The following is a 144,179-nucleotide window of genomic DNA, read 5'->3' as shown; positions in this document are numbered from 1 at the left end:
TAAAAATGGAATGAAGTTTTGAGAAGGTATGCTAAATTAGGATCTGTATCCTTATTATGTGGAATCAGTATATGAGATAGTTGCCTAGGTGGTTCAGAACTCCCCTTCACTTACAGAGATGTTGGAAGGTGAGGGAGAAGAAACAGTGGAGATGTGAAGAGAAGGAGGCAGGAAGTCTCTAGATGTTTTGGGAGTGTCAGGAAGGTAGACATTTATGGAACTGTTATATAAAGGAATTTTGGAAGCTGGTACTCTTGGGGTTAGATGGAGAGATTAGGAGAATGTGCAGATACTGTATTTGGGAGGATGTGTAAGTAGTCTTATAGCTAAAGCCTGAGTTATTGAGAAGAGATAGTCAAGTTCAATAATTCGAATATATACAGGTGTGTACTGGCAGCCCAGAGGGATAAGAAAAGTAGGAGAAACATGAGGAAGGAATGGAAAAAAGTACTGGACAGATTATACTGCTTAAATTGTTGAGACTTGTGTGTTTTTGCACACCATTTTTCTGGGCTACATGGAGCTGCACAACATGTCTATTCTCTGCTGCTGTGACTGCTGTGCTTTACTAAGCACAGCAATATTTATAATTGGATTAGCAGTTTCTAGGAAACGGGACAGGTTTCACAATTTATGTCTCATGTTTCATTACAGTTTATGTAGTCTCAGAAGTAGGGCTGAGGATAAACAACAATGTGAATTAATATTATGGCATTGAAAATTAAGGATTTGTAATATGTATACAAAAAATGTAATATTACTTTCTATTATACAAGGTTTATTTTGTGTGTGCTATTGCATAACAAAGGTTGACAACATAAAAAATGTTTTGGTGTTTTTGAGAGTTGATGGTATTCTGTTTGGAAATGTTCAGTCCATCAGTGGGAGATAAAAAAAAAAAAAAAAAAAACTATGTGGCGACACCACTCATACTGTCGCACTATGGAGGGCTGTGCTCTACAAGGTCTTCTCTTAAATGCTGTAGACAAACTGCCTCCCCAAAATGGAAAAATATGCAACCAATTGGTCACTTCCCCTTCAGCTGACAACTATGTACTGCTCAAAGGCACCACACAGATGCCCACTGTACAGCTGTAACCCTTTTTACAAGACACCACAGCAGATAAAGCAGCATGTGAGAGTTTCCCAAAATCTAAACAAACACCTCACAATACCTGGATACCAGGAATGTGAGTGGGCTACACACATACAGCCCTTGGCCCACCCCAGGTCCTGTGTTTCCCATGTACTGCAGCACACACATTCCACTTTAGCATTTAAACTACTATGCAGTAGTGCTTACAAGTGTCATGCCATTGCACAAACCTTTATCCTTAACTCAGATTACTCCAGAAGGAATTCACCTGGTGCCAGCCTCACTCAGTACCTCAACACAGCTTCAGGTAGTTCAGCAAACATCAGACAATTACAGCATGTGTAGAAAGCACTAAAAATAACACCAATTCCCAGTTACTTACCCCACTTGATGGCTGTGTATATGACAAGAGATTCAGCTTCCACACTGTCTCAGTCACTCTGCACATTGCTCAGTAGAAATCTTCCATAGCAAAATGAGCATACTAATGGCTATGGCTGTTTTTGTTGTGATAGTTTGAGATTCCTAGCTTGGTCATTATGGTAATGAGACTACTTGGAGCAAATTTTCCTAAATCACACTTTTTACCTCATTGCACACCTGCCCAATGCTACCCTACAAGGTTCTTTCAACATCGTGCATTCACATGACTGCATGCAAAATGCAATACACGTGTCTTGGTAGGAAAATGACCTGGGCAGGGATGTGAGGAAAACTATGGCAAGATTATGTCTTGCAGAGGTGCTAAAGTACAAAAAGGAAACATATATAAGTACTATGTGGCTGGTACACTCTTTACATGCCAAAGTTCAATCCCTAACATCATCTTGTCATGCATATCTCTACTATACTACAGTGGCACCTGGTCTTGTCTCATTAACAAGGGGAAAAAAGGTGAGTACCACATAACTGCAAAATGCCCATAGAAGAGAGAGGGCTATCATTTTTCTATGGATTGTGAGCTGGTACATGGCTATAGCTTTTGAAGGCACTGATGGTGGCAGGGCTCCCAGATTTTGCTCCAAGGAGGGCAAAGTATGCACCTAATATACAGATACCCCTCAGGCCAACTGCTGAGGACACTTATATGTGTGTCCTTGATATAAAGTAGATGTCTGACACAGCCTTGCCAGGTGGAGATTGCCTCTACTGGCATCTACCAATCTGGTGAGCAGTGCAGGCACCACTATAGTGAACCAAACAGGCATCATCTTGATCTCTTATGCCAAAGGGAAGAAGAGGAAAGAAAAAGTGCTTCTAAGATGTACCCTATTTATGCATGGCAGTTCACTGGCATATTACTTTAGATATTGATAAAAGGGTTTCTACAGCACATTTAATCCATGATGTTTGCATTTCTTTTTAATGTTTTTCAGCTCAGGAATAGATTTTGGAGAACAAGCCACTACACTGGTGGAGAATGAAGCATCTCTCCAGATGCAGGGTTGAGTATGATTGTTATCATGTTAGAGATGGGTTATGCTTATCATAGCAGTACAGTGTTTATGCACGTTATCAGTTTGTGTATGTTAACTATAGCACCCATATTTAAAACTCCTATATACAAGTACTGCCTATCAAAACTTCTGCATATAAACGGGCATGCTTACCCATATGTACACAGGACATGTTCAGGGGATCCACACATTCCATATCTGCAAATGTATGTCAGGCTCAGCATGCTCATATACCATGCCTACTGCCACATGGTGCCTCACATGCAATGCTGTTGGCCTAGTAGCATGCTGTGGACATTACTACAAAGCAGAGATCCGACAGCTGGCAGGGTACGCATGACATCATATTATTTGTGCATCAGCCCACTAAATGCCCATGCATGTGCTACTTCCACTGGCATATTCATGCCATGTCCAAGTTACAACAGCTCTGTCTCACAGTATAGGTGTGCTTACATAATGGTGCTTGCCCAACTTATGCTGACATCTTCCTGTGTTGCCACCACTATCTTGTTTGCTTTTGGTATTCCCCACAAGCAATGTATGCCAGTTGGATTGCATACTTTGTAACAATGTCACTGCTCAACACAGCATACTCACAGGGGCACACTCAAATACACCCTCCATGGCTTCTTATGGCCAACACACCATCCTGACATTGTTGATCTCCCCAGGTGAAGTGGAAAAATGCTACTGCACCCCTGTATGCACATCTTCCAACATTCTTTTACATTTTTATTTGATTTTTGTTTTTATTTCTCTCCATTTATGTTGCTAGTTTATACATTGTCAGCAGCAGCTGCATCTGTAGTGTGGGAGTGGTCTCCACTCTGCCATCAACCCATTCCTCTTTTGCCAGCTCACTGTCTGCCTCCAGGACTGCCTTTCCTTATGGTGATGGAGGCCGTGTGGTGTGGGTGACCTGGAGGTATTGTCAGTAGCCTCTGGCAGTAGATCACTAGCTCAGTCATAGTAGCTCTGTCTTGTGACAGTATCATTAGGTCACAGTTAATTATTACCCAGTAGAAGTTGATGTTGAGTTTGCTGACCAGTGGCTTGATGCTCATACTGGCCACTTGGAGAGGTTCCTTGCATGACTTGCAGAGTTGCACCTCTGCCTGGCTCTGCCTCATGTGCCATCTGTAGCAGGAACCCTTTGGGTCCTCCCAAAGGTAGTGCATCTTGGAGCTAGTAACCCACCCTTTTCCCCATCACCTCCTTCCCTTGTTGGTTGTCCAGTTCTTTTTTTTTCCACTTGTCCTATCTCTGTTAATACATGCATACAAATATGGTCAACTCTCTCTCTGTTTCAGCACCTCTCTTTTTGTTCTTTATCTTCTTTTTATGTTTCTTCATGTGCCCCTGCTTCCATAGCTCTACTCTCTTTCCTGCCCCAAATGTCCACCAAATCTTTCCTCATCTATCCATCTTAAGAAAAAAAAGGGGGGGGGCACCTGTCCCCCAAAAATATATACCTATTCTCCCTCTTCCCACTCCTTTACATTTCTTACCTGGGTTCTGGTATATGTTTCCCTGCTTGCTCATTCCACTTTCTGATTTTCTTATTTTCCCACTTCCTCCTCATTTCAGTGAATAATGGAGATACTGCTGTGAGCCACTTATTGCTCACAGCCATTCTTGTAGCATTGTGAGGCTGTGTTTCTGGGCACACATACAGCTGCTCAAGTGAACTGCGGCTGTGCCAGTAGAACACCTCTTTCTTTACCATCACTGTTATGACAACATTTCTAACTCGGTTAATAGTTGAGGCACTAAATGCCTCCTTCTTAACTGATAATTACCTTTGAGCCACATAGCACAACTCAGTATTTCCAGAGAAGCATTTGTGTGTTTGGGTTAGGCATGTTTTTGAATCCAAAGGTTTGTCTTTGTGGCTTTTCCCAGTTAGGGGTCGCCACAACAGAACTCCGGTCCGCTAATGATTGGCAGTCGATTTTTATGGTGCAGAGTTGCCAGCCCGACGCCCAACCTTCAGCGAAGGCACGCCCATTCACGCATGTCTTTCAGAGGCCACTCAACCGCGGGGAGGACATGCAGACTCCACACAGAAGGCACTACAGCCGAGAATCGAACAGGAGAACCTCTTGCTGTGAGGTAACAATGCTACCGCTGTACCACTGCGTATATCAAATATCCGGAAATGTCAAATTTGCGGTTATGGTGTTCCGGTATTTGACACTGGATGTAGTGTGTGCAGGATGTATTGTATGTGTGGATTTAGCTTTGAATAGTTTTCACTCAACAAGACATTATGGTAGCACAAAATCCATACAACTGCTGATAAGCAGAAAATTTTTATAAGGTAATATATCAAAGCCAATGAGAAACTATTATTGTGGGACCAATACCCAAAGATCAGCAGCCAAATAACATGGCCAGATATGGACCAATATCATCTCTTAATTCACTTGCCAGTGTTTTTTTTATTATTATTATTATTATTTTTATTAAAAAACTACTTTATTATTATAGTTTTACAACATGTTGTGCAGTCTGCATGCATTGTGCTCTGATATCTTCAGGTGGGTGGCCCATTTTTAATTTATCTGCTTGTTGTCTAATTTTTCATCACTTTAAATGTCAGGTTCAGCCTAATACCAGAAGTTACATAGCATTGGTTACATTTTCATACTCTGCATTCTTCAATACTGGATGTTTCTCTAAAACCTTTTCTCTTACAGTTTGTAGCCCCCTCTGACTCTTATTCCTCCTTACACATTTTCCTTTTTTATTGTGCTTCTTTGTGTATAGACAGCTTTTCATCGCAGAAATCCCAGTTACTCTTGTGAAGTTTACGGGGACTGTACTTCAATTGTTTCAACACTAACATTTCCCTTCAGATGTGGCACATCTAACCAGCTCAGACAAACGTTTTTCATGTACCATTCCTTCCCTATTACTTCTTGAATTAAATTAAGTCACCCTTGTATTTGTCTAATATTTCACGATCAAAAATATTACCCAAACCTTTTTTTCCCTATCTCCAATGTCTTGCTAACTTCAGGGAACATTTTTGTTCAGCCTATCAAGTGTGTAGAAGCATTTGTGCAGACACTTCACTGCAAATATTCATAATTTCCTCGCCATGGCTACCATTCTAGGGGCTAACAAAAGTCTCTTCAGTTCGTGTAATTTCATTTGCCAACATATGCTGCGAGTTCTGAGTTTTCCTACTCCTTTGACATAAATCGTTGAGCACTGCCCTATATGACATACATCTCTGATTACTGCCCTATATGACATACATCTTTGAGTACTGCTCTATATATTTTCAGTGGAGCCATATTTAGCTAGCAGCCACAGAGGATCAGTGCTTCTAAGAAAAAATGTAAAAATGTTAGGGTTGATTAAAACTCCACTCAGCTACTAGACAGTGGGTAAAAGAACTGTGAAACCAATCCAAAGCACAGAATATAAGCAGGTTTTTGGTAACCTTAAAAGGGAGGGTGAAAAGAAAAAGAAAGCCAACAACAGCTTACATCAGTAAGGACTCCTGGTTTTCCTTAATTAAATACATGGAATATAGAAATTTGTGTTTTTCATAATTTTATTCAGTATTTTTTTTTCTGTTAACTAATTCTCTCCAGTATAGCTCTTTTGAGTGTGCACCTTTAATGCCCAGTGGGTGTGGCTTGATCCTTTAAAAATTAAGTTATTACCTTACAGTTATAGCAAATACTCATTGGAAGAGGTCAAATATCAATACAATTGCGTTTGCTATCATGTATGCTTCAAGATACAATATTCTAATACCGTGTATGTAGCATGGATTTGGCATTACTAATGCAAATATGAACAAGCAATATTTGACGCCTAGAGGCACAGTAGGAGGTAACTGCAGAAACGCCTGCAGGCACACTCAGCTGTAACGAGTTAATCTTTGATTAGAGTACTGCTCCCCTCTACCCCTTTATTATTCCTTGGTTGAAAACTAAGGCCATTTACCTTCCTGTAGAACAGACCTTACAAGGAAGTTTACACTGACTGATAGGACGTTTATCATTTTTAACAGTTGACAGCTGCCAAGGGTAGACCTGCTCAGCAGCGCTTCACTCCCCTTCCTTTTCAGCCCAACATCATTTCCTTTATAAACAATCATCGCTCCGCCCACAGTCAGCCACCCACAGGTCCTCTTGTTCAAAGTACACTCTCACTCAACCCTCCCCCACTTAGCATACCTCTTGGACAACCACTTTCATATAGCTACCTCCACCATAAGCATTGCACTTCAACCTACATATCTAATTCTAATCAAACTCAACACAATTCTAACTATACTGATATTTTACAAACAAATCTTCAACTGACTAGAATAACCAACCTCCATTACTTTTTTCCAAACCAAAACATCAGCTCTATGTACTACAGATATACTATACTACCTTATATCTTAACCATACTCTCATACTCTCCCCTTTAACCCTGATATCAACCCTAACAGCTTATCAGTGGTCAAAAAACCTTCCACTTCCTTACTGAGCCCACAACTATGTTTGACAACTCCACCCACCAGATCTGCTCTTCCCTGTATTGCTCAGGCTCTGGATTGCATTGCATAAGTGGAAATTCCTTAAGATTCCAAGAACAGGATAAGTTATTTCTTACACTTATTTCACTGAACTGCACTTCTGAAACACTTATAATTGTGCTATACAGTTGATCTACTACATATAGCACTGTTATAAAGCTTTTTTATTGTTTCACTGCATTTATGTACTGTTTTATACTGTTTTAACTGTATTTTTCATTGCTAATTGCATGTTTACTGAATTACTTAACTGCAAATTGCTTTTTCATACTGAGAGTTGTATTTTCTGTTTGTGAGTGCTCTATCCGAGCTTTTCTGTGAATTTTTGATAATTGTCTGTTTACAGTTAAAAGCATTCTCTAGAGTCTGCTCCTTGATCTGTTTAGGACTTTCATTTAGTGGCTACAGCTAGGAACTATAATTTTTCCCACCCACCCAACACCCACCCTCCCTAGTGTTGTGTGTTCTTATACTTGGTGGCTTTGCAGTTGTCCGCCCATACTGTATATTTGATCTGTGACACTCCTCCCAGTCTAGTGTCATTAGTTCACTCAATCTAATAGAGAACATTTGTGAAGGCCAACCCACACAGATTCTTAACGTTGAATTAACTTCTGTTCCAGCTTTCTCCATTTCCACTTTTACTGGAAAAAAAAATTCTAAGCTTGCTTCCCCCCTTTCCTGTGGCAGGTATTGTCCAGATATGGGACTGTTTGTGAGCTCCTAAGCCCCCCCCCCCACTTAACTGGGGTTAAACTATTCTTGGCGCCATAAAGTCTGTTCTTTAAAATTTCCCTTGCAACTAGCCAGCTTTTTAGTTTTAGCACTCAAATCTGTTTCTTTGAGCTCAGCACTTGTTCAGAACTCATTGTAAGCACTAAATAAGTTCCAAATTACTACAGCACTCAACTTGCCTCACTTGTCTAGAGGAAAACAGTTTTTAGTACTTAATAAATAAGCACCTATTCAGGCATGTCTAAAGGTCAGCTCCCGGTGTTTTCTCCTGTCTACCTGATGAACCTGGGCATCTTGGGACAATGCAGCAATTGCTTCATGAACACAGACAACCCTCTCCTCCTACCACCCAACACTACGACCTGTGAGAGATGCACTTATATAGCCAAACTGGAAGCAAAGCTCTCTTCACCAAAGACTGTCCTAGACAGTCAAGAGGAGAAGGTAAACACTTGCACCGCACCACACTCATCACAGTCCCTCAAAACCTACACAACCAAAACACACACCTACATTTGCGGAGGCTCTCAGTACAAATCTGCCCAAACAGAGACCTCCAAAGCAGAAATGCAAGCAACCTCCACCCCACAACACAACCCAAATGACACATGGCCCACATACTCAGTGTGCCACTCAACTACAGCCCATAAGGCATAATGTACCCAACACTCTAGTCATAGGTGACTCTATAGTCAGGCACACTGATGTTCCATTCACCAGGCTAAACAAGGAAAACGTTACTGTCAGCTGCCTGTCAGGTGCCAGGATCTGCCACATAACGCACGCACTTAGGTCACTCCACAACAAGTACAAATATGACTCTGTCATTGTCCATGTTGGTGTGAATGACCTGAGACATACCTCCCTGGACTACATGAAAAGAGACATGGAGGAGCTCTCCAATCTTGTAGCCCTGAGTAGCATCCTACCATCACCCAGAATGATACCACAGTACAAGGACAAAATGATTGACTTTAACAATTGACTAAGCTTCTGGTGTCATTCTAAGGGAATCCAGTATCTGTCTGCCTGGGATGACATGATCGACAGACCACGCTGCTTTGCCAGAGATGGCCTGCACCTGTCGCCCCTGGGATTCCGGATACTGGCAAAGGCTCTTGCCACCCCTATAGTGTCTTTTTTAGGCAAAGTTCAAATAACCAATTCACCACCGTAACAGGTACAAGCAAGCAAAATCTGAGGGTAATGCTACTCAATGCTAGAAGTCTAAACCTCAAAATGCACTCACTCGAGGCACTCCTTAAAATGGAGAACATTGACATCTGTGCAGTGACAGAGACCTGGTTCAAAGCTCCAGAGAGCACCCCTGCATTACCAGGCTATAACTCATACCACACCTTCCGGCCACCAAACCCAGACCGAAACACTAAAGGTGGAGGCGTGTCTATATTCATTAAGGATATCCACACCTCCAAGCTAGTTGCTCAGCATAATGCATCCGAGATTATCCAAGTTCAACTAACTGTGCAAAACCACAATCCAGATTGTAGCTTGCTACAGACCCTCCAGCATGCCCCAGGATTCCCACTCCTCTTTTCTTGATACACTGGAAAATATTAAGGTACAACCCAACACTCTAATAATGGGTGATTTGAACTACCCTACCATTAACTGGGAAAACTACTCATGTACCAACTCTTTTGCTCAACGTTTTCTGGAAATCATCAATTCCAACGCCTTGGATCAACTTATCCACACCGCCACCAGGGGCAGCAATATCCTAGACCTAGTCATCACCAACATGAGTGACCGGTGTTCCACATCAGAGGTCAGCTCCTCGTTGGTCAGATCCGACCACAAGCTAATCACCCTAGATATCCACATCCCGCTCCCACCCCCCATTAGGAAAACAACAGTAAAAAATTTCTCCAAAGCCAACTTCACGCTTCTTAAGACAGAAGTGGCAAACTTCATGACACCCATGCAGATGGACTATAGCGGTACGACTGCTGAATCCTACACAAATGCACTTTATAAGCACTTACACGAGTGCATGGATCATGCTATCCCTAACAGAACCAAGATGCTATCCTCCAAAAAAAGGAAGCCAATCTGGTGGTCTTCTGCCATAAACAAACTCTACAACAGAAGAAAGAAACTGTTGCAAAAAAGAGTAAAATCCCACAATTGGAGGAACTCCCTGGTCAGCCTCAGTAAAAAGCTGAGATCCCTCATAAAATCCTCCAAAGCTATGAAAACAAAATTGCCACTGATTCTAAAGACAACCACAAAGCATTCTATAGCTATGTCAAGAATCTCAATGGCAAAACTCAGATCTGCTCTGAGTTACAGCACAATGACACCAAATATACAGAACCAACTGATATTGCCAACATCCTGGCAGATAAGTTCAGTGCTAACTTTACCCCCCTCTCACCCCCTAAAGGGCCCATCTTTATACTGGAAGAATGCAAAGTTCCTGTAATCAGGGCTGCACAGGTAAAAACCTCACTCTCCAAAGCCAAGAACACAGCATCCATGAGACCTGACAACATCCCAGGCTGCCTTCTACATGAACTACAGAATGTACTGGCACCCCACCTAAATACCATGTTCAATCATAGCCTCCTCACAGGCTTTGTGCCCACTGAATGGCACACCGCGACAGTTATCCCACCCCACAAAGGGGGGGGGGGCCACAACAGACCCCAGGAACTACCGCCCCATTAGCCTGACGAGCCTGGTCTGCAAAGCCATGGAACGCATCATCATGGAACCCATAAACAAAGACATTGTAGATCTCCAAACTCTGGACCCCACACATTTTGGGTTTGTAAAAGGCACAGCATGTCTCCTAAACCTGATAGTCTTCTTTGAAGTAGTCACCAAAGCCATAGATGAGGGTAAGGTGGTTCACACAGTCTATCTAGATCTCGCCAAGGCATTCAACACCATCCCCCACTCTGGAATTATAGATAAACTCACTAAACTAGGTATAAATCTCTATGCCACAAGATGGATTGCCAACTGGCTTACTGACAGAACCCACACTGTGAAAGTAGCAGACTCCAAATCAGACTTCATACCAGTGACAAGTGGAGTACCACAGGGTTCAGTCCTGGGTCATCTCCTGTTTCGTATCTACTTCTCTGAAGTACAGGCTAATACAGAAGGTCTTTGGCTAACTAAATTCGCAGATGACTGCAAACTAGGAGCCATAATCAAAACTCCTAACGATCTGGACATCCTACAAAAGGGCCTCACTGAGGCAGATGCCTGGTGTCAAAGACATGGTCTCAAGCTCAATGCCAAAAAGTGCATTGTCATCCCCTTTGTACCCATAAACTATCACATAGGCGGTAGTCTACTTAACACCAAAAGTGTGATAAGAGACCTTGGGACACAGGTGGACAGTAGTCTCTACTTTGATAATCACATCGCCACAGTGGTCAGGAAATACTTCTACATGGCACACCTCAACACAAAAGGTTTCTCTTCCAAAAAAAAAGAGGTCATTGTTCCCCCTCTACTCATCACTCATTAGACCCATTATAGAGTACAACGTCCCTTTTGGTATGTACCTCACAAGACATCTACAACAACTGGAAAAGCCACAAAAATACCTCACAAAGAGGATTACTGGCCTGAAACAGATGCCTTACACAGACCGTCTCAAAAACCCCCAGCTTTAATCTGTCGCATATCGCCTACTCAGAGGCGATCTCTGCCTAATATACAAAGCTATGTCAAACCCAGAGCTGTTGGACATGCTCCACTTAAAGAAATCCCAATCCCTCCGAGCTACACGCTCTAGGGACCTAAACCTTGTCACCACAATAAACAGAACATGCTGGAGGGATAGATTCCTGTCCCAGAGACTTCCCATACTCTGGAACAGACTACCTATCTATGTCAAACAGAGCTCCTCATTAGCACTCTTCAAGAAAAATCTTGATCATTGGATGGGTAATAGGAAATTCACCCCAGGGATCACTTCTGTGGTTCTGCTTGACAGGGGCACAGGAAAATAATTTTCTTAGGTGGCGAAAGCGAGGGTACCTTTTTGGCTAGGCTTGTATAGGCCCTAGGGCCAACAGCCTAGTACCTACCTACGAACCTATGAACAACTCCTCCAGTTTGCTTTTAAAAAACACATTCTGCTAAAACAACTATACTACTATAATAATCTTCAAGCTACACTAATCAGAAAGCAAGTACTTGTCAGATTCAACCAAACACATAATACGTGGTTACATACACTCAAACACATCAATTCAAAATCAACCCACAACACACACCTAGATAATTATCCTACTACTGTATTCAATGCCTCTTTATAACACAACAGACAGACAAAACCGTACCAAAGCAGCTTGCTCAGGCCATAAGATATACAATAAACACAAGCAGCATCTATAATAGAATTAGTAAACTTCAGGCCTGGATTCAAACCCACAACCCCCCATACTTGTACTCAATGAAACATGGCTAAAATCCTCCATTAAAGATGAGAAAATACTCCCAACACAATAAGAAATGACAGAACAACTAAAGTTGCTGGGGGAGTATCTAGAGTGTAGATATCACCTTAGAAATAACCATACACTCCAACAAACCACCAATATTTGACTCGGAAGAACTAATAATAAACCATCTTAAATTAAACTCATATAAGGCAATATGTATAATAGATGTATACATACCTCCAAATAGAAACAATATTAATACCACAGAAAAATATATTTAACTGGATAACTAGCTGAGTGAGGCAGGAAACTCTTCTTCTCAGTAACCTTGATATAAAGCAATCTGATCAAGACACAAGCATATCCCACTTAAACATTAATCTATTTGGTTTAACTCAATTCAATGCCCAATAAGAAATGATAAAACCTCAGACAAGGCTAGCAGCACTGGACTGTATATTATCCACACCATAAAACAGGCTGGAATACAATATAGTGATGACTTAGCAATCACCATTTAACTTATGTAATTGGAGATTTCATAAAAAAATACCAAGGGCCAGAAGATGAACTCTATAAGAAACCTTACCAGCTTTAACAAAGACGTAAGCCATGGTGGTACAGCGGTAGCGTTGTTGCCTCACAGCAAGAGGTTCTCCTGTTCGATTCTCGGCTGGAGTGCCTTCTGTGTGGATTCTGCATGTTCTCCCCGTGGTCGACTGGCCTCCGAAAGACATGCGTGAATGGGCGTGCCTTTGCTGAAGATTGGGCGTCGGGCTGGCCACCATAAAAAAAAATCTACTGCCAATCATTAGCAGACCGGCGTTCCGCTGTGGTGACCCCTAACTGGGAAAAGCCGAAAAAGACAAACAACAAACCAGCTTTAATAAAGACACTTTCATTGAGACCCTGAAACACTGCAAATGGACCTAACTAAAAACACTTTGACTAGATGGTGCCTCCTCATACTTTAATATCACTTTTCTGAAAATTTTAAACCAACAGACACAACTGTGAAATAAGTGAGTCAAAGTGATGAAAGAAGCCAGGGTTAGCATAAAAACATAAATAAATAATGAACACTAGTGGCAGTACTTGCAGTAAATGGCAGAAAGATAAAGAACAAAATTACTGACTCCTAAGAATTAGCATGAAAAAATAAAACAATTAATGAAAAGTAGTGATAATGGTAGCAGTAAATGGCAGAAAGATAAAAAAAATCAATTATCAAAATGACTGACACCTAAGAAATCATATCATACTCTAAAAATCTCAAACTGTTCTGGTCAAAGTTAAGCAATCTCCTAAAGCCAAGTACCAAGTCGACCCCAGCCCTCTTCCCACTCAAACTAATGCCACCATAGTTTGTGGGGGTCAATGAATACTTCATAGCTACAACTTCTTATATCTACCAAAAGAATATAGATATACATCCACTCACCTCCAACTATAGCACTAATAGTACAAATAATTTATCATCTGAAACAGTCTCAATTACTATGATAAAGAAATATTTAAACAAATAAAAACCTATTAAATTTGCAGCAGACAGTATTCCTACAGAATATCATAAATTAGGAACAGATGGAATAAGCTATCTTCAGGGGGTGTAGCAAGAAATTTAATTTTTTTTACTCAAACAATGTTGTTGCAACCACTAACCCTTATCATTTTAAAAATGTGCTTAACCCTCAAAATACTACCCCCAGACATATAGTAAGGTGACTCGTTATTTTCAGCTGTTCTCATTTATACACATAAAAAGCTATTTTTAGAGGTGTACTTCTTTCACACAAGCATTACTTATATACTTCGATACTGTAAGTATTAGTTTACAAAGTTCTAAACATTCTGTGCTTTTTTGAGTGCTGAAGTTGAGTACACTGGGTATGCCTAGCTATACCCTTGACCTGGTCTCTATAGTAATCAACAGATCCTTGCAAGAATCTTATGTTCCAAAAACATGAAAAAACTCTCACATTATACAAATACATAAAGGAGACAGTTTCACTGAACTTTTCAACTATCAACGTATTGCAATACTGCCTTTGTCCTATAAAGTACTTGAAAGATGCATCTATCAGATTCTAAACTTTTTGTTAGAACACTTACTTTCCCCCTCACAACATGGCTTCAAGCCCCATCGCAATACATAAACTGCCCTACTACACTTTCTAGAGACAGTCAACCAAAACAGAAACATAAGTAACCATGTGTGCACCCTATTTCTGGACCTTTCAAAGGCATTTATCTCACCCTCTTCTCTTCAACAAGCTCTCACAACTAGGTCTAAGCAGTACAGCCACTGAATGTTTTTTTAGTTATTTCAACAGCCATACACAATCTGCCAAAATGCAGGATCTCTACTCACCAGCCATTACAAACAGGAGTAGCACATGGGTCAATACTAGGACCTCTCCTATTTAATATATTCATGAATGACATGCACAAGCCAGTGAAATAAGCAACAATCATGCAATATGCTGATGACTCAATTTTTGTTTGCTCAGCCACAAGACTATACCATCTCTAACCAGTCATTCAAGACTCCTCCTCCTCCTCCACTGAGACATGGATAGAACAATTCCAACTACTCTTGAATCCCTCCTCCCAAAATTAAATTAATCACATTTACGTCCAATAACCTTCCACCAACTAGCACTGCACTAAACAGTCTAATCTAACACCACCAAAAGAGAAAATGTCACCAAAACCAAGTTACTGGGCATCATCATAAATCACAAATTTAAACAAGTCTGCTGTCTAGAAAACCCATCACACACTAGGGCTACTTTACAAAGCCAGGCCATTTCTCACTGACCACAACATGAAAGTAACTGCAACATCCTTCTTACTTCTTTGACTGCTATATCCATCTACATTTTTATTAATCTTTAGACTGCACTAATGAACATGATTAAACATTGCTATAATAAAAAGAAGTAAATTTGCATCCAACCTCCAAAACTATACTCATTGTTTTCCCAAACAGAAATTGAAATGGATAGAACTACCACACCACATATTATGTACACAGCTTATAATGACATACAAAATACTACAGTATTCGTCAAATACCCCAGCTATAAGCAATACAATAAAATGGTACAAACCCAAAAGGAACCTTTGATCAAAGGACTAACACCTAATGGAATCCCAAAAATCCAGCAAATCGCATAGGGGCTCCTTACACTCAGTAAACTTAGCTGAACTATGGAACAGCATTCCCTTCACCATCAGACAACTAAACCATTTCCTTGCTTTTAAGCCCAGTTTCAGACTACATCAAAATCGTACTAGAATTTGCAACTATCCTGAATCTCCAGGTTTAAAAATACCCAAATACTCATGATTTTCTCCTCTCACCTACGAAACCATTTTTTCTCAACTAGTTCTTTATGCCTTACTGAAGTCACTTTACTGCACTACTTCCATGAGAAACATACTCACTTCTGTTCTTTTATTAGCGTACAAATCAATATAATTATAGATGCATCATGCACATCATATTACTTTAGCTATCAAATTTTGATACCTTGTACTGCTTAGTGATGTTACAATTACACTGATAATTTCCTGATTCAGTAATGTTCTGTAAGACGCATCGATATCACTTCTTAGAACTTACTATGCTTTATAGCATTGTGTAATATTTCTTGTTTATTCAGTTGTAAAGAATGTATGTATTTTTGTATATATTCCTTTAGAGTTATGTTAAACTTTGTTTTACTGTACATCCATTGTTACTTGGAGATTTTCTCTTCGGGCCACCATTGAAAATGGGCATTGTACCCAGATGGACTTTCTCAGAAAATAAATAAATATTCTGCTTAACAGACCCTTTTTTATTGCTTCATCTGTTCTTGGTTCTATTAATATCCTTATTAGACTGGGTTTATATTGGTTACTTCTTTTTACTTCACCATCATATTTCACTTGGATATCAAATAACTCCTGTATTCCAAGTTTTCTTTTTTGAAGTTGTATTCTATCTCAGAGTTCTCTCCAACTTAATCTTTTTTCACCCTCTTGCATTTGTTCCCAGTAGTAAATTTTCTTCTCTCTCAGACTCTATCCTTTTGTTACCTTGGTATTACTTGTGATATGTTGTTTAGCTAATCCAATAGGCCACAATTCAAATCTCCATATCCGATAAAACCTTGTCTTTACATACCCCAGACATATTATCATAGACCTTCGCTATCTGACTCTTGTTTTCTTTCCTCTAACATTTCTTGTGACCAAATGTTCAACCCCTCTATTCATGAGGTGTATCTATTTTGTCTTAGTATTATATTTCTCCATTTTGAAGCATATCCTAGGTTTTGCAGGTAATATACGGATATCAAATTAGTAATTTTATCTCAGCAAAGATCTAAAATTGGAAGTGACAGTAAAATAGTATTAAAATCTCTGACGGTGCAGTGTGCTACAAATGAATTAAAGAATTTATACTATGTTCATCTTCTACAATTTAACAAAGATCTTTGATATGGTATACTACATTATTCCCTCAATTTGCCTTTGCAAGAAGGGACAGCTTAATAAGCTTTTTCTTGACGTTTTTTGTGTACTTTTCCAGTATGATATAATTAGTCATTACTCAACAGTCTTAACTTCTTTAATAATTAAACCTGGAATTTTTCAAATACTAATCCTACCCACTTCTTTTATAACATGTATGTCAAAAAATATGACTCCGTACAGGTAAAGTAGGCCTACCCTAGTGCAATGAGTATGCAACACTGTACTGCCATTCAGACTCACTCCTGAACTAAAAAAAAAAAAACAAGTGTTAACCTGTTTTCAACTATTTACATATGTAGTTGAATGAAAACAAAATTTAATTAAACTCTTAGCAAAAGAAAAAAAAAGTATATTTTAAGCAAAACATTTCCTTCTGATGAATTCAGCCTCATAACTATCACAACTACAAAACAAGCCACACAAGTCATAGAAATGGATTTGTTCTGAACTGCCATATCATCTGCAATAAACATATGCATCTTGGTCACAAAGTTAAAAGTCCCAGTGGTATGCTATATCAGATAAAGACAATATTCGTTGTAGAACCTAAACACTAAACTGCAGAATTGGTTGTTACCCAACTCTTAATCTTTAGAAACACAATGTCACTGAACCCTCAACAGGAATACAGCAAAAGGGAATTTCCAAAGATGACTGCACATTGATCAACAGGTCTATTTGAGCTCTTCCCATGTGAAAAAAGAAATCAAGAGAAAGTGCCATTGAAATTGACAGTACTGGTAAAAATTGTCACTGAATAGTTGTTACACTCTCTGGATGTCAGCAAAGAAGACATTTGAATATACTAAGAGAGAATCAATCAGAAAAGGAGAAGAGAAAACACTGGACAGGAAAATCCTGCAGCTGTTCTGAAAAAAGTAGCTCAGTTTTAGCTTTGGTAAAGCACATGGTTTACAGTAATACAGAGGAAACAATAAGTCCAATTACAGATGTTTAAAATAAATGAAGCACTGGACTATGCCAACTCAAATAAGAAAAGACTGGAAAACAGAAGAAGGTCTAACTAGCTAATTATATCAACTATTATAACTGCAAAAAATCAGAGGTTGAAACAAAGGAAAGGCTGGTTCAGTATAAGGCTTCTCAAGAAGGGTTGCTTTAAAAAACAGTGGAGTTAGAAGACAGAACATGCAGAGAAAACCTTATTATTTTCTGCTGTGCCAGAGAAACTGGATGGAACAGACTGCATTCACATTATGAAAGTACAAACAAATAAATGGACTGATGTTGCACAACAGGAAGTGTTATCTGAAAGGGCACACTGTGTGCATGCTCTAAATCTGGCTACAAGAAAGCAACCAAGAACTATATAAGTAATGAAGCAATCATACCAGCAGAAGTCAATTCTCACAAAACATGAGACAGAAAGGAAAAGTGTTAAAAACTGGAAAAAAACAAGAGTTTATGTGGAAAATAATTGTTTGCTATACACCAGGCAGAAGAGAAGCAAGTTTATGCCAGCAACCAGGGGATAGCAAGTCCTCAGAATATTTTTATCCTGAAAGATCAGACATTTTTGATACAGAATGTGCTATGAAGGAAATATAAAACATGTATATCCAGCAACGGATGAACCAGACAAAAGGTGATTCTGTTTCTCATTCTTCTAGCAACAATGCCCATAAAGAGATTTTGTCAATGAAAGTTTTTCCATTGTTTCAAAATATGCTTGATGAAAAAAATTCACAAGCTAACTAAAAGAATCAGCAGTACCTTGGACTTGAATCAGAAACTGGTTTTGGGAGATGGAGATGATCAGAAAGAAGTCCAACATGTAAGTAATACACACTCCTTGGGGACATCACAGCTCAGCATGTCCAACTTTAATAAAACAAAAAAGTGGTAAAGCACTTTTATCCCCTTATAATCTGGACTTAATCAGAACAATACAGAAGACCAAAAACACCAAAATTAGTGAATACATGGGAGTTTATAAAACAACAGTCTCACTGGATACAGGAACAGACATATGAAATAGTCTTGCAAGAAAAAGTCATTGAGAAAGACTAGAATTTTGTTTACCTTGTTAAACTTGTGGTTGAACTGCAAAGCATAGATACCATTTTATGTCATTAATGTTTATAAGCACACTGAAGGGAATGAATAAGTAACTGTAAGTAAAACAGTTTTTGTTCATATTAATTTGTATCAAAAATTTCATGATGTAAATTGTATGTGATATTATACTGTAAAACAGTTTTGTATAGTGTGCAGTCAGGGGTATTTTAAATTTGAGGTGGGGGAGTCCTAATCGTGACTGATGTGTATGTTAAAGATGATAAAGCAAACAATTACATTTTTAGTTGTATGTTAGACATGCTTTATATTGTAACAAGATAGAAAAGGCTACATTGAAGCAAGTGAAAGTTTATATAATGCAGTGATCTTGGGCTTCTGGGATAGGGGTATATAAAAGTATATTGATATATGTAGAATTAAGACAATGATCTTCCATATTTTTGCAGGGGTGTATTTTGGGATTAATGTCTTTGGTTTAAATGATAAACAAGTTTTTAAGCAAATAGGCTTGAAAAAAATCAGACAAAATTCTGAAAGGAGTGGAAAATGGTAAATTTCTTGTATCTTTAAAGTTAACTTTTTTCCATTAGCAAATACTGTCAGTGGAAGACTAAAAGTCTGCAGATGCAGGACATTGAATGGGGGATAGCTGTACATTTTGGTCTGAGTGAAATTTACAAAGATTATTTCATATATCTACAACATTGTTAGCTTTTATTCATGGCTGTCTGTTTTTACTTGGAAATGAATTGTCTGCAGGTGCAAGGAATCTTATGAGTTCTGAGCACTCTTTGCTGAGAGAAATGTAACATACAAATGTACAGTAATAAACAGTTCAGTGAAAACTAAAAAATTGAAATTGTAGAAAGCAAATAATTAGTAAAAGTCTCATCAGTCTAATGCATTTAATATAACAATGCAGAATCTGGTTTATTTAAAGGTAGCCAATATACTTTTTGTAAAAGATAAAAGTTAATGTTTACTAAAGCTTGCTGTTTTTCACATCTGACAGGGGAACAGAGATAACAAAAGAACAGACATAAATCAGTGTAAGCAGAAACACAGGAAGTAACGTGCACTTTAGCATGGCTGCCCTTAATTTTAGGTTACGTAGTGCCTGTGGGTGCATCCACTGATTTAAGCCAACTGCTTCTATCTTGAGGGGATAAACATTACTTGCTAAAAATTTAAAGTTTTTGCATTTCATATAAGTTAGAAGGTGACTGGCTTTCTGAAAATGTATTTAGTGTTTTTGAATTTTCATTCAAGAAAAAAGCCTTGAAAATGTGACATAGAATCAAATGGAGATGAGAAGAAGCAACTATTTAAAATATCAGTCTGCCAAACAACAGTGTGTGTATGTAAGCCAGCAACTGGAAATACTCATTCAAAACTAGTAGGTGGGAGTAATATATTTCTATCATAATGGGTACTTTGTCCATATTTTCATGGAATGTAAATAGCCTTATGGGTATAGACAAAATCTGAGAGTATTGAATTATATTAAGAAATATGGGGTGCAAATAATAATGTCATTGGAAACCCATCTGGATAGAAAAGAATATGTGAATTTGACAAAGAAAGGATTTCAGGATGGACTATCAGTAGCATATCAGGAACAAAGGAAAGGGGGTATGATAATACCGTTTGCTAGAAGGGCTCTGATAGTGACAGAAGAGGAAAAAATACAATATTGGTACATTTCTGGTAGAATGGGCTACTGGCAAAGGAGAAGGATTATGCTGGCATCTACCTATATTCAACCAAAAACTGACACTAAAATGGGAACCAGCAAAGCTTCATTATAGTTGTAAATGACTGTCCTTATACTGATAAATCAAATGCTTGAGCTGTTTCTAGAAAAAAAATATTGGCTTCTTCATAATCTGATAGCATAACTGGTGTTAATACTTTATTCAAAGACAAAGAACCATGAACAGAAATTGCATTAATAAATTTAGAGAAGGTGTCGGGGTGGTCATTACAACATTTGCAGCAGCAAGTCCTGATGGGCTTAATCCTTATTTTGGCTAATACCGCTGACAGTATTACAATGTGCTTGCTGTTTCTATTTCAAAAAAACTTAAAAAATGATGTTCCTGACTTTTTGGAGGAATGCCACAGTGGTTCCATACCTAAAGGTGAAGTGAATACCTCTTTTGATAACTAAAGACCCATACGCCTTACCTGTATTTTTGACAAGTGTTTTAAGAGATGTTAAAGAACTATTAAGTGAGACTTTTTTTTCTCTTGGCACAGATATTTATTAACACAGATTCACTTAGAGTCAGTCTTGTGTTATCGATCTTCTATACTTCTATCACTGTGTTTATAAGGCAATTGCTTCAGGTCTTGCTGTGGCTGTAATTTACCTGGACATGGCAAACATGTTCAGTACAGTTTCTCATTTTGGAATTTTGAGCCTTTTTGCTAAGCACCAGGTAAATGAATATATAGGGAGGTGAATAGTTAACTGCCTAGGTAACAAAAAATGTAAACTTAGAATTGAAGACTGCTACTTGGTATTCCAGATGGAATTCCTCAGCAGTCAGTGCTGGGTCCCATTCTATTCATTGTTCTTATGTCTGGTTCTCCTCTTGTAGGGGAGATAGGCATTAGAAAATTTGCAGATGTCAAAACAATAGGGGCTGTTACTAATCTGTGTGACCAACATACTTTGCAAAAATATGATGAACCAGCTTGTTCTTTGGGCTATATCTTTTAATATGTATTTTAATGCCTACAGGTCAAGGGTTTTTAACTTTGGTAGTCAATACAAGTGCTGTCATTATGTTATTAATGATATCATTCTGGAGGAAGTGGCGTATGTTAGAGACCTGGTTTTAGTGATTGATAAGAACATTTTAGTTTGTCCCCATCTTTGGAAGTTATAAGAAAATGCTATTTTGAATTCAAATTTATATTAAGGACTATTAACAGCAAGGAAAATACTTCCAATTTATAAATCTGTAATAAGACTGTTAATTGAATATGGGGCTTGTATTTGCAATTATCAGTCTATTAATAGACTTGAAAGAAAATTTTGGAGAAATGATCAGCTTCTGTCAAGGAGTATTATTTCTGTGTGGGGAATAGAACTTGATTTGCAAAAAATTGAAGCTGTATCGGGAGGACCTAGAAGAAAAAAATATATAATGAAATAGGTTACATTTCTGAAGAAAAGTGAGAATATTTTGTAGAGAACTTGTGAATTCAATAGTAGGAAATCAGGCAGAATTTATATACTATTCCCCAAAGTACAAGAACTGGGCTAGTCTTTACAGAATTTCTAATTCACAGGAGCATGTGTGTATTTAATCGAAAGTTTGACACAGTTTAACTAATTCAGATCATGCACAGATAAAAACTAATATAAAGATGCAGTGTAATGAAGTAAAAACAAAGACACTGGTGCTTTCTTATTTGTTAAAAAGAGAAGCATTTATAGGACAACAATGGAATTCTATTATTAAATGATCAACTTATCTGTCCTTTGTCTCCCTATTTACAGTCCCTACTATGAATAAACAACAATACAGCATTTAAGATATTTAAATCAACTGTTTTTCTCCACTAGAACAGTACCTTACTGTACTGTGGTGGTTTCATTTTCAAAAAAAACTTTTATCCCACCCTGAAAAAAGCTTGCTGCAGTCTCCAATTCATTGATGTCATCAAGGCCAATGAATACAGGTAGTTTTCTGGTCATTCCCTCCCAAAATGACATCACCATGACTGCCCTAAAAACCTACCCATTCTGTGATGTCACAGCTCCCCGGTCCTTCCCCTACCCATACAGAAAGTAAAGGCTAGAACAAGAAAACAGTACAAATCAAGTTTCCTGCTGTGAGCTGTCAATCACAGCAGATAACAGTTCAATTTTCCCTTAGCACTTTGACAGCTAGGGAAGTTAGGTGTGAAGGGGGATGGGAAAGGAGTCAAAGTAGTACAATTCAGGCTTCACAAAAGTCTGCAATTTAGCTATTCTAAAAAGCAACAGCAGTAAAAAAAACACTTTGAAAGTCTGTTCCACGGCATTTGCACTGTTTGTGTTTTAAGTAGTCATTGAACGACATGAAATGCAACTTAAAACTAACTCACTGAAAGACAGCAGTATATGCATGTTCATAGGTTCATAGGTTAGTACTAGGCTATCAGCCCTAGGGCCTACACAAGCCTAGCCATAACAATTCCCTGGCTATTTCTTCCCACACTATTTACTTCCCTGGACCCCTGTCTAGCAGGGCGACTGACATGATCCCCGAGGTGAATTTCCTTTCTCCCATCCAATCGTCAAGGTTCCTTTTGAAGAGGGCCAAAGAGGCACTCTGCTTGACATGTATGGGCAGTCTATTCCAGAGTCTGGGGAGTCTCTGGGTCAGGAACTTATCCCTCCGGCATGTTTTGTTTATTGTGATGACAAGGTTTAGATCCCTGGAGCATGTGACTCTCAAGAATTGGGATTTCTTTAAGTGTAGCATGTCCAGCAGCTCTGGGTTTGACATGGCCTTGTATGTTAAGCAGAGATCGCCTCTGGGTAGACGATATGTGACAGAGTATAGCTAGAGTTTTTTAAGGTGGTCAGCATAGGGCATCTGCTTGCAGTAACAGGAGCTTTAGGAAGAAAGAGGCCTGTGTGGTGTAATTTTGTACAGACAAGTACTGCATTATGGGATACCTAGAGGCAGACTAAACAATTAGGATCACTTCAAGATGCTAGACCTCGTGTGGTCAGGCTCAGAAATTATATATAAAAATATTTTAAAAACTCTAAATAGTCCCAGAGTGGTGTTAAAATGAAGGACACAGTAAACCATGATGAAATAAATGTTTTTTGCGCCTGTGGGTGTGTTTCTCCTTTAAGGAACAGGTACTGGAAATTATTCAGGAGTTAACAGGGAAGACATAAACTTCTCCAGAAGGGATAGCTAGTGACTGAGATTAAATGAAAATAGAGTTTAAAAATGGAGATGAAATAAGAGAGAAAGAGATATGGGAAAGAACTAACAGGATTTTTTTACAGAGGCTAACAAAAGTGACAGCACTGCAGAATAACAGGTACCTGAGAGAAGAAGAAGAGAAGCAACTGCAGAGTGCTAAATGGAAAATATGGGAGTATTTGGTTAATATGCATGAGTTTACAAATGTTTCTGTTAAGCAGCTATTTGTTAATAACTCCAGAGCACAAACATTTTTCCACAACAATTTAGGCAGAAAGTGCAAAGGATTGTCGCTAAACTTAGGAAGCATATGACAAGAAAAAGAACCACAGCTCCCATGCAAGTATTAGAGATATTTCAGAAATTTGATGAAAATTTGTGTAAAGCATTGGAATGTCGAAACCAAGGAAAGGCACAAATCGAAATATGTATGAAAGACTTAATTACCACAAGGTTAGAGGAAGATGAAGTTCAACAATTAATTGGTAATATATGAAGAGATGAGATAAAGATAGTGATGCATAATCAATCAACAGGTTCAGCTCTAGGAATAGATGGTATTCCTGTGGAAATTTAGAAGTTAGAAGTGAAGAAAGTGATAACGATCTGGAAGGGATTGACAGTATTTTAAAAAGGGTGGGCACCAGCATCTTGGAAAAAACTCTGTGGTAACTGTAGTACCCAAAGAAAGTAAAAGATACTTCAGCCCCAGCTTCATATATACCCGTTTCAATTTCAAACTATGATTATAAAATTTGTATGTCTATACTAGCTAATGGAATGGCAAATGTGCAGCCAAATTGATAGGTATGGATCAATGTAGCTTTGTGGAGAGGAGACAACATTGACAGAATGATGACCCACAGGGAAGGAGAATGTAAGAAAATACTTCTACTGTTGGTGGTTCTTGATGCATAGATAGCATTAAATGGTGTCAGCTGAGATTTAATGAGTAGGGTACTGGAAGCATTTGCATTCACCGATAGAGTAATATGATTAATTAGGAGGATACATGAAGAGTAGAATTAAGGTGGAAGGCTCTTCTTTGACAAGCTCTGTTTGAGCATAGGAACCAGCCAGGAATATCTTTAGTCCCCTTTGCCACTTGGTTTTAATTTAGAGCCACTGACAAAGAAAAACAGATTTAACTATACTAGTATTGTAATTAAAAAAAGTTTACATTACTTGAGAATGATATTATTTTATACTTGATAATTCCAGAAAAGGACATGTTGATCTTATGGAATATTTTGAGACAGCTTAATGACTTTTTAGGATATACAATTATTAAATATACAACAAAGGTGTAGTGGTACCACACATGAATTGGTCAGCAATACCCATATTTATGAGGACGTGACAAGTATTTAGATGTATGGATTTAAAAAAAACATTTATGACAGCTAAGGATATGTTGGAAAAGACTAAAATGATAATACAAAAACTGAGAAACTGGAAGTTCTTAACTATAGATATGAGTAATAAGATACAAGCAGTGAAAATATTTTAGTCCCTTTAGTTTTATATACAGGTCATGCATATTTTTATCAATCAAAGAAGAAGTTGTGGGCAATAATTAACAAAGAATTGAAGGGATTTATTTGGGAGAGGAAGAGGGCAAGAGTTAAGTGGGATAAGCTGATCCTCCCCATAGAAAGTACAGTTGGGTACACTTACCATAAATGCAGATGTTCGAGTGTATTCACTGTTGCAGTCATTACATTTGGGTTATCTGCTTGCAGGCAGCCCTCAGTCAGCCTGATTAACAAAGTCTTGAGTCCTTCATCAGTTGCTGTCCCTTCTTCTATGACGTCAGGGGTATAAAACATGAAGCCGATGCCATTACATCAGTTTTTCTTGCCCAGCTGTCAGGTGCCCCCATAATGGCAAGCAATAAAATAAAAGAGTACAATGATATATTTCCAACAAAAAAGCAAATACACCAAAAAGCTTTTAAGTATAGTAAAGGAAAGTAGAGGTATAACCAAAAGAAGTTAAGGGACTGGAGGGAGGGTAACCAGGACTGCAACAGTGAATACACTCGAATATCTACATTTATGGTAAGTGTCCACAACTGTACTATGTTCTTCGTGTTTCAATGTTACAGTCATTACATTTGGGTAGATTCCCAAAGCTAAGGTTGGGGAGAGGAATTTAAATAGCATTAGGACCAGTTATAAGGCCCTGCAAGACTGCAGTGGTAAAGCCAGCTCTGGATTTAGAAAAAATTGGCAAATGATAAAGCTTGGTGAAAGTATGTACAGAACTCCAGGTAGCAGCTTCTAGGATGTTCCAGGTAGGGACGCCTCTGAGAAAGGCTGTAGAGGTAGATGCAGCCCTGGTGGAGTGAGGTCTGATCCCCTGGGGGATAGGTTTTCCATGGTGCTTATAGCAGAAATGAATGCAATGGCCTATCCATTTAGAAATGGTTTGCTTTGAAATAGCCTTCCCCTCTGCCCCTGCAGCAAATGCCACCAGCAGTTCAGATTTACTTTGAGATTTAGTCCTGTCCAAGTAGAATCTAACTTGTCTGTGCACATCTAAGGAATGCAGTATCCATTCCCCTTTGTTCTGTGGATTGGAAAAGAAGGTTGGCAAATGAATGGACTGATTAAGAGTCACACAGGATACCACCTTGGGCATGAAGGATGGATTGGTTCTGAGGAACACCCTGTTCGCATGAAAGATTATGAAAGACTCCACTGCCATAAGAGCCTGTAATTCAGACACCCTTCTAGCTGAAGTGATTGCTAAAAGGAAAGCTGTTTCCCAAGAAATAAATTTTAAGTCCACAGTAGCAGCTGGCTCGAAAGGAGGTAGAGTGAGTTTCTCCAAAACAAAGTTAAGGTCCCAGCCTGGGGTTGGAGCTCCCCTGGATGGTCTCAAATTTTTGGCCCCTCTGAGGAACTGCTTGAGCAGTGGATGAGAGAAGATGGGAGGTTCTGTGTTATAATGAGCTGAAATAGCTGAGGCGTGGATTTTAACAGAGGAAAAAGACAGGGCCTTGTGAAGCATCTCAGTTAAGTATTGTAAAATCTGAGGTAAATTGGGTGCTGCTGTGCTCATTAGTTATTTATTTATTTATTGACATTTGTTAACCGGGTTTGTCCAACTGGGCTTGTGGCCCATTTTCAGTGGAGACCCGAGGAAAAAAGCTCCAGTAATACATTTCAAAACAAGTACAATTTTAAACAATATTGATATAATAGCAGTTATAGCAAAACGATTCACATATGTTGGGATACATGCATAAAGTTAAAGTTGCATTAAAAAGAAGCTAAGTAACAATTTTATATTGATATAGTTCAATAGGTCAACAATGAACGTTTTTTGTTTGTATAAAATTGTGCAAATGCATAGTAGACACATTGGAGAGAGAGGTGTAATGAGGTACTAAGTATGGTCCTTTTGAGGGTACATAAAGGGAAGGAAGACTAGGTAGGGTCATGGCAAGGGCAGGTTCTGGAATTGAGAAAATAAGCTTTTAGTTCATTTTTAAAGTGTGAGGTGTGGGAGATTGAACGTAAGTCAAGGGGAAGTTTGTTCCAAGCATGGGCAAGGGAATGTAGAGTAGTTTGCCTACTGACCTTTTTGGGTGGTAGATATTAAGTAATTGTTGGTTAGAAGTACAGAGGGTCCGGGATGGGATGTAGATGGAGACTAAGGAAGATAGAGATGGACAGAAGGAGGGTTTATAAAGAATAGAGTGTAGCATATGAAATTGATAAAATAGCAGAAACTGGGGAAGTTCAAGCCATTGAAGAGAGTTTAAAGAAATGCAGTGGTGAGAGTTGTATGGGGAGTTAGTAATGAATCTGGCTATTTTATGGTAACTCTGTTGCAGTTTGTTTTGAGTGGAGGCCTGGATATTGGTAAGAACTGGGGCGGCGTACAAGAGGAAGGGGAGGAGGAGTGCCTGGCCCAAGGTAAGTCTAGATTCAGGGGTTAGGAATTTTTTGTTCCGATATAGCAGACCTAGTTTCTGGTTTGTTTTTTTATACATTGGAGTATGTGTAGGTTGAACTTGAGTTCGTCATCGATAATGACCCCTAGGAGTTTTGTGTGGGTGTCAGGTTGGATATTTGTATTGTTAGAAGATGTAATAAAAAAGGAGGTTTTGTGATGAGAAAGAGAATGGGGAAGGAAAAGTAGGAGTTTGGTCTTTTTGGGATTTAGGATCAATAGGTTGTGAGAGAGCCATTGTTCAGTGGATAATAGGGTTTGTTGGGTCAGGAAGTGTAGTTCAGGAATGTTATTTGAGATGGATATAAGTGTGGAGTCATCGGCATACTGAATAAGGGAGGATTCTTTGCATGAGGTATAAAGATCATTGGTGAAGATGTTAAACAAAATGGGTCCCAAGATGGAGCCTTGGGGAACACCAGTGGAGATGGGAAGGAAAGGTGAGGAGGATGACAACCATTTGACAGATTGTTCCCTGCCAGATAGGTAACTATTAAACCAGGCAAGTGTGGAGGGGGGATAGGTGGAGATTTGCGAGTTTGGATAGTAGTAGAGGATGAGAGACAGTAGCGAAGGCTTTGGAGAGATCTAGAAAGAGACAGGAAATGAGTTTATTGTTGTCTAGGGCCTCTGCAATGATATGAGTGAAGGAGAGGATGGCAGTGGTGGTGCTGTGGTGAGGACAAAATCCATGTTGGGTAGGGGTAAGTAAGTGGTGTGTGAGGAGGTGATTGAGAAGCTGTGAGTGAATACATTTTTCTAATATCTTGGAGAGGGGGGACAGAATGGCAATGGGTCGGTAGTTTGAGGGGTCAGTGGAGTTTCCACCTTTATGAAGAGGAATAGTGAAGAAAGATTTCCAAAGGGTGGGGACAGTTGACTCCAGAATAGATCGATTAATTAGTATAGATACAGGATAGGCAATTGAGTCAGCAGCAAGTTTGAGGAATGTAGGAGATAGAATGTCAGTGGAAGGAGAGCAAGGTTTTAGCTTGAGTAGTAGAGATTTGATGTAAGTAATGGGAACTGGCTCAAAAGAAAACAAAGTTGTGTTAGCAGGACTTGGAGAGGTGGGTGTCGAAGTAGAGTTTGGCTTAGAGGTTACCAGATTTTGGATGGAAGAGATAAAGTGTTTATTCAGGAGGGTAGCTGTCTCCTGAGAGGAAGAGTTAGGGTATGGGGAGGGATTAGAGGGCTTTCCAGGATAGAGGATGTTGTTGAGAGTTGACCAAAATTTTTGAGGATTGGATTTGTTGTTAAGCTGAGCAGAGCTATAGTATAACTTTTTGTCATTAGTTGTATGTTTTTTTGCAAGGTTCCTCAGTTAGTTTTAGTCCAGGTTTTCCAAGCATGATCTCTTTGTTTCATAAGGGACCTAGTCTCTTTGGAGAGCCAGGGAGCATGGTTTGATTTTACTCTGATCTTCCTACAGGGAGCTAAGGAGTTTAGAGTATTCATGAAGATGCTATTGAAAGTGCTTACAGCATCGTTTAGGGGGAGGTGTTTTAGAATGGACCAATCTATGTTGTGGAGAATGGAGTTAAATTGGGATGAATTGAAAGTCGATAGTTTTCGAGATTGGTTCCAGGCACAGAATCCTTTCCATTTTTCAGCATAAGATTTTCTAGTACTAGGCCTCCTTGCCTCTAAAATGATATCCATCACAGATTTACTGAAGGATAGTAAAGGAGAGATTAGGTAATTAGCCCGGCTGCAAGGTTCAGTGTTAGAAGCTGAGGGTGCAGAATCTGGTTCTCCTGCTGGGACAACAGGTAAGGAGTCTGAGGCAGGTGCCATGGGGATAACTGTGACACACTGCGCAGGAGGGGGTACTAGTGTTGGCATGGCCAGTCTGGAGCAATCAAAATCATCCTTGGTTTGTCCTGTTTGATTTTTAGTAGTACTTTGGAGAGCAGAGGCAGAGGGGGGAAGGCATAGACTGATAGGTTTTTCCAGCTGAAGGACAGAGCATCCACTTTCCAGGCTTGTTTGTAGGGAGTCCTTGTGCAAAATTTGCCCAATCGGTAGTTCTGGGGAGAGGTAAATAGGTCTATATCTGGGCTCCCCCATTTGCTTGCCAACATGTTGAAAATCCTTGGTTCCAGTTTCCACTCGTGTGGGTGCATGAGGTTTCTGCTTAGTCTGTCTGCCAGTGTATTTAATTTTCCTGGCAGGAATTGAGCTTGTAGGTGCACTTGGTAGATCAAGGCTGTGTTCCACAATGCCATGGCTAGTCTGCAGAGGGGGTAAGAATGTGTACCCCCCCCTGCTTGTTTATGTAACACATAACAGTGGTGTTGTCCGTCTTTACCATTAGTTGTCCTGGAAGAATGTGGTCCTTGAAGGCTGTCAGAGCATTCTGTACAGCTAACATTTCTTTTTGATTGATATGCAGGTGCATTTGACTTGGGTTCCATTTGCCCTGAATGCACTTCCCTGCCAGGTGAGCCCCCCATGCATAGTCTGATGCATCTGTTGTTAGGGTTTGGGTGGCAGGGGGTGGTGTGAAAGGTAGTCTTTTGTTTTGGTGGCAGGCCTCTGCCCACCAAAGGAACTCTAGGCGTAGGCAAGGTATGATAGGAATCATTGCTTCTAGATCCTAGGAATGTTGACACCATAGGCTTTTTAGATACCACTGTAGTTTCCTCATATGCAGTTTTGCACATGGAATTAGAAGAATGCAGGAGGCCATGAACCCCAAGGCTTGCAGTATGTGTCTTGCAGATAGCAGGGTTTTTGTGGCCACTTGTTTGAAGTAGGTTGTCAAATGAATTTGTTTCTCTGGTGTGAGGTAAGCTATCTGGGAAGTTGTATTCAAGCTTGCTCCCAGGAATATAATTTGTTGACAGGGAACCAGGTGAGATTTCTTTTCATTTATGGTGTACCCCAGACAAGTTAGAACCCTTTTTACAAAGGCCAGATGCTTCAAAAGTATGTCCTGACTTTCTGTCTGAATTAGACAATTGTCCAGGTATGGGTATATTTGAATATTTCTTTGCCTGCAAAATGCAATAACTGGAGCTAGGCACTTTGTGAAGACCCTGGGCACAGTAGATAAGCCAAAGGGCAGTGCAGATAACTGATAGTATGTGTAGCCTGCTTTGAAGCGAAGGTATCGTCTGCAAGATTCCCTGATTGGGATGTGCAGGTATGCTTCTTTTAAATCTAGTGTTGCCAACCAGGCATCTTTGCCTAGCATAGGAAGCAATTGGTGAAGAGTCAGCATCCTGAATTTTGGAATCTTCAAAAAGGTGTTTAGAGTAGACAAGTCCAGGATAGGACGCCATGAATTGTCTTTTTTGGGTACCTTGGAAAAGTCTCAAGTAGAAACCTTGTCCCTTTTCCTCTTCTGGTACTAATTGAATAGCCCCCATGCTTAAGAGAGAAAGTACTTGTTTTTGGGACTCTGCCCACTGATCTGGTAGGTCCGGCCACCCGTTTGGTGTTGGCAACATGTGGCAGTGAAATCTGTATCCCTGGGACACTATATTTAAAACCCATTTGTCCTGGGTAATGAGTTCCCAATTCTTTGCATGAAGAGCAATCTTTCCCCCCAAAGGGGCAGTCAGTTGATAAGTGCTTGGAAATTTTAAAAAGAAGTCATTGAGGCAGTTTACCATAGGGGGGAGTCTTATTACTCCCAGATTTGGAAGTGGAGGCCCCCCACTGCTTAGTCCTGTGTGTCCCCTGGGACTGAAACTTGGGGTTTTTGCTGTGTCTGGGTTTGGTTTTAGAAGACCTGGAAGGGGCAGGAAAGGACCAGTTTTTAGAGGGCCAGTGCCTACTAAATCTAGGAGGCTGAACTTGTAAGAAATATTTAACAGTTTGCATAGATTTAGCTTTATCTTCCATCTTTTTAAAAACTTCCTCAGCCTTGTTGCCAAACAGGCAGTCCTGATTTAAGGGAGCATCCAACAATTTAGCTTTAACATGATCAGGTAAAGATTGCTCCTTAAGCCAAGCATGAGTTCTGATCACAAACCCAGTAACAGCAGCCCTGCAAGAAGCCTCTAATGAATCAAAACCACATTGCAAAGTATGTTTTCCAACCTGTTCAGCAGAATGCATTAAATCCTGTAGTTCTTTATTTTCCACACAATCAGGAATCAACATCATTTTCTGTTTAAGCAATCCAGTAACATGTTGCTGATACGTTAACATATGAAACTGGCAGTTTAAAGCCCTAATGGCCAAGGTTGCAGAAGTGTAAACCTTCTTACCCCATCTATCCAGCGCCCTGGAGTCTCTATCAGAAGGGGTAGGATTTTTAGCAGTAGAAGCCTTAATACCCTTGGGCCCCTGTGAAATAGTCTCTGGATCTGCAATAGGAATTTTAAAAAGGAACGTGTGTGACTCAGGGACCCTGTAGTATCTGTCAGGTTTTCTGGGAGCAGAAGGCAAGGAATCAGGAGCCAAACTAGATTCCGAAAAGGCATCATCAACAATGTCTAGTACAGGAGGAATAGCTAAATGCCTATGCTGAGGCAGGAGTAAGAAATCCCTGAGGCTCTTTTTTGAATCAGAAAAATCCTGGCTTTCCCAGTGGAAATGCTCCCTTAGAGTATGCAAGTTCTCAACAAAAGAAAATTCCTCTGGAGGGGAAGCAGAGGGAATAGAATCCTCTGCATCAGAATCTTCATAAGTAGATAAGGGCAAATCCAGATCATCAGAAGAATCAGAAAAAACAGAATCCTGGTCAGAAGATTCATAAACAACTTCAGTCCTAGGTCTCTTAGAAGTGGGGGTGGGGGGTGGGCTATCCCTGATTAGAGTTATTAGATCTTCAGCCATTCTTATAATTTGTTTTTTAGGCACAGAGGCCTGAGCATGTGGCCTGGGCGTTAATTTTTTAGGCATGGTTTGAGATTTAGGCCTAAGTGAAGAAGGAATCGTTGGTTTAATATGCAAGTCCGTAGGCCTGAATACACCCTCAGAAGCCAGTGCCTGAACAGGGGCTCCAGACCCATCCAAGGTAGAGACATCCGTGGGTTCCATAGTTGAAGCATCTCGCGGCATACCGGAATCCGAATGGGTCTCAGTAGAAGCCTGAGAATCAGAAGCAGCGGGTATCAGGGGCTGCGAAAGCGCTTCACTGAGTACCGGCGAACTGGCGACTGGCTTAGGAGAAGTGTCGTCAGCAGTTTTGGACCTCGGCGGACTGTCTCTATCTTTATCTTTGCATTTTTTTGGAATCCCTGGGAGTCGGATAGCTAACCGACGACATTTCTGGATAATTAAACCGAGAACTGAAATATTTAGAGGCGAAAATATACCGACGACTGCGTTGATTAAATAAAGCACAAAACTGACAGCAAGGTACATCGTGGTCAGGGCCTAGGCAAGGAATACAGTACGAATTAAAGTCTTTATGAGGTATTTGCTTTCCACAAGTAATGCAATTATTAACTTTTACTGACTGGTAAGGAGCAAGAAAAAGTTTCCCCAATGGGGTACTTAGCTTTAGTTGAAGATTTCGGTTCTGAAACTCGTAAATGAAAATTTCAGGAGTCGGCCAACCGGTTACTTGTGAACTGCTTCTGGCATGGCACGGCAAGGAAGACTGATGTAATGGTGTTAGCTGCATGTTTTATACCCCTGATGTCATGGAAGAAGGGACAGCAACTGACGCAGGACCCAAGACTTTGTTAATCAGGCCGACTGAGGGCTACCTGCAAGCAGATAACCCAAATGTAATGACTGCAACAGTAAAACACGAAGAACATCAAGGTGGTTTAGGATTATCCAATTTGAATGGATACTTTAGACCTATGTAGTTAAGGCATGTATACATAACGTAAGCAGACAGTTATAAATGAAAGTGGAAAGGGACACTAATGAAACGGGGAAGTTCAACAGGGTTGCTAGACGTCCCTATTTGAACAGGACTGTCCTGGGATCAGCAGTCCAATCCCAAGACATGCACTACCGGTTAAAATTCCGATGAAACAGACTCCATTTTGTGATTTATGATTGGCCCCTATGCCAGCGAGTTGTTCCACACTGAACAGAAGAGGCTTGTATACCGGCATATGAGACTATCAAAAATCACAAAGCAGAGCCACTTCTGCTTAATGCGGAAAAAAAATGTGAGGACATCTGTATACTCCCAACTATGCAACAAAGTCTGGAAGGTTTAGGATTTTTGTTTGGAAGTGTTTGCATATGTATTTTCATACCTCAAGCAGACTTCAAGGAATTTTTCCTGTGGCAGTTATTAAATGTTGGAAGTATAATGAAAAAGAGAGGGCTAATATTTTTGGGATTGTAATGAGTTGGCAGAATTTAAAAATTTCCTACACAGTACACTGTCAGACATATACAGGTGCAAATGGCTGTAATTAAGGAACAACTAATCAAATTCCTCAGTTCCTCAACAACCATAGCTCACTTTCTCCTACAGATTCCGGCCAAATCACAGCACTACAACTGTCCTCATCAGCTTTACCAACACTGTCAATCAACACAAAACAAACCACTGGGACTTAGTATCATCTAGTTTTATTGAGCTGTCAAAAGCCTTTGACACAGTGTCACATCAGAAACTATTAAATGAACTAGCATCTCTTGGTCTAAACAAATCAGCTCTAACCTGGTTCCATAGTTATCTGCCAAATAGACAGCAAGCAGTTACATGGAAATAAGACCTCTCCACATTCCTGCCAGTTATAGTCTGGGTTCCCCAAGGTTCAGTACTTGGGTCTCTCCTTTTTAACATATTTATTAACAAACTCCATGTTATTTCTCAACAGACCCTTATTCAATATGCAGATGATGTAGCACTCATCTATTCTGAATAATCACTAGACACCCTACAAGATATCACTTAACAGACTTTCCTATCCACCAATTCCTGGCTCAACAATGCAAACCAACTCCTTAACTTCAAAAAGACAAAAGTAGTGCTCTTTACCCAAAAAGTCTCACTTAAGAAAAACACAAATTCCACATCCTGTTATCCAAAAACACAAAAATTGAATGCACACCACAAACAAAGCTACTAGAAGTTTTACTTGATGACAAACTTAAATATGACCAACAGCTACTCTAGGCTATCAAAGAGACACACTGGAAACTAGGATCACTATACAGCGCAAAATGTTTTCTCTGAGTGTCTAGAAGAAAATCCATAGTCATTGCCTACCTACTGCCATCTCTTCCATATGCATCGCCCATCTTTACAAATTTCAATACCGCCCTTAAAACTAAACTTGACACATTACAATAAAACAGCCAAATTTGAAGAAATAACCCCATTAAAAGTACATCACTGCATAGCCTTTAGAAACTTACACTGGCTAGAACTTCCCCACTATTGTACATACTCACAACTTAATTCATTTCCCTGAAAAATATCTATCATTGAAAAATATGCTCCAACCATACTCCAGTTTTAGACCACTATGGTAAAGTAATAAATCACTCCTCTCTTTGATCAACATAAGCAACTCATCTGGAGTTTCTCTATACTCCCACCAAGACACCAAAATGTGAAGCGCTCTCACACTGCAAATAAAGCAGACCAGTAAGACAAATACTTTCAAGTTGCAAATAAACAATATCTAAGCAAAAAGTGCTACTGTTCTGCTCCTGGCTAGAATAAATTTTTGGCTACACCTGCTACCTTTTCTTCAAATATTTACCTTTTTCCACTTCCCCTTTTTCTTCATTGGGCCAGAAAGATACTCACATAATGACAAGGACTAATTTGTTTACATAAATTATATCAATCATAGGCTCTAAGTTGCTAGGACTCTATCTTTTCTTCTCTCTAATTAGATCAAGCACTATCTCAATGTCCCCTTTCTGTCACAGTTTCATCACTCTCTCTCTCTCTCCTCATCTAGTCAAAACTAATACTTATTATATGCCAAGTAGCCCCAACCATTCTCAGCTTCCCCAATTACTTCACTTCTCAGTCTTATATGTAATGATATTTTTATAGTTTCTCTACTACTAACATATACTGTATTTCATTATAAAACATCTTCCCCCTTTCTGATATTTCCATAGTTAAACTACCTCTTAGTTTCATTGATAGAAACTGCAGGTAATATTACAGTATCTTTTTAAAGAATCTATCCCTCTTTGGTATACACAACCCTGTATATATTTCTAATGAAAGTTCAACACTGTATGTATGTGTCCAAGCTATATACATGCTCTTTTTCTAAATGATGTTTATGCAAGCTACTGTAATTTTTTTTCTCTTACGTATATGCATGTGTCTGTATTTTGTATTCCTTCTGATATCATATAACTTAATTTTATGTATATATCAAAACTGGTGTTAAATGTGGAGCTTTTCTCCCTGGGCCTGTTCTGAAAAAGGGTTTTAATTCCAGTTGGACTTTCCCAGTAAACAAATATCAATAAATAAAATAATTAAGTAAATAAATGATTCTTTTGAGCTGGCACAAAGGATCTGAATTGCCTAGATATAGTAAGGGCTTACTAAATTTAATGATATTGGCTGCCAAAAAAAAGCAATTGCTAGAAAATAGAAATCAAAATCTAAACCACTGTAACTGAAATACTAAATGTAAAAAGGGACTGCGCAAACTATACAGAAATAAATGGAATTTGTGGGAATAATACATGTAGAATAATGTTCTAAAGGATAAGTAACATTGAAGGAAAGGCAGGAATTGAGCAATTTATGTAATGTTGGAATGAATAATAACTGATAAAAAGAAAAACGTAGTGAATAATGCATGAATATAAAAATATTAATATGGTTGTTTTTCCTTTTTATTAATGTGTATATACTCAAGTTTTAAGTGATAATTTAATAAAAGGTGTTTAAAAACAAATAAGAATAGACCAACTTGAGTTAGGTCATACCAACCAGATGGGACATATCATTGACTAATCCCCTTCCACAATACACAGGCTGATAATTAAAACTAAAGCACAACTATGCCTCACAAACCAATTTATAGAATTTCGTAGTCTTGTAGAAGGCTTAATTAGCTGGAACTCTCCCCATTGGAATAAAGGTTATCAGCTAGCTTCTTCTTCTTTACCACTTGCATTACAGTAAAGCCACTCCATGCTTATGGCATTGGATTCTGAATAGATAAGTATATTACATTTAAGAAACATCAGCAGACCACTTTCCTAAACCTGTACTCTTTCTCTCCTGTGGGGTCATGTAAAACATTGTATTCAAACTTCTAAGCAGGAAAAATGTGTATAGTCCTTTAAATTTACAAATACGTTTAGCTGTCCTACTCGTTTCATAACCTGTTCTTGAACAATTGCAAATCTGTTAACCTAAACTAATGACCACTATACTGTAATGTTATACAATGTATGATGTCCTAACCAAAGTTTGCATATTTCACCCAGATGAATCTTAAATTCTACCACAAGTACATGGAACTGTTTCATTTCCATTTTCTTTACACTTAACATTAGAATTTCTGTAATTACTTTACTTGGAGCTTTGATCTTTGGGGCTTCAATGTATGGGAAAATCTACTCATCTGGACTAACACTGTCATCAGATTTAATAATACATTTCATGAACTCTGTTAAAGGAGGCTTGTGGGCTCTGTCTCCACACCAAATGCATGGATTCACTATTCAATAGTGCCAGTAAAGAGCAGCTGTGGAGGAGGGGGTTGGCTGCATTCACCAGGGGCCATCCTTCAGAACAGATATTAAACCAAGCTCCTGGCTGACTGCACTGGTAGCAGTTTACGAGATTGTTACAGATCCCAATAAAGATTTGGCAGATCCCAAATTTCATATCAAACACTTCTTAACACCTTCTCTGAACAAAGACAAATGAATTCCAAGATGTCAGGGGCTGTGTTGCACATGATTTTCATACACCCCCCCCCCCCCAAAAAAAAAAACAGTTGCCTTGAGGCTTGACTTTGTAAAATGTTGTGAGTAGCCAGGCTACGCATTGGTAGCTACAGTATACTTACACAGCATGAAACAGAAACTTCCACTGCAACTGTATATAGTCCCAAACAGCTAAATTTACACTGTGCTACATATTGTGATTTCATACTATATAGTGCAGACTGATCTCATTAAATATGCACAGTGTGATAAAAACAACTTTGGTGATCACAAAGTGGAATGTTTTAAGTTAGCATACCTATATAGATGTTGTATTGAGCCATGAGGCCAATGATCAAATTCTGAAAATATTAATATGGTAATATAAATGGATATGGAAGTGGACATTGTGCATTGTACTGAAACAACCATAACAGCAACAAACTGGAACATTCACAGAGGTTCCTCACTAAAAGAATACAAGGCATAAGTAAAACGTCCTATGCATACCACCTCAAGGCCTTATCCCTGTATTCTGTCTCTTAGAGGCTTTTGAGGGAATGTCTATGCCTGGCATACAGGGCATTGTCAGACCCCACTCTGATGGACCTCCTGCATATCCACAAAACAAACAGCACCAGAATTGCCAATTCTAAAGGCTTAAACCTTGCCTGTGATATAAATAGGACCTGCTGGAGAGATAGGTATGTATCCCAGAGACTACCCCGTCTATGGAACAGGCGCCCTATCCATGTGAAGCAGCTTTCCTCCCTCACCTAATTCAAGTGCAAATTGGATGGGAAACTGGAAATTCATCCCTGGTTTGGCACCTGTGTCTCTAATCGACACAGGTAACCTGTAAATGGTTCATCTTCCAGGTACATGCTTACACTTATCAAGGGTATCAAAACTTGTCAGAGATTTGGAATGCATGGCTAGGCTTAAAAAAGCCCTTGTGGTCATTAGCTCAGTAAACACCTATAAACCAGGTGCCAGAACAGACTCAGGAAAACATTCTGGCAAACTAAAAGACATACTTAAAAATCACAGATAGTTGGCAGGTATGCACCAATGTATTCGCAGAATGGAATTACAGCTGTGTACTGTTTGAATATACATGGGATGGACAGACAGGCAGTTAAGAACAGCTGATTTAAAACAATACTATATAGAAGGGTAATAGTTCTGCTCCCAAGACAGGATGTTCTGCACATGGTTATTGTATTGCCACTGTTTGCTTAGATGACCTATGTATTGCACTATATTAGTGGCACAAATTATAAACGAAGCATGCACTCCTAATTTATACTTCCATTGGAAGGGGGAACAATGAACCGATATCCTGGAATCAAGTGCAGCGACAATAGCATACTGTACAGGCATGCATAATTCTCAATTTGCACACACTGCACATAAACCTTCTCTTAGCCTCATTTATATCTACCAAATTATCAGAAAATCAGGGTGGTGCCTCATCCTGACTGTAAATTGTCTTGAACAAAAAAAAAAAAGAAGAAGAAGAAGGGGGCTGGAAGGAGGGAAGACAAGTGCAACACTGATCTATTAGAACATCTACTGTTTTGGCAAGTTTACTTACATAACTGTACTATGTTCAGTGTATACATCACTGTTGTGGTAGCCTAAGCTATATCGGTAGATTACCATAGTTTAGAAAACTAACAAGGGGAGGAGGCCAATAAACTAAGAATCCAGGAGCCCCAGGAGAATGGCCCTAGCAAACCTCATTCTGGATCGGCCACAGAGAGAGAGAGGGGTAAAATTACAACACAACTTTTCTTCAGATTTTGATTAAAGTTCCCTTCATCTATATGTTTATTCAGTACACTAATCTCATTTCCTGTGCTCTACTACATAATAATAGCAAATACAGCATTCATTGCCTTCTTTAACTCTTAAAGTACAGTTGTGTACACTTACCATAAATGTAGATCTTCGAGTGTATTCACTGTTGCAGTCATCACATTTGGGTTATCCCTGCCAGGATAGCCCTCAGCTGGCTGGAATACCAAAAGCTTAATATTTCTGCATCGGTTGCTTTCACTTCAGAACTGACTTCAGGTCGTCAGTAGTATAAAGTAAGGCAGCCAACGCCATTACATCAGTTTTTCTTGCTCAAACCTATCTGGAGCCCCCAAGTAGGAGCCAGGTTCTGGTGGAAGAACCCCACCAGTAGAAAGTAAATACCAATATATCCTTTGTAAAGAAAGTGAAGAATGGGGGATGGAGGGAGGGAAACCAGGACTGCAACAGTGAATACACTTGAACATCTACATTTATGGTAAGTGTACACAACTGTACTATGTTCTTCGCATTTCACTGCTGCATTCATCACATTTGGGTTGATTCCCAAAGCTTAGGAAATGGGTGGAGGCAGTCAAGGAAACTAGGGGCTGGCTAGGATGCCCTGCAAGACTGCAGAGGCAAACCCTGCCCTGGATTTGGAGAAGAGAGGCAGGTTGTAATGTTTGGTAAAAGTGTAAACAGATGTCCAGGTGGCAGCCTCTAGGATGCCCCTTGTGGGGACTCCTCTGAGGAAAGCTGCAGAGGTGGAGGCTGTTCTGGTGGTGTGAGTCCTGACCCCCTTGGGGGGAAGCTTTCCATGTTGTTTGTAGCAGAAATCGATGCAGTGTGCTATCAATTTGGAAATGGTTTGTTTGGAGATGGCTTTGCCTTCTGCCTCTGTAGCAAAGCTAACCAGCAATTGATCAGACTTTCTGAAGGATTTAGTCCTGTCTAGATAGAATCTGAGCTGTCTGTGCACATCTAGAGAGCACAGGATCCTTTCCCCCTTGTTCTGGGGATTAGCAAAAAAGGTGGGAAAATGAATAGATTTTTGAGAGCCACACTGGATATCACCTTGGGCATGAAGGATGGGTTAGTTCTGAGGGATACCCTGTCAGCATGGAAGATGATGAAGGGTTCCACATCCATGAGTGCTTGCAGCTCAGAGACTCTTCTGGCTGAAGTGATGGCCAGAAGGAAACCTGTCTTCCAGGAGAGAAATTTTATCTCTGCAGAAGAAGCTGGTTCGAAAGGGGGCAGGGTGAGCTTTTCCAACACAAAGTTAAGGTACCAACCTGGGATTGGTGCTCTTCTGGGTGGCATCAAGTTGCTAGCCCCTCTTAGGAACTGTTTGATCAAAGGGTGTGAGAAAAGGGGCTGATCAGTGGGGAAATGAGCAGAGACATGAATTTTTATAGAGGAGAAAGAGAGGCCACTATGTAGTACGTCAGCTAAGTAATCCAGGATGGGAGGGAGAGAGGGCTGTGCCATATTGGCTCCCTTAGCCTGGATCCAGGTACAGAACCTTTTCCATTTGTCAGCATAAGACTTTCTAGTGCTAGGGTGTCTGCCCTCAAGTATAATATCTAGAACCTGTTTACTGAGGTTGGCAGATTGATCCGGGGTTAGGGAATAAGCCAAGTTGCCAAACTGAGTGTCTGCAATTGGGGATGCATGAGTTCCCCTTCCCTCTGGGTCAGGAGGTTTGGAATCTGAGGAAGATGCCATGGTGGCAATAGGGACAGGCTGCGCAGCAAGGGGTACCATTGCTGGTGGGGCCAGTCTGGAGCTATAGGAATTGCCCTTGGCTTTTCCTCCTTTATTCTGAGCAGTACCCTGGGAATGAGAGGTAGTGGAGGAAAGGCATAGACCGATAGATTGACCCAGGGGTAGAACAGGACATCCACTTTACAAGCCATGCAGTGATGCTCCCTGGTGCAGAATTTGCTGAGCTGATGGTTGGTGTGGGAGGCAAACAGGTCAACCTTCGGGGTGCCCCATTTCTGAGTTATTAGGGTGAAGGTCCTTCTGTTGAGCTGCCACTTGTGTGGGTCCAGAAGATTTCTGCATAATTGGTCTGCCAAAGAGTTGAGAGAACCTGGTAGGAATTGTGCTAACAGGTGCAGCTGCATGGCAGAGGCTGTGTGCCAAAGGGTCTTGGGCAGCCTGCATAGAGGGTAGGAGTGAGTCCCTCCCTCCTTGTTGATATACCACATCACAGTGGTGTAATTTGTTTTGATCAGGAGAGCCTCTGGGGAGAGAAGAGGCTTGAAAGCTATCAAGGTGTGCTGGACAGCCATCATCTCTTTTTGGTTGATGTGTAGAGGGATTTTCTGCGGGCTCCACTGGCCCTATATGCACTTGCTGTCCAGGTGTGCACCCCAAGCATAGTCTGATGCATTTGTGGGGAGGGTCTGGGTGGTGAGAAAGGTAGTCCCTTGTGGGAACATGCTGTTGCCCACCAAACAAAATCTTTTCTGAGGCAAGGAATTATAGGTATAAGAGTCTCCAGGTCTTGAGAGTGTTGACACCAAAGGCTTTTTAGGTACCATTGAAGTTTCCTCATATGCAGTCTGGCATATGGAATGAGTAGTATGCAAGATGCCATGAACCCCAGAGCTTGCAGGATCTTCCTTGCAGATAACTGGGGTCTGGTGGCTAGTTGAGAGAAGTAGGCTGTCAGGAAAATTTGTTTTTCTGGTGTAAAGAATGCCATCTGGGATGCTGTGTCCAGGCTTGCTCCCAGGAAGATAATCCTATGGGTGGTTGTGTACCCTAGGGAGGTTAGTAGGATCTTTACAAAGGCCAGGTGCTTGAGCAGCTTTTCCTGGCTGTCTGCCTGAATAAGGCAGTCATCTAAGTATGGGTAAATCAGGATATTCCTTTGTCTGCAAAAGGCAATGGCCGGAGCCAGACATTTTGTGAAAACTCTGGGAGCAGTAGATAAGCCAAGAGAACTGAAAGTGTTGAGATCCTGCCCTGAAATGGAGATATTTCCTGCATGATTCCCTGATAGGAATGTGGATGTAGGCCTCTTTTAGATCTAGGGTGGCTAGCCAAGCATCCTTGGACAGCATGTGTAGCAGCTGCTGGAGGGTGAGCATTTTGAATTTTGGGATCACCAGGAAGGTATTTAGAATGAATAGATTAAGGATGGGGCACCAGGTGCCCTCTTTTCTGGGCGCCAGAAAAAGTCTGGAGTAGAAACTTTGGCCTGTCTGTTCTGCAGGAATGTACTCTACTGCCCCCATACAAAGCATGGAAAGGATTTGCTTTTGAGCCTCTGCCTACTGGTTTGGAGGTAGATCTGGGAATCCTTTTGGGGTTGGAAGGGTGTGGAAGGAAAATTTGTATCCCTGAGACACTATGTTGATAACCCAGTGGTCATTGGTAATGTTGGCTCAGGTGCTTGCATGAAAGTTTTCCTCCTAGGGGTAAGTGAAGGTGGGTAGAGGGAGGGGGTGGGGGAGGTGAGTCATTGTGAGTTCTTACCATAAGGGGGGGGGGCTTAGAACTCCCTGGTTTTGAAGTGGAGGTAGTCCACTGCCTTAGATCTCTGCATTCCTTGTGGCTGCTGTCTGGGGGGGGGGGGGGTCTGTTTCCCTGGTGCCTGGGTTGGACTGGCTTAGTGGGAGCAGGAAAGGACCAGTGCTTGGTGGGACAATGCCTGCTGGACCTGTAAGACATCCTTAACTGTCTGCATAGATTTTGCTTTTTCTTCCATTTTTTTAAGACCTCTTCTGCCTTAGTGCCAAATAACTTGTCTTTGTGCAACGGGGCATCCAACAATTTAGATTTGACATGGTCTGGCAGGGGCTGTTCCTTAAGCCATGCATGCCTTCTAATGACAGATCCAGTGAATGCTGCCCTGTAAGAAGCTTCTAGGGCATCAAAACCACAGTGCAAGGTGTGTTTAGTTACTTGACTTGCAGAATGCATTAACTCTTGTAACTCTTTAGATTCTGCACAAGCAGGAAAGGAAGACATTTTTTTTGAGGAGTTCCAGGGTATGTTGCTGAAATTTTAGGATATGGAACTGACAATTTAGTGCCCTGATAGCACGAGTAGCTGAGGTGTATACTTTTTTACCCCATCCATCTAGTGCTCGGGAATCCCTATCTGAGGGGGTGGGATTCTTAGCAGAGGTTGCTTTAATCCCTTTAGGCCCTTGAGAAATGACCTCAGGGCCAGCAGAAGGATTTTTAAAAAGAAATTTTTGGGAGTCAGGTACTCTATAGTACCTGTCTGGTTTTCTGGGTGCAGGAGGGAGGGTGTCAGGAGTCAAGCTGTATTCCAGGAAAACATCCTCCACAACATCCAAGACTGGGGGGATAGTCAAGGGTCTGTGCTGTGAAAGATCTAAGAATTCCCTGAGGCTCTTTTTAGACTGAGGGTAGTCTTGACTTTCCCACTGGAAATGCTCCCTTAAGGTATGATGGGTTTCCCCAAAGGAAAAATCCTCTGGCGGAGAGGCTGAAGGGATGGAATCCTCTGCATCAAAATCCTCATAAGTAGAGAGGGGTTGCATGTCTTCTTATTCAGATGCATCTGTCATCTGACTTGTTCAGACAAAAACTACATGGGACAGATCTCTTTTCCTTTTGGAGGGGTGTAGCTTGGCTTCCCCTGATCAGCATGATATTCCACCAATATAAGCATTTGAGACTGAGGCAAGGAAGCAGGTGCCTGAGATTGGGTCGTCAGTTTCTTGGGTGTGGTTCGCACCCTGGGTCTAAGAAACATGGTCATTTTCGAAAAAACGGTAGTCGCGAAAGAAGACTTCAGTTTGTGCTGAGAATCGGTAGTGCAAAGGACTTCCTCGGAAGCCGGTGCCTGCTCAGCGGCTCCAGAAGCATCCAAGATAGAGACGACTGCAGGATCCTTAGTTGAAGAAGAGTTTTGTGGCATACCAGACTCCGAATGGGTCTCGGTAGTGGCCTGCGAATCCACAGAAGGCGGCATTAGGGGCTGCAAAAGCGCCTCACTGAGGACCGAACTGACGACTAGCTTAACGGAAGTATCGTCGGTAGGTTTGGACCTGTGTGGTCTGTCTCTGCATCTTTATGTTTTTTTGGAAGATCTGCTGTCGGATGGCTTACCGAAGTCATATCGGAATTCGAGGACTAAGTGAAACTATCTAGCTACAAAAAGGGCCAGATGATGGATAGTTCTGGCGTTGAACAACGCACAGAAGCAACAACGGGGATGTTGTGGTCTGGACCTAAACAAGTGATGCAGTAAGAATGAAAGTCTCGGTGTGGTATTTGCTTTCCACAGGCCAGACAATTATTAACTTTTTTTTACATCAGTTAGAGCAAGAAAAAAGAATCCCCAATGGGGTACTTCGCTTTAGAAGACTTCAACTTCAATTCGGTAGACTAAACTCAGGTAGTGGCCGACGGGCACTCATGCAAACTGCTTCTGCTTCGAGCTCCATGGCAAGAAAGACTAATGTAATGGCGTCAGCTGCCTTACTTTATACTACTGACGACCTGATGTCAGTCCTGAACCAACAGCAATCAACACAGAAATACTAAGCCCGGTATTCGGGCTGGCCGAGGGCTACGGATAACCCAAATGTGATGACTGCTGCTTCTGCTTCGGGCTCCATGGCAAGAAAGACTAATGTAATGGCGTCAGCTGCCTTACTTTATACTACTGACGACCTGACGTCAGTCCTGAACCGACAGCAATCGACGCAGAAATACTAAGCCCGGTATTCGGGCTGGCCGAGGGCTACGGATAACCCAAATGTGATGACTGCAACAGTGAAACACGAAGAACATCTAAAGATACTGTTTTTAATATTCATATTATCTTTATTTTCACATCCTTTGTTCCCACTGTCAACCATCAGCCCCTCCTAGACAATCAGCCCATTCATTCTGCATCACCAGGACAAATCTCAACCAACAGGGGCTGTCATTCAGAGACAACAGGATAGTTCAAAGTTTTTTTGCTTGAGTCCTACATTCCCTATAGATGTTCAGCTTGCAGGGTCAAAGGGGAACATGCAACAGACTATCCACACTAGTCGTACCTCGCTTCCCATGGGAGATATTACCAGCAAGCATTTCTGCTCCTTCCCTCAAACATAAGTGGCTTCCTCTGTCTCCATTGGAGAAATCATATTTCCTTATGTGCTCCTTGAATAAGAGCTGTCAACCCCACACCCCAGGAGTGGACCATGCTGATTCACTCCTCTCAAAAATACCCATAATGTCTTCCTATCAACACATTTTAATTCTTCATACTTCAGTTCATTAGCAGTACTTTCAAATAACCCATTCAAACATTTAAATTTCAGAAAAAAATGTGTTGCTCTTTTTATTCCCTCATATCGTTCAGGTTTGTATGGCAAGTACCACAAGAATTATCTGTCAGATTTAATATTCCTACCAAAGCAGTGGTGTGTTTCACTCTTGCTCTCACTGGAGGGATCAGTCCCTGTGTAAAATCTAACACCCTACATCGACTGTATTTCCTTGCATCTTTTCATTTTTTTCCCCAATACCTATCTTGATACAAACTTGAAAATATTTTTCACATACAATTGTTTTTATCCATAATTTTACTACACCATTCTTTACTATATTCAACTATACAGCATTTTTCTGAAGCACTCATACATATTCCTTCATAATGCCTCCCAATACATCTTGTATTGTCCAGCTCACTGTTTGCTCATACAATAAAGTACTGTTTCGTACTTCAAAAACTTATTTATGAAAAACAGGCACTCTGGAAATATATACACGTTCAAATATAAAACAAAAAGTTAAATATATTGTTTAAAAAAGTAACAAAGAAGAAGGTGTCTGCTGCATACAATACAAAGGCTAGATGCAAAATGTAGATGCATCAACTCTAATTACATTGCAGCAGGAAGAGATACAAGATATGGCTCTATTGCAGACCTCAGGTCATTGATTCAAGCTGCATGTTTTAACAAAACCTAAACAGTGCAGCTCTGTTTAAAATGTAAATGACACATATGTATGGTACATTAAAATGCAACTGCTTTGCCAGACTGTAAAACTTACCTACAAAGAAGAAAGTATTGTAGCCTAGTCTTTCAAGTTTCATATCAACATTTAAAATGAGGTTGTTAATAAGCCCATGCAACTGGTTATTTAAAATGGCACCACACAACTCCTCAATCAAATGTGACAATTTGTAAAGCTTTCCTCTAAACTATTTATAGAGAAAAAGATTATTGGATAAGTGTAGCTCTTCTATGAAATATTTTGACAGGATGGTCACCTTTCAGTGTTGAAGATGGAAGATCTGGAAAATATTCCTCTTGTTACTGTTTCCTGCACTAACCTTTATCCTTCAAACATTTTTCACAGATTTAAGGCAAGAGAATCAAACAAAAAATGTATTTATAATTTCATAGATACTCCAAGACCACTAAATCTTATTGACTATCCAATCCTTATTGGTACCATTCCTCATGCTATCTCTCTCCCCTCCAGGAGGGTCATACCACTCAACCATGAAGCAAATTAGTGGCTACCCATCCAGTCATCTAGATTATGGTTAAAGGAAGATACTGAAGTCTATACATTTGTCCCTAGATCATGTTTTACTTATTTGTTGGTGAAGATTTAGGTCTCTAGTTCTAGCACTGGTGGAGATATTGGACTAGTGGACATACAGGATAACCAGGTCTGTAACTGTACAATAAGTGAGACAGAGATCTCCCCTCTAAAGTCCATAAGACACTGAATAAGGAGACAGAGCATCATGTCTTTCTTGACAGCTTGGGGACTTTAGGACTGTGATACTTCCTAAACATGTGTGGTCTAATTGTTAGACAATGTTTATTGAGATACATCCCGAAGGAGGCATTGTACTCAATAATTGCTCTGATCAATTCAGAGTATAAAGGAGAAATGACCTCTTTAGACTTTTGGTTTATAAATTGAGAATGGCCTATTGATCTGGTGGATCATCTGTATCCTACCCAAGAGATCCAGAATTGTGATGTGATAGTCCTTTGACAATTACCTGTGGTAAATAAAAGGATTTCTTGACAACTATTGTCACAAGATGGTCAAAGGAAGAGGGAGAATCAACCCAAGTTCCTGGGTCCCTTGACTACATTTTTGTTTTGTAGTGGTGTGCTTTATGTATGGTAAAATGAAAGGAGGGGTTTATCTACCTAAGGTGATGATACTACACTTTTTAGCATTTAATTTGTGCCCATTTTTAGTATACCAATATTTTACTAAGTAGAATTCATTCTAGAGGGTTTGGATGTCATGAGGTGAGTTAGTCAGAGGTTTATGCTCTCTGCTTGGACAACTGAGAAGTAAATGGGGAAAAAGGTACAGTTGCATAAGTAAACTTTACTATGACGGTAGATGTTCTAATAGATCACTGTTGCAGTAGCCTATGCTATACTGGTCCTCCCCTTGTAACTAGTCAGTTTACAAAACTAAATGGCACCTTACACATGCTCCAACTGCAATTATATGGAGAGCTGGAAAGTTGGAGAGTAAAGAACTTTAAGAGCATTTTTCTGCCTAGGAGGGAGGTAGGAGCCCTAAGAGAATAATGCTGGGAAGCAAACCCAACAACAGACTATACAAAAAGGGTGAAACATCCACATCTTGGTAACACAAAAGAAAAAAAAACATGCAAAGGAAGAGACTGGAGGGAGCGGAGACAACTGCAACTCTGATTTATTAGAACATCTACTGTTACGGTAAGTTTACTGACTAAGCTTGCAGATGACTGCAAGCTAGGAACAGTCATTGAATCCCCAAATGACTTAGCCATCCTGCAGGAAAGTTTGTCTCAAATAAATATATAGTGTCAAAATCATAGTGTGAAACTAAATGCCAAAAAATGCATTACTGTATCTTTCAGGAAGTCATCTACCCCAGGAATCTGCTACACTGACAATGCTCCAGAGTTGACCTAGCTATTTGGGATTTGGGAATTTATGTGGGCAGTGACCTAACATTTGCCCAACATGTGTCTCTTGTTTAAGAAAGTCCTATATTGCATAGTTTATAAAAAAAGGGACTATGTCTAGATCTAGGGATGTTGTTGTCTACCTTTACTCAGCCCTCATTAGGCATAGAGTATAATGCCCCCTTTGGCATATATCTATCCAGACACATGCAACAACTGGAATGCCCGCAGAGACAACTTAATAACAGGATACAAGACCTAAACAATGGACCGACTCAAAGCCATCACTATACTCAGTATCTTACAGACTGCTAAGAGGTGACCTGTGTTTGGCATATAAGGCATCCTCTGACCCATTACTGATGTATTTACTGCACATCACCAAGTCAAATAGTATCAGAAATGCTCTGTCTAGGGATCTAAACCTCAACAACATCGACAGAAAGTTTTGGCGGGACAGGTACATTTTGCAGAAGATACCACCACTATGGAACAAACTCCCCATCTGCATAAAATAAAGTTTATCCCCTTCCATTTTCAAGTGCAACTTAGATCCATAGATGGGAAACAGAAAATGTACCCGAGGACTGCCACCTGCACTCTTAATGGACAGATGTATCTCCTAAATGCTTTATCCCATGCATGGAGCCCCTCAAATTATTTATGATACTGTAAAAATAAAAAACGCCACCAAACCTGTACAGAATGGTAACACTTGACAAACTTTATTAACAGTAAAAGACTAAGCGCTTTCACCCTGTGGCTTCATCAGAGTAACTGTTAAAATTCAAATGCAAGCTTAAGTAAACTTCTTAACACAGTCACATGGTCAATGCAATAGAGAATTGAATGAATACTTATTTAAAAAGACAGTACATCAGTATAAGCAAAGTGCTGTGTTCAACAGAAATCACCTTTAAGTATACATATAGATGTATATTAATTCACTTATAGCAAATTGTTTTAAAATGCTTATGCTAATAAAATAAATGTATTGTATAACTTAGTTTTTAATAGTTACTCTGATGAAGCCCTGGGAGCCACAGGGTGAAAGCGCTTAGTCTTTTTCTGTTAATAAAGTTTGTCAAGTGTTACCATTCTGTACAAGTTTGGTGGCGTTTTTTATTTTTATTTTACTAGGTTTGAGTTTCTGCTCTTTTGGGTGTTTTTTCTGTTATTTTTTCATTATCTATGGTACTGTCCCAGATATTCTCATTAGGGAGTAATATATAATTCTCAACCATGGGATGAGTAATGGCACTCTATAACCAAATGGGAATGGGTTATTTCTTTCATGAAAATCCGCAATAAGAAAAGCTTCAACCCTCAGGAATTAATAAAGACTCTAAAAAGCATCAACTGGTCTCCCCTTAAAAACCTCCCACTAGCTAGTTCAATATTTAATGAAACCTTTTTTCAGCATTCTAAATAGAATGAGAACAATTCAGGTCAAAACTATATATACACCATGGTTAACTAAAGAAAGAACCACCCTCCTAAAGCTAAGGGACAAAACTTGGCATATATGGATTACCAACAGAACCCAAGCAAATAGTCTAGCTTACCAGCAAATTAGGAATCAAACCAAATAACAAATCAACCTAGACAAAAAAATGACTGCACAAATATACAATGGAAACATAAAAAAATCCACAAAAAGTTTGGAGTACAATCAAAAATATATTTCATCCTAGACAAGCCTCTACCCCTCCATCAAACATACAAACCAGCACTAAATCCATTGCTGAACAATTTAATAAATTCTTCACAGAAGGCATTATTTCCCTAACCAAAAACTACCAACCCTATCAACCAGTAGCATCCAAAGCAACACTAGATAATGAAGCAGTTTTCTCATTTCAACCAGTCTCCAAATGGTCCACAGAAAAACTACTAACAAAATGAAACCCATTTCAATAGCAGCTAACAATCTCCCAGCAGAATATCTGAAAATAGTAGCAGAAGCCATATCCTACCCTTTGTCAATACTTATTAATCGGTCAATCCTTGAACAATATGTCCCATTCATCTGGAAAATATCATACATAATTCCCATGCACTAAGGTGGAAATTCAACCAACTCACAAACTATAGACCGATAGCGTTCCTCTCTCCACTGTCTAAACTACTAGAGACATGTATTCTTAGCCAGCTCTTCCACTACCTCACAAATCATAACCTTCTGGGCAAATCCCTCCATGGATTTAGACCCCATCATAGCACCACAACTGCTCTCCTTAGTTTTATCAACACAATCCATTTATAAACGATAGCAAAATAGTCTCATCAGTCTTTCTCAACATGTCCAAGGCCTTTCATACAGTTTCCCATCCTAAATTACTGACTGCTCTCTCCAACCTTAAAATCAGTCCTTCTTCTCTCGTATGGTTTCAGAGTTATCGAACAGATCGACAGCAAACAGTAAAGTGGCCTCAAGAACTCTTCCCATTACTTTGTCACACTAGGCATTCCACAAGGATCTATACTTGGCCCCCTCCTATTTAACATTTTTACTAATGAATTGTATGCAGCCACTCCCCCAGCTAACATCATCCAATACGCAGAAGACTCCACACTTATATGTGCTGCACCCAACATACAACAGCTTAAAGACACCACCTAAAAAGCCTTCAAAGAAATAGAATCATGGCTAATCAACTCCCAACTCATACTCAACCCCAGCAAAACCAAACTTATGATCTTTCAATCCTCCAAAACAATAGACCCCCCCCCTTCTCCATCACCGCTGGTAACAACACAAAAATCTATCCTGAAACACAAAAAAACTACTGGGAGTCATTGACAATAAGCACAGGTTTGACTAGCACTTATCACAAACAATCAAGAAAGTACACAAAAAATAGGCACTCTATACGGAAACAAAAAATTCCTTATAGACAGTTTCAGGGTCACTATTGCCAGAACCCACCTTCTGTCAACACTTCTCTATGCCTCTCCTATATTCACCAATCTTAAAAAGTCAGACAAACTAGAGATGTGCTACAATAAAATCACAAAATTTGCAACAGACTCCACACCCATGACACACCACTATCTCACCCTAAATAAACGTTTCTGACTAGAAATCCCACAGCTCTTAGTTTACAACTGATTAACCATGCCTCTCTAATATTGCAGGCAGAGAAAACTCCAGCACTTAAATATACTACAACCCTACTCCAACAAAAGTACACTCCGCTCAACAAATAAATAACTTGCAAAGGTCACCAAATAATCAAATTTAGCAGGTAATTCCCTATACTCAAACCATGTTGCAAAAAGTTGGAATTCCCTCCCGCTTGACATCAGAAACACTAACAACCTGCCACAATTTAAAAAATTCCTTCAAAACATATCATGGAGACTTACGGCTGTGCTCATGCAATACCCCAGGCAAAAAAAAAAACAAATATCTGATCATATAAAAGTCTCAATATATATTACACCACACTTTCGTACCATGCTTTTCCCCACCCCAACAACTAACACTCCACAAGATCCTATTCTGTCTAACTATGAACTGTAACCTACCCTTCAGCACACTTCTCTGCATTCAAACTATATTCCTTATTTACTAGTTTACACTACTTATGAAACCCCAAAGGTATTACTTGCTTTTGTAACTAAAGAACTATGTCAGCTTGTATGTGTATAGAAAAGTGTATATATGGATAACTTTAAAGTGATATAATTACGTACCTATTACCTGATCTCGCTACACTTCCCATGTATGCTATGTCTTTTACAAAAATACTGTTATTATGTCCAGCTACTGTATATTGTTGTGTGTGGATCTTTTCTCCTCCGGCCTCTGCTGAAAATGGGTTTTATCCCAGTCGGACTCTCCCAGTAAACAAATGCAAATAAATAAATTGGCTAATCTTAAAATGGCCCACAAGGGCAGCTAGTTTAGTACTTACCCGATGAACCTATGTTCAATGCACTGAACACTGTTGCAGTAGGCTAAGGTATTTGGGTAGGTTACCATAACCTAGAAAACTAACAAGGGGAGGACAATAAACTAAGGCTCCAGGAGAATGGCCATAGCAAAGCTTGTTCTGGACCTGGAAAAGGAATCCAAATTTGTAGGGCTTAGTAAAAGTGTGTGCAGAGGACTAGGCTGTTGTCTATAGAATACTTTCAAGTCTATCCATTTTCTGAAAGCCACTGAAAAAGCCAAAGCCCTTGTAGAACAGGGCCCTAACCCTGTTTGGAACTGGCTTATTATGGAGACAGTAACAAAAAGCAAGAGAATCAGACAGCCACCTGAAGATATTCAGCTTTGACACTAGTTGTCCTTTCCTCTTACACTCATAGGAGACAAACAGCTGATCAGCTTTCCTGAAGACTCGCATTTTGTCTAGGTAGTATTTGAGCTGTCTGTGGACATCCTGAGTGTGAAGAATCATTTCTCTCTTATTCTTCAGCTCAGAAAAGATCATTAATATTCTGTGAAAAATGTGATTGGGTTGACTAACTTAAGAGCTTGTAACTCAATATACTGTCCTAGCAGATGTCAGAGCAATGAGTAAAGCAATCTTCCATGTTAAGAAGCTCAATTTAACCTGGTGAGCTGGTTCAAATGGAGCAGAGCAAGTGTTTCAGGTACAAAGTTGAGACCCCATGGCGGAACCAGTGGACAGATAAGCAGCAGCTTTTTCAAAAACTGACTTTAACATGGTTAGACAGGGTGGGGAATCAAAGGACAAACAAGCAGAAATGGCCACAAAATGCACCCTGATAGAGAAATATGAAAGGCCAACGAACAGTAACTCATACAAATAATCTAGGACCACAGGCAACCAGGACTGAAAAGGGTCCTGGTTCTTGAACCAGCACCAACTAGAAAATCTTTTCCACTTGTAGATATAGGATTTCCTTGTAACAGGATTTTTTATCTCCTTTAGGACCTGGCTGCACATTTTCAAAAAAAGTGCTTATAGGGTATTAAAATTCTATAATTCATGCAGTTAACTGAAGATTTTTCAGGTCGGGGTATATCAAATAACCATTGTCTTGTCTGAACAAAACCCGTTTGTAGGGAAGTTTGTGCTGTCCTTGGCCAGTTTAAAAGAAGGGAGTACTACTATTGTATGGGCCAAAAGGGAGTGACCCCACAAATTTATCCTTTTGGATTTTAAGAAGAACCCTAGATATCAGTGGAAAGGCGTACAGGAACATTACCATCCATGGGAATGAGAAGACGTCTGTATTCCAGTCTAATTTGCATGCAGTCCTGGAGAAGAATTTCTCTAGCTGTCTATTCTCAAAGAAGCAAAAGATCTACTTGAGTTGCTCCCTGCATGCTGGACAAATATTACAAGTGTTTGAGAGTCTAGGGAACCTTGTATAATCTATCAGACTTCCTATGGGCAAGAGGTTGACTTGTCAGATACACTACAAGCCATCAGAAACATTTTCTATGGCAGATAAAACAGGAGGGACAGCTGCAGGCCGTGGAATATCCAAATGTAACAAATCAGAATAAATTTCCAAGGCAAAAGGAATTTCATTCTGATCCCACTGAAAAAACATTTTTCTTTTAAAGTTTCAGAAAAAAAGGTCTTCTGGACAGAAATCTGAAGCAACACTTTCTGCAGAATCAGAATTTTCAGATTGAGGAAAAAATTCCTAAAGCACAACGTTCTCTCTCCAATCCTTGCCCTTCTGACTGAAAATCTAAGTCAGAAAAAGAAGGGACACTTTTTTCTGAAGAGGAAGTAGGGAAAGAAAAAGCAGAAACTAGTTCTTTAACAAATTCCTGCAAATCTTCCCTGTCCATTGAAACAGAAACAAGATCATTTTTCTTTATTTTCCTGGGAAACTCATTGGAAAAGGATCGACCCAAAGCAGGCATACTATTCCAAAACTCAAGCTCCCTTGCTCAGATGTTCTTCATGTTTCACTGTTGCAGTCATCACACTTGGGTTGCAACAGTGAATACACTCGAACATCTACATTTATGGTAAGTGTACACAACTGTAGTTTCTGCAGTAGACCTACACCCACCCCTTCACTGACACCAACAAAACTGGTTCTCTTTTGTCAATGGAGTACAGCCCTACAGCTGCAGAGGACATGTCTATTCCCTGGCCCTTAGTGGCTGTAGGTGTTACACCAACAGGAATGGGAAAAATGAGCGCTCTGAAGAAGCAAATCTGGCAACTCCAGAGTCGTCCATCAGCAGCAGAGGCAAAACCAGAGTGTTCTGACACCCAAAGACTCTATAATAACTTTCTTTTTCTTGCAGATGTGGATGAAAGTACAGTTGTGTACACTTACCATAAATGTAGATGTTTGAGTTTATTCACTGTTGTAGTCATTACATTTGGGTTATCTGCTTGCAGGTAGCCCTCAGCCGGCCTGATTATCAAAGTCTTGTTCATGCATCGGTTGCTGTCTCTTCTTCCATGACATCAGGTAGTCAGGGGTATAAAACATGCAGCCGATGCCATTACATCAGTTTTTTTTTGCCACAGATGTCAGGTGCTCCCATAATGGGAAGTAATTATATACAAGGTTACACCTCCAACTATAAGCAAATACACCAGAAAGCTTAAATACAGTAAACAAGAAGAGAGGTATAGCAAATAGAAGTCAGTGGGCTGGAGGGAGGGTAACCAGGACTGCAACAGTGAATACACGCAAATATCTACATTTATGGTAAGTCTATATTCTTCATGTTTCATTGTTGCAGTCATTACATTTGGGTAGATTCCCAAAGCTAAGGAAGGGAGAAGGCAATTAGAGAGCATTAGGACCAGCTATTAGGCCCTGCAAGACTGCAGTGGCAAAACCAGCTCTGGATTTAGAGAAAATAGGCAAGTGATAATGCTTGGTGAAGGTATTAACAGAACTCCAGGTAGCAGCTTCAAGGATGTCCCTGGTAGGAACACCTCTGAAAAAGGCTGTTGAAGTAGATGCAGCCCTGGTGGAATGTGATCTTATCCCCTGTGGAGTAGGTTTTCCGTGGTGCTTATAGCAGAAATGAATGCAATGGCCTATCCATTTAGAAATGGTTTGCTTTGAAATGTCCTTCCCCTCTGCCCTTGCAGCAAAGGCAACTAGCAGCTGTTCAGTTTTACTGAGAGGCTTAGTCCTATCCAACTAAAATGTTAGTTGTCTATACACATCCAAAGAGTGCAGTATTTGTTCTCCTTTGTTCTGTGGATTAGAAAAGAAGGTTGGCAAATGAATGGACTGATTTAGGGCCACACTGGATACCACCTTGGGCATGAAGGAAGGATTGGTCCTGAGGGACACCCTGTCTGCATGGAAGCTGATGAATGGCTCCACTGCCATGAGGGCCTGTAATTCAGTCACTCTTCTTGCTGAAGTAATGGCTAGAAGGAAGGCTGTTTTCCAAGAAAGGAATTTCAACTCTGCAGCTGCAGCTGGCTCAAAGGGAGGTAGAGTGAGCTTTTCCAATATAAAGTTAAGGTCCCAGGCTGGAGTAGGGGCTCTCCTGGGTGGTCTTAAATTTTTGGCCACTCTGAAGAATTGCTTCAGCAGTGGGTGAGAGAAGAGGGGTGGCTCCATATTATAATGTGCTGAAATGGCAGAGGCATAAATTTTAATATAAGAGAAGGAAAGGCCCTTGTGAAGCATCTATGTTAAGTATTGAAGAATATGCGGTAAACTGGGCACTGTTATGCCCATCCCCTGAGTTTGGTTCCAGGAACAGAATCTTTTCCACTTTCCAGCATAGGATTTTCTAGTACTAGACCTCCTTGCCTCCAGAATGACATCCAGCACTTGCTTACTGAGGTATGGTAATGGAGAGCTCAGGTAATTAGCCAGGCTGCAAGGTTCAGGGTTTAAAGATGGGGGTGCAGAATCTGGCCCTCCTGCTGAAACACCAGGGAAGGGGTCTGAGGCAGGTGCCATGGTTCCAGCAGTGACACACTGTGCAAGAGGGGGTACCAGTGTTGGCGTCGCCAGTCTGGTGCAATAAGTATTGCCCTTGGTTTGTCCTGTTTGATCTTTAGTAGAACTTTGGAAAGAAGAGGCAGATGGGGAAAGGCATAAACGGAGAGGTTTTCCCAGGTGAAGGACAGGGCATCCACTTTCCAAGCTTGTCTGTGGGGAGTCCTTGTGCAGAATTTGTCCAATTGGTAGTTCCGAGGGGAGGCAAACAGGTATATCTCTGGGATCCTCCATTTGTATCTCAACATGTTGAATACCTTTGGTTACAGTTTCCACTCGTGTGGGTCCATGAGATTTCTGCTTAGGTCATCTGCCAGTGCATTTAGCTTGCCTGGCAGGAACTGAGCCTGTAGATGCACTTGGTAGCTCAAGGCTGTGTTCCACAGAGCCATGGCTAGTCTGCAGAGGGGGTATGAGTGCGGTCCCCCCTGCTTGTTTATGTACCACATAACAGTGGTGTTGTCTGTTTTTACCAATAATTGTCCTAGAAGGATGCGGTCCTTGAAGACTGTCAGAGCATTCTGTACAGCTAACATTTCTTTTTGATTGATATGCAGGTGCATTTGACTCGGGTTCCATTTGCCCTGAATGCACTGCCCTGCCAAGTGAGCCCCCCCATGCATAGTCTGATACGTCTGTTGTTAGGATTTGGGCAGCAGAGGGTAGAGTGAATGGCAGTCCCTTGTTGAGGTAGCAGGCCTCTGTCCACCAAAGGAACTCTGTCTTTATACAAGGGATGATAGGGATCACTGATTCCAGGTCCTGAGAATGTTGACACCATAGGCTTTTTAGATACCATTGTAGTTTCCTCATATGCAGTCTTGCATATGGAATTAATAGGATGCAAGAGGCCATGAACCCCAGAGCGTGCAGTATTTTCCTTGCAGTTAACTGGGTCTTTGTGGCCAGTAATTTGAAGTAGGCTGTCAGATAAACTTGTTTCTCTGGCATGAGGTATGCCATCTGGGAGGCTGTGTTCAAGCTCTCCCAGGAATACAATTTGTTGGCAGGGTAGATGAGATTTCTTTATGTTTATGGTGTACCCCAGTCAGGTTAGCAGTTTCTTTACAAATGCCAGATGATTTAATTGCATGTCCTGGCTTTCTGCCTCAATTAGACAATCATCCAGGTATGGGTATATTTGAATATTTCTTTGCCTGCAAAATGCAATGACTGGAGCTAGGCATTTTGTGAATACCCTGGGCAGAGTAGATAAGCCAAAGGGCAGTGCAGAGAACTGACAGTGCATGTAGCCTGCTCTGAAGTGTAGGTATTTTCTGCAGGAATCCCTTATTGGGATGTGCAGGTAAGCTTCCTTTAAATCCAATGTTGCCAACCAAGCATTTTTGCCCACCATGAGAAGCAGCTGATGAAGAGTTAGCAATCTGAATTTTGGAGTTACCAAAAAGGTGTTTAGGATAGATAGGTCCAGGATAGGACACCAGGAGTTGTCTTTTCTGGGTACCAGGAAAATTCTGGAGTAAAAACCTTGTCACCATTCTTCTGCTGGGACAGGTTGAATTGCCCTGATACTTAGAAGAGAGAGAACCTGCTGTTGAGCCTCTGCCCACTGATTTGGAGTAGGTCTGGCCAACCTTTTGGGGTTGGTAAGGTGTGGAAGTGGAATCTGTATCTTTGGGAAACTATATTTAAAACCCATTTGTCTTGGGTAATGAGTTCCCAGTTTTTTGCATGCAGGGCGATCTTTCCCCCCTAAAGGCGCGGTCAGTTGAGCAGGTCTTGGAAGGTTTAAGGTTAAGTCATTGTGACAGTTTACCATAGGGGGGTGTCTTACTACTTCCAGCTTAGGAAGTGGGAGCCCCCCACGGCATAGGCCTATGAGTACCTTGAGACTGTGGCCTAGGTGGTCTGCTGTTCCTGGATTTGGACTGAAAAGGCCTGGAAGAGACAAGAAAGGACCAATTCTTAGAAGGCCAATGCCTACTCAATCTGGGAGGCTGTACTTGCAGGAAATCTTTAACAGTTTTCTTAGATTTAGCATTTTCCTCCATCGTTTTAAGAACTTCTGCTTTGTTGCCAAACAGGCGGTCTTGGTTTAAGGGAGCATCCAGTAATTTGGCTTTAACATGATCTGGCAGAGTTTGCTCCTTAAGCCAAGCATGCCTTCTAAGAACAGACCCAGTAACAGCAGCCCTACAAGATGCCTCTAAGGAGTCAAAACCACATTGCAAAGTATGTTTACCAACTTGTTCAGCAGAATGCATTAAATCCTGTAATTCTTTATTTTCAGCACAGTCAGGAATCAACATCAATTTCTGTTTAAGTAATCCAGTAATATGCTGCTGGTACTTTAACATATGAAACTGGCAGTTTAAGGCCCTAATGGCCAAAGTAGCAGAAGTGTATACCTTCTTACCCCATCTGTCCAGGGCCCTGGAATCTCTATCAGAGGGGGTATGATTTTTGACAGTAGTAGCCTTAATGCCTTTGGGTCTCTGGGTCCGCAGTAGGATTCTTAAAGAGGAACTTGAGAGAGTCAGGTAGTCTGTAATACCTGCAATTCAAAAAATGGGTTCAGCACCAAAAGAGTGAAATACACGGTTTATTCAAAGAAAAATCAAACCGGTTTTGGCAGTTCAGCCTTCATCAGTGATTTACCATTCCACAATACAAAACACTAATTTATACTGCCAGCATTCATTAGATAATTAGTCAATTAAAAAGTTAAGCACACAATAGTCATTTAAAGGCACAGATATTTGACCATATAAGGATATATGGAAGCAGAAAAGAGACCCTGTATAACATTAAAAAATGTATAGTTATTCACACTAAAAAATGAGTAAAAATATAGAAAATATATATACCAGCTTGTCCTTAATGTCTTCACAAATGATCATTAAGACCTGGTGTAAACAGAGCCCCTAAATTAATTATCCATCTTTTTTCCATGTCATTCAATATGCTGTGCCAACCCTGTTTTTGTGATCTATCACCCCGTATTTTATCAATGATGCAAAAATGAAATACGGCTGATGTATGTATACAAACATGTCTGCAAAGTGCATTAGTCAAACGTTTATTCCAAATGTCCTCCATATGTTCTGACATTCTAATTCTGAAGGTCCTAGATGTTTGGCCAACATAAAAAGCGGAACAGGAACAGGTGGCCAAGTAGACCACCCAATCCATTCCGCAACTGGAAAAATGTCTGATTTTATACACAGATTTTGTATTTTTGCTCGAAAATTCCTTGGATTTATACATATATTTACAAAAGGAGCAATGTCCGCAAGAAAATGAACCCAACAGTTTGTCCCCTGTGATAGTTAATTGTTCTGACTTAGGATGCTGTTGCATTTTGGATTTGTAATGGTTAAAATAAGATCCTAATGTTCTACCTCTGCGATATGAGAATTTGCATTGCTCAGTGAGGATATTAGATAATTCCTCATTGGCCAAAAGGATATTCCAATTTTTGTTAATAGCATTTCTAATGGCATGTATATTTCTGCCATATGTTGTGACAAACCTAATGGTGTTATCTGATTTCAAAGTTTTGTCGCAACATGTCGATAATTGTGACCTATCCTGCCCAGTAGCCCAACTACAAGCTGATGGAATGTATCCAGGTTTATAGCCTCTGGCCTTGAATCTGTGTATCAAGTCTTGTTTGTGATGTACATAATCATCCTCGGAGGAGCAGATCCTTCTAAAACGAAGGAATTGTGACTTGAGGATATTCCTTACAATGTGATTTGGATGTAAGGTGGTAGCTTCCAAGAGACTGTTGTACTGAGGATATTTGCGGAATACCTGGGTAGACAAAGTGTTGTCCACATTCCTGCTGATCCTGACATCTAAAAAGTGAATTTCTTGATGGTCCATATTAAGAGTAAATTCAATACCCCACTTATTATTGTTGAGGTATTGAACAAACTCAAGAAGATAAGCAGTATCTGCTCGCCAGATCAGCCAACAGTCGTCCAGGTATCGCCACCAAATATCCATATCACTCATATATATATTATGAGAATCATCATATATAAGGATATCCTCCAAGTATCCCATAAAAAGGTCAGCATAAATGGGGGCGAAAGTACCTTTAACCTGCCAATAACATTCCTTCTGAAAATAAAAGATGTTTTTGGTAAGGACATGTTCCGCCATACAGACTAACAGAGTATTAAACAACAAAGGATATAGGTTTGCCTTATTCAGCCAATATTGAAGAGCCTCAAGCCCTGCCCAGTGTGGAATATTTGTGTACAGGGCAGTAACATCCAAGGTACACAAAATCCACTCAGGTTTCAATTGGATATCATTGATAATTCTAAGAAATTCTGTTGTATCCTTGATCCTAGATCTAATTAAGGGTAGGAGTGGCTGCAGATATCTGGTGAAGAATTCTGATAAAGGCTCCGTAAGTGAGCCGATACCAGAAACTATTGGTCTGCCAGGTGGTTTCTCTAAATTTTTGTGAAGTTTAGGCAGCAAATAAAGTATCTGTTTCTGAGGATCATTAACTTTCAAATGTTGTAAAACAGATGTACTGATTATTCCTTCCTCAGCAGCCAACTCCAAAAAGGAATCAATTTCTTTTTCAAAACGACTGGTCAGATCTAAGGGCATGGGCATATAATATAAGGAATTCCTAAGTTGTCTGTAGGCTTCTGTTAACTAATATTCCATGTCCATAACTATGACTGCTCCCCCTGTGTCAGCTGGAACAATAACTATATTATGATTGTCTTGAAGCTCATGAAGCATTTGTTGTTCAGCCTCAGATAAATTGTGGCCCAACATACAAGACTCTTACCAATGAAAATGAAGATTTAAGAACAGATTTTTGAAACATTGCCACATATTTATCCATGGGAGGTTGAAAATCCGATTTTTTTTAAACCTAAAATCAGTAGATAATTGAGAGGTATCCTGTGAGCCAAAAATAGTTTCAAGTTCAACAGCCGACAGAATGACAAAACATCTTTAACCACAGAATCTTCATGAACATAAAAACCTGGAACATATTTTAATCCCTTATTCAAAAGTTTAATGGCAGTTTCAGACAATGTAAAGCTATACTCTGTAATACCTGTCAGGCTTCCTGGGAGCCGGATGTAAGGTGTCTGGGGCCAGGCTAGATTCCAAGAAGGCATCATCTACAATGTCCAGTACAGGGGGGATAGCTAAAGGCCTGTGTTGAGGCAGGAGTAAGAATTCCCTAAGCCTCTTTTTGGAGTCAAAGTATTCCTGGCTTTCCCAGTGGAAATGCTCCCTAAGAGTGTGCAAAGTTTCACCAAAAGAGAAATCTTTTGGAGGGGAAGCAGAGGGAATGGAGTCCTCTGCATCAGAATCCTCATAGGTAGATAAGGGCAAATCCTGGTCATCAGAAGAAACAGAAATTTCAGAATCCTGATCAGAAGAATCAGAAGGAAAATCAGTTCTAGGTCTCTTAGAGGGAGAAGGGTGGCTTCCCCTAATTAGAGTAATAAGATCTTCAGCCATTCTTATCATTTGTTTTTTTGGCATATGGGCCTAACCATGTGGTTTGGAAGTCGGTTTTCTAGGCGTGGATCGAGTCTTAGGCCTTGAAGAAGAAGATGCCGTCAGTTTGATATGCAAGTCAGTAGGCCTGAATACACCCTCAGAAGCCGGTGCCTGCACAGCGGCTCTGGACCCATCCAAGGTAGAGACATCCGCATGTTCCATGGTCAAAGAAGCATCTCGAGGCATACCGGACTCCGAATGGGTCTCAGTACAGGCCTGCGAATCTGAAGTAGTGGGTATCAGGGGCTGCGAAAGCACCTCACTGAGTACCGGTGAACTGGCGACTAGCTTAACGAAAGTGTAGTCAGCAACATTGGACCTATGCGGTCTGTCTCTGTCTTTATCTTTACGTTTTTTTGGAATGTTGGCAGTTGGATGGCTTACCAAAGCCATTTCTGGATAATTGAACCGAGTACCGAAATAGTTAGATGCGAAAATGAACCGATGATGAATAGTACGAGGATTCAATAAGGCACAAAACTGACAGTGAGGGACATCGTGGTCTGGGCCTAAGCAAGGAATGCAGTACGAATGAAAATCTTTATGAGGTATTTGCTTTCCACAAGAAATACAACTGTTAACTTTTACTGACATCGGTTTAGAGCAAGAAAAAGGATCCCAAACGGGGTACTTGGTTTTTTAGAAGACTTATCAGGAGTCAGCTGACCAGCACTTGTGAACTGCTTCTACTTCGGGCACCGCACGGCAAGAAAGACTGATGTAATGGCGTCGGCTGCATGTCTTATACCCCTGACTACCTGACGTCATGGAAGAAGAGACAGCAACTGATGCAGGACCCAAGACTTTGATAATCAGGCCGGCTGAGGGCTACCTGCAAGCAGATAACCCAAATGTAATGACTGCAACAGTGAAACAGGAAGAACATCTAAGGAGACCAGTATTTTCTCCACAGGCCCACCTGCGAGTGAAGCCTCAACGACTAGTTGCAGCAGACCCAGAAAGAGGTAGTAACTCAGTCCCATTCAGAAAGATAGTTTTGAGGTAAAGAAAAAAATACATACTGACAGTCTCCTGCCCCTAACAAACATATACTATAACAGTATACAAATAAAATTTAAAAAAAAAACATATTTTACATTTAAAAAAGTTACCACAAGCATTTACTGTAGTAAAAAAATCTTCAGACAAGGATGATGGTCTGTAGAAAATAGCTAGTAGCTCAAATAATAAATTTGCAGAAAAAGATAGGAGTGGATTTTTTTTTTGAGCAAAAAGGAGCATATTTCAGTAGCAAAAAAGCACAGAAGTTTTTTTTACACTATAACTGACTTTTTATGTAAGGTACCCTCAAGCTTTACTGGCTAGGATGGTCATCTCTGGCAGGACATAACCCTGATAGCTTAGGCTATTGCAACAGTGATCTAATGTAGAAAATCTTACGGTGATAATGGATGAGAGGGAGAAGAGTGACAAGGCAGTGCTTGCTAGTCTATTCCAGGAAGGCGGGGAGAGGATTGTGATGGGGGCAGCTGTGTAGGACATGAGCCTCAGTGGAGATACCAGGACCATGAGGACACCTGAATGCTACATGGAATGTAAGTGGGGCACTCTTTTCTACATTTTATCTAAAGCCTTCATAAGTACTGACAAAAGTGCAGCATGCTTGACTGAATTCTGACCTCTGTCACCTGATGAAGGGGACTAGTGTCACTTATGAAACCTTTTCTGATGAAGGTAGAACCATCTCCTCTGCCAATTTTTGTTGCAGTCATTGTAGGCAGGTCACAGGCAAGACGTAGCTTTATTTACTGAAGGAATGTATGTCTCTTCCTGAATGGAAATACATAGCAAAGATTCTTTAACCTCTAGAACTATCTTAGAAAAATATCAATACGTCTACTGACATTGATAATGACAACAGAACCTGCTTCGATTGTCTGTGCTTATCTACAGAGTGCAAAATCCTCTTTCCTTTTTTCTGAGATGTAGGAATAAAATACATGTAGTCGGACTGATCGATTCAGTGCTATTTCTCTGACTTTTGGTGTGAAAGAGTGGTTAGTACATAGGTTACCATATTTTTATGGAGCATTCAATTTGACTCCTTTTGCACCAGGGCCTGGTGTTTCAAAACACTCCTATCTGAGGTAACAGCAATAAAGAATGCAGCTTTTCAAGTCAGAAAATTCAAAGGTATTGTAGCAGCTTGTTCAAATGAAGGCAGGGCTTTATATTTTTCCAGCTTGGATTCCTAGGCTGAGCCAAATTTCTCCTACAAGGATAGGGGGGAAGGGTGCATTTCAGGAAATGTTTGATTGTTGGTTTGGTTACCACAGGGGGACAAATGGGCAAACAGGCAAAATAGCTGAAAGATGTCTATCTACAGAAGCATACACTAGGCCAAGTGGAACACTGTTTATATTGATATTGGAGAGCCATTCGTGCATTCATCTGTTTTGGGTGCTGTTTCCACCTCTGGCATCAGAAGAATCTTTTTCATTTGGAGAAAAATGTTTTTTCTGGAATTTGGTCTTTTAGTTTCCTTCATACTTTTCAGCACATCCTGAGAATAAAGATATCCAAAAGGTAAAGTCATATATTCCAAGATACTAGTTTTAGAGTCAATAAATTGGAATGTAATAGGGACTCACTACTGCACTGCATCAAAGGATTTTCATGTTGTCACAGCAACAGAGGTTTCTCTCTTACCATATGGAGCAGCTGGGAGAAAGTATGAGAACTTACCATAACAGTAGATGCCTTACTTTTCACTCTTGCAGTATTCCTTACAAAAGGGATATCCTTCCAAGACTAGCCACATATCCAGCCAGCATACCAAAGTCTTAGACCCTTCAAAGTGATATATGTCACATCTGTTTTATGTCCAAGGCTTAAGGTACATGAGTGACATATGAGAGCCAAATCCTCAGAACTGAACTGCCCCAGGAGAACTACAGCAACCCCAGAGGAAAAAAGTAAATAGGACGTGTACATCCAGAAATTGGAGAAAGAAAGGCCCCTTGGCCAGAGGGCAAAGAAAAAATTGCAGGTGGAAGGAGGAAGGGGCAGAATATTGCATCATTCAAAAGTATGACATCTACAGTTTGTAGAAGTTCTTGCACAACTGCACTATGTCCTTCATTGTCACTGTTGCAGTATTCCTTACAAAAAGAAGAGTACTAAATGTACTAAAGAGTGGATGGAGGAGGGAGCACCAGAAGCCCCCTCCAAAAACATATGGAGGATGAACATGGCAACACCTAGAAACAACATCCAAAATGTAGTGCTTAACAAACATATGCATAGAAGACCAAGTAACAGCTTCCAAACCAGATTTAGCAACAAGACCATTGAAAAAAGGCACTAGAAGAGGCCAATCCCCTAGTAGAATGAGTATGAACAGAAAGAGGAAGCTGTTTGCCATGAAAAGAATAACAAAAAATTGCCTTTAGAAATCCAAGAGGAGATGATTTACCTAGTTACAGCTAAACCCAAAGTATTGGCATGAAAAAACAAATGTTGCTCAGATTTCCTAATAACATTAGTCTTATCTAAACAATAGCAGAGCCATCTATTCAAATCCAAAGAATGCAGAACTCTCTCTCTGCTATTTTGAGGGAAGGAAACAATGCAAAGATGATAAATGGTGTGATTCAAAGACAAGCCACTGACCACTTTTGGCATAATAGGAGGATGAGTCCTAAGACACAATATCTCTGTGAATAACTAGAAAAAGAGGAACCACCATAAGAACCTGAAGCTCGAAGACTCCCTTGGCAGAAGTCAGAGCCACTAGCAAAACAGCCTTCCAAGTACATTGCTTCAAAGTAGAAACTGCTGGTCAAAAGGTGGCTGTGTAACTTTTCAGGAACAAAATTAAGGTCTCAAGAAATATGAATTGGCTTTCTTGGAGGCCTAATATGAATGATGCCTTTCAAAACCTGTTTAACCTCAAATCTAGAGCAAAGTGGTGGATCAAAAGGCAGACAAGCAGAAATGGCTGACAAATGAGTATGCCACACCTTAATTGAGCAACTCACACAAATAAGAAATAATAGTAGGAATGTTCAGTAAATAAAGGGTCCCCTTCATGTTTGTGCCACCATACACAAAATTTCTTGCATTTAGTTACAAGATCATCCTAGTAGTGGGTTATCCAGCCTCATGCAAAACCTGAAGGATGTCCTCAGAAAACTGGTGTCAAAAAGGTATCAAAACCATATTACCCAGAGACATCTGTAACTTGCGAAGATGAAGGTGAATGAGAGAGCCTTTGTCCTGTGTGACTCTTCTTTAGTAACTTGATGGCTTAAATTAATTTATTTGTGCACAACGTTTTCTGGAATTTATATTGCCTTGGATCAACTTATCCACACCCCCACCAGGGGCAGCAATATCCTAGACCTGGTTATTACCAACATGAGCAACCGGTGCTCCACACCAGAGGTCAATTCCTCGTTGGTCAGATCCGACCACAAGCTAATCACCCTAGGCATCCACATCCCTCGCCCACCCCCAATTAGGGAAACCACAGTAAAAACTTTCTCCAAAGCCAACTTCACACTTCTTAAGACAGAAGTGGCAAACTTCACGACACCCATGCTGACGGACAATAGAGGTATGACTGCTGAATCCTACACATATGCATTTTATAAGTATTTACATGAATGCATGGATCGTGAAATCCCTAACAGAACCAAGATGCTATCCTCCAAAAAAAGGAAGCCAATCTGGTGGTCCCCTGCCATAAACAAACTCTACAACAGAAGAAAGAAACTGTTGCAAAAAAGAGTAAAATCCCATGATTGGAGAAACTCTCTGGTCAGCCTCAGTAAGAAGCTGAGATCCCTCATAAAATCCTCCAAAGCTAGTTACGAAAACAAAGTCGCCACTGACTCTAAAGACAACCACAAAGCATTCTATAGCTATGTCAAGAATCTCAATGACAACACTCAGATCTGCTCTGAGGTACAGTACAATGGCACTAAATATACAGAACAACTGATATTGCCAACATCCTGGCAGATAGGTTCAGTGCTAACTTTACCCCCTTGTCATCCCCTAAAAGGCCCATCTCTATACCAGAGGAATGCAAAGTTCCTGTAATCATGGCTGCACAGGTAAAAAATACACTATCCAAAGCCAAGAACACAGCAAAGCTTGAAATGGTCTGCAGACTGCCTAGTACTTACCTATGAATCTAGAAGAACCACTCTGTGAGGTAACTTGTGATGATTGGCCCTGGCCAGGTGAAACATAAGAGGAAAGCAATGCTGTCTGGGCCAACAGTCATTAACAAACTTTTGGGCCTGTTCCACTAACTCTAAAACCTTCACACATCATTGTAGGGCATTACATATCCTTCAAAGGCTAGAGCTCCCTAACAACCTACATTATGCCCAGCTCCTAACCTTACAAATCATCTATAAACCCTTAGCTTGCCCAGCCCTGAGCAACAAAGTGAAACCTTAACACCTCCAACAGAACCCTAAGGTCTGAAGACAAAAAAACTCCTTAGTATTGCCAAGCCCTCTAAAATACCAGGACAAAGGCTTAACTCTTACTTGGTTGCTAAGGTATGGTACTCACTCCTCCTATTCACCAGAACAATTCCAGACTTGAACTGGAAGCCAAATGTTTGGAAATAGAATCATATACTACAAGAGTTTGGAGGCTGAAGAAAATGAGAAAAAGATGGAATTAGAATCAGCAGAGAGTGCAGTCTTTGGAGGCTGAAGAAATGAGAAGCAGTGTCAACATGAGAGGGAGATGCTGACTCTGCTAGGGTCATGGAGTTAATGGGGAAAGGAATAACCAAACCCCAGAAGCAATAAAGGCCAGTAAATTTCTTTCACAATTTACAGAGGGTGATAATTCTGATAGTTTTATTCATATATTTGAAACAGTATGTAAACGGTATAATATTGACCAAGGGCTCTGGGTACGGTTCCTGACCCCCTCACTCCATGGTAAAGATGTAAATGCTCTTTCTAAATTGTCTGATATTGATTGCTTAAACTATGATAAACTAAAACAATGTTTACTTGAATGGTTTAACACCTGAAGCTTACAGAAAAAAAGTTTTGTGAGCATAAATGCAAGGCAGATGAAAGTGTGTGTGATTATATTGCTGAGTTAAGCATTTATTTTCATAGGTGGGTGAGTGGATGTCAGATCACCACTTTTGAAGGGCTGGCAGACTTTTTCGTGAGGGAACAAGCTCTTAGCACTTTGCTTGAAGACATGAGAATCTGGTCGGCAGACCACGAGTGTCACTCTGGAGATAAGCTGGGGAAAAAAGGGGGATTCTACTTGGCAAACAAGGCATCACTGCACAAAGATGGGATATCCAGAGCTGCACATGGATATAAGGGAACCCATGGTGGGCAGCCTAAACCACCTCAGCAGAGTCCACCAGTAACAGAGGAAGCCACTAGTTCAGGTATATGGCCAGGATCAATGGTTAAATATTTTAAATGTAACCAGTGGGGCCAATTATCATATAGATGTTTACGGAGGCAAGGTGGAGAGCCAGCAAGTGGGAGTAACAGTATGCCAGTGGTAAGTTGTCTGGAGACAAAAGGGGTAACAAACTATCACCAGAGGTTATATCCTAGCTTAGTGGATGGAAAACAGGCCACTGCTAAGAGAGAGACAGCCTCTGACATAACCTGCATTGGTTAAAGAGGAGTAATATTTGCTTGGGCAGTCCACTCCAGTCAGAGCTTTGGGAAGGACCCCATTCCAAATGCCTTTGGCCAGAGTTCATCTTGACTGGGAGGGTGGAAAAGGAAGCAAGCAAGTAGGTGTATGAGGATATCCCCCTGCAGATGTCCTGATGAGGAATGATTCTGATAATGCAGTTACATGCAGTCAGGCTTGGAGACTGGCATGTATGTGGGTGATAGCCTCAGGGAGACCCAGACAGACTACACATTTGAAGCCAGGGTTGGTGAGATGGCTATTTCAGGGAGGAAACTACCCTGTAGTGGTGAGCCATGACTGCTGGTAGGTGCTGATGTTCTCTTGGACAGAGTGACTGCAAGGGCAAAGGTAAGTGGTAGTACCCAGGCTGACAGTGAGGCACCACTGTCAGAGGATACTAGACTTCCTGTCGAAAGGGAGCTGTCAAGATTTACAGAGAGAGAGAGAGTTGAGACAGGCTCAGCATTCGGACCCTACACTAAGAGGCTTGAGGGAGGCGCCCGATTCTCAAGAAAAAGGGGAGTCTGTATACTGGAACAAAGGGTTACTGTACAGAGTATGGAACCCTGAGGGAGGGGTAGAGGGTGAGGTAATACAGCAGTCCATAGTGCCTACAGCCTACCATCTGACACTTCTAGCCATAGCCCATGACATTCCTTTTGCAGGTCATATGGACATAAAGCATACTAAGAGACATATGCAGAACTTTTATTGGCCTGGGATTACAAGGGATGTAACCAGGTACTGCAGGACCTGTGAGGAGTGCCAACAAGTAGGCAAGGCAGGAGAAAAGGTCAGGGCTCCTGTGATGGCTTTGCCTGTGATTCAGGAGCCATTTCAGAGGGTAGCTATGGATACTGTAGGGCCGCTGAGTACCCCAAGCTCCACAGCGAAGAAGTATATCCTGGTGGTGGTAGATTACACTACTAAATACCCTGACACAGTGGCTCTGTCCTCCATTGAGGCAGAGAAGGTGGCAAATGGTTTGTTAAAGATTTTCAGCAAGCCAGGTTTCCCGAGAGAAATACTGACTGACAGAGGTGCCAATTTTATGTCAGATCTGCTGGCTTGTCTGTGGAAGAGCTGTAGGGAGAAGCACCTAAAGACCACTGTCTACCATCCCCAAACTAATGGTCTTGTGGAGAGGTTAAACTCTACTAAAGACCATACTATGGGCATTTTCAGACCAGTTTAAGACAGAATGGGACAAATATTTGCCCCACCTGCTGTTTGCATACATAGAGGTACTCCAGGAACCCACAGGTTTTTCACCCTTTGAGTTGTTGCATTGACATAAGGTGAGGGGGCCTTTAGATTTGATTTGTGCTGATTGGGAGGGTGAGTGTGAATTCCACAAGGAGTCTGTTGTGGCATATGTACTAAACCTCAGGACAAGGCTTAGGGAACTCATAGGCTTGGCCCAGGAGAGCCTGGCAGGGGCCCACCATCAGAAAAAGTTCTAGTATGACAGGAGTGTGCGAGCCCAAGTATATGCTGTGGGACAGCAGGTTATGGTTCTCCTTCCTGTCAGACACAATAAGCTGCAGGCAGCTTGGGAGGGACCTTTCAAAGTGGTAAGGAAGGTCAGTGATGTTAACTACATGGTAGAACTGCTAGGCAGGAGGCAGGGGCACAAATTGCACCATGTTAACATGATGAAGCCTTACCATGACAGGAAGGCCCTTCTGCTAAGTATTTGCAGTAAGTGGCAGGAGGGATCTACTTCACTAGACTGAGTTACCTAGGACCGAAGACCAGAATGCCAAGATGGAAATACCAGGACTGCAGAATACTGAATACTGACATGTTCAGATTTCAGTAGCGCAAAAACATAGTGCATTAATTCCTCTGAGGTAGAAAAGTACCATGAACATGGAGATCGCTATACAGTGATGATCGGGAAAATCGCCCTTGTTCCCACTGTAGTGCGATCTCAGAGTTGGTATATGTAAGTGGCAGGGGATGTGGGCAGTGCAGGGGGGTTGCCCCCTGCAAGCTGTTTTTGTAGCAGACAGGAATCAATGCACTGTTTTCGCTCTAGTGACATTCGAAAATGTCAGCATTCGGTATTCTGCAGTTCCAGTACTTCCATCTCTGCATTCTGGTCTTTGATCTTTCTGTAAGTCAATCTACTGAAGTAGATCCAGCAGGAGGAACCTGATGAGGATCTATGGCTACATCTAGCCAGCCAGCAAAATACCAAGTTATTAAAGTGAAGCCTAGGGTTACAGGTATATATGACATGACAGTGCAGCACTGTAGTGGGGCCAGCAATGCCAATTCAGATGAGTTCTCAAGAGAGAGCATGAGTTAATGTTACTGGGAGTAGCATGAGAAAGAATAGTTGTGTAAAATCTTACTATAACCAAAGATGTCCTTCTCTTCCATGTTGCAGTATGTTGCCCTCAGTTGACGTGTACGTTGGCTCCTATACAAAAGCTTCAGCTTGGCTGTTGTAGCTGCGTGGGATCTCACACGCAGGGCCATAAACCAGGGGCCTTAAATTTGACATCTGCACGCACAATCCTCAGAACTTGAAGGCCAGCAGGTAGAGAGGAAGGCCCAGTTGGAGGGATGCCAGTGGGGACAGGTGTGTGGCCTTGGTGTCATTTAGTAGATTAATTAGATCCAGGACTTAGTTGGGCCTAAAAGAGCAAGAATAGAGGGTAATGGTGGGTGGGAAGGAATACTGCAACATGGAAGAGAAGGACATCTATGGGTATGGTAAGATTTTACACTCCTATTCTATGTCCTTCTATTCCTATGTTGCAGTATTTCAGTTGTGGGAGAGTACCACTGCTTAGTTGCATGAAAGTGAGGTGGATGCTGAAGAGGTTTCTACAAAGCCTTGTAGGATGGCCCTGGCGAATCCTGTCCTAGCTCTGGAAACTTGGTCCAGTTTGCAATGTTTGGTATAAGTGTGGATAGTGGACCAAGTTGCTGCTTCCATTATGGATGCCATGTCCAGACCCCTCATGAATGCCTAAGAAGCAGCCACCACCCTAGTGGAATGGGCCTTTACCCCACTGGAGGGTCTTTTCCATGGTGAGTATAATAAAGACAAATAACTTTTCTAATCCAGCAAGCGATGGTTTGTTTGGAGACTGCCTTGCCCAGGGCACTGGGGTGAAAGGAGACAAAGAGCTGCTTAGATTTCCTAATGGTTCTGGTTTTGTCCAGCTAAATCTAAGTTGCCTGTGCACATCCAAGGAGTGCAGTATCCTCCCCCCTTCATTAGTGGGGGTGGGAAAGAAAGTGGCTAAGTGGATAGATTGGTTTAGAGACAAGTCATTGACCACCTTGGGCATAAAGGAGGGATTGGTCCACAGGATGACTCTGGCTTTGTGGAAGGTGGTGTAAGGGGGGCAGGCCATTAAGGCCAGCAACTCTGAGATCCTTCTGGCTGAAGTGATACCCACCAGCAGGATGGTTTTCCAAGTACACATCTGTAAGGAAGAAAAAGAGCTGGTTCGAAAGGGTGCTAGGTTCATTTTTTCAAGATGTAATTGAGGTCCCAGGGTGGACGGATAGGTTTCTTTGATGGCCTCATGTGTAAGACCCCTTTAAGGAAGAGCCTTACGTCAAGCCTGGCTAGCAAGGGAGGATCCAGGGGCAAGCAGGCTGATATAGCGGGAAAGGTGTACTTTCACTGAAGAGTAAGAAAGTCTGCTTTTAATCAGTTGACACACATAAGTGAGCACAAGGGGGGCATCTGCCGAACAGGGCTCCCTTCCCTTGCCCAGACACAACTTAGTAAATCTTTCCCACTTAGCTAGGTAAGATTTTCTGGTGGTAGGTTTCCTTGCCTCCTTCAGGACTGAAAGCATGTCCTCTGAGTAGTGGTGTCTGAAGGGGATCAAAAGTTTATAACCCACAGAGTCAGGGATAACATCTGCAAGTGTGGATGAAGGAGAGTTCATTTGTTTTGTGTCAGTAGGACCACCTTGTAGTGATTGCTCTTGGCTAGATTGAGAAGAAGGGGGAACCAGTGCTGCCTTGGCCAGTAGGGTGGCACTAACAAGATGTTTGGCTTGTCCTTCTGTATTTTCAGGAGGACTTTCTGAATCATTTGAAAGGGGGGGAAGGCATAAAGAAACTTCCCCTCCCAAGAGATGCTGAAAGTGCCCACTCTCCAAGCTAGAGGGGAGTGTATTTTTGAGCAGAAGGTCTGCGGCTGCCTGCTCTAGAGGGAGACAAACATGTCTATTTGTGGAGTACTCCACTGGTGGACTATGTCTAGTAAGACCCCCCCTGTCCAGCATCCATTCGTGCTATGGTGAGGAGGTCCTGCTTAGGAGGTCTGTTTGTCTGTTGTCCTGCAAGGGGATGTAGGTCACCTGCAGGACCAGGTTGTGGTGAGAAGCTAGATCCCATATCAGCAGGGTCAGTCTGCACATCTGGTAGGCCTTTGTTCCTCCCTGTTTGTTGAGATACCACATAACCATGGTGTTGTTGGTCATTATCTGAAGCACCCCTGGGACCAGAAGGGGAGTAAAGGTCTTTAAGGCTAGGAAGACAGCTGTCATTTCCCTGGTATTGATGTGCTTGCTCTGCAGAGAAGTGTGCCAGTTTTCCTGGACCCTGTAGGATGGACGAGTTGCACCCCAACCTGAATCTGAGGCATCTGTATGCACTGTTTGGGTTGGGGTGGTTGGTTGCAGTGGGAGCCCCAGGTTTAGATGAACTTGCTGGATCCATCAACTGATTTCTTTTTTCAGAAAGGTAAGGAGAGGAATCTCCTGTTCTAATGGATGTAAGTGTTGGGATGAAATGTTTTTGAGGTACCACTGCAGCTTGCACATATGCATCCTGGCCAGTGGTAGCATGGGGATGGTAGCTGCCATTAAGCCTGGGAGATGCAGGAATTCCCTTGCCATCACTTTCTGGGAATGGAGGGTTTCCTGGAAGTGGGCAGTCAGGGATAGAATCTTGGCCCATGGGAGAAAGGCCTTCATTTTGTCCGTCCTGATTCTGCAACCTAGGAAAATCTTGTCCTGGCCTAGATTCAAGGAGGACTTTAGGAGGTTGAGGGTAAACCCTAGATTTTGCAGAAGGGACATGGTGAAGAGCAGTGCCTTGAGAGGGCATCTTTGGACTCTACTAGTATTAAGATGTCATCCAGATAAGGGTATATCTGGGTTCCCTGTGTTCTGCAGAAGGCAATTGATGGGGCTAGGCACTTTGTAAAGACTCGAGGGGCAGTGGATAAACCAAAGGGCAAGGCAGTAAATTGGAAATGAGAGGATGGTCCAGAGAAATGCAGAAATTGTCTGTGGGAAGTCCTGATGGGTATGTGAAGGTAGGCTTCTTTTAGGTCTAGGGTGACCATGAAGACTCTGGGTGGAATAAAAGGCAGAAGAGTAGGAAGTGACAGCATTTTGAAGGAGGGTACCTGAAGATATAGGTTTAGAAAGGAGAGATCTAAAATGGGTCTCCATGGGCAATCTTTTCTGGGGACCAGGAAGAGAAGAGAGTAGAATCCCTTTCCTTCCTGTCCTGAGGGGACAGGTTCTATGGTGCCTAGCTTTAGAAGTTCTGACAAGACTTGTGGTAGGAGATGAATTTGTTTTTTGGAGGAAAAGGAATACTTCTTCTGGGAGGTTGTTCTTTCCAGGATAGGAAGTACCCTTTTTGGATAATGGATAAGACCCATTGATCTGTGGTGATTACTTGCCAGAAGGGAAGACAGTGCGGAAGGTGCGCAGAGTGTGGAAGGTGGGCCAGGCAGTCATGCATTATTGGGACCTCCTCTATCCTGAAAGGATTGTCTGGGTTGAGGAGGTGGTACATTAGGTCTGGATGAAGGTCTTCTTGCCCCTCCTCTAGACCTGGAAGAGGAGGCACCTGGCTGAGGAGGGTTTTGCATTACAAAAGTGGTTTTAGCAGGGTAGTTTCTGTAATATTTGGGAATGGGGACACCAGCAGGTGCTTGATGTCCTGCAATTCTTTACTTTTTTCCTGCAGATATTTGAAGAGTTCTGCAGATTGTATTCCAAAGAGGAAGTTGTGATCCAGGGGGGCATCCAGGATTTTGGACTTGAAGTTCTCAGGTAGATTCTGCAGTCTTAGCCTGGAGTATCTCCCAAGGACAGAAGCATATGCTGCTGAGTGGGCAAATGTTTCTGCAGCATTGTAGCTGCATCTGATATAGTGCCTGGCTACTTGCTGAGCCAAGGACAGCTTGGTGGCCTTGTCAGCCTTAAAGGGACTGTCAGGCATAGATGCCAGCATGGAGGAGGCCTGAGACACTAAGTCTACAGCATACTTAGTCATGTGGGTCTGATAATTTATTGCTATGAATGCTGAAGTGGAGGATGTGTAAACTTTCTTTCCCATCCTATCCATGTATTTGGTATCTTTGTCACTGGGTAGGAGGGAGGCAGAAGGCAGTAGCCTGTACTTTATCAGGAGCAGTGGCAATAACAGCTGGGTCAGCCAAGGGAGGTTTAACTAAGAGTTTTTGCTCCTATGGCACTTTATAGAAGCGGACAGGGTGCTTGGGGGCTGGAGGATGGGACTCTGGGGCCTTAGAAGCTGAATTAAAGGCATCCAAGTAAGCAGGAAGCACTGGAGGGACCGCTGAGGGGGAGGGTGATTCCACTTGAAGCAGCTCAAAGTACCTTTTTTGGGTGTCAGTCATTTGGAAAGTATCCCATTTGAAGTAATCTTTCATCTTGATGATAGCCTCACCAAAGGTAATATCCTTGGGGGGGGTCCGCTTCTATAGATTCTTCATCGGGGAGTAATACTCCTGGGGAGAGGCAATCTGAGATGTGTAAGAAATGAAGTCCTCTGCGGAAGAAAAGGAGGAATCATGCTGTTCCTCCCTAACCTAAGAGGTCATGGGTGGGAGGGAAGAGGCAGAAGCATGCCTAGGGCTCAATAAAGGCAGAGTAGAGGGGGCTGAGGCTGAATTCTAAAGGGCCATGAAGGCCTGCATAAGTGAGGAAGTGAAAGCCTGCAAATCTGGAAAGGTTTCTTGCAAAGAGGAGGAATGCTTCATTTTTTTGTTTCGTTTTGGCTGGAGTGGAAGTAGGGGCCAGCCTGGCGTCCGACTTAGACAACAACATTTCTGAAGGCTGGATCCCGATTGGAGGTACCACAGAATCTTGTTCCCCCTTGACATAGACAGTAGTCAGTGTCTGAGCAATCTCAGAGGACGTACTGGTCATCAGCTGTGCAACGGCTTTCTCAAGGGTTGTCATTGAAGTCAACGGAACTGCCGAGTGCTCCTCAACTCTTAGACCAGTAGTTGGTGGGGCATCGGGCAGTGGAGCAGTTGGTAAGGAAGGTCTAGGAATCTTGGCCTTCTTTCGTGGTGGTTCGTGTTCAGCCTTTTATGCGGGATCCATTCTAAGAGCTAACCATTTTAGGTGCTGATTTTCTAGGTATAGGTTTAAGGTGGCCAGACGGCTGTGCAGGGTTTTTGGCACAAAAGAATGACAAATAGAACAGGCAGAATGGTCGTGCTCCTGGCCTAAGCAAAAAACACACCTATCATGGGCGTCTTTATGGGGTATCTGGCACTCGCACTGGCATGTTCCCTTTTTACCTGACATCAGCTAAAGGCTACAACAACCAAGCCTAGGCAATAAGTTAGCAAAACAAGAAAAAATCGAAACCCAATGGGTTACTTAGCGTTACTGGTGCATCAGTAAAGGAGCGATCGTACAATGCGTAGGTCTGCGGCTGAAAAGTTCTGAGGATTGTGCGCACAGACATCACATTTATGGCCCCTGGTTTATGGCCCTACGTGTGATGTCCCATGCAGCTGCAACAGCCAAGCTGAAGCTTTTGTGTACTAGCTGCCTGAGGGCAGGAAATTCCACAACTGGAATACTGCAACATAGGAATAGAAGGACATCCAGAAGTCAGATGATCATATGTATGTGATGTTACAGTGTAATCTAGGACAAAAATAATGTTTTAATACTAGGCAAGACTGAAGTCTCAAAGCACTCTATTTTTGTAACCTGGCAAAAGATCTCTCACCTATTTCAACTTATTTGCCTTGCTCTACTAAGTAAATAGGGAATAGTAAGTCTTTAGATCATATACCATTTAGGAAAATATAGTAAGATTAGTTAAGTACTGTTTTTCTGCACCTGTGTGAATCTATTCATCTTTGTTATTTTAATATTTCCAGTGTTGAAACTGGTGTTTACTGTAAATAGATATTTAGTATGTTCATGTTCCTTTCTTGTTCATTATTAAATATATTTAAAGTTTTCATCGCAGCTGGACTTTTAGAGACTATTTTAATCTCAGAGTACTTATATACATTTGGTGATAGCTCTGGCTGCTCATGAAAGCCTTGCTGTTGGTCAAACTACCATTTGTATTAATATTAATTTCACTTTGTATAATTGGGTACCCTTGCAACAGACTTAGAGTAGCTGGCTTTGAAGTGTCTGGTGGCAGTGTAACTACCTTACAGTCTGGGCAGACGGGGGGATAAAGGAAAGCTGTGTAAAATCTTACCATAACCATAGATGTCCTTCTCTTCCATGTTGCAGTATTCACTAGTGGGTTTACCCTTCTTCCCATCAGCTTGTTCGGCCACGTTTCCAAAGCTTTTCCCGTCCCTGTTGGTGTGTCGGATGTTTGATGTGTTGGCTGGCATGTGGGCCATAAAAGCGATATCTTCGGGCACCAGTCCTCGGAACCATGAAGCCCCAGCCAGAGCCAGTCCTGATAGCATAGCCTGTGTAGGAGCGGAGGAGAGCAAGTGCAAGAACAGGGGGATGGAGGGAGGGAAGGAATACTGCAACATGGAAGACAAGGACATCTATGGTTATGGTAAGATTTTACACAACTTTCCTATGTCCTTCTATTCCAATATTGCAGTATTCACTAGTGGGTGAGTACAAAAGCTCACTGCTGGCTGGGTAGTGGTCTGGATGAGGATTCCAGGAACCCATGCAGGATAGCCCTGGCAAATCCCACTCTGGTCCTGGAGATGTGGTCCAGCTTGTAGTGTCTGGTGAAGGTGTGCACAGATGACCAGGTAGCAGCTTCCAGAATGGAGTTCGTATCTAGACCTTTAAAGAAGGCTCCAGAGGAAGCCATGGCACTTGTGGAATGGGCTCTGACATTGCCCATTAGAGTCTTTCCATGGTGTGAGTAACAAAAGGAGATGACCCTATCAATCCAAGAGGAAATGGCTTGTTTTCCCACAGCTTTCCCCAGAGGCCTGGGGTGGATGGAAACAAAAAATGGTCTGATTTGCATACAGGCTTGGTCTTATGTAAGTAGAAATGAAGTGCCTGTGTATATCCAGGGAATGAAGGACTCTCTCACTGTCTCCCTGAGTATTTGGAAAGGAGGGCAGGTGAATAGCCTGATTTAGGGAGAGGTCATTAACAACCTTGGGGGGTGAAGGAGGGATTAATCCTGAGGGTGACCCTGTCCATATGGAAAACTAGGAAGGGTGGAGTAGCCATGAGGGCTTGGAGTTCTAAGACCCTCCTGGCTGAAGTCAAAGCTACTAGCAGTACTGTTTTCCATGTGCAAAATTTCAAGTCAGCCTTGCCAGCTGGTTCAAAGGGCGGCAGAGTGAGTTTTTTCAGCACATAATTAAGATCCCGGGGAGGAGGAGTCAGTTTTCTAGGGGGTCTTAAGTGTAAAATACCCTTTAGGAATAGCTTGGCTGGAAGTCTGGAAGCTAGTGGAGGCTCCATAGGCAGACAGGCAGAAATGGCAGACAGGTGTGCTTTTAAGGAGGAGTAAAACAAGTCTGTCTTCAGCAGTTAACACAGGTAAAACAGAATTAGAGGCAGGTCACTGTCCAGCAGCTCTGTCTGTCTTTTCTGACACCAGATAGAAAACCTTCTCCATTTAGAGAGATAGGATTTCATTGTGTTTCATTTCCTGGCCTCCTGAAGGACTGAAAGCATGCCCTCGTTGTACAGAAGTCTGAAGAGAATCAGAATCCTATCAGCCACAGGGAGAGGTACAGGGATCTCCACTGTGGGTGAATCTGTCCCCCCTGGTGCTGTGTGAGTAGATCCACTGAGGGAGGTAACTTGTGGTGATTGCCCTTGGATAGATGAAGAAGTAGGGGGAACCAATGCTGCCTTAGCCAAAAGGGGGTCACTGACAAGATTTCTGGTGAGTGCTGCTGAATTTTCAGTAGTACTCTCTGGATCAGAGGGGAGGGGGGAAAGGTGTACAGGAATTTCCCCTTCAAAGACATCAAGAAGGCATCTGTTTGAAGAGCCTTGAGGTCGTGAGTTCTGAAGAAATAGCTCTGGAGTTGCCTGTTTGTGGAGGAGGCAAACAGGTTTATCTGTGGAATACCCCACCTGTGGATCAGATCTAGGAATACCTCCTTTGACAGCATCCACTCGTGACTGTCTGAGGAGGTTCTGTTTAAGGAGTCTGCCTGGCAATTGTGTTGGGACGGGATGTAGGCTGCCTGGAGGGAGATCCCCTGGGAGACAGCTAGATCCCATACCTGTAGGGCTAGCCTGCAAAGGAGGTATGACTTCATCCCTCCTTGCTTGTTCAAGTACCACATCACTGTGTTGTCTGTAAAGATCTTTAGAATGCCCTGTCTGAGGAAAGGTAGAAAGGCCTGCAGGGGCAGAAGTATGGCAGACATTTCTTTGATGGTAATATGCCATTGTTTGTGTTTGTTTTACCACAGACCTTGCACTGTTCTTGTGTCTAACGCTGCCCCCAGCCCAGATCTGAGGTGTCTGACTGCATGATCTAAGAAGGGGAAGGCAATTGTAGGGGGAGACCCAGGTTTAGGGTCACCTGGGCCATCCACCACTTCAGCTCTTGGTGGAGGAAGGGGAGAAGTGGGATTCTGAACTCTAGGAGGTGTGAGTGCTGGACCCATACTGAGCAAAGATACCACTGCATCTTTCTCATGTGCAATCTTGCCAGTGGCAGCATAGGAATAGCGGCAAGCCATGTGGCTGAGAAGTTTGAGGAATTCCCTCGCAGGTGAAAGGGGGGCAGATTGAAGGTGTTGGGTCAGGGAAAGCACTTTTTCTTGAGGTAGGAAGGCCATCCTGAGGTCTGCTCCGATTCTGCATCCTAGGAAGACAATGTCTTGTGTAGGATTTAGTTTGGATTTGGGGTAGTTTATGAGGAACCCTAGAGACTGCAGCAGCAGCAGGAGGTCCTTTGTGTGGGTGAGCAGGGTTTGTCATCTGCTGCTTGAATGAGCAGGTCATCTAGGTATGAGAAAATTTGCATACCTCTTGTTCTGCAGTAGGCAATGACTGGGGGGACAGAGGGCCTAGACAATTTCATAATAAATTGTCTTGGCTGGGTAGTTTCTCTGAAATTTTGGGATTGGAGAGACAAGAAGATACTTTAGATCTTGCAGTTCTTTCCCTTTTTGCTGAAGTGACTTAGAGAGATCAGCTACCTTGGAGCCAAAAAGGGCAGTGTGATCCAAAGGATCATCCGAGAGTTTGGCCTTACAATCATCCGTATCTCCTCAATACAAAGGCAGATGCAGCTGACCTGGCAGAGGCCTCCGCTGCATCCTATGCACATGTTAGGGAATGTTTATTGACTTGGGAGATGAGCCCAAGCAAGAAAGACAGGGATGCCTTTGCAGAGCATTCAGAGATCTCATTAAGATCCTTAGAAGCTTTGTTCAGTAAGGCCAAGGAGTATTTGGCCATGTGTGACTGGTAATTTGCAGTCCTAAAGGCTCGAGTAGTTGAAGTATATATCTTCTTCCCCCACCTCTCCATGGCCTTGCTGTCTTTATCTGCAGGCAGGATAGTGGTAGTAGGGAGTAGTCTTTTCTGTTGCTCAGACACGTCTCAGCAATCCTATTTAAAATGTTCCTTCATAAGATTTACAGTCTCCCCGAAGGTAAGGTCTTCCACAGGGGAGTCAGGTTCAGCAGAGGCTTCTTCTGGGGATCCATACGCCAGAGGGGAAGAAATTTGTGAAGAGCAGGACGAGTCCTCTGAGGTGTCAGACATTTACTCTTCTGCAGGTTGGCTAAGAGTAGTCTCTGGCTGAATAGGCCTGGGACTAAGAAGAGGTTGAGCAACATCAGGCAGGTCTGTTGTAGGCCTAAGGGCCAGGAAGGCATTGTAGAGACTCTGACTGAAGGCATTGTAGAGACTCTGACTGAAGGCCTGCCAGTCTGGCAAGGCCTCTGGAGTTGAAGCGATGTGCCTCATTTTCTGTTTTTTCTTTGTAAGCCTAACTGGCATCTGGCTGGCGATAGGCCTTGAAGAAAGAGAAGGAAAGCACAGTTGTGTACACTTACCGTAAATGTAGATGTTCGAGTGTATTCACTGTTGCAGTCATCACATTTGGGTTATCCCTGCCAGGGTAGCCCTCAGTCGGCCCGAATACCAGAGGCTTAATATTTCTGCATCGGTTGCTGTTGCTCCAAGACATCAGGTCATCAGTGGTATAAAAACAGGCAGCCGACGCCATTACATCGGTTTTTCTTGTTCTGTCAGGAGCCCCCAATAAAGAGTTAGGTTATGGTGGAAAAACACCACCAGTAGAAGGTAAATACCAAAAATTCCCTGTAAAGAGAGAGAGAGAGAGACACACACACAAGGGGGATGGAGGGAGGGAAACCAGGTCTGCAACAGTGAATACTCAAACATCTACATTTATGGTAAGTGTACACAACTGTACTATATTCTTCGTGTTTCACTATTGCAGTCATCACATTTGGGTTGAATCCCAAAGCTGAAGAAAAAGGGTGGAGGCAGTCAAGAAGACTGGGGGCTGGCTAGTATGCCCTGCAAGACTGCAGTGGCAAAGCCTGCCCTGGATTTAGAGAACATAGGCAGATGGGTAATGCTTGGTGAGGGTATGAACAGATGTCCATGTTGCAGCCTCTAGGATGTCCCTGGTGGGGACCCCTCTGAGGAAAGCTGCAGAGGTGGAGGTTGCTCTGGTGGAATGTGTCCTGACCCCCTTGGGGGGAGGTTTTCTGTGCTGTTTTTAGCAGAAATGGGTGCAATGTGCTATCCATTTGGAAACTGTTTGTTTGGATATGGCCTTGTCCTCTGCTCCTGCAGTGAAGCTGACTAGCAATTGATCAGTTTTTCTAAAATATTTAGTCCTGTCTAGGTAGAATCTGAGCTGTCTGTGCACATCTACAGAGTGCAGAATCCTTTCCCCCTTGTTTTTTGGGTTAGGGAAAAAGGTGGGCAAATAAATGGATTGGTTGACAGCCACACTGGACACCACTTTTGGCATGAAGGATGGGTTAGTCCTGAGGAAACCCTGTTAGCATGGAAAATGATGAATGGTTCTACAGCAATAAGTGCTTCTAGCTCTGATACTCTTCTAGCTGAAGTGATAGCCAGAAGCAAGGCTGTCTTCCAAGAGAGGAAATTTTAACTCTGCTGTAGCTGGTGGTTCAAAGGGGGGCAGGGTGAGCTTTTCCAACACAACGTTTAGGTCCCAAGCTGGGGTAGGAGCTCTTCTGGGTGGCTTCAAGTTGTTAGCTCTGCTTAGGAACTGTTTGATGAGAGGGTGCCAGAAAAGAGGTGGCTCTGTGCTGACATGAGCAGAGATGGCAGAGGCATGAGTTTTAATAGAAGAGAAGGATAGACCCTTGTGTAGTAGGTCTGCCAGGTAAACCAGGATGAGAGGTAGGGAGGGCTGTGCCATTCTGGCTCCCTTAGCCTGGATTCAGGAACAACACCTTTTCCACTTGTCAGCATAGGACTTTCTGGTGCTGGGGCATCTGGCCTCACGTATAACATCTAGAACTTGTTTGCTCAGACTGGCAGCTTGAGGAGAGGTCAAGGAATAAGCCAGGCTGCCAGATTGAGGGTCTGCAATTGGGGATGCATGAATTCTCCATTCCTCTGGGTCAGGAGTGTTGGGATCTGAAGTAGATGCCATGGTGGCAGGGGTGACAGGCTGCGCAGCAGTGGGTATCAGTGCTGTTGTGGCCAGTCGGGGGCAATGAGGACTGTCCTCGGTTTTTCCTCCTTTATTTTGAGCAGTACCCTTGAAACAAGTGGTAGAGGGGGAAATGCATAGACCGAGAGGTTTACCCACTGGAAAGATACAGCATCCACTTTCCAGGCTTTGTTGTGAGGTTCCCTGGTGCAGAATTTGCTGAGCTAATGATTGGAGTGGGAGGCAAAGAGGTCTACCTTCGGGGTTCCCCATTTCTGGGTTAAAAGGGTGAAGGTTCTGTGGTCTAGCTGCCACTTGTATGGGTCTAGCAGGTTTCTGCTTAGGTTGTCTGCCAGAGAGCCTGGCAGGAAGTGTGCTAACAGGTGCCGTTGCATGGCTGAGGCCATGTGCCAAAGGGTCATGGCAAGCCTGCACAGAGGATAAGAGTCCCTCCCTGCTTTTTGCTGTACCACATTACCATGGTGTCTGTTTTGATCAGTAGAGGCCCCAGGGAGAGTAGGGGGTCTGAAAGCTGTCAGGGCATGCTGAACAGCTAGCATCTCTTTTTGGTTGATGTGCAGATGTATTTCATTTGGGCTCCATTTGCCCTGAATGCACCTGCCGTCTAGATGTGCACCCCAGGCATAGTCTGATGCATCTGTGGTGAGGGTCTGGGTGGCATGGAGTAGTGAGAAAGGAAGTCCCTTGTTGTGGTAGCATGCTGCTGCCCACCAAAGAAAATCTTTCCTTAGACAAGGTATCATTGGTATAAGAGTTCCAGGTCTTGAGAGTGCTGACACCAAAGGCTTTTTAGGTACCACTGCAGTTTCCTCTTATGCAGTCTGGAATATGGAATGAGTAGAATGCAAGAAGCCATGAACCCTAGAGCTTGCAGGATTTTCCTTTTGGATAACTGTTTCCTGGTGGCTAGTTGAGAGAAGTAGGTTGTCAGGTGGGATGTTTTTCTGGTGTAAGGAATGCCATCTGGGATGCTGTTTCCAGGCTTGTTCCCAGGAATACAATTTTTTGTGTGGGTACTAGTTTTGATTTCTTTTCGTTGGTAGTATACTCCAGGGAGGTCAGTAGGTCCTGTACAAAGGTCAGGTGCTTTAGCAGCTTTTCCTGTCTGCCTGAATCAGGCAGTCGTCTAAGTATGGGTAAATTTGAATATTTCTTTGTCTGCAAAAAGCAATGGCGGGAACCAGACATTTTGTGAAAACTCTGGGAGCAGTGGATAAGCCAAAGGGAAGTGCAGAGAACTGAAAGTGCAGTGATCCTGCTCTGAAATGTAGGTATTCCCTGATTGGAATGTGTAGGTAGGCCTCTTTTAGGTCTAGGGTGGCTAACCAAGCATCCTTGGAAAGCATAGGAAAAAGCTGCTGGAGGGTGAGCATTTTGAATTTTGGTATCACTAGAAAGGTGTTTAGAATGGATAGGTCGAGAATTGGGTGCCATGTGCCCTCTTTTCTGGATACCAGGAAGAGTCTGGAGTAGAAACCTTGGCTTATCTGTTCTGCAGGAACATTCTCTATTGCCCTCGCAGAGAGGCGGGAAAAGGACTAGTTTTTTGGCCTCTGCCCGCTGGTTTGGGGGGAAGATCTGGGAACCCTTCTGGGGTTGGCAGTGTGAGAAAATAAAATTTGTATCCCTGGGACACTATGCTGAGGACCCAGTGGTCATTGGTAATGGTGGCCCAGTTGCTTGTGTGGAAGGAGAATTTTCCTCCTAGGGGCAAGTGCAGGTGGGCAGATGGAGGGAGTGGAAGTGTAAAGTCATTGTGAGCTCTTGCCATAAGGGGGTGGCTTTCCACTCACTGGTTTTGAAGAGGAGGAACTCCATTGCTTGGATCTCTGCATTCCCTGGGGCTGTTGTCTGGGGGGCCTGCTTCCCCTGGGTCTGGGCTGAGCTGACCTGGAGGGGGCAGGGAAGGACCAGTGCTTGGAGCGGAAATGCCTACTGAACCTTGGTGGCTGGACCTGTAAGAAGTCTTTAACTGTCTGCATAGATTTATCTTTTTCTTCCATCTTTTTTAGGACCTCTTCTGCCTTGGTACCAAATAAGTTGTCTTTGTGCAACGGTGCATCCAATAATTTGGATTTGACATGGTCTGGCAAGGTCTGTTCCTTAAGCCAAGCATGTCTTCTAAGTACAGAACCAGTGACTGCTGCCCTGCAAGATGCTTCTAGGGCATCAAAACCACATTGTAAGGTGTGCTTAGTTAGTTGACTTGCAGAATGAATTAACTCTTTTAACTCTATTTTCTGCACAAGCAGGGAAAGAAGATATTTTTTGTTTGAGGAGTTCCATGGTATGTTGCTAATATTTCATCATATGGAACTGACAATTTAATGCTCTAATAGCAAGAGTAGCAGAGGTGTATACCTTTTTACCCAATCTGTCTAATGCTCGGGAATCTCTATCTGAGGGGGTGGAATTCTTAGCTGAAGTTGCTTTGATTCCTTTAGGTCCTTGAGAGATGACCTTGGGGTCAGCAGTAGGATTTTTGAAAAGAAATTTGAGAGGGTCAGGGACCTGTCAGGTTTCCTGGGAGCAGGAGGGAGGGTGTCAGGGGTCAGACTGGATTCCATAAAAACATCATCCACAACATCCAGGACAGGAGGAATGGCCAAAGGTCTGTGCTGTTGAAGATCTAAGAATTCTCCAAGTTTCTTTTTTGACTGAGGATAGTCCTGACATTCCCATTGGAAATGCTCCCTTAAGGTATGAAGGGTTTCTCCAAAGGAAATGTCCTCGGGTGGAGAGGCTGAAGGGATGGATTCCTCTGCATCAGAATCCCCATAAGCAGAAAGGGGTTGCATATCTTCATATTCAGATGTATCAGAGTCATCGGACACCTGTTTAGATAAAACGACTGGGGAACAAGTCTCTTACTCTTTTTCTTTTGGAAGGGGTAGCCTGGCTTCCCATAATAAGCATTACAAGGTCTTCTGCCATTTTAAGCATTTGAAACTGAGGCAAGGAAGCAGGGGCCTGAGCTTGGGTTGTCAGTTTTTTGGGTGTGGTTCGTACCCTGGATCTTAGAAACTCAGTTGTTTTTGAAAGAACTGAAGACGTGAAAGAAGTCATCGGTCTGTATTGAGTACCGGTAATGCAAAGTACTTCCTCGGAAGCCAGTGCCTGCTCAGCGGCTCCAGACCCATCCAAGGTAGAGACATCTGCAGGATCCTTAGCCAAAGAAGAGTCTCATGACATACCAGACTCCGAAAGGGTCCTGCGAATCCACAGAAGTGGGCATCAGGGTCTGCGAAAGTGCCTCACTGAGGACTAGAGAACTGGTGACTAGCTTAATGGAAGCATAGTTGGCAGTTTTGGACCTGTGCAGTCTGTGTCTGTCTTTATCCTTATGTTTTTTTCGGAAGATCAGATGTCGGATGGCTTACCAAAGCCATATCTGAAGTCGAGGACTGAGAGCGAAAATATCTAGCTACAGTAAGGGCCTGACGATGTATAGTTCTGGCATTGAACAAAGCACAAAAGCGACAGCGGGGGGCATCGTGGTCTGGGCCTAAACAAGTGATGCAGTAGGAATGAAAATCTCAGTGTGGTATTTGCTTTCCACAGACGAGCAATTGTTACCTTTCTCTGACATTGATTAGAGCAAGAAAAAAGGATCCCCAATGGGGTATTTAGCTTTAGAAGACTTCAAATTCAATTCGGAAATGAAAAACTCAGGTAGCGGCCGACCGGCACTCGTGCGAACAGCTTCTGCTTCGGGCTCCTCAGCAAGAAATACTGATGTAATAGTGTCAGCTGCCTGTTTTTATACCACTGACAACCTGACGTCAGTCCTGGAGTGACAACAACTGATGTGGAAATTCTAAGCCTCTGGTATTCCTGCCGACTGAGGGCTACCCTGGCAGGGATAACCCAAATGTGATGATTGCAACAGTGAAACATGAAGAACATCAGCAGAGGCCTACTCCGATGCACCCATTCCAGAAGCTGGTTCCCCCAGGTACCCGCTTTATCTGATGTGGTGGACGCTGGTTCCTCGGCTAAGCTAATGTTGGCTACAGGCTGGGAATCGGCACAGGGAGGCGTGGTGGATGTGGACGGCCTCGTGGGCTTGGCCCTCTTCCTGGGTGGTTCAGATGGGGTGTCGGAAGTGGCTTCCATTCCGAGAGCGATCTGCCTAAGATGCTGGTTTTCAAGGTATAAGTCAAGGGCCTGAAGTTGGGGACGAAAGACTTACAACTGGTGCAGTTTTTATAATCGTGACCCCTACCCAAACAAAAGAGACACTGGTCGTGGGTGTCTTATTGGGGAATCTGGCAACCACAGTTGCACTTGCTCTTACCGGACATTAACAGACTATAGGAAATACAAAAGGAGTGAAGAAAAACTCCAACGGGGTACTTATCTTAATGCAAAACTGATCCGATGTCCGCAAGTAGCAGGAACACCTGGCGTATGTCTGGTGGCTGAAACGTTCTGAGGACTGGTGCGTGCAGACATCACTTTTATGTCCCACATACCAGCCAACATGTCAGATGTCCAACACACCAACAGGGACTGGAAAAGCTTTGGGAACCTGTCCAAACAAGCTGATGAGAAGAAGGGTAAGCCCACTAGTGAGTACTGCAACATTGGAATAGAAGGACATCTAGTAAATCTGGGTCAGCCTTTCTCAGGGGTGTGTGTGTGTGTGTGTGTGCACAAATCAAATCTCAAACTGTGTGTGTGTGTGTGTGTGAGCTGCTTGGAACAGGAACAGGAAGCACTGGTTTCACAGAGAGCATAGTGGAGGCCTTTGCTTGGACACTCAGTTGAGCACAACTCTATAGCTGTGCCAGTGGGGAGTCTAACTGGGGATCCGGAGAGAGAGGGAAAACCAGCCTCTGGACTGTGTTCTCTGTGTGCTCTTAAGGGAAAGTGTGCTTAATGCACACAGCTGCACCTGGAAACACTGGATGTATCCATTTCTGTTCCAAGTGAATGTTCCTCTCCAGTGTCAGTGATGAGGATTCAGGTTCTTTGATTACTGGCTCAGAGCGGAGGCATCACACTTGTATCCTATGACTGAGGGAAAGTACGTATTATACTGTATACACATTTGATGCTTAATGTGCAGTTAAAATGTTCTGTTTCTCTTCTCTGTTCTAAGCTAAGATGCTGCAATACATTTTGCATATTATGGTCTGTACTTGCAGCTTTTCTCCCCAGGCCTCTGCTGAAAATGGGTTCTTTTTGACCCAGACTGATTATCCTAGTACACAAATGTCAAATAAATAAATAAATCTTGTGTACGACCCTTGGCAACAGAGGAAGAAGGGGATAAGCATATATAGGGATATCCCTTTCCAAGATAAAAACATAGCATCCACCTTACAAGCCAGAAGGTTTGGCACTCTGGAAAAGAACTTTGTAAGTTGTTCAGGTGGGAGGCAAAAAGATCTACTAGACGTGCACCTTGCCAGTGTACAACATTCAGGAAAACCTCCCTGTGAAGCATCCACTTGAGTAGATCTGTCCTGGACCTGCTCACACTGTCTGCCACCAGATTGTGCTCTGAGGGAATACAGACATTGCCTGAAGAGTCAAGTGATGGTGGATAGCAAAATCCCAAGCTACGAGGGGCAGTCTGAAAACATGTTAAGATTTTGTGCCACAATGGTGTAGTCTGTGAAAATCTGGAGGATACCTGGAATTAAGAGGGAATGCAAAACCTAGAGAGCTTTCACTTCCTTGATATTGTCTTTTACATACGAGGATACCAGACCCCCGAACCTTGGTGTTGATGGAGGAAGCCCATCAATACAGGTCTGAAGCATCTGTAAACAGCTCCTAAGTGGGGAATTCGGAGAAATCTGGTGAATCTAACATAGGAACTCCTGTCTGAGGCAAGGCAATAGAGGTACAGAAAAGACCACATGATAACAATGAGTAGCAAAACTGTCTTGAGATAACACTAAAACTTGTGAAGTCTGGCCAAAGGAACCATTGGAATGGTGGAGGCCATAAATCCTGGGCTCACAGAAACACTCTAGCAGCTACCACCCATAAAGCAAGAGGAGATTGGAATAATTATGTCAAGGAGGAGACCTTGGAGGGAAGAAAACATCATTGACAGGGTCTGATCCCTGCAATCCAAGAATTTTTGGTCCTGGAACAGACTTCTTGAGATTGAGAGTGAAAATGACACTGCAAAGGAGGAGCATGATAAATTTGAGATCCTGCAAAAGAAGCTGCTGAGAGATGGCTTGAATATGAAGGTCATCCAGACAGGAAAAATCTGAACACCATGGAGCCTGCAAAAGGCTATGACTGGGCCAGGATATTTTGTAAAATATCCTGGTGCTGTAGAAAGACCAAATGACAAAACAGAAAACTGATGATGTGAGGAAGAAACAGTGAATGGTAAATACTTCCTGGACAGTGTGTGAACAGGAATGTGGATATAGGACGACTCCTGGTCTAGAGACACCAAGTAGACTTGGGGAAGCAGCAGAGGAAACAGATTGGAGACATTTTGAAAGAAGGAACTTTTTTAAAGTGTTGAGAAAGGAGATCTACAACAGCTCTTCTCCTTAGGGACAAAACATTTCTGAAGTAGTATCCGTTTGGCCTCTGGGACAGAGGGACTTAGGTGTATAGTCTCTTGAGCTAGAAGATCCTGAAGAAGAGAAGGAAAACAAGACAGATGGCAAGGAGGAGACTGTAGTATCTCTGAAAAAAGGAGGAATGGATTTCCAAACCATAAAATAACAGCTTTGCATCACCTGTGGTGATTTGGTGTCAAATTAGAAGAGAGAGAGCGTTAACTTGAAAGAAAGAGGAATCTGGCCATGGGGCAGAAAAGAATGATTGTCAAAGAGAAGCAGACTTGTCTGGAGAAGACATCTGTCTTCTAGAATCCTGGGCTGGCTTCTCAGGAAGCGCTCTTTGGAAGGTCTCTTGCCTTTAAAGAGTACTTATGTCTATTCAGAAAAGGAGTCTTAAAAGAGTAGTTCCTTTGAAACTTAGGGATAGGTGAAAGGAATTTTTTTCAAGGTCCTGCATAATCTTTCCTTTATCTTGTAACATTTTAAAAAGCTCTGCAGTGGCAGAGTCAAACAGATCCTGGGTGTCCATGGGAGAGTCCAACAAATTAGCCTTAATATCCTCAAGGAGAGATGGCAACCTAAGTCAGAGTTCAACTGATCACTGTTATAGTATTCATCACAGATGGGTTTTCACTGTTGGCATCCAGTCAAGGTACCAAAGCTTTACCTTCCCCCTAGGGCATACATCCAATGTATAACCTCAGCTCCTGTGCATCAGGTTATAGAGGACGGATGGACATGTGACATTCTCAGACTATCTCCAAGTCAGCTAGGAGGGCTGTAGCTAGAACAAGTAGGAAAGTCCCCCAAGTAAGCATGTATGTGATCCAAAAGCAAGACAACAGAGGAGGAGGAGGGGGGGGAAGGAATACTGCAACAGTGATCAGAAGGACATCTGCTGTTCTTACACAAATGTATTATGTCCTAAATGAAATCACTGTTCTAGTATTCATCACAGATGGGTGATACCCAGAACTGAAGAGCCAGAGAGAGAGAGAGAGATACTGGGCACAAGTTTGGAAACTAGCAAACATTGGACTGTATAAATGTTTTTTTTTTTTTTTCGTCGTGCTTGGTGAACTCTAAAAACGTTCTTATTCAACTAAATAACTGGCGCTTATTAGAGACTATCTGATTATAATGTGGTGACACATGAGTTTTTGAGGGATATATCGAGTCTGTCATGTTTTATTTTTATACTATCTAAATATTGTTTTTGCTGTCACTTTTTTTAAACGGGACTAGACCCGCCATTTTGTTTAGAATTTACGAATATGTTCTATGACAAATAAGCATATACATAGATATAACTGTGTTTTATGAATGTTGCACTGACAACAACTTGTTAGGTTATATTGAGGATATGTAGGGGACTGTGAAGTGTCTGAACAAACTGTTTTTGCACTCCGCAAATAGTTTATTTGATTTATGCGCTCATTTTGTCACTCGTTGGGAACATTTGGTGTTCTGTAATAATACATTTATCCTTATAGTGGAAATAATTAAGTTATTTGGTATATAGTGTATTTAAGACACTACCTGTGTCTTGGTGGATCAACATATATTTTTAGTGAGCTTTTTATTGCTTGGCCTCGATCGGACCCTGCACAGTAGCAAAACAATAGGTTGAAAGAACTCTGAAAATAGACTAAAATATAATGCAAGTTGTGATTCATGATATAACACTGATTACAACTTAACCTACAGTAGCAACTACGGCTTTTTGAATTGCTATATAGGACACTGCAACTCTGTTTTTGCTTTTTATCAAAGCTGTATGTATGCATCTTGGATTTTATATGATAGGATATAAGTGTTGTTGTTGGGAACACGCATCTTTGGTAAATCAATAATTCTCTGACATTGCTTTTCCCTCATTTAATAATTGTCATTTGGGAACTATGTGTTAGTTGGTTTCGGCTTCTCTGCATCATCCATTTTTCTATAGACAGAGGGTTATATTACTTGGATAGTTGCATACACACAAGGGACCTATCTAACTCTCTCTGACCTAAATATCTTTTCATTTCTAATCTGACTTCATCTACCATGCTCACTTTTTCTACTATAATCCTTACCCCTACATCTATCCTAATCCTCATTCTACTTCCTTTGTATCACGCCTCCTCTTATACCAACTTCCACCTACACCCTATACCTCCTCCTCCACACACCCACCTCACAAATCACTTCCACAATATGTCTGCCTCTATCTCCCTCTGATCCCATCCTTCTCTTAAAAGTAAAACTCTTCCGAATCCTTACTAAATTCTACAAATCCAAACCCATCCCCTACCATCCATTCTTAACCAAACACAATTCTCACAAACTTATTCCTCTTCTTTCTTACCTCTGCTTAGCAGGCGACATTCATCCCAACCCAGGACCAAACATTTCTCTAACAACCAACCCTAGCTCCAACAACAAATCCACCAGTAAATACCTTAAATTCCTCACCATCAATGCCCAAAGCTTAGCAAATAAGCTTACTCTCTTTCATGCCTGGCTCAATCATAATATACCTGACATTGTAGCCATCTCTGAAACCTGGCTAAAACTATACATAACCGACTCCAAATTCCTTAACCCCAGCTATCAATCTCTCCGATCCGACCGCCTAAGTAAAAGAGGTGGTGGTGTAGCTATAATCTACTCCAATCATTTGTCCATCACTCCCTACCCTAACCCTATCCCTTCCTTTAATAATGCTGAACTTGTAACTGGCCTTCTAAAATTAAACGACCATAAAAATATCTGCATCATCTCTCTCACTATATTCCTCCTGGTAACAAAACCAATACCCTGGAAGTCTTCCTCTCCTGGACCTCCTCTAATATTAAACTTGAAACCTATATTATGGGTGATGTAAATATTGACTGGCAAAAAATCATTGACCCTAATCCTACCATTTCAATCAATCTCTTCAATTTCACTCAACTCACTAACTCCATTACTAGGCCCAACAAAACCAACCCCCCAGGCTCCATCCTAGACTGGATCCTGGTATCTCACCCTAACAAAATAACAAAATCTGGTGTCACTCCTGACACATTAGGAGACCACCTCCCTGCCTTCACCCATAGAGCTACACCCTCTTTCTCACATTCCCACCAACTATTACATACTCGCAACCTCGCTAACTATAACCCTTCTACCTTTTCTGACTCCCTTAAGTTCACTAACTGTAACCCACTAAAAACCATACCTTTAGACGATGCCATTGACTATTTCAACTCTACATTCTTAACTGTCCTAAACTCTCTAGCTCCAATAAGAACAGAGAGAGTTAAAGCTAAAACCGCCCTATGGCTTACCAAAGAAACCAAAAAAATTATGCTACAAAGAGACAAAAACAGGAAAAGCTATCTCCAACATAAACAGCCTGTATTGTTACTTAAATACAAACAGCTACGAAACCAAGCTAAAAAAACATCATTAAAGATAAAAAAAATCCTACTACATCAAACTCCAACTAAATCATGCAAAAACCACAAACAATTCTGGAGCTCTATTAATTCCCTCCTCAAGCCTGGTACAAAAAACAACCCATGTCCTGATACTAGTAAATCTGAACAAGAAATTGCCGAACTATTCAACACCTTCTTCACCTCTATTGCTGATCTAATAAAGACCTTCCCCAACAATAACCCTCCACCCCCTCTGCTCAAACTTCCTCCTCCTCCACTCCTACACCCCCTACTTTTGAACTTAAACCTGTATCCACCTACCTTATAAAAAAGCTTCTCTCCAAACTTAAACCTTGCACCAATGCCCCCGACAACATTCCTTCCTCCTTCTTAAAAATTGCCTCCGATGGTATTGCTCTATCAGCATCCTGATAAATAGATCACTACTTGAGTCCTATGTACCCATACTATGGCGTTCTACATTTATTCTATCACTCCACAAGAGTGGTAAAAACTGTAATGTGTAATGCAGGTGTGTAGAGTACTATCCACCCTACAAAGAGTACTGCAATCTTGGTTCTGGCTTAACTGCCAGTTTCAGTATGACCGTTTATTGCCATCCTATAGCCATCCTTTCACCAATCTCAAAACTTCTTGAAAAATGCATACACCTGCAGCTCATGCCATTCCTTACTGAACACCAGCTACTCTCCTACCCAACACGGCTTCTGCCCTGGACACAGTACCAACACAGCCCTTCTATCCTTCTCACACTGTCAATCTAGCTCGAGACTCTGGTAACAGTTTCAGCTATTCTACTAGACTTATCTAAAGCTTTCGATACCATCTCCCACACCCATCTATTAAATCATCTATTGAATCTCTACATCTCCAAAAAACTCTTTCCTGGTTCTCCAGCTATCTTTCTGACAGGTCTCAAGCTGTCAAATGGGGCCAGGCCTCCTCCATTTTCCTCCCCATCCCTACAGGAGTACCCAAAGGTTCCATACTAGGACCTTTGCTATTTAACATCTTTAACGATTTCTACAAAGCCATACCCAATACCACAATTGTCCAATACGCAGACGATTCCACTTTGATCTGCTGCGCCTCTAACCTCTCTGATCTTCAGTCTCTAACTCAAACTGCCTTCTCAACTACTGAAAACTGGATGCACCAAAACCACCTCTCACTAAACGCTAACAAAACTAAGATTCTTCTAGTCACTCCGTCAAAATCAACTCCCATTGATAAAAACTCACTTGAAATTACCAGCCTTAACAATTCCATTATCAAAGTCGTTTCCTCTGCCAAACTCCTGGGGGTCACCATTGACGAACACTTAAGTTGGATGTGAGTATTGAATTTTAACATCAAGAAAACCCACATAAAACTCTGCCTACTCTACAGAAACAACCACTTCCTCACTCCCTCCACCAGACAAACTTTGGCCACTACCTATCTCCTCCCCTCTCTTTTGTATGGTGCTCCTCTGCTTACCAATTTATCTTCTACACTCACCTTCAAACTGGAAGTGTGCTACAACAAAATCTCCAGATATGTTACCAAGGCAAAATCCTCCTCCCATCACTGCACCTCACTACACTCTTTAAATTGGCTTGAACTCCCTAATCAACTTGACTTCCTCCAAATCATCACAGCCCACAAATTATTATTCCAACCTACTAGCTGCCCTACATTATCTAATTTCCTACAACCATATACCCCCCTTAGATCTACTCACCAAAACCTTATAACCGTCCAAAAACCCATGCGCCCAGCTGGTCAGCTTCTACTCTCCTTTTCCCTAGCCAAAAAATGCAATGCCCTGCCCTCTACTCTGAGGACCTGTGACAATCCACACACCTTCAAAACACGACTTAATTCTTACCTGTTTCTTCACAGGAAATGTAACTGCACTCTTCAACTCATACCTCCCAAGCTCTGCTACTCCTTCTCTCCTGGCTAACCTTCATACCTTCCTAATTTCTCTCACATACTTAGATTATAAATGTAACTAAACAGTAACATCCAGCCATTATGCTGTATGCCTGTCTTTCTCTTGAAACATTTTTAATAGTTTTGCTGCCTTTACTGAATGATACCTGTTTTGACTGTAATGCTACCTGTTGATTGTTATACTACCTGTTGACTGCAATGCAAATATTTGTCTTGTAATTCTCTATGTAATGTAACTTTGTATTGTGGAGCTTTTCTCCCCGTGCCTCCACTGAAAATGGGCTCTCGAGCCTAGTGGACCTCCCTGGTCACCAAACTGGAATAAATAAATAAATAAGAAGAGGTACTATCCAGGAGACCAGAGAGCAATGACCTGGCAAAAGCCATCCTGGACCTAGAGAAAGCATTAATCTTGTGTTGCTTGGCAAAAGTGTGCACAGAGGACAAAGTGGCCACTACCATGATGGATCTGGCATCAATCCCTTTGTGTAGGGCACCAGAAGAAGCAACTGCCTGAATAGAATGTGCTCTAGGACAGGTGGACAGTGACTCACCATGCAATAAGTAGCAGCAGGAGATAGCCCTGGATATCCAGGATGAAATGGCTTGCTTTGAGACTGGTTGGCCCAGCTCGGCCTCCATGAAAGAAAAACAGTTGGTTGTTTTTTTTCTGACTGTTTGAGAGTGTCTAAGGAATGTAAGATCCCTCCCCTCCATTTTGAAGGTTGGGGAAGAAAGCAGGTAGGTGAATGGTTTGACTGATGGCTCATTCAGAACCTAAAGTATGAAAGAAGGTTTGATCCCAAATGTTACCCTGTCCTTGTGGAAAATAAGGAAGGGTGGAGTAGCAATGAATGCCTGGAGTTCTGACACCCTGTGAACATAGGTTAGAACCAAGAGTAGGACAGTTTTCCATGAACAGAATTTTAAGACCGCCAAAGTGCCAGGTTCAAAAGGGGGTAAAGTGAGGTTTTCCAGGACAAAATTAAGATCTCTTAGTATGGTAATTGGTTTAATTGGAGGCTTAAGGTGTAGGACTCCTTTCAGGCAGACTTTACCTCTGTCCTGGACATAAGAAGAGCAGCTAGCGGTAAACAGACATTGATGGTTGACAAATGTGCTTTTAATCAATGAGTAAGCTAACCCAGAATGTACAGAGATACTGAACACAGTGGGAATCTCAGATAAGAATTGTCCCACTTTGTGCTTGTGGCACCAAATAGAGAATCTTTTCCACTTGGCTGTGAATGGTTTCCTGGCCTCCTGAAAAACCTGCACCATCTCCCTTGAAAATAAGTGTATTTTAGGCATCATAACCAAATCATCCATACAGTGGGACTGAGAGAAGCTACATTAGAGTCTAGAAGCCAACCCTGATGTTGGGTGATTAGGTCTGATTGTACTGGAATTTTCCAGTTGTTTCCCTTTGATACGTGGAAGAGGATGGGAAAAGTACAGTTGTGTACACTTACCATAAATGTAGATGCTCAAGTGTATTCACTGTTGCAGTCATTACATTCTGCGTCAGCTGCTGTCCCTTCTTCCATGACGTCAGGTCATCAGGGGTATAAAACATGCAGCCGACGCCATTACATCAGTTTTTCTTGCCCCAGATGTCAGGTGACCCCCCCAAATGGGGAGCAAAAAAAATAAAATAAAATATAATATATATATATATGTATGCATATAATTTAAAACACAAAAAAATATACCTCCAAAAAGTACAGTTTTGTACCTACCATAAATGTAGATGTTCGAAGATCCACATTGCTGCAGTCCTTACACTTGGGTAGTCCGCTGTCCTCGGTCGGCCCGAATATCAAAGTATAAGGCTGACGTCGGTCAAGGCGCATTTGACTGACATCAGGACGTCAGGGTACAAATGCGCATGACCGACGTCATATCCTCAGTCTTTTCTTGCCCCAGATGTCAGAAGACCCTAAAAATAAAGGTCAAAACCAAAAGACAGCAAACAAACAACCAACCATCCTAGCACTAAAAATATGTACAATATATACAATATATACAATATACCTCATATTGACAACCCAACCCACACAACCGCCTCTAACTACAGAGGGAAGGAGGGAGGATTGGACTGCAGCAATGTGGATCTTGAACATCTACATTTATGGTAGGTACAAAACTGTACTATGTTCTTCATCTCACATTGCTGCAGTCCTTACACTTGGGTAGAATCCCAAAGCAGAGGTAAGGGAGGATGGCCAAACTATAAGGAAGCAGGAGCTGCCAAAATGCCCTGCAAAACAGCAGTGGCAAAACCAGCCCTGGATTTAGAGTAAAGTGGTAGGTGATAATGCCTAGAGAAAGTATGCACTGAACTCCAAGTAGCTGCCTCCAAAATATCCTTAGTTGCCACCCCTCAAAAAGCTGTCAAGTGGCAGTAGCCCTAGTGGAATGAGGCCTAATCCCAGCTGGAATCTCCTTGCCATGATGGGAATAACAGAAAGCAATGCAAAACCCAATCCACCTAGAAATAGTTTGTTTTGACACAGGCTTGCCCTGAGAACTCAAAGCAAAAGAAACAAATAACTGCTGAGACTGCCTGAACCCTTTAGTTCTGTCCAAATAATATCGCAACTGCCTGTGTACATCTAAAGTGTGCAAAATCTTTTCCCCTTTATTTTGGGGATTTGCATAAAAAGTAGGCAAATGAATAGTTTGGTTTAAAGCCACACTAGAAACCACTTTAGGCATAAAGGAAGGATTAGTACGTAAAGATACCCTATCCTTATGGAAAATTAAGAAAGGCTCAACCGCCATAAGGGCCTGCAACTCAGAAACCCTTCTTGCAGAGGTAATAGCCAACAAAAAAGCAGTCTTCCATGATAAAAACTTTAATTCAGTAGTAGCTGCAGGCTCAAAAGGTTGTAGAGTGAGTTTCTCCAACACAAAATTGAGATCCCAAGCAGGAGTAGGAGCTCTTCGTGGGGGTCTTATATTCTTTGCCCCTCTTAGAAATTGCTTGAACAAAGGATGAGAAAACAATGGTGGGTCACAATCATAGTGAGCCGAAATTGCTGCAGCATGAACCTTAATAGAAGAGAAGGACAAACCTTTGTCCAGTAACTCAGTAAGATATTGAAGAGCCACACTTAAATTAGGCTCAGAAACATCAAAATCCTTTGCTGCACTCCAAAATAAAAATCTCTTCCATTTATCTGCGTACACTTTCCTTGTACTAGGCCTTCTAGCTTCCAAAATAACATTCAAAACTTGCTGTGGAAGTGGAGGCCCACTATGGTTCAAAACAGAATATGCCAGGCTGTTAGGTGCAGAGAGTGAAGCTTGACATTGAGCAAATGACTGTCCTCCTGAGACAACAGGTGTGGAATCGAAGGCAAAGGCCATGGAGGCTTCCATACCAGGCTTCTCAGTAATGGGTACCAATGCTGTCGAGGCCAATCTGGAGCTATCAAAATCATCCTTGGCTTGTCTTGTCTGGCCTTTAGTAGTACCTTTGGGAGGAGAGGCAGAGGTGGAAAGGCATACACATGAAGATTGCTCCAATTGAAGGAAAGAGCATCCACTTTCCAAGCTGTGGGATGAAACCTTTATGTGCAAAACTTTGGCAGCTGGTGGTTTAGTGGAGAAGCGAACAGATCTATGTCTGGAGTTCCCCATGACACTGTCAATTTCTGAAATACATGAGGATCCAATTTCCACTCGTGTGGATCCATAATTTGTCTGCTCAACACATCTGCTAAGGAGTTCTGTGCTCCCGGCAGAAACCTTGCCTGAAGATTTAGCTGTAAACTGAGAGCAGTCTCCCACAAAATCATTGCTTGCCTGCATAGAGGATAAGAATGTGTCCCGCCTTGCTTGTTGATGTACCACATGACAGTTGTGTTGTCTGTTAGAATCAACACCTGCCCTGGAAGAAGTAAATCTTTGAAAGCTATTAATGCAAACTGGACTGCTAACATCTCTTTCAAGTTGATATGCAGATGTTGTAGTCTGGCAGGCCACTTGTCTTGTATCCACTTTCCATTCAGATGAGCTCCCCAAGCTTTGTCTGAGGCATCTGTCGTTAGAATCTGACTCGCCTCTGGCCGGGTCACAGAGAGTCCCTTGTTTAGGTGACATTCCTGAGCCCACCACAACAATTCCTTTTGAATGCAAGGTATTATTTGAATGACAGTGTCCAAATCCTGGCAGTGCTGTGTCCATACATTTTTGAGATACCATTGTAGCTTCCTCATATGCAGTTTGGCATTGGGAAGCACCAGAATACAAGATGCCATGAACCCCAAGGCTTGAAGGACTGTCCTTGCAGTCAGCCTGGACTGATGAGACAACTGATGAAAGTAAAGGAAAGATTCTTTTGTTTGTCCGGGGTCAAAAAGGCCATCTGGGATGCTGTATTCAGTCTCACACCCAGAAAGCACATGTCCTGAGAGGGTACTAGACTGGACTTTATTTCGTTCACAGAATACCCCAGGCATCTTAGCACTGCTATTACATAATCCAAATGATGAAGAAGCTCGTCCCTTCCTTGAGCCAGAATCAGGCAATCGTCCAAATAAGGATAGATCTGTATTCCTTTTAACCTGAGGAAAGCTATCACTGGAGCCAGAACCTTCGTGAACACTCTGGGCGCAGTAGATAAGCCAAAGGGCAATGCAGAGAACTGATAATGAGAAGTCCCAGCTCGAAAACGCAGATACTTCCTGCAACTCAGTCTGATAGGAACATGAAGATAAGCCTCCTTGAGATCCAAAGTTACCATCCAATGATCTTTGCCCAGCAGAGGTAAAAGCTGCTGTAACGTCAACATTTTGAACTTGGGAATGTCCAGATAAGTGTTGAGGATAGATAAGTCCAAAATTGGTCTCCACGTGTTCCCTTTCTTTGGTACTAGGAACAGGCGAGAATAAAATCCTAGGCCCACTTCTGGCATAGGGACCGGCTGTATGGCCCCTATTTGGAGTAACAGAGAAATTTGCTTGTGAGCCTCTATTCTTTGTTGAGGAGGAACGTCTGGCATGCCTTTGAAAGGAGGCAAGGTATGGAAATAAAACCTGTAACCTTGGTAAATGATATCCAATACCCATCTGTCTTGGGTAATTAAACTCCAATTTTCTTTGAAAAGTGCCAACCTTCCTCCCAAAGGTGCTGCCAGACGAGAAGGTTCTGGCAGCTGAAAAGGTAGGTCATTGGGTCTGTTTACGAAAGGACTGACCCCTGCCCTCACCGAAGACTGTGCAGGAGAACTCCCTGTTCTAGGCCTGAAAGAGCCCTGAGCTCTGCCCCTGCCACGTCTAGATCTACCCCTAGACTGGGAATCATAAGAAGGATACGTCCACCCTTAGTAGGCCAATTTCTACTAAACTTTGGAGGCTGAACCTGCAAAAAATCTTTAACAGTCTGCATAGACTTAGCCTTGTCTTCCATTTTCTTTAAAACTGCCTCAACAGGAGAACCAAACAACACATCAGATTGTAAAGGAGCATCTAAAATCCTTGTTTTAACATGGTCAGATAAATTCTGATCCCTCAGCCAGGCGTGCCTGCGAAGAACTGACCCAGTGGCAGCCACCCTAGACGAGGCTTGTACAGCATCAAAACCACATTGCAAAGAATGCTTACCCACCTGTTCAGAAACATGTACTAAATCTTGTAACTCTTTACAATCAATACCTTCCGCCAGAGCATCAACCTTAGACTTCAATTGAGAAAGGAGATAATTTTGGTATTTCAACATGTGAAACTGGCAATTCAAAGCCCTCATAGCTAGAGTGGAAGAAGTATAAACTTTCTTTCCCCATCTATCCAAGGCCCTGGCCTCTTTATCTGTAGGAACCGGATTCTTGACAACAGAAGCCTTAACACCTTTAGGCCCCTGACTAACAGTTTCTGGGTCTGCCCTAGGACTCTTAAAAAGATATTTATGAGCTTCAGGCACCCTGTAATACCTATCTGGTTTAACAGGAGCAGGAGGCAAAGAATCAGGATTAAGAGAAGCCTCTGTAAAAACATCTTCCACCACATCCAAAACAGGAGGTATAGCCAAAGGCCTATGCTGGGGTAAAACAAAATTCCCTAAGCCTTTTCCTGGAATCAGAGAAGTCCTGACCTTCCCACTTAAAATGCTCCCTCATGGAATGAAGAGTTTCTGAAAAAGAAAAATCCTCAGGAGGAGAAGCAGAAGGAGTAGAGTCATCCACATCAGAATCAGAATAAGGGGAATACTCCTGCAAGTCTTCAGCCGAAGACTCTGAAACATCCGAAGCCTGCTCAAAACTCCTAGCTCAGGCTCCACCCTAGGTCTCTTATCAGGAGGGGGCAAAGAACCCCTAATCAAAGTAATCAAATCTTCTGCCATTTTAAGCATATGCTTCTTGGGCACAGTTCCTGAAGAACTAGGGGTGACACCAACTGAAGCTAAACCTGGCCTGCCTCTGGGAGAAGCCTTGGAAACAGAAGGAGAGGGCCTAACCACCCTAGGAAGGGAGGGAGTACAGTAACCTGAGAAGCCCCATCAGCCTGACCTGCCTCCTGAGAGGCCACATCCTGCAATAACAAAGTCTCTCCCTGGGATCCCAAAGAAACCTCCGGTGGAACCACCGGCTCCACCGACACCTCTAAAGAACCAGCGTCCGGTACAGACGGTTCTTCTAGCCTAGGCTTAACTGCTTTGTCCTTGCGCTTCTTCGAAGAAGCGGCCGGAGCATCCGGCGGCATTTTATAATTGCACCGCTTCAAGACTAACCTGGCACAATCTAACCTTCTCTTTATAGTGCGCTTATTGAATCTAGCACAAGAGCGACACCCAACAACGTCGTGCTCAGGCCCTAAACAAGGAATACACAAAGTATGATAGTCTCTATGCGGTATCTGTTTCCCACAAGAAATACAATTATTCACTTTTTCTGACATCCGGTAAACCACTGAGGCAAGAAAAAACTAAAATATTCCCCAACGGGGTACTTAGTCAACTTTGACTCGGTCTGAAACTCCGAAATCGAACAATTTCAGAACGCCAACCGGCACTTGCAACGCTGCTTCTGCATCGGACCATGCGGCAAAAAAGACTGAGGATATGACGTCGGTCATGCGCATTTGTACCCTGACGTCCTGATGTCAGTCAAATGCGCTTTGACCAACGTCAGCCTTATACTTTGATATTCGGGCCGACCGAGGACAGCGGACTACCCAAGTGTAAGGACTGCAGCAATGTGAGATGAAGAACATGTACAGTTTTGTACCTACCATAAATGTAGATGTTCGAGTGCTAATACAGCTGCAGTAATCACAGATGGGGGTTCTCTGCCATCAGGCGGTCCCTCGGTCGGCCGAATTCCAAAGTCTTGGTCCGGCGTCGGTTGTCGTCGCTTTCTCTTCTGATGTCAGTGAGGCCAGAGTATATAAGACACAGCCGATGCCATGTTCTTCAGTCTTTCTTGCCCCAGATGTCAGGTGCCCCCAGAAGGAAGGCAATACATAAATTATGCTAATATGTGTATACATGCAATGCAATGCAATATAATTCAAAAACAGTGGTTGCAAGCAAATAAACCATAGAAGGATAACCCAGTCAGGTTGTATGAAGAGGTTGTTAGGCCCCATGCCTTTACCAAGTGGGGAAGGAGGGAGAAAAACCTGTACTACAGCTGTATTAGCACTCGAACATCTACATTTATGGTAGGTACAAAACTGTACTATGTTCATCGTGCATACAGCTGCAGTAATCACAGATGGGTAGAGTCCCAAAGCTACGCACAGGGTGGTAGGTACTAGGAGGAACTGGGTTGAGCCAGAATGCCCTGCAAAACAGCAGTGGCAAAGCCTGCTCTGGTTCTGGAATATAAAGGCAGGTGGTAGTGTTTTGTGAAGGTATGTACAGAACTCCAAGTGGCTGCCTCCAGAATATCTTTGGTAGGTACTCCTCTGAGGAAGGCTGTAGAGGTAGCTGTGGCCCTGGTGGAGTGTGATCTGATACCTGTAGGAACAGATTTCCCATGATAGGAAAAACAAAACCGTATGCAGTGGCCTATCCACTTTGAAATAGTCTGCTTGGAAACTGGCTTGCCTTGAGCCCCTACAGCATAGGACACAAAGAGTTGTTCTGATTTCCTGAAGGACTTTGTTCTGTCCAAGTAGTAACGTAGCTGCCTATGGATGTCTAAAGAATGTAGCAGCCTTTCCCCTTTGTTTTGAGGATTGGGATAAAAGGTAGGAAGGTGTATGGCTTGATTTAAAGCTACCCTGGATACCACTTTAGGCATAAATGATGGGTTGGTACGAAGGGAAACCCTGTCCTGATGGAAAATGAGAAAGGGCTGCACTGCCATGAGGGCCTGCAGTTCCGAAACTCTACGAGCTGAAGTGATAGCCAGAAGGAAGGGAGTTTTCCAGGACAAATATTGCAAATCTGTTGAGGCAGCTGGTTCAAAAGGAGGCAATGTTAATTTTTCTAGCATGTAATTAAGATCCCAGGCTGGTATTGGTTGTTTCCTTGGTGGTCTAATATTCTTAGCCCCTCTGAGGAACTGTCGTAAGAGTGGGTGAGAAAATAAAGGAGGATCCGTGTTGTATTCTGCAGAAATGGCTGAGGCATGGATTTTTATGGAAGAAAATGAAAGTCCACTGTTCAGCAGCTCAGCTAGATACTGTAATACCTGAGGCAAGTTCAGTTTTCTAGGGTCCTGGCCTTTTTTCTTATTCCAAGAACAAAACCGCTTCCATTTTGCGGAGTAAGCTTTTCTAGTAGATGGCCTTCTGGCCTCCAAAATGACATCCTGCACCTCCTTGGAGAGTAGGGTCTGTTGTGGTGTTAAGGAATTTTCCATGCAGCGAGATTGAGTGTTTTCAGCTGACTGTAGAGAGTTTTGTAGCTGTGCTGAGTCAGCAGAAGAGGCATTAGAGGCAGGGACCAGGGTGGAGTATGTGTTAGGCTCCTCAGCAGTGGATACCAGTGTTGCCGTGGCCAATCTGGAGCAATCAGTATCATCTTCAGTCTGTCTGCTCTTGCTTTCAAAAGTACCTTGGGCAGAAGAGGCAGAGGTGGGAATGCGTAAACTGTCCATGCTGTCCAACTGAATGAAAGTGCGTCCACTCTCCAGGCCTTTGGATGAAAGGTCCTTGAACAAAACGTTTCCAATTGATGATTCCTGTGGGAGGCAAAAAGATCTATGTCTGGCCTCCCCCACACTTGGGTTATTTCTGTAAACACCTGAGGATGTAACTTCCATTCGTGTGGATCTGTCATATTTTTGCTTAAATTGTCTGCCAGCGTGTTTTCCAATTCTGGCAGGTACTGGGCTTGAAGTTCGATTTGCCATTCCACAGCCAAGTTCCAAAGAGTCATGGCTAGTCTGCACAAGGGGTATGAATGTGTTCCTCCTTGTTTGTTTATGTACCACATTACTGTGGTGTTGTCTGTTCTTATCAGTAATTGCCCTAGATGCAGGAAGTCCTTGAAAGCTGCAATTGCATTTATTACTGCTAGCATTTCTTTTTGATTGATGTGAAGGTGTTTTTCTTTTTGAGACCATATGCCCTGGATGCACCTGTCCGTCATGTGTGCCCCCCAGGCGTAATCTGAGGCGTCTGTTGTGATAACTTGCTTTGCTTGAGGCTTGCAGAATGGGAGGCCTGTGTTTGCTTGGCATGCTTGGGCCCACCATAGAAATTCCTTTTGCAAACATGGGTTTATTGGTATTATTGTTTCCAAACTGTGACTGTGTTGAGACCATAGGTTTTTTAGGTACCATTGAAGTTTCCTCATATGCAGCTTTGCACATGGGATTAAAAGAATGCAAGATGCCATAAATCCCAGAGCCTGCAGGATTTTCCTTGCAGTAAGCCTGGTACTTTTTGCTAGTATTTTGAAGTAATGAGATAGTTGCCCCTGTTTTTCTGGCGTAAGATAGGCCATCTGGGTGTTTGTGTCCAAGTTGGCACCCAGGAAAGTTATTTTCTGAGATGGTGTTAGCCTTGATTTCTCTTTGTTGATTGTGTATCCCAGAGAATGCAATAACCGTGTCACATATGCCAGATGTTCCAGAAGTATGTGTTTGCTGTCCGCTTGGATCAGGCAGTCGTCCAAATAAGGGTAAATTTGTATCCCTTGAAGTCTGCAGTAGGCAATCACTGATGCCAGGCACTTTGTGAATACTCTGGGCGCAGTAGATAAGCCAAAGGGCAATGCAGAGAATTGATAGTGGATTGAACCTGCAAGAAATCTGAGGTATCTTCTGCAGCTTTGTCTGATTGGGACATGCAGGTATGCCTCCTTGAGGTCCAATGTTACCAACCAAAACTCCTTGCCCAGCATGGGAAGAAGTTGCTGTAATGTGAGCATCTTGAATTTTGGTAGCAGTAGAAATGTGTTTAGGATGGATAAGTCCAAAATGGGTCTCCAGTCGGTTCCTTTCCTTGGTACCAGAAAAAGTCTTGAATAAAAACCTTGGCCTTGTTCGTGAGTAGGTACCTCTTGAATAGCTCTCATGCTTATGAGCTTTGACATTTGTAGTTGTGCCTCTGCCCTTTGATTCTGTGGCAGGTTTGGCATGCCTCTCATTTTTGGAAGAGTGTGAAAATGAAATTTGTAGCCTCTGTTTATAATGTCCAGGATCCATTTGTCTGTTGTGACAATATGCCAATTGGCTGCAAATAATGCTAGCTTTCCTCACAAAGGTGCTGCCAGCTGAGACGTGCTTGGCATGAAAATGAGGGAGTCATTGGGTTTGCTTCCTGTATTGTTGTGCACTGTCCTCGCCACCTCTTGGTGCTGGAGTTTGCCATTGTCGTCCTCTATATGATCCTTGTGATTGCCCTCTGCCCCTTGTGCGTCTGTATCTACCTCTTTGGGTCTTGTCAGTGGCTGGAAAGGACCAGTTTTTTGAAGGCCAATTTCTGCTAAAACGTGGAGGTTGGACCTGTAAAAAGGCTTTGACAGTTTGCATAGATTTGACTTTTTCTTCCATTTTCCGTAGTATCTCCTCAGCATTAGTACCAAACAGCACATCCCTTTGTAAAGGAGCATCTAGAAGTTTAGCTTTGACATGATCAGGCAAGCTTTGTTCTCTAAGCCAGGCATGTCTGCGAATGACTGATCCTGTAGCAGCCGCTCTACTTAAAGCCTCTAGTGCATCATAACCACATTGTAAAGTGTGTTTACCCACTTGTTCTGCACTATGCATCATATCCTGTAACTCCTTTAAATCTGGTTGTTCAGGTTGAGACATTTTATTCCTTAATTGTGATAACAGGAACTGTTGATATTTAAGCATATGAAACTGACAATTTAAGGCCCTCATGGCTAGGGTGGCTGAGGTATATACCTTTTTACCCCACCTTTCTAAAGACCTTGACTCCCTTTCTACTGGAAGTGGATTCTTGGCAGTGGAGGCCTTCAATCCCTTGGGGCCTTGTGAAATGGTTTCAGGGTCAGCATTATGACTTTTGAATAGAAATTGGTGAGAGTTGGGTACTCTGTAATACCTATCAGGTTTGACTGGTGCAGGAGGCAGAGAATCCGGGTTAAGGCAAGCCTCCAAATAAACATCATCAAGTATGTCCAAAACAGGGGGTATCGCCAGAGGTCTGTGTTGAGTTAACAAAAGAAATTCCCTAAGCCTTTTCTTAGAATCTGAAAAGTCTTGGCCTTTCCAATGGAAGGGTTCCCTCAAGGTATGCAAGGTTTCCCCAAAGGAAAAATCCTCAGGAGGAGATACAGAAGGGATGGACTGTTCTGCATCCGAATCCTCAAAAGGGGAGTAAGAGTGTTCCTCTGCATCAGAATGTTCTGATAAAATGGATCCCTGATCAGAAGAGGGAGAATCTTCCTCCACTCTGGGTCTCTTGTCTGGAGGGGGTTGAGAACCTCTGATAAGAGTAATTAAATCCTCAGCCATTTTAAGCATCTGTTTTTTAGGCATGGGACCTGGAGATGGGCCCTGTGTAACAGGCCTTTTGGGGTGCCTGGCTGCTTTGGATTTAGTAAAGGCCTTAATGGAAAAGGAAGATGAGGGTCTGAAGACACCATGGGTGGAAGTGGACCTGTCCACATTAGTAGGCTCAACTTTAGCAAAGGCGTCGGTGGTTGTAGTCTGGGAAAGGGCCGAGGTCCCAGCGGTCTCGGGTACAGAGGACACCGCCAAAGGAGTGTCGTCGGTAGTCAGGGACTGCAAAGGCGTCTCGCTGAGAACCGGACCACGTGTAGCCTGTTTTGGCGTGGTGTCGGCGGGGACCGTGGGCCTCGCGTCGGTCCTTTTCCTTGCATTTTTTGGACAAAGCGGTAGTCGGAGTGTCCGATGACATTTTATAATCAAAAGCTTTACCAAAATAGTGTTGGGCGAACTCCGCCCGACGCTTAATAGTGCGTTTATTGAAGGTAGCGCAAAAGCGACAGCCGAGACGTCGTGGTCTGGGCCTAAACAAGGTATGCAGAGGGAATGGAAATCCTTATGCGGTATTTGCTTCCCACAAGAAATACAATTATTAACTTTTCTGACATCGGTCTGAGGCAAGAAAAGGTTCCCAACGGGTACTTAGCTTTAATGAAGACTTCGGTTTCCAAAATTTTCGTAATTCAGGAGCTGGCCGACCGGCACTTGCGAACTGCTTCTGCTTCGGGCACCGCGCGGCAAAAAAGACTGAAGAACATGGCGTCGGCTGTGTCTTATATACTCTGGCCTCACTGACGTCAGAAGAGAAAGCGACGACAACCGACGCCGGACCAAGACTTTGGAATTCGGCCGACCGAGGGACCGCCTGACGGCAGAGAACCCCCATCTGTGATTACTGCAGCTGTATGCACGATGAACATCAAAAGCAAATACACCAAAAAGGCTTTTAAGCATAGTAAAAGAAAGGAGAGATATAGTAATAGAAAAACAGGGGGCTGGAGGTTGGGTAACCAGGACTGCAACAGTGAGTACACTTGAACATCCACATTTATGGTAAGTGTAGACAACTGTACTATGTTCTTCGTGTTTCACTGTTGCAGTCATTACATTTGGGTAGAATCCCAAACTATGGTTGGGAGGATGGAATTATACAGCATTAGGAGCAGCTATAAGGCCCTGCAATACAGCTGTGGCAAAGCCAGCTCTGGATTTAGAGAAGAGAGATAAATAGTAATGTTTGGTGAACGTATGAAATGAGCTCCAGGTAGCAGCTTCTAGAATGTCTCTGGTAGGAACCCCTCTGAGAAAGGCTGCAGAAGTAGATGCAGCCCTGGTGGAATGAGATCTGATCCCCATGGGGATAGGTTTACCATGGTGCATATAGCAGAAACAAATACAATGGCTTATCCATTTGGAAATAGTCTGCTTTGAAATAGCCTTTCTCTCTGCCCCTGCAGCAAATGCCACCAATAGTTGCTCAGATTTTCTTAGAGATTTCATCCTGTTTAAGTAGAATCTAAGTTGTCTGTGTAAATCCAATGAATGCAGAATCCGCTCACCCTTGTTTTGTGGACTGGGGAAGAAAGTTGGCAGATGAATGGTCTGATTAAGAGGCACACTGGATACCACCTTAGGCACGAAAGATAGATTGGTCCTGAGAGCCACCCTGTCCGGATGAAAAATAATGAAAGGCTCCATTGCCATAAAAGCCTGTAATGCTGAAATCCTTCTAGCTGAAGTGACTGCTAAAAGGAAAGCTGTTTTCCAGGAGAGAAATTTTAGGTCTGCAGTAGCAGCTGGCTCAAAAGGAGGGAGAGCGAGTTTTTCCAAAACAAAATTGAGGTCCCATGCAGGAGTAGGTGCTCTCCTGGGAGGTCTTAAATTTTTGGCCCCTCTGAGATACTGCTTTAGAAGAGGATGAGAGAAGAGGGGAGGCTTTGTGTTGTTATGAGCTGAAATGGCAGAGGCATGGATTGTCATGGAATTAAAAGATAGGCCCTTATGAAGCATCTCAGTTAAGTATTGCAGAAAATGAGGAATATTGGGCATTGCTGTGCTTATTCCTTGTGATTGGTTCCAGGCACAGAATCTTTTCCATTTGTCAGCATAAGATTTTCTAGTACTAGGCCTTCTAGCCTCCAAAATGACATCCATCACAGGTTTTCTGAGGGATGCCAAGGGTGAAATTAGTTGATTAGCCATGCTGCAAGATTCAAAGTTTGGAGTTGAGTGTGCAGAATTTGGTAGTTCTGCTGAGACCGTAGGTAAGGTGTCTGAGGCAGGTGCCACGGAGGAAGGTGCGACACATTGCGCAGGAGTGGGTATCAGTGTTGGCAAGGCCAGTCTGGAGCAATCAGAATCCTTTTTGGGTTGTCCAGTTTGACATTTAGTAGAACTTTGGAGAGCAGAGACAGAGGGGGGAAAGCGTAGACTGAAAGTTTTTTCCAGCTGAATGATAGAGCATCCACCTTCCAAGCTTTTTTGTGATGAATTCTTGTGCCAAATTTGTCCAACTGATAATTCTGGGGTGAGGCAAAAAGATCTATATCTGGGCTCCCCCATTTGCGTGTCAACATGTTGAAAACTTGTGGTTCCAGTTTTCATTCGTGTGGGCCCATAAGATTTCTGCTTAGTTCGTCTGCCATAGTATTTAGCTTTCCTGGTAGAAATTGAGCTTGTAGTTGTATTTGATAGGTTAAGGCCGTGTTCCACAATGCCATGGCTAGTCTGCAAAGGGGGTAGGAATGTGTACCCCCCCTGCTTGTTTATGTACTGCATAACTGTGGTGCTGTCTGTCTTTATCATTAGTTGTCCTGGATAAAGGTAGTCCTTGAAGGCTGTCAGTGCATTCTGTACAGCTAGCATCTCTTTCTGATTGATATGTAGGTGCATTTGATTTGGGCTCCATTTGCCCTGAATGCACTTCCCTGCCAGATGAGCCCCCCAAGCATAGTCTGATGCGTCTGTAGTCAGGGTTTGGGTGGCAGGGGGTGGAGTGAATGGCAGTCCCTTGTTTTGGTGGCAGGCCTCTACCCACCATGGTATAACAGGAATCATTGTTTCCAGGCTGTGGCAATGTTGACTCCATAAACTTTTTAAGTACCACTGAAGTTTCCTCATATGCAGTCTTGCATATGGAATTAGAAGAATGCAGGAGGCCATGAACCCCAAGGCTTGCAGAATTTGTCTTGCAGATAGGGTTTTTGTGGCCACCTGTTTGAAGTAAGTCACCAATTGAATTTGCCTTTCTGGCGTAAGGTGCAGTTGTATTCAAGCTTGCACCCAGGAATGTAATTTTTTGAGAGGGTACCAGTTGTGATTTATTTTCGTTTATGGTGTACCCTAGATAAGTTAGAACTCTTTTTACAAACGCCAGATGCTTTAGAAGAATGTCCTTGTTTTCTGCCTGAATTAGACAATCATCCAGGTATGGATATATTTGAATATTTCTTTGCCTGCAAAATGCAATTACTGGTGCCAGGCATTTTGTGAAGACCCTGGGCACAGTAGATAAGCCAAAGGGCCATGCAGAGAACTTGTAATGCAAGTAGCCTGCTTTGAAGCGGAGGTATGTTCTGCAAGATTCCCTGATTGGGATATGCAAGTAAGCCTCTTTTAAGTCTACAGTTACCAACCAGGCATCTTTGCCTAGCATAGGTAGTAACTGTTGAAGAGTCAGCATTTTGAATTTTGGAATGTCCAGAAATGTGTTTAGAGTGGATAAGTCCAGAATTGGATGCCATGATTTGTCTTTTCTGGGTACCAGGAAAGGTCTGGAATAGAAACCTTGTCCCTTTTCCTCTTTTGGTACTGGTTGAATAACCCCCCATGTTCATGAGGGACAGAACTTGTTTCTGGGCCTCTGCCCACTGATTTGGGGGCAGATATGGCCATCCATTTGAGATTGGCAATGTGTGGAAATGAAATCTGTATCCCTGGGATACTATATTTAAAACCCATTTGTCCTGGGTAATAAGTTACAGTTTCGTGCATGAAGTGACAGTTTTACCCCCAAAGGGGCAGCTAAAAGTAAGTGCTTGGTGATTGTAGAGGGAAGTCATTGAGGCTGTTTACCATAGGGAGGTGCCTTGTTGCTTCCAGATTTGGAGGTGGAGGCACCCCATTGTTTTGTTCCAAAAGTTACTTGTGACTGAAACCTGGGGCCTTTGGAATGTCTTGATTTGACTTGAGCGGCTCTCGAGGGGACTGGAAAGGACCAGTTCTTAGTAGGCCAGTGCCTACTAAATCTTGGAGGTTGCACTTGTATGAAATCTTTCACAGTTTGCATATATTTAGCTTTATCTTCCATCTTTTTTTACACTTCTTCAGCCTTATTACCAAAGAGTTGGTCCTGTTGTAAAGGAGCATCCAACAATTTTGCTTTAACATGGTCAGGCAGAGTTTGAGCTTTGAGCCAAGCATGCCTTCTTAGCACAGATCCAGTTACAGCAGCCCTGCAAGAGGCCTCCAAGGAATCAAAACCACATTGCAAAGTATGTTTTCCAACTTGTTCAGCTGAATGTAATAAGTCCTGCAAATCTTTATTTTCCACACAGTCAGAGATTAACATCATTTTCTGTTTTAGTCCCATGATATGCTGTTGATATTTAAGCATATGAAATTGACAGTTTAAAGCCCTGATTGCCAAAGTTGCAGACGTGTAAACCTTCTTACCCCATCTATCCAGCACCCTGGAATCTCTATCAGAAGGGGTAGGATTTTTAGCAGAAGAGGCCTTAAAGCCCTTGTGACCCTGAGAAATGGTTTCAGGATCAGCAATAGGATTTTTGAAAAGGAATTTGTGGGAGTCAGGAACCCTGTAGTATCTTCTCTGGTGTACAAGGAGCCGGAGGCAGAAAATCAGGAGTCATACTAGATTCTGAAAAAACATCATCAACAATGTCTAGAACAGGAGGTATAGCCAAAGGCCTATGCTGAGAAAGAAGAAGAAAATCCCTAAGTCTCTTTTTAGATTCAGAGAAATCCTGACTTTCCCAGTGGAAATGTTCCCTTAAAGCATGTAAAGTTTCCCCAAAAGAAAAGTCCTCAGGGAGAGAAGCAGAAGGAATGGAATCCTCTGTATCAGAGTCCTCATAAGTAGGAATAGACAAATCCTGTTCATTAGACGAGTCAGAAGAAATAGAATCCTGTTCAGAAGATTCATAATCAATGTCTTGCCTACACCTCTTAGGAGGAGGGGGTTGGCTAACCCTGATCAGAGTAATTAAATCAGCCATTTTGATCATTTGTTTTTTAGGCATAGGGGCCTGCACATGTGGCCCAGGCATCGGTTTTTTAGACATAGATTTAGATTTTTGCCTTAATTTAGAAGATGGCATCGGTCTAATATACAAATCTGTAGGCCTGAAAACACCCTCAGAAGCCGGTGCCTGCACGGCGGCTCCGGACCCATCTAAGGTAAAGACATCCGCGGGTTCTATAATTGAAGCATCTTGCAGCATACCGGACTCCGAGTGGGTCTCAGTAGAGGCCTGCGAATCAGAAGTAGCGGGTATCAGGGGCTATGAAAGCGCCTCACTGAGTACTGGTGAACTGGTGACTGGCTTAGGAGAAGAGTCGTCGGTTTTGGACCTCGATGGTCTCTCTCTCTTTTTCTTTGCATTTTTTAGGTATTCAGGTAGTCTGATTACTAACCAACGACATTTCTGGATAATTAAATCTTGAGCCAAAATATTTAGAAGCAAAAATATACAGATGTTTAATCTTGCGTTGATTAAATTTAGCACAAAACCGACAGCAAGGCACGTTGTGGTCAGGGCTTAGGCAAGGAATACAGTACAAATGAAAATCCTTATGAGGTATTTGCTTCCCACAAGTAATGCAATTATTAACTTTTACTGACATCGGTAAGGAGCAAGAAAAAGTTTCCCCAATGGGGTACTTAACTTTTTGTTGAAGACTTCGGTTCTGAAACTCGAAAACAAAAATTTCAGGAGTCAAACTGCTTCTGCTTCGGGCACCGCGCGGCAAGAAAGACTGATGTAATGGCATCGGCTGCATGTTTTATACCCCTGACCTGACGTCATGGAAGAAGGGACACAAGACTTTGTTAATCAGGTCGAATGAGGGCAACCTACCAGCAGATTACCCAAATGTAATGACAGTGAAACACGAAGAACATCCAATGTTAGCCAGAAGGGGAAAAAGGAGTAGAAGCTTTGGAGTGTCCTTTTACACTTTTAGGAAGAGCCTTGGAATAAGTGGTAGAGGTGGGGAGGTGCATAGGAACCTACCTATTTACTGGAAGGAGAAGTTGCCTGTCTTCCAGGCCCATGGAGATGGGGTCCTGGTGCAAAACAGAGGAGGCTGGTGATGATCTGGAGAAGCAAACAGGTCTATCTACAGAGTGCCCTAATGGCATATGATTGCTTGGAAGACTTGTCTGTTCAGGGTCCATTTGTGGGAATCCTTGAGATCTGCAGAAAGCTTCCTCATTTTGAGAGGGTGGCCATTTCCCCTGTACCTTCTGGGAGTCTGTCAAGGCTCCCCAAGCCATGTCTAAGGCATCAGTGTGAAGAATGTTGTTGTGAAGTGTGAATGGAAGGTCCAGGGTGAGAGATACCTGCATTTTCCACCAGAGAAACTCTTTTTGATGCAGGGCAACACAGGGACCAGGGTGTCCAAGGTATCAGAGTATTGGGCCCACACTAATTTCAGGTAGCACTGAATTTTTCTCATATGTAGCCTGTCCAGTGGGATTGGTGGAATGAACACAGCCATGAACCCACTGACCCTGAGGATGTCCCCTGCAGTGCAGTGTCACCGAGCAGAGGGTTTGGAAGAGTCTTGTCAAGCTTTGTACTTTTTCCCCAAGTAAGGGAGGCCTGCATTATGCTTGTTTTTAGCCTGCAACTAAGTCCTAAAAGGGAGTGAGATGAGATTTCTTGAAGCTGATGGCGAATCCTAGGTTGTTTAAGAGATGAACTTTGAAATATAGGTGTTCAAAGGTGTCTGTGGACAAGACCTGAATCAACAGGTGATCCAAGTAGGGGAAACTTGAACTCCATGAGTATGACAGAAGGCTACCATAGGTGCTAGACACTTATGAAACCTCAAGGCAATAGAAAGACCAAAGGGCAATCTCTTGTAGGATGGACAACAGAGATCTGAAGATAGGTGTTTTTGAGAACTAGGGACACTAGAAATGTCTGAGGTAGAAGGAAAGGCAGAAAAACATGTAGAGAAAGCATTTAAAAGTGAGGTACTTTCAAGAAGGCACTCATCAGGCAGAGGTCCAGAATGGGCTTCCACTGCCCTTCCTTGCTTGGGACAAGATAAATCCTTGAATAAAAAACTTTTTCTGATGAAGGATGAAGTACTTTGATGGTGCTATGTGCCAGTAAGTCCTGAATGATGGGACCAATCAAGGGAAGCTGGCCAGGTGGAGGATTGGAAATTTTGTTCATTGAGGGAACACTTTCCTAAGACCTGCCATTGCCTTCTTTGATGATGGTCAGAACCCACTTTTCTGTTGTTACACCTCTCAAAACTGAAGTGAAATAGTAGAATCTTTTTGATGGAAGGGTGGAGGGAGGAGAACAGATTAGTCACAAGGTTTTGTTCTAAAGGAAGGAAGAGAAGTCCCTCAATGAAATAAGTGAGTTTGGACAGGTATTTCCTATGCAATCTAGGAACTCTAGAGAGGAGAATCTGCCTGCAGTCTTTCATGGTCTTGCCTTGCTCTTGCAGAGTTTTGAAAAGATCTGCAGCTTGTGATCCAAATAAAAGGTCACTGCCCAAGGGTGAATCCAAGAGTTTGGTTTTGAAGTGTTCAGGTATGGGCTGATCTTGTTGCCATGCATACCATCTGATCACTGAGCCATTGGCAGCAGCCATCAAACATAGCATCCATTGTATCATAACTACCTATTTATGTGGACTGGGACAGAAGGGTCTGCATTTGCTATTTAGAATCTGTTGTCTGAAGTTCTGACATATGCAGAGACTGTTACACAGAATGCATACATTTGGTCATGTCTGTTTGGGAATAGATAGCCCTGAATATTAAAGTGGTTGATTTATAAGCTTTCCTACCCCACCTATGGCCCTGTTGTCCTTGTCTGAGGGGAGAGCCTTTGCAGTGGGAAGCAATTTGGATAGCTTACCTGAGGAGAGGGAGACTGCTGCAGGGTCACCCAAGGGGTTTTCATACAGGTATTTAAGTTCATCAGGAACCTTATAAAACCTGTTCAGTCTTTTAGGAGCAAGTGGTTGGGTGAAATGTTGATAGAAAGTATCAAGATAAGCTTTGAGGACTGAGAGAACTGGTGAAAGAGCCAGGGTACCCATCTCCAGAAGACAATAGTATATCTTTTGTACCTATGAGATTTGCCTCAACTGTCACTCAGTGACTCATCAAGTTCTGAATTTTTTTTTCCAAAGGAGGCCTCTTCCAGAGGATGGTCAGGTGAAAAGGGAGTCCCCTTCATCCGAGGAGACCTGCTCAGGAAAGTGGAGCTGTGAAGACTAATCCAGGGAATGAGAAATGTCTGGTACAGGATCCTCTTCAGAGGAGGAAGAATTCAAGGCTTGTTTTGTGTTGTAGCTTGAAATATACGGGTCATAAAAAGAGGAGGCTTTAGGGCCATGATTGCTTAAAATAAGCCCTGGAAGAAGTCCATCAACTCTTTTTCCCTAGAAGGAGTACGGGATGTCAGATGCTTGTTTTTTTCGTTCTTTTTTGGTTTGACCTGCCTGTACAAGACATGGAGCACTGGAGCTGTGTCTCATTTCAATAAGTGTACCAGGAACCTTCTCCCACGCAAGTATATGAAAGATTCTGTGCAGGTCCTCTGAGATAAGACCTGGTTCATCTGAGGTATCAGTTGTCTGCCAGGTCCTTAGGCACTATATTGGCCTCCAACAGGGTCTCGGCAGTGGGCACCTGAGAGGTAATCGGACATACCGTGAGTGTAACCACTTCAGCAGGTACATCTGATTCAAATACGCTGGACTAGGAATCATCTCAGATTCTCTTCAGAAGGGTTATGTCAGGATTCTAAGAGTCCACCATCCTTGACTGGGCTTGCATTTCAATTAATGGGGTTTCAAGAATGGTACTGAGAGAGGAAAGTCTTGATTTGAGGGTCTTGGGTACAAACAACTGACAAATGGAACAGGGTTTGTAGTCACGATCAGGGCCCACACACAAAAAAAGCAATTAGTGTGCAAGTTCTTGCACAGAATCTATATGTTGCACTCGCACTTACCTCTCTCCTAAATGACATCTAACAATTTAAACCACAACTCTAAGAAGTAAGAAAAGGAAGGTTACCCAACAGGGCACTTATCTGATAACGATTAGCGACACCAACAACCAAATGTTAATCAGTCTGACAGGTGAACAACCTGTGTTTGGGCTAGCACAGACATAGTCTGGGGACCTTGTGCATGTGTTTGTCCTTTATAAAGCCAATGCACATGAGCTGAGTTTATATGTACACCCTCAGAAAAGTAAAGCTTTGGTACCCCAGCTGGACATCAGTGACGAAAACCCATCTGAGATAAATACTGCAACAGTGACTTCAGTTAAGACATCTGACCATGATGTAGCCACCTTAGAAGAGGTAGTAGTAGCATCATAGCTGCATTTGATGGAATGATGAGCTACCTGTGAAGCAGAACCTAATAAGGAAATGAAAGAATTGGCTTCAGAGTCAGACATGCCAGCCAGGACACACCCCCAAGAGGAGAAAAGTAGAGCCAGAATGTACCTGGTCATGTGGGCCTTTTAATTTATGGCCCCAAGGCTAAAGTGGCAGAAGTATACACCTCATTGTACCTATCAATAGCCCTAATATCTTTATTACAAGGTAAAAGCTTAGAGGAAGGAATCAGCTTAGGTTTGTTAGCATAGAGAGAAAGTGCTGCAAGACTGGAAGAGGGATTCTAGCACAAGAATTTAATTTTTGTGCCTCAGAGACTTTGTAAAATCTGTCAGTTTATTAGGAGCAGGGGGTTGAGACTGTGGAGCCTGTGAAGCAGAAGTAACAGTATCAAGGAGAGCTTGTAACACAGGGGGTACTGCAGAAAGTCTGGGAGAATCCACCTGCAAGAGATCATCATAAATCTTCTGGATATCAGACATTTGGGAAGTTTTCCCACTGAAAATGCACCACAATTTTAAAAATAGTGTCCCAAAAGGACAACTTCTCAATAGAACAAAAGGAGAATGCATCTTCATCTGATCCCAAAGCATGAGGGGGAATGGATCTGGGAAGACTAAGCTAGGAACTCTTCCCCAGAATCTAGATGATCTTTCTCATCAGAGTAATCAGAAACCCTAAGTCTCTTAGAGAGAGTGGAAGAAAAAGCAACAGGTGACAATGCTGACAATCTACGAGGGAGATTTAAGGGCCTTAAAAAAACACAAGTGAAATCCTGACGCTCTTTATGGGGCTTTTAACTATAGAACCACATGCTTAGTCTTTTTCTTAAGATGAACTTCTGCCCTAGTAAGCTTAGGAGGTTCTGTATCCTGTCTAACTTCAATAAAGGAAATGGGTATTTCTTCCCTAACCAATATCTGAGCTTCCCCCTAGGCCCTTCAGAGATAATCAGTCACGGCTTCTCATTCTCGTCTGCAACAGATGTAGGTTCCGCCTTAGCAGATGTGCAGACATCAAGCTCCAAATCAGCCCCCAATGGGGTCATGACAGAAGAAGCAGGTGTTAGAAGCAGACAGTCCTCAGGTTCTACATCCGATCCTACAGGGGCATTCAGTAGAGGCTGAACAGCAGAAGTCTCTAAACACATCTTTTTAGACTTCTTTTTAGTAAGTGAAAGAACAACCAGGTGGGTGGATTCAGAAGCCATAACCCCCAAGTCAAGAACTTCAAACTATGCTTTTTTCCACATAAACAAAAATGACAGATGGCTGTGCAGGGTCTTGGATAAAAAGGCCTGGAAAATATAGCACTGAGTGTGATCACAGTCTGCACCTAAGCAGAATAGGCACTTTTGTGTCTGTCCTTATCAGGAATCTGCCTCCCACTCTCAAGTCTCCCTTTCTCAATGACATTTAAAAAAAGTAATCAAGTAAAGAAGAAAAAAAAAAGGATTAGTCCCAATGGGGTACTTATCTGCCCCAGGCTTGGTACCACAGTCAATACTATAAGCAACCTACAGACCAAATTAAAAACTAGTATTTGGACTGGCAGCGAAGTTCTGAGGATTTGGTGCTTGTATGTCACTCAAGTACCTTACACCTTGGACAGAGGACATATCTGACATAAGATGCTTGGAAGGGCTTAATATGTTGGCTGGACATACAACAATCCTTGGCAGGATTATCCCACTTGTAAGTAATACTGCAACAGTGATAAGGAAGGACATCCAGTGCTGATTTGAGGAAAATCATTTCTGGTCTCCCATTCAACTTTGGAATTACCTTGGAAAGAAAGGGTATAGGAGGAAAAGTATACAGAAATAGATTTGCTTAGTTCAGGGAGAAGGTTATCCACAGCTGAAGCAACTTTGTTTTGTACTCCAAAGCACAATTCCTTACCTGTCTGGGTAAGGTATACATCATGTTTTTTTTTTAATAACATTTTTATTAAAATATCACTTAAGACAAAGGCACACAAATCAACAGAAAAAAACATATTAACATTCTTTTCATTTACACAGATGATACATTACATATTTTCTTTCTTTATAACAATTGCCTTTCAGTTCAGCATTACATAAAAATCAAAAAATAAGGAGCAAGTGAGATTTTGGATGCAGATCCTTAAGGAGAGTAATAAACACCACAACAGTGGGATTTGGTGAACACTGGATAATACATAGGTGGAGGGCTTTGCCCCCCCCCACTAATTACACATACCAACTGTGAGGTCACACTAAATTGGGAAAGGGGTAGGTTCTGTTATAGCTACATTACCTGTTACTAAGTAGTAGGTCAAGGTTCGTTTATGTTGGCCAACTATGGTCATTCAATGTATTTCTTTTTGAAGATTTGCCTGTTCAGTAAAAGCTAACTTTGATGTCTAAAGTTCAATGTTCAGCTGTTTGATGCAATATTAATTCGATGGTTGAACATAACATTGCGCCAACAGTAGGACCCATGTTTGTTACAGCCAGAAGATGGCCTATTAGGATTATCTTGGCCCAGCATATTTTTGCTTTCTGAATTATCTTAGCTATTGATGGAGTGAGCAGGGAAATTACATGATAAAATACATGATACCCAGTGTTCACTTCACCACCACTGCATCCAAACTTCCTAGTTCTCTGGTGGTGATGGTACAAGAAAGGAGAAATGATTGCACAATGTGTTAATTGGGAGACAAAAAGGACCATCACTTGCTGGACATATAGTGCTCACCATGCTTTGAAATAAATCATTCATGTTGATGAAGGCGGCACCTGTGGTGACTATCTTGCTACTGTGTTGGTCTCTCCTAGAATGTGGGCAACCATAAAGAAGAATGACTTCCAGATCCCTGGCCTTGGAAACAAATCTCACCTTAGAAGGGATTTAGCCAAAGCAATTCTAAAATGAATACTGAAAGTTGGAAAGGACTTCTGGCAGCAAGACTTGGCTAATGCAGCTACCAATGCAGGTGGGTCTATGACAGACTGTGTTAAAAGAATGTGGGAAAAGAAATATTCATGAATGTTCCACTGGTAGTGCAGTAACCACTGAAATGGCATTGTGTGCTCTGGTATAGGGCACTCTGTTGACAGTGCCCTGAATCCTAGACCTAATAGACAGGACTCCAGTGAGAAGTGCAATGACTACTCAAGGCTGTCTGAATTTCTTCCACTATCAGGAAGGCTTTGCTGACACTGGTGTTCAATGTGCCTTCTATGAAAGTGATACGTTGGTCAGCAGAAGCTATGATTTGGGGAAATTCACTGCAATGCCAGAGACTAAAACAACTTTAAATCAGAAGTGGTTCCACACAGCAGGAAATTATTGCAAAAGAAATTTATTGCAAAAAGTACATGCTTTTGCGAATAACATTCGCTTCTTCAGACTGAAAACAGTCTGAAGAAGCGAATATTATTTGCGAAAGCACGTACTTTTTGCAATAAATTTCATCTGCAATAATTTCCTGCCATGTGGAACCACTTCTGTTTTTATTTTTACTATTATTGATCTACTTTAGTTGGTTCCATTGTCTACTCAGAGGCTTGCCTGGTTTTTTTTTACTAAAACAACTTTATCAGAAACCACTTCTGCTGGAACAAGGTAGCGCAGGACGGAGCTAATCAGGGTATGGTTATAATTACTGAAGGCAAACTAAAGTACAGTTGAGTACACTTATCATAAATGTAGACGTTAGAGTGTATTCACTGTTGCAGTCATCGCATTTGGGTTATCCCTGCCAGGGTAGCCCTCGGCTGGCCGGAATACCAGAGACTTAGTATTTCTGTGTCGGATGCTGTCGCTTGAGGACTGACGTCAGGTCGTCAGTAGTATAAAGTAAGGCAGCTGACGCCATTACATCAGTTTTTCTTGCCCTAACCTGTCAGGATCCCCCAAAGTAGGAAGCCAGGTTCTGGTGGAAGAACCCCACCAGTGGAGAATAAATACCAATATGTTCCTTGTAAGGAAAGGAGAAAGTACAGTTTTGTACCTACCATAAATGTAGATGTCCGAACAGGATAGCATCTGCAGTCCTTACAAATGGGTTGTCCTGTCGTCAGGCAGCCCTTCGGTCGGCCGGATTCCAAAGTCTGGGTCTGGCCTCGGCTGGTATCGCACTTCACCCGACGTCATAGCTGCAGTTCTTTGGGTATAAAGGCATCAGCCGACGCCATTTTCCTCAGTGTTTCTTGCCCCAGATGCCAGTTGCCCTCTTGGAAAGCTAAATTTTTGGATAAATGCCAATGTTTCCAAATAGTAGAAGGCAAACACACAAAATAATCATGATGTACATATATACAAACAAATACACCATAAGAGATCCCCCCCAGCTAGCTATTAGGTGGGCAAATACCCTAGGAGTACCACAGAGGGGAAGGAGGGTGGGTAATCCTGACTGCAGATGCTATCCTGTTCGGACATCTACATTTATGGTAGGTACAAAACTGTACTATGTCCTTCAAGGATGCATCTGCAGTCCTTACAAATGGGTAGAATACCATAGCTAAACTAGGGGAGGAGGAAGAAGAAATTATGGTGTAGTTAGGATCCCTTGCAAAACAGCAGTGGCAAACCCTGCTTGGGATCTAGAGTATAAAGGTAAGTTATAATGCTTGGCAAATGTATGCACGGAGGTCCAAGTAGCAGCCTCTATAATGTCCTTGGTAGCCACTCCTCGTAAGAAAGCTGTGGTAGTGGCTGTAGCCCTTGTAGAGTGAGGTCTTATGTTCTGTGGAATTTCCTTTCCATGGTAGGAGTAACAGAATCTAATGCAATTTCCTATCCACTTGGAGATTGTCTGTTTGGAAATTGCTTTTTCTTCCCTTCCTGTTGCATATGCTACCAGAAGCTGGTCAGATTTTCTATTACCCTTGGTTCTGTCCAGGTAGTAGCGTAACTGTCTATGTACATCCAAGGTATGCAGCAGTCTTTCCCCCCTGTTCTGTGGATTGGGAAATAAGGTAGGTAGGTGGATTGCCTGGTTTAAAGACACTCTGGATACCACCTTAGGCATAAATGTAGGATTAGTTCTCATGGACACTATCTTGATGGAAGATTAGGAAGGGTTGTACTGCCATTAAAGCCTGTAGTTCCGAAACCCTTCTTGCTGAGGTAATTGCCAGCAGGAAAGCAGTTTTCCAGGATAGGTGTTGAAGATCTGCTGTTGCTGCTGGTTCGAAAGGGGGAAGTGTCAATTTTTCTAGTACAAAGTTCAAGTCCCATGCTGGTAATGGTGGTTTCCTAGGAGGTTTTACATTCTTAATTCCTTTCAAAAACTGCCTGAGTAGAGGATGCGAAAAGACAGGTGGATCGAAGCTGTATTCTGCAGAAATAGCTGATGCATGTATTTTGATGGAGGAATAGGACAGGCCTGTATGGAAAAGCTCTGCCAAATACTCCAGGATGTTGGCAATGTCTACCTTTGACACATCTTTGCCCCTGTCGGTACTCCAAATGAGAAACCTCTTCCATTTTCCTGCATAGTTCCTTCTTGTTGAAGGTCTGCGGGCCTCAAGGATAATGTCTTTAACCCTTTGGGATAAATCTGGGTTAGTTGCTCTTATGTAATGTTCCAGGCAGTCAGTTGCAGAGTTTTCAGGTTTGGATGCAGGATGTTGTAGTTGCTCTGGGTTAACATCAAGGGAATCAGGGGTAGTGTCCACATTCTCCCCCGAGACATGCTCAATAGTAATGGGTACCAATGTTGTCTTGGCCAGTCTGGAGCTATCAGAATTATCCTTGGACGTTCCTCTTTGATTTTCAATAGCACCTTGTGCATCAAAGGGAGAGGTGGGAATGCATATGCTGTCAGGTCTTTCCAACTGAAGGATAGAGAGTCCACCTTCCAAGCAAGTGGGTGGTATGTCCTTGTGCAGAATTTCTTGAGCTGGTGATTGAGTGGGGATGCGAATAGGTCTATTTGTGGCAGTCCCCATTTCTTTGTGATGGCCTTGAAAATGTCCGGGTGTAGCATCCATTCGTGAGCATCCGAGGTAGTTCTGCTTAATATGTCTGCTAGGATGTTTTCTTTTCCGGTACAAAATTGCTTGTAACTGAATGTTGTAACTCAGAGCCATATTCCATAGGTCCAGGGCCATTCGGCATAGAGGGTATGAATGAGTGCCTCCCTGTTTGTTGATGTACCACATGACTGTGGTGTTGTCTGTCCTTATCATCAACTGGCCTTCTTGGAGGAATGGTCTGAAATTCTGGATTGCTAGTTGTACTGCCAGCATTTCTTTTTGATTTATGTGCAGGTGCAGCTGCTCTGGAGTCCATAAGCCTTGTATGCACTTGTCCAGCATGTGGGCCACCCAACCGAGGTCTGAGGCGTCCGTTGTGATGGTTTGGCTTGGTTGAATGCTGTGGAAGGGCAAACCTGGGTTTGACTGGCATGCCCGAGCCCACCACAGGAACTCTTGTTTCAGGCATGGAATTAGTGGTATTTCGGTTTCTAAGCTGTGCCTGTGTTGAGACCATAAATTCTTTAGGTACCACTGTAGTTTTCTCATATGTAGTCTGGCATGGGGGACCAGGATTATGCAGGATGCCATGAAGCCCAAGGCCTGCAGTACTTTCCTTGCTGTTAGTTTGTTCTGCTTTGTTAATGCCAAAAAATAGAGAGGAAGTTGTTTTTGTTTTTCTGCAGTTAGGAATGCCATCTGTTTTACTGTGTCCAATTCTGCACCTAAGAAGGTTATTGTTTGGGATGGTATCAGTCTTGACTTTTTTATATTGACTGTGTATCCCAGGGCCTGTAGTAAGCAAATGACTCTTTGTAAGTCTTCTGTTAGCTTGTTTTTGTTGTCCGCTTGTATTAGGCAGTCGTCCAGGTATGGATAAATTTGGATTCCCTGAAGCCTGCAGTGAGCGATTACTGATGCCAGGCATTTCGTGAACACTCTGGGCGCAGTAGATAAGCCAAAGGGCAATGCTGAGAATTGATAATGCTCTGATCCTGCAAGAAATCTGAGGTATCTTCTGCAATGTGGTCGTATGGGGACGTGCAGGTATGCCTCCTTGAGATCTAGAGTTACCAGCCAAAACTCCTTGCCCAGCATGGGAAGAAGTTGCTGTAGGGTCAGCATTTTGAATTTTGGAACAATGATGTATGTGTTTAAAGCGGACAGGTCGAGAATAGGCCTCCATTTTTTTTCTTTTCTTGGTACCAGGAAGAGTCTGGAGTAAAATCCCTTGCCTTGTTCCATAGATGGTACCCTTTCCACAGCTCTCATCCTTGCTAATTGAGCTATTTGTTTTAGAGCTTCTGTCTTTTGATTTGGTGGTAGGTTTGGCATTCCTCTTTTCCGGTAAAGTGTGGAAATGAAACCTGTAGCCTTGGTCTATAGTTTGCAAAATCCACTTGTCTCTTGTGATACAGTGCCAGTTTTTTGAAAATAATGCTAACTTTCCGCCTAAAGGTGCTGCTATTTGTTCCCTGGTAGGCGGTGTCAAAGCCAAGTCACTGTGATTGTCCTGTTGTAGTGGCAGTGGTTGTGTCTGTGCCTCGTTGGTTGTTACCTTGCCACTGGCGTCCCCTGTAGGCACCTCCTCTGGATTGATTTCTGCCTCTTGTACGCCTATTCCTCCCTCTCTGAGTTTTAGAGGAGTCTGGAAAGGACAAATTTTTGGAAGGCCAGTTCCTGCTAAACCTTGGGGGCTGAACCTGTAAGAAATCTTTTACTGTTTGTACAGATTTTGCCTTCTCTTCCATTTTCTTCAGTACCTGTTGGTCAGGAGAACCAAATAAACTGACCTTATCCATAGGAGCATCTAATAGCTTTGCTTTAACATGATCCGGCAGGACCTGTTCTTTCAACCATGCATGTCTTCTTATAACTGTGCCGGTCATGGCTGATCTAAATGAAGCCTCCAGTGCATCATAGCCACATTTTAAGGAATGGTTACTAACCTGCTGAATGTTATTCACCATTTCTAGAACATATTTCTTATCTAAAGAATCATCCGAGGACAGTTTCTTAGTTAACTGATCAAGCATAAACTCTTGGTATTGGGTCATATGGAACTGACAGTTCAATGCTCTAGCTGAGAGAGTAGCAGAGGTGTATACTTTTTTACCCCATCTCTCTAAGGACCTGGATTCCCTTTCAGAAGGGAGAGGGTTTTTAGCTGAGATTGAAGCTACTGCCTTAGGCCACTGGGAGATAGTCTCAGGATCTGCGAAAGGAGCCTTGTATAAATGGTGATGAGTGTCCGGGACCCTGTAGAACCTATCGGGCTTAGCAGGGGCTGGAGGTAAAGTATCAGGAGCAGTGCAAGCATCATTAAATGCATCATCCACAACAGGAAGAACTGGAGGTATAGCTAAAGGCCTATGTTGCTGTAAGTGTAAAAAGGTCCTAAGCCTTTTCCTTGAATCTGAGAAATCTTGCCCCTGCCATTGGAATTGCTCTCTCATGGCATGTAAAGCTTCCCCAAAAGAAAACTCCTCTGGTGGAGAAGCTGAAGGAATCGATTCTTCAGCATCGGAATCTTCATAAGTAGAAAAGGGAGCCTCTGGATGGTCTGTATTGTCTGTATCATCAGAAGAGTCATCTGAGGACACTGGCTCAGGGGGCTCTACTCTAGGTCTCTTTTCTGGAGGTTGAGAGGCCCTGTCTGGGTGAGATTGGGATCCCCTTATTAAAGAGATGAGATCCTCTGCCAGAGTAAGCATTTGGGAACTGGAGCTGGGCCTGTGAGAGGGGGGCTTAACAGGCACAGACTTAGAAGTTTTGGCTGCTTTAGCCCTGGCAAAGGCCTTTATAGACATGGCTGCAGGAGGCCTAGCAGCACCACGTGCTGGGATAGAAACATCCAAAGGGATGGTGTCCGATAAGTCTTGTGAAACCACAGTAGTAGGTAAAACTTCAGAGGCCGATTCAACTAGGGTAGAGGGGGCCTCGGTAGTAGTCATGGATTCGGCTGAAGATTGAACTGTTTGCTCGGTTTCGCCCGAAACCGAGACACTCGCGGTTTGCTTAACCGTGGTTTCGGCCGAAACCGCGGACCGCGAGTGTCGGTCCTTTTCTTTGCGTTTCTTAACAATTTGAGTAGTCGGAGGATCTGACGGCATTATGTATGCAAAATCTGAGCCGAAACACTTCAGCAAACTCCGACCGACGCCTAAGCGTTCGTCGGTTGAAAGAAGCACAGGCTAAACAAGCTGCTACGTCGTGGTCTGGGCCTAAACAAGGTAAGCAGTAAGAGTGGAAATCTTTATGAGGTATTTGTTTCCCACAAGTTAAACAGTTATTCACTTTTTCTGACATCGGCTGAGGCAAGAAAGAGTCCCCAATGGGGTACTTAGCTTTTTAGAAGTCTTCGAAGTAGTATTCGGTAGTAGTAATCTCTGGATCTGACCGACCGGCACTTGCGAACAGCTTCTGCTTCGGGCGCCACACGGCAAGAAAGACTGAGGAAAATGGCGTCGGCTGATGCCTTTATACCCGAAGAACTGCAGCTATGACGTCGGGTGAAGTGCGACACCAGCCGAGGCCAGACCCAGACTTTGGAATCCGGCCGACCGAAGGGCTGCCTGACGACAGGACAACCCATTTGTAAGGACTGCAGATGCATCCTTGAAGGACATCAACAAGGAAGAATCGTAATAAAAGGAGAAAGAGAATAAAGGGGGATGGAGGGGAGGGAAATCAGGCCTGCAACAGTGAATACACTGGAACATCTACATTTATGGTAAGTGTACACAACTGTACTATGTTCTTCGTGTTTCATCATTGCAGTCATCACATTTGGGTAGATTCCCAAAGCTGAAGAAATGTGTGGATGCAGTCAAGGAAACTAGGGGCTGACTAGGATGCCCTGCAAGACTGCAGAGGCAAACCCTGTCCTGGATTTGGAGAAGAGAGGCAGGTGGTAATGCTTGGTAAAAGTGTGAACAGATGTCCAGGTGGCAGCCTCCAGGATGTCCCTGGTGGGGGACTCCTCTGAGGAAAGCTGCACAGGTGAAGGCTGCTCTGGTAGCGTGTGTCTCGACCCCCTTGGGGGAGGCTTTCCATTCTGTTTGTAGCATAAATGGATGCAGTGCACTATCCATTTGGAAATGGTTTGCTTGGAGATGGCTTTGCCTTCTGCCGCTGTAGCAAAGCTAACCAGCAATTGATCAGACTTTCTGAAGGATTTAGTCCTGTCCAGATAGAATCTGAGCTGTCTGTGCACATCTAGAGAGTGAAGAATCTTTTCCCCCTTGTTCTGGAGATTAGGAAAGAAGGTGGGCAAATGAATGGATTGGTTGAGAGCCACACTGGACACCACCTTGGTATGAAAGGTGGGTTGGTTCTGAGGGATACCCTGACTGCATGGAAGATGATGAAGGGTTCCATAGCCATGAGTGCTTGCAGCTCAGAGACTCTTCTGGCTGAAGTGATGGTAAGAAGGAATGCTGTCTTCCAGAAGAGAAATTTTAGCCCTGCAGAAGAAGCTGATTCGAAAGGGGGCAGGGTGAGCTTTTCCAAGATAAAGTTAAGGTCCCAAGCTGGTGCTGGTGCCCTTCTGGGGGCCTCAACTTGCTAGCCCCTCTGAGGAAATGTTTGATCAAATGGTGTGAGAAAAGGGGCTGCTCAGTGGGAAAATGAGCAGAAATAGCAGAGTCATGAATTTTTATAGAGGAGAAAAGGAGACCACTGTGTAGTAGGGATCAGCTAAGTAACCCAGCATGAGAAGGATGGAGGGCTGTGCCATATTGGCTCCCTTAGCCTGAATCCAGGTGCAGGACCTTTTTCATTTATTTGCATAAGCCTTTCCGGTGCTAGGACGTCTGGCCTCACAGATAACATCCACAGCCTGTTTACAGAGGATGGCAGATTGGTTTGGGGTTAGGGAATAAGCCAAGCTGCCAAACTTGCGTGTCTGCAATTGGGAATGCATGAATTCCCCTTCCCTCTGGGTCAGGAGTTTTGGAATCTGAGGAAGATGCCATGGAAGCAGCGGGCACAGACTGTGCAGCAAGGGGTACCAGTGTTGTCAGGGCCAGTCTGGAGCTATAAGAATGGTCCTTGGTTTTTCCTCCCTTATTTTGAGCAGTACTCTGGGGATGAGAGGTAGGGGAGGAAAGGCATAGACCAACAGATTGACCCAGGGGAAGGACAGGGCATCCACTTTCCAAGCCATGCAGTGATGCTCCCTGGTGCAGAATTTGCTGAGCTGATGGTTGGTGTGGGAGGCAAAGAGGTCGACCTTTGGGGGGGTCCCCATTTCTGAGTTATTAGAGTGAAGGTACCTCTGTTGAGTTGCCACTCGTGTAGGTCCAGGTTTCTGCTTAAATGGTCTGCCAGACAGTTGAGAGAGCCTGGTAGGAACTGTGCTAACAGGTGTAGTTACATGGAAGAGGCTGTGAACCAAAGGGTCATGGCCAGCCTGCATAGATGCTAGGAGTGAGTCCCTCCCTGCTTGTTGATGTACCACATCACAGTGGTGCTGTCTGTTTTGATAAGGAGAACCCCTGGAGAGAGAAGAGGTTTGAAAGCTATCAAGGTGTGCTGCACAGCCATCATCTCTTTTTGATTGATGTGCAGAGGGACTTGCTGTGGACACCATTGACCCTGTATGTACCTGCCGTCCAGGTTTGCAATGCAAGCGTAGTCTGATGCGTCTGTGGTGAGGGTCTGGGCAGCGCGGGGTGGGGAGAAGGGCAGTCCCTTGTTGTGGGAGCATGCTGTTGCCCACCAAAGAAATCCCTTTCTGTGGCAAGGAATTATAGGTAGAAGAGTTTCCGGGTCTTGAGTGCTGACACCAAAGGCTCTTTAGGTACCACTGTAGTTTCCTCATATGCAGTCTGGCATATGGAATGAGTATTATGCAAGATGCCATGAACCTTAGAGCTTGCAGGATATTCCTTGCAGACAGGTGGGGCCTGGTGGCTAGTTGAGAGAAGTAGGCTGTCAGGAAAATTTGTTTCTCTGGTGTAAGGTATGCCATCTGGGATGCTGTGTCCAGATTTGCTCCCTGGAAGATTATCCTTTGGGTGGGCACCTGTTTGGATTTATTTTCAATTGATTGTGTAGCCTAGGGAGGTTAGCAGGGTCTTTACAAAGGCCAGGTGCTTGAGCAGCTTTTCCTGGCTGTCTGCCTGAATAAGCCAGTTGTCTAAGCATGGGTAAATTTGAATATTTGTTTTGTCTGCAAAAGGTAATGGCCGGAGCCAGACATTTTGTGAAAACTCTGGAAGCAGTAGATAAGCCAAAGGGAAGCACAGAGAACTGAAAGTGTTGAGATCTTGTCCTGAAGCGGATATATTTCCTGCATGATTCCCTGATAGGAATGTGGAGGTATGCCTCTTTTAGATATAGGGTGGCTAGCCAAGCGTCCTTGAGGAGCATGGGTAGCAGCTGTTGGAGGGTGAGCATTTGGAGCATGGGTAGCAGCTGTTGGAGGGTGAGCATTTGGAATTTTGGGATCACCAAGAAGGTGTTTAGAATGGATAGATCGAGGAGGGGGAGCCAGGTGCCCTCTTTTCTGGGCACCAGAAAAAGTTTGGAGTAGAAGCCTTGGCCTATCTGTTCTGCAAGAACGTGCTCTACTGCCCTCATAGAGAGCAAGAGAAAGATTTGCTTTTGACCCTCTGCCCACTGATTTGGTGGTAGATCTGGGAACCCTTTTGGGGTTGGAAGGGTGTGGAAGGAAAATTTGTATCCCTGAGACACAATGTTCAGAACCCATTGATCCTTGGTAATGGTGGCCAGGTGCTTGAGTGAAAGGAGAGTTTTCCTCCTAGGGGTAAGTGAAGGTGGGCAGACAGGGGTGGAGGAGGTGAGTCATTGTGAGTTCTTACCATAACAAGGTGACTTAGAATTCCCTGGTTTTGAAGTGGAGGTAGTCCACTGTTTAGATCTCTGCATTCCCTGGGGTTGCTATCTGGGGGTCTGTTTCCACAGGGCCTAGACTGGGCTGGTTTACTCGGAGCAGGAAAAGACCAGTGCTTGGAGGGACAATGCCTGATGAACCTAGGGGGCTAGACCTGTAAGAAACCCTTAACTCTTTGCATAGATTTTGCTTTTCCTTACATCTTTTTAAGACCTCTTCTGACTTGGTGCCAAATAAGTTATCTTTCTGCAAGGGGGCATCCAACAATTTAGATTTCAAATGGTCTGGCAGGGGTTGTTCCTTAAGCCATGCATGTCTTCTAATGACAGATCCAGTGACTGCTGCCCTGCAAGCATCAAAACCACAGTGGAAAGTGTGTTTGGTTACTTGACTTGCAGAATGCATTAAGTCATGTAAATCTTTAGATTCTGCCCAAGCAGGAAAGGAAGACATTTTTTGTTTAAAGAGTTCCAAGGTATGTTGCTGAAATTTCAGCATATGGAACTGACAATTTAGTGCCCTGATAGCAAGAGTAGCTGAGGTATATACTTTTCTACCCCATCTGCCTAATGCTCGGGAATGCCTGTCTGAGGGGGTGGGATTCTTAGCAGAGGTCGCTTTAATCCCTTTTGGCCCTTGAGAAATGACCTCAGGGTCAATTGTTAGATTTTTAAAAAGATATCTGTGAGTGTCAGGGACTCTATAGTACCTGTCTGGTTTTGTGGGAGCAGGTGGTAGGGCATCAGGAGTCAAGCTGGATTCAAGGAAATCATTCACAGCATCCAGGACTGGGGGGATGGGCCAAGTGTCTGTGTTGAGGAAGATCTAGGAATTCCCCGAGTCTTTTTTTAGACTGAGGGCAGTCCTGACTCTCCCATTGGAACTGTTTCTTTAAAGTATACAGGGTTTCCCCAAAGGAAAAATCCTCTGGAGGAGAGGCTGAAGGAATGGAGTCCTCTGCATCAGAATCCTCATAAGTGGAGAGGGGTTGCATGTTTTCATAGTCAGATGCATCAGATTCTGCTGACTCTTGTTCAGACAAAACTACAGGGGACAGATCTCTTTTCCTTTTTGAGGGGGTAGCTTGACTTCCCCTGATCAGCATGCTACGGTCTTCCGCCATTTTAAGCATTTGAGACTGAGGCAAGGCAGCAGGCGCCTGAGAGTGCATTGTCGGTGTGTGGTTTGAACCCTGGGCCTATTAACCTTTGTCTTTTTTGAAAGAACGGTAGTCACGAAAGAAGACGGTTTGTGTCGAGATTCGGTAGTGCGAAGGACTTCCTCAGAAGCCGGTGCCTGCTAAGCAGCTCCGGACCCATCCAAGGTAGAGACGCCCGCAGGATCCTTAGTCGAAGAAAAGTTTTGTGGACTCTAAATGGGTCTTGGTAGCAGCCTGTGAATCAACTGAAGTGGGCATCAGGGGCTGCGAAAGCACCTCACTGAGTACTGGAGGACTTACGACTAGCTTAACGGAAGCGCCGTCAGTAGGTGCGGCCTCTGTCTATCTTTACATTTTTTAGGAAAGATCTGCTGTCGGATGGCTTACTGAAGTCATATCGGAATTAGAGGACTGTAAACAAAAATATCTGGCTACAATAAGGGCCCGACGATGGCTAGTACTGGTGCTGAACAAAGCACAGAAGTGACAACGGGGGATGACGTGGTCTGGACCTAAACAAGTGACACAGTAAGAGTGGAAGTCTCGGTGTGGTATTTGCTTTCCACAATCGAGACAATAATTATCTTTTTCTGACATCGGCTAGTGCAAGAAAAAAGGATCCCCAATGGGGTACTTAGCTTTAGAAGGCCAACTTAAATTCGGAGATGAAAACTCAGGTAGCGGCCGACTGGCACTCGTGCAAACTGCTTCAGGCTCCACGGCAAGAAAAAAGTACAGTTTTGTACCTACCATAAATGTAGATGTTCGAAGATCCACATTGCTGCAGTCCTTACATATGGGTAGTCCGCTGTCCTCGGTCGGCCCGAATACCAAAGTATTAGGCTGACGTCGGTCATGGGCGCTCAGATCTGACATCATAGCGTCAGGGTATAAAAGCGCATGACCAACGTCATATCCTCAGTCTTTTCTTGCCCCAGATGTCAGAAGGCCCTAAAAAGAAAGGCCACAGCCCAAAAACAGGATGCCTCCCAAAAACATGCCCAACAACAACCATCACCCAAAGCATATAACCATGCCAAACTACAGACGGGAAGGAGGGAGGGTAAATTGGACTGCAGCAATGTGGATCTTCGAACATCTACATTTATGGTAGGTACAAAACTGTACTATGTTCTTCATCTCACATTGCTGCAGTCCTTACATATGGGTAGAATCCCAAAGCAGAGGTAAAGGGAGGATGGCAAAATCATAAAGCATTAGGGGCTGCTAAAATGCCCTGTAATATAGCAGTGGCAAATCCAGCCCTAGACTTAGAATAAAGAGGAAGGTGGTAATGCTTGGAAAAAGTATGTACTGAACTCTAAGTGGCTGCTTCCAAAATATCTTTTGTAGCTACCCCCCTTAGAAAGGCAGTAGAAGTGGCAGTAGCTCTAGTGGAATGAGGTCTGATTCCAGCCGGAATCTCCTTACCATGATGGGAATAACAGAAAGAAATACAAAACCCAATCCATTTAGAAATAGTATGTTTTGAAACAGGTTTTCCCTGAGAACCCAAAGCAAAAGAAACAAACAACTGCTGAGACTGCCTGAACCCCTTGGTTCTGCTCAAATAATAACGTAACTGCCTGTGAATATCCAAAGTATGCAAAATCTTCTCCCCTTTATTTTGAGGGTTTGCATAAAAAGTAGGCAAATTAATAGTTTGGTTCAAGGCCACACTAGAAACCACTTTAGGCATAAAGGAAGGATTAGTGCAAAGATACCCTATCCTTATGAAAAATCAGGAAAGGTTCCACTGCCATAAGGGCCTGTAATTCAGAAACCCTTCTTGCAGAGGTAATGGCCAACAAAAAAGCAGTCTTCCATGATAAATACTTTAACTCGGCAGTAGCTGCAGGCTCAAAAGGTTGTAGAGTAAGCTTTTCCAACACAAAATTGAGATCCCAAGCAGGAGTAGGAGCTCTACGTGGGGGTCTTATGTTCTTTGCCCCTCTTAAGAAATTGCTTAAACAAAGGATGGGAAAATAAAGGAGGGTCACAGTCATAGTGAGCAGAAATGGCTGCAGCATGAACCTTTATCGAGGAGAAAGACAAACCCTTGTCCAATAACTCAGTAAGATATTGAAGAGAAACACTTAAATCAGGCTTGGAAACATCAAAGTCCTTCGCTTTGCTCCAAAGAAAAAATCTCCTCCATTTATCAGCGTAAACTTTCCTTGTACTAGGCCTTCTGGCCTCCAAAATAACATTCAAAACTTGTTGTGGAAGCTGAGACCCTCCAGGGTCTAAAACAGAATATGCCAGGCTGTGAGATGCAGAGACTGAATCTTGACATTGAGGAAGTGATTGCCCTCCTGAGACAAAAGATGCGGAATCAAAGGCAGAGGCCATGGAGGCTCCGGTACCAAACTCCTCAGTAGTGGGTACCAGTGCTGTCGAGGCCAATCCGGCGCTATCAGAATCATGGATGGCTTGTCTATTCTGGCCTTCAGGAGTACCTTGGGAATGAGAGGCAGAGGTGGAAAGGCATAGACATGAAGATTGTTCCAAATGAATGATAGAGCATCCACCTTCCAAGCTGTGGGATGAAACATTTTTGTGCAAAACTTTGGCAACTGGTAATTTAGTGGAGAAGCGAACAGATCCATGTCTGGAGTCCCCCATAACACTGTCAACTTTTGAAACACATGAGGATCCAGTTTCCACTCGTGAGGATCCACAATTTGTCTGCTCAACACATCCGCTAAGGAGTTCTGTGCTCCTGGTAGAAACCTTGCCTGAAGATTGAGGTGTAAACTGAGAGCAGTCTCCCACAAAATCATCGCTTGCCTGCAAAGAGGGTACGAATGGGTTCCCCTTGCTTGTTGATGTACCACATGACAGTAGTGTTGTCTGTTTGAATCAACACCTGTCCTGGGTGAAGTAAATCCTTGAAAGCCATCAATGCAAATTGGACTGCTAACATCTCCTTCAAGTTGATATGCAAATGTTGAAGTCTGACAGGCCACGTGTCTTGCACCCATTTTCCATTGAGGTGTGCTCCCCAAGCCTTGTCCGAGGCATCTGTCGTTAGAATCTGACTCTCCTCTGGTCGGGTCACAGAGAGTCCCTTGTTTAGGTGACATTCCTGAGCCCACCACAAAAATTCTTTCTGAATGCAAGGTATTATCTGAATGACAGTGTCTAGATCTTGGCAGTGTTGTGTCCATACATTTTTGAGATACCATTGAAGCTTCCTCATATGCAGTTTGGCATTGGGAAGCACCAGAATACAAGATGCCATGAACCCCAAGGCTTGAAGGACTGTCTTTGCAGTCAGCCTGGACTGTAGAGACATTTGATGGAAATAAAGAGAAAGGCTTCTTTGTTTGTCCGGGGTCAAAAGGCCATCTGGGAAGCTGTATTCAGTCTCACACCCAGAAAGCACATGTCCTGAGAGGGTACTAGACTGGACTTTGTTTCGTTCACAGAATACCCTAGGCATCTTAACACTACCATCACATACTGTAGATGATGCAGAAGTTCGTCTTTGTGTTGTGCAATAATCAGGCAATCGTCCAAATAAGGATAAATCTGTATTCCTTTTAACCTGAAAAAGGCTATCACTGGAGCCAGAACCTTTGTGAACACTCTGGGCGCAGTAGATAAGCCAAAGGGCAATGCAGAGAACTGATAATGTAAATTTCCAGCCCGAAAGCGCAGGTACCTCCTGCAACTGGGTCTGATAGGAACATGAAGATAAGCCTCTTTGAGATCCAGAGTTACCATCCAGTGATCTTTTCCCAACAGAGGTAAAAGCTGTTGTAACGTCAGCATTTTGAACTTTGGAATGTCCAGATAAGTGTTGAGGATTGGAAAATCCAAAATTGGTCTCCACGTGTTCCCTTTCTTTGGTACTAGAAACAGGCAAGAATAAAATCCTAGTCCCACTTCTGACAGAGGAACTGGCTGTATAGCTCCTATTTGAAGAAGTAAAGAAATCTGCTTGTGAGCCTCTATCCTTTGCCGAGGAGGAATGTCTGGCATGCCTTTGAAAGGAGGCAATGTATGGAAATAGAACTTGTAGCCTCGGTTTATAATGTCCAATACCCATTTGTCCTGGGTGACTAAACGCCAGTTTTGCTTGAAGAGTGCTAATTTTCCTCCCAAAGGAGCTGCCAGGGAAGAAGAATCTGGCAGCTGAAAATGCAGGTCATTGGGCCTGTTTACGAAAGGACTGGCCCCTGCCCTCACCTGCAGATTGTGTAGGTGAACTCCAAGTTCTAGGCCTGAATGTACTGTGAGCTCTGCCCCTGCCACGTCTAGATCTACCCCTAGACTGAGAATCAGAAGAAGGGTAGGTCCACCCCTAAGTAGGCCAATTTCTACTAAACTTTGGAGGTTGCACCTGCAAAAAATCTTTAACAGTCTGCATAGACTTAGCCTAGTCTTCCATTTTCTTCAAAACCGACTCCACAGGGGGACCAAACAAAACTTCAGACTGTAAAGGGGCATCCAGAATTCCAGTTTTAACATGCTCAGACAAATTCTGATCCTTAAGCCAGGCGTGCCAACGAAGAACTGATCCAGTGGCAGCCACCCTAGAAGAGGCCTGTACAGCATCAAAACCACACTGCAAAGAATGCTTACCCACCTGTTCCGAGACATGTACTAAATCCTGCAATTCTTTACACTCTATGCCCTCTGCCAAAGCATCCACTTTAGATTTTAGCTGAGAAAGGAGGAAATTCTGATACTTCAACATATGAAACTGGCAATTTAAAGCCCTCATTGCTAAAGTAGAAGAGGTATACACCTTCTTACCCCATCTATCCAAAGCTCTAGCTTCCTTATCTAGAGGAACCGGATTCTTTACAACAGAAGCTCTAACACCCTTAGGCCCCTGACTAATAGTCTCTGGGTCCGCCCTAGGACTCTTATACAGATATTTATGAGCCTCAGGCACCCTGTAATACCTGTCGGTTTAACTGGCGCAGGAGGCAAAGAATCTGGTTTAAGGGAAGCCTCGAGAAAACATCTTGAACAACATCCAAAACAGGAGGTATAGCCAAGGGTCTATGCTGTGGTAAAACAAGAATTCCCTAAGCCTCTTTCGTGAATCAGAGAAATCCTGTCCTTCCCACTTAAAATGCTCCCTCATGGAATGCAGAGTTTCTGAAAATGAAAAATCCTCTGGAGGAGAAGCAGAAGGAGTGGAATCCTCTGCATCAGAATCCGAATAAGGGGGAAAATCTTGAATATCTTCAGCAGAAGAGTCTGAGTCGTCTGAGGCCTGATCCAAACTTTCCAACTCTGGCTCCACCCTGGGCCTCTTATCAGGAGGGGGCATAGAACCTCTAATTAAAGTAATCAAATCTTCTGCCATTTTAAGCATGTGCTTTTTAGGCACAGACCCTGAAGTACCTGGAGGGACACCAGAGGAAGGCAAAACAGACCTGCCCTTAGAGGAAGCCTTAGAAATAGTAGCAGAAGGCCTAACCACCTTAGGCATAGAAGGGAGAACAGTAACCTGAGAGGCCCCTTCAGCTTGACCTGACTCCTGTGAGGCCACATCCTGCAAAATCAAAGTTTCCCCCTGAGACTCAACAGAAACTTCAGCCGGATCCACCTGCTCCACTGCAGCTTCTGCAGGACCGGCGTCCGAAACGGACGAATCAACCTGTCTAGGTTTCAAGGATTTGTCTTTGCGCTTCTTGAAGCGGGCCGGAGGATCCGACGGCATATTATAATTACACCGCTTACCAAAGACTAACCTAGCACAATCTAACCTTCTTTTTATAGTGCGCTTATTAAACCTAGCACAAAACCGACACCCGACTACGTCGTGGTCCGGTCCCAAACAAGGAATGCAAAGAGAGTGATAATCCCTATGCGGTATCTGTTTCCCACAAGAAATACAATTATTCACTTTTTCTGACATCCGGAATTAACTGAGGCAAGAAAAAACAAAAATATTCCCCAACGGGGTACTTAGCCCAACTTGGTTTCGGTCTGAAACTCAGAATACGAAAATTTCAGAACGCCGAACGGCACTTGCAACGCTGCTTCTGCATTGGACCATGCGGCAAAAAAGACTGAGGATATGACGTTGGTCATGCGCTTTTATACCCTGACGCTATGATGTCAGATCTGAGCGCCCATGACCGACGTCAGCCTAATACTTTGGTATTCGGGCTGACCGAGGACAGCGGACTACCCATATGTAAGGACTGCAGCAATGTGAGATGAAGAACATCTGATGTAATGGCATCGGCTGCCTTACTTTATACTACTGACAACCTGGCGTCAGTCCTCAAGCGACAGCAACAGATGCAGAAATACTAAGTCTCTGGTATTCGGGCTGGCCGAGGGCTAGTCTGGCAGGGATAACCCAAATGTGATGACTGCAACAGTGAAACACGAAGAACATCTCCCACTTCATTCCACGCCTGTCACTAGTTTTGTGGGCTACCTTATCTCAATGAAGCCTGTAGTTCTTCAACGGCAGATGCTGCTATTATGCTACAGTGTAATGGCAGTACCAAATATGTAGTACTCAGCCCCATGATTTAGAAGTGTGAGAAAATTAAATTAATCAAATAATGCAAAAAGCTCCTTTACTTGTTCAATTTAAATATTCTGTTTGAATTTAAATTTAAGTCTGATTCAGAGATCCAGACAATCGTTTTCAAGCCAATCAATACAAACACAGCTGCTTTGAGGGGTGTAGAATCAACTGGCTCAAAAGGGGGAGAAAGTTAATTTTACTTAACACCTACTTTAGATCCTGTGGTGAACAAGCTCTCTTTTTTGGGTTGCCTCATATTCAGGACCCCTTAAAAACTACTTTATTGACAACTAGAAATAAACTAGTAGGTCTAAGGAGAAATGACATGAGACATCCGGACACAGATACCATCAGGGAGATGAAGTATAGCCCTGTTTTATGAAGGTCTAATAGGTAGGTGGGGACCAGGATCACTGGTGGTGTAGATGGATCCTGTCCTCTCCTACAGCACGAAAGAGAGAATCTTTTCCATTTTGCCAGGTATGACTTCCTTATAATAGGTATCATAAATTCTCTCACGATGTACTCCTCCTACTCTGAAATCACGCTTAAAAGGCTTGAGTGCTAAATCATCAAAAGTGTCTGCTTTAAGGTCCTCAGGCGGGAATGAAATTACAGGCCCCTTATTCTGTCTTTAAGATGTTTGCCTGCAGATGCAACAGAACTGGTTTGGTCCATATTAGCTCAGCAGAAAGGCACATCAATGCTGCCTGGGCAATAAAGTAGCTACTATCAGCACTTCTAACTTGTCCTACAAACAGAACAATTATAACTTTTAAAAGTACCTCTTTCTGGGGTTAATATTATTCCCTTAATTCTGTTTACTAACATATTCTTAACACTGTCATGCATTTTATTGATGAAATTTGGTCCCTCACCCAAAACTTTATAAACTTCCTCACTTTTATTTAACAATACCCAATTGTTGAACATGATATTCCTTACACCATTAAGGTCTAAACTAAAAGTAAGACACATGGCAAAACTAAAAGTTAGACACACAGCAGAATTTCATTTAGCTGTATTACTTTCACCTCTAATTTATGAACTTGCTAAAGCTTTATTTATTAGTTCTTCAAGATATGCCCTCTACATAAATGTTTTAGTTGTGTTTCCACTTCCATAACTTTATTAACCTCTCTCATTAAACTTTTTACATTTCTAAACATCGACTTAATCATGCCACTTTTTGACTTTTGCAGTGTATATACTTTAATAGTGTAACTGAGTTTCTTGGTCTATTCTTATAATTAATATTAGTGGACAATTAGCCATTCTTTTTATATTTAAAAAATAATGCAGGAATCATTTATGTTACTTGGGGAGGTTCAATGGGCAGATAAGCAGAGTTGGTCATGAGGTGAAACTTGGTAAAAGTGTAAGAAAGGCCAGCAAAGAGCAACTCTCACAAATATTGTAGAAGGAAAGACATTTGAGCTTTAAAATTATTTTAGTTCTTGCTTTGGCACCAACTAGAAAATCTTTTCCACTTAAACATATATAATTTTCTGTAAACAGGTTTCAACATGTCCTTAGACAAAACTATCATCCAGGAAATAAGCTGTGCAAGTTGAAGGATTGGGTGGATCAGGGAAACAAAATTATGTTTTTATTTATTGATATTTGATTACTTACCATAATGATGGATCCATGTTGTCTGATTTTCGTCCAGTTCAACATATGGGTTGTCGGATCTGACCTCGGCAAGTACTCTGAAGCTTTCATGGTTATCAGGGCTCCTCCCCTAACAATTCCATGTACACTATTCTAGCACCTCAGTTCGAGTTTGCTCCCTTTTAAACAACCAGGGTCCTCAGACACTGGAAAAAAAAAGTCTCACAGTTCAATCAAACAAACAGGAAAGGAAATGAAACGGTCAACAGGACTATAAACAGATAGGGTAGAATAACTACCATGTAGTTATCTCAAAACTATACATGTCAATTTGGAAAGGGACAGGAAAGAAGGATGGAGGGAGGATGAACTGGATGAAAATCAGACAACATGGATTTATCATTATGGTAAGTACATAACTTTCATATCCAGTGCTATTTTCATCTGATTCAATGTATGGGACAATTTACCAAGCAGTCTTTCTGGCTGGTATCACGGAAGGATATTTTTGCATAATAGCAGCATGACCTGGGTTGTACCTCCAACTTATAAAGAGACACAAAGGTACAGACTTGTTGACTAGGTTACTGCTGCACAAATATCATCAATAAGCATCCTCTTTGCAAAGGCCATTGAGGCAGCTGGAAAGAGTACTTTGAGGGGCTGATGAATGAAGAGAATGAGAGGGAGAGAAGGTTGGATGATGTGCGGATAGTGAATCATGAAGTGCAGTGGATTAGCAAGGAGGAAGTAAGGATAGCTATGAAGAATGGAAAGGCTGTTGGTCCAGATGACATACCTGTGGAAGCATGGAGGTGTTCAGGTGAAATGGCAGTGGAGTTTTTAACTAGATTGTTTAATGAAATCTTGGAAAGTAAGAGGATGCCTGAGGAATGGAGGAAAAGTGTTTTGGTACCAATTTTTAAGAATAAGGGTGATGTGGAGAGCTGTAGTAACTACAGAGGGATTAAACTGATCAGTCACAGCATGAAGTTATGGGAAAGAGTAGTGGAAGCTAGGTTAAGAAGGGAGGTGATAATTACTGATCAGCAGTATGGTTTCATGCCAGGAAAAAGTACTACAGATGCAATGTTTTCTCTGTGTCGATGGAGAACTACAGAGAACGTTAGAAGGAGATGCATTGGGTCTTTGTGAACTTCGCGAAAACATATGACAGGGTGCCTAGAGAGGAGTTGTGGTATTGTATGAGGAAGTCGGGAGTGTCACAGAAGTATGTAAGAGTGGTACAGGATATGTATGAGGGTAGTGTGATAGTGGTGAGGTCTTCGGTGGGAGTGATGGATGCGTTTAAGGTGGAGGTAGGATTACATCAAAGATCAGCTCTGAGCCCTTTCTTATTTGCAATGGTGATGGACAGGTTGACAGACAAGAACAGACATGAATCCCCGTGGACTATGATGTTTGCAGATGACATTGTGATCTGTAGGGAACAGGTGGAGGAGACCTTGGAGAGGTTGACATATGCACTACAGAGAAGAGGAATGAAGGTCAACAGGACTAATACAGAATATATTTGTGTGAATGAGAGGGAGGATAATGGAATGGTAAGGATGCAGGGAGTAGAGGTGGCGAAGGTGGACGAGTTTAAATACTTGGGATCAACAGTTCAGAGTAATGGTGAGTGTGGAAGAGAGGTGAAGAAGAGAGTACAGGCAGGATGGAGTGGGTGGATAAGAGAGACAGGAGTGATTTGTGACAGATGAGTACCAGTAAGAGTGAAAGGGAAGGTCTACAGAAGGGTAGTGAGACCAGCTATGTTACATGGGTTGGAGACAGTGGCATTGACAAAAAGGCAGGAGTCAGAGATGGACTTGGCAGAGTTAAAGATGTTAAGATTTGCACTGGGTGTGACGAGGGTGGACAGGATTAGGAATAAGTATATAAGAGGTCAAGCCCAGGTTGGAAGGTTTGGAGACAAAGCCAGAGAGGCAAGATTACGTTGGTTTGGACATGTGCTGAGGAGGGATGCAGAGTATATTGTGAAAAAGATGCTAAAAATGAAGCTGCCAGGTAACAGGAAAAGAGTAAGGCCTAAGATAAGGTTTATGGATGTGGTGAGAGAGGACATGCAGGTGGTTGGTGTGACACAGCAAGATGCAGAGGACATGAAGAAATGGAAACAGATGATCCTCTGTGGCAACCCCTAATGGGAGCAGCCGAAAGAAGAAGAAGACAAAGGAAATGCAATCTGACAACCACTGTAATAGTGTCACTTTAGACACTGCTTTACCCTCTTTTGTTTTGAAAAGGTAACAGAAAACTGATCAAAGTCTTTAAAATGTTTTGTTCTTTGGTGGTAAAACCTGAGCTAATTATGAATGTCCAACAAATGTATTCATCTCCGTTTGAGAATTGTGGAAAAAATACTGGTACATTTTCTAGACTGATTCAGATTTACTTTAGATGCTACCTTAAACAGAAAGGATGGGTTAGTTCTCAGTGCAAGTCTACCTTTATGGAAGATGAGGTATGGAGATTTACATGAAAGTGACTGCAATTCTCATATTTGCCTGACTGAAGTAACTGCTACCAGAAAAAAATGGTCTTCCAAGAGAGAAATTTTAAGGTCTACAGTAGCTGCAGGTTCAAAAGGAGATTGTGTCAAAGCTTGCAGCATTACAGTAGTGTCCCAAGGGGGAACTGGATCCCTGATCAGTGGCATTAGGAGAAGGGTACCCCTCAGAAAGGCTCAAGTAATTTTCAAGAATCCTAAGGAAGACTCACTGTAACTCGTGAAAGTTGGATACTGTTCCCATTTGTACTTTACTAATGGATGTATAGAAAGGGACTGTTCCTTTAGAAGCAGCCCAGATCAATACCCTTCTCCATTTGTTATGGTATGCTTTATTTCTAGATGTCTTCTGAAAAGCTGCAATAATTTTAACTGTTGTTGGAAGCCTAGCATCTCCAGCTATTGTTAGAATTAGAGATGCAATGCAGTTAACTTCATGGACTTCCGGTCTAGAGGATGCAGTCTGGATGGGTGAGTAACAAGATCTGGATGACGATATAACATAAATGGGGAATGCTGAAGTAGATGCCATATGAAGGGGAACCATATCTGTTGTGACCAAAAGCGGGTAATGAGGATCACCATGGCTTTGCATTGTCTTGCTTTCAGTATAAATTTGTTCATTAAGTGGAGAGGTGTAACGGCATAAAGAAGCCTGGGGGGGCCAACTGTGGACCACAGCATCCCTCGGTGATTGACCTTATGGAGGGATCAGGACAAAATCTCTGCTGCACTTATTGAGATGGGAGAAAAACAGGTCTCAGCATGGTTGGCCCCATTGGCTGAAAATCATTGTTGCCACTATCTGATTGAGGGACTGCTAGTGAGGTGTTAACACTGTCCTGCTTATTTTATCCACTAGTACAATGACTAACCCTGGGACATGCTTTGCTATGAGAAAGTGAAGAAGACATCACACATTGCCAAACTCTGAAGGCCTTTTGACATAAGGGATAAGAGTGGTTTTCTCCTTATTTGATAATGTATCATGGAAATTGCACTCTTTGGGCAAGCATCCTTGAAGGCCTGCAATCATATGAGAACCATCCTCATCTCACAGGTATTGATGTGAAGGTTGACCTCTGTTTCTGACCTAGTACTTTGGACCATCCTCCCATTGTAATGCCACCACCCCACCCTAGCAGGGAGGCATCAAGTTACTACTGCTGACAGTGTTTCTGGGTGGAAAGGTTGCCCTTAGATAACCAATGGAAATGTTATCCACCATGTTATGCTGTTTGCAGCCCTATGTAATCCATATTTTTGTAAGTAAAAGGTGAACATTCTGGGACCATTGTACCATTAGGGTCCACTGAAGCACTCTTGTGGTACTCAGCCAGAGGAACCATCAAAATTGAAGAAGTCATAAACCCCAGAAGATGCAGGATTAGCCTTGCTGAGGTAGGAAGGGTGATGAAGTGCCTGTGCTGCCACTAGTCAGAGCTAATATACCCTGTGCTGGGGAAGGTTAACAATTTTCAAAGATGTGTTGAGGTGGCATCTGATAAATTCAACTTGTGCTGAAAACAGTTGACATTTTGGAAGGTTTACCATTACCCCTAAACCCTGTTAACAGTTAGAGCACTAGATCCAGGTGACATTTGAGAAGATGCTCAGATGAAGTACTTAGGAGCCAATTGTCCAGATTAGGGAAAACTTGATCATAAGCAGATGCAGATGTGCTGCTACCACTGCCACTATCTTGGTGAACACCCTACGGACTGTGGTGAGACTGAAAGACAAGGCTCTGAATTGGTAGTGACTGACTCCTAGCCAGAAGCAGAGATATCTCCTGGAATGCTTTGCAATTTTCACATGAAAATAAGCATCCAAGACGTATGCAGCCCATGCAATTGTCCATCCTCAACTGAGGTAGAATGGATTGGACTGTGACCATCCAGAGTTTCATCTACTTTTCAAATTGAGTGAGATGACTTTGATCCAAAATTGGTCTTAGGCACTGGCTAGAAGACTTTTTTCCATCAGGTTGGATATCTCTAGTGCTACCCCCCACTGACTGGGTGGAACATCTGGGATCCATCTCTTGTTCTGTGGTGGAAGGAAAAATGGAATGTAATAGCCTCTAGATATTATCTTTAACACCCAAGAATCTGTTGTAATGTTTTACCTGGCTTGTGGATGTAGAGACAAGTATCCCCCAATTGCCTCCAGAGTGCAGCAATTGGGCTATCCTTCAGTGACTCTGGAAGGGCTTGTTGGAAAATGGACCATGAAAGCCCTGATTATGCAATCTGCATCTGGGGCAACTTCTATTAGAGTTCTCTCTCCCTCTGCCATGAGGAGGCCTATGATCGGCAGAGTCATGGTAAGGACTTTGTAAAACCACATCTTTGCCCACAACCTCTGGTTTCTGGAAAAAGATCTTCGACAGATGAAAAAATGGATGCTGACTACAGATAGTGTCTTACCATCTTGCTGGCTCCTGGTTAACAAGTTTTTGACTTTGGATCCAAAAAGTGTTGAGTCATCACATGGGGCATTAATAAAGGCCATCTTGAAACTTTCTGCAAAGTCAAAAGATGCATCCAGGGATGACGACGAATAGAAATGTTGGTACCTGATACTCTGCCCATGCTATTGGCTGCATTAGATAATAGACACATGGCAACATTGAAAGTTGACAGAATTGTGGTCAGCTGGGAGTTCACAGTCTTTTGGACATTTGCAGGCAAGTTACCAGAGTGTGTTTAAGAGCATTTCTTAACCAAATCTCTCTGAAACTTCATCCTATGGGTGAAGTAATTCACAGACCTAAGCGCAGGTGTTGCTGTGGGATAAGTCCACTTCCCAAACCTGTCCATCACCATGGATTCCTGAGGAGCTTTCATCTGGAAGTTCTTTCTGGCTGCTGTTACCACCAATGCATCTACTAGAGGACCTTTGCTGTAATTTTTCCTGTCTTTAGGAGCTTGCAGAATCCTATCTGTTTTTTGGAGGATAAATTCCACCATATTAGGATCCTTCCATGCCCATTGTGCCACGAGGTCAGTGAGTGGGTCAATGGGTGGTACCACTCAGGATGAAGATAGCTCGGAACCAAAAGCTTCCAAGAAAACAGATTCATCAGGAGAGGGATCTTGGGTTGACCATCGCCCTCTTTCCTTCGTTAGTTCTAGGATCTCGCTAAAGGTGACATCTTCAAAGTGAGATGGGGAGAATGGTCACCTTCATCCAAAATCTGCGTCTTCAGTGATGGACTCTGTGGTTGAGTCTATGTGCTTCTGTTTGTATGCCCGTTTTCTCTGAACCAGTTCTAGTGTGGGATCAGAAGACCGTAGCAGGTAGCTTGTGGTTCTGACTGTCCCAGTCTGAGAGGAAGATGGGAAGAAGCATAGAATCCTGTTGAGGTTTGGGTGAAATGAAACTGACCAGAGTTGTTTTCACCTTAGGTACATCTAGGAACCTATGAAAAGCCTCAAAAGATGAAGCTGCTATCAGCTCCAAGAATCTGCTTCCATCCAATGACGAAAAAGACTTTATGACTCCAATGCACCTCAACCCCGAAATGTCCTCAGATCTGAGCAATTGAGAGCTGATGCTACATGGGGTAGTCATAGTGCCAATATTGTGTGTGTCAACTTGTCCCCTAAGGCCTCAGCGCTGACTCTTCAGCTCCAAATTCTTTCTCGAACTGACAACTTTGGAGTTCACAAGGAAAGGGATGTAGATGGGGTTAAAGTGACAAAGACTATCAATGCCGATAAAGATGCTTCTGAACAAGATGCAGGAAGGGAATCTATGTTGAAATGGGATGAACTGGTCCGAGAATAAAAATTGGTGGGTAAGTTGGGCTGATGCTCGGTGCACTCACAGTGGATGGCATCAAGAGAACCCCAAGCTGGATCTGCATCTCAAGAACTTCTGCATCATCCTATAGGCATCGTGCTCTGT

This window comes from Protopterus annectens, chromosome 14.part0 (assembly GCF_019279795.1).
Source record: "Protopterus annectens isolate FY-2018-M chromosome 14.part0, PAN1.0, whole genome shotgun sequence".
NCBI classification, from domain to species: Eukaryota; Metazoa; Chordata; order Ceratodontiformes; family Protopteridae; genus Protopterus; species Protopterus annectens.
This window is presented reverse-complemented; position numbering follows the sequence as displayed.